At 42.4% G+C, this 143867-nt stretch overlaps 10 protein-coding genes and 2 long non-coding RNA genes across 14 annotated transcripts in view; 7 read left to right on the forward strand and 5 right to left on the reverse strand.

Annotated features, from left to right (window-relative positions):
* The first annotated feature begins 7641 nt into the window (after window positions 1-7641).
* On the forward strand, window positions 7642-15326 carry LOC121713991. The gene is made up of 2 exons (XR_006032994.1): window positions 7642-8160; window positions 14985-15326. It is a non-coding gene; the product is annotated as an uncharacterized LOC121713991 (long non-coding RNA).
* Window positions 11813-13984, reverse strand: fam43b (family with sequence similarity 43 member B). Its single transcript, XM_042099084.1, has one exon. The coding sequence runs from the start codon at window positions 13839-13841 to the stop codon at window positions 12846-12848; it is 996 nt and encodes a 331-aa protein (XP_041955018.1). The 5' UTR covers window positions 13842-13984; the 3' UTR covers window positions 11813-12845.
* Window positions 15327-27112: 11786 nt separating the features above from the next.
* mul1b (mitochondrial E3 ubiquitin protein ligase 1b) lies at window positions 27113-29754 on the forward strand. The gene is made up of 5 exons (XM_042099080.1): window positions 27113-27330; window positions 27784-27948; window positions 28048-28135; window positions 28292-28412; window positions 28585-29754. The coding sequence occupies exons 2-5, from the start codon at window positions 27829-27831 to the stop codon at window positions 29312-29314; spliced, it is 1059 nt and encodes a 352-aa protein (XP_041955014.1). The 5' UTR covers window positions 27113-27330; window positions 27784-27828; the 3' UTR covers window positions 29315-29754.
* A 719-nt stretch (window positions 29755-30473) lies between these two features.
* On the forward strand, window positions 30474-32144 carry camk2n1b (calcium/calmodulin-dependent protein kinase II inhibitor 1b). Its single transcript, XM_042099110.1, has 2 exons — window positions 30474-30673; window positions 31080-32144. Exons 1-2 carry the CDS (start codon window positions 30505-30507, stop codon window positions 31148-31150), a joined length of 240 nt encoding a protein of 79 aa, XP_041955044.1. The 5' UTR covers window positions 30474-30504; the 3' UTR covers window positions 31151-32144.
* Window positions 32145-45291: 13147 nt separating this feature from the next.
* LOC121713990 lies at window positions 45292-54303 on the forward strand. The gene is made up of 3 exons (XR_006032993.1): window positions 45292-45395; window positions 51109-51113; window positions 54293-54303. It is a non-coding gene; the product is annotated as an uncharacterized LOC121713990 (long non-coding RNA).
* vwa5b1 (von Willebrand factor A domain containing 5B1) lies at window positions 50051-78898 on the reverse strand. Its single transcript, XM_042098998.1, has 22 exons — window positions 78627-78898; window positions 75950-76112; window positions 74843-75004; window positions 74516-74735; window positions 73929-74083; window positions 73510-73641; window positions 71841-71965; window positions 70310-70486; window positions 66860-66970; window positions 66192-66394; window positions 64880-64994; window positions 64260-64445; window positions 63756-63957; window positions 63337-63536; window positions 60353-60611; window positions 59627-59920; window positions 59350-59487; window positions 58995-59126; window positions 55440-55514; window positions 55072-55141; window positions 53736-53859; window positions 50051-52482 (listed from the first exon to the last, which is right to left on the reverse strand). The coding sequence occupies exons 2-22, from the start codon at window positions 76086-76088 to the stop codon at window positions 51781-51783; spliced, it is 3921 nt and encodes a 1306-aa protein (XP_041954932.1). The 5' UTR covers window positions 76089-76112; window positions 78627-78898; the 3' UTR covers window positions 50051-51780.
* Window positions 78899-84365: 5467 nt separating this feature from the next.
* ddx19a (DEAD-box helicase 19a) lies at window positions 84366-91630 on the forward strand. Its single transcript, XM_042099062.1, has 12 exons — window positions 84366-84557; window positions 85136-85178; window positions 85294-85344; window positions 85461-85596; window positions 85692-85784; window positions 85989-86091; window positions 86284-86398; window positions 86512-86689; window positions 88280-88517; window positions 89470-89632; window positions 89919-90110; window positions 90191-91630. Exons 1-12 carry the CDS (start codon window positions 84501-84503, stop codon window positions 90250-90252), a joined length of 1431 nt encoding a protein of 476 aa, XP_041954996.1. The 5' UTR covers window positions 84366-84500; the 3' UTR covers window positions 90253-91630.
* Window positions 91631-92282: 652 nt separating this feature from the next.
* ubxn10 (UBX domain protein 10) lies at window positions 92283-95594 on the reverse strand. The gene is made up of 2 exons (XM_042099095.1): window positions 95489-95594; window positions 92283-93154 (listed from the first exon to the last, which is right to left on the reverse strand). Exon 2 carries the CDS (start codon window positions 93148-93150, stop codon window positions 92386-92388), a length of 765 nt encoding a protein of 254 aa, XP_041955029.1. The 5' UTR covers window positions 93151-93154; window positions 95489-95594; the 3' UTR covers window positions 92283-92385.
* Window positions 95595-99840: 4246 nt separating this feature from the next.
* LOC121713979 (ceramide-1-phosphate transfer protein) lies at window positions 99841-101472 on the reverse strand. Its single transcript, XM_042099101.1, has 2 exons — window positions 101127-101472; window positions 99841-100875 (listed from the first exon to the last, which is right to left on the reverse strand). Exons 1-2 carry the CDS (start codon window positions 101252-101254, stop codon window positions 100353-100355), a joined length of 651 nt encoding a protein of 216 aa, XP_041955035.1. The 5' UTR covers window positions 101255-101472; the 3' UTR covers window positions 99841-100352.
* A 96-nt stretch (window positions 101473-101568) lies between these two features.
* ints11 (integrator complex subunit 11) lies at window positions 101569-109345 on the forward strand. The gene is made up of 17 exons (XM_042099032.1): window positions 101569-101911; window positions 102020-102117; window positions 103971-104044; window positions 104220-104448; window positions 104668-104766; window positions 104876-104910; window positions 105008-105146; window positions 105266-105330; window positions 105538-105727; window positions 105873-105956; window positions 106429-106518; window positions 106859-107021; window positions 107257-107367; window positions 107778-107839; window positions 108059-108201; window positions 108375-108504; window positions 109205-109345. Exons 1-17 carry the CDS (start codon window positions 101884-101886, stop codon window positions 109265-109267), a joined length of 1803 nt encoding a protein of 600 aa, XP_041954966.1. The 5' UTR covers window positions 101569-101883; the 3' UTR covers window positions 109268-109345.
* A 1002-nt stretch (window positions 109346-110347) lies between these two features.
* Window positions 110348-112116, reverse strand: LOC121713969 (lysophosphatidic acid receptor 6). The gene is made up of 2 exons (XM_042099083.1): window positions 112027-112116; window positions 110348-111650 (listed from the first exon to the last, which is right to left on the reverse strand). The coding sequence occupies exon 2, from the start codon at window positions 111638-111640 to the stop codon at window positions 110624-110626; it is 1017 nt and encodes a 338-aa protein (XP_041955017.1). The 5' UTR covers window positions 111641-111650; window positions 112027-112116; the 3' UTR covers window positions 110348-110623.
* A 12233-nt stretch (window positions 112117-124349) lies between these two features.
* The window catches only part of acap3a (ArfGAP with coiled-coil, ankyrin repeat and PH domains 3a), a 61975-nt gene continuing 42457 nt past the window's right edge, over window positions 124350-143867 (forward strand). For all 3 annotated transcript variants that reach the window (XM_042099011.1, XM_042099010.1, XM_042099012.1), the window contains exon 1: window positions 124350-124502. In XM_042099011.1, coding sequence (XP_041954945.1) covers window positions 124456-124502 — 47 coding nt within the window. In that variant the 5' untranslated portion in view covers window positions 124350-124455. The remainder of the gene's footprint in view (window positions 124503-143867) is intronic.

Below are 143867 nucleotides of genomic sequence, written 5' to 3' on the forward strand. Positions count from 1 at the left end.
TCGTTGTCCAAACACAGTGAGCATTTTAATGAGCCCACGCTGAGCCGCGAGTACACAGCAGGCAGCCCAAATGCCTTCTGATGCGGAGCCCTGGCAGCCAGGTATAGGCGCGTCGCGGAGGGGGTCACTCGCCTGCGCACGAGGTATACTGTACGCAGCCCTGACAGCAGGGCCGAGTGGCCTCGGAGAGGCGCATTGTTTAGGGTGGCGAGAGATTAGTGGAGTCAGCGCCGCTGGCTGAGCCTGATATCAGCAGCTCAGGATTTACAGCTCCGCCCGGTGCAATTGGCCTCGGCGCCAGGGTGCAAACTCAGGGGTTGACAGATGGGTTTATACCGGCACAAGGGAGCAGGAGGAATATTAAATCTCACGATCGGTGTTTACTCCTTGAATAAAAAAACATGTTTTCCTCACCACCTTAGAGCCAGTGTAACACTGATGGATACTGCCGTTCATTAAGTCAAACTGTGGTACGAGTACCACTGGTGGTACGCAAACTCTCGTTAGTGGTACTCAGGGTCAGGGAGTCTCCAAGGTGTCTTTTCATAAAGACTTGACAACGCAAAACAGTATGTACAATGTAAAATATACAGTTTAATTGGCCTATACACACCTGTATTTTAATGCCGGTCATAATGGTGGTACTTTGAGAGCCAATTGTTTTCGTGGGTGGTACTCATTGTGAAAAGTTTGAGAACCCTGATGTAGGCTATAGCTTGATCAGGTTATGTACTGGAAGTAGCACTGAGGGACCAGTTTGCACACAGGTACAGTAGGCCTACAATGTTCTTCAGCAGAGGAAAGTCTCACCCATGTCACTTGTTTTTGGTGAAAGTAAAAAAGGTCTTTCTGGCTATTCCTTTCCAGGCTGCGATACTCTAATGATCTAAAATAAATAACTCTGAATGATGACACCTGATTATGGCTGCATTTCTCTAATCGAGTAAAATTACCTAGAACACACTCAAAGCACCACAGCCAACAACAGTAGTTTTTATTATTTATGCAAATTTTATTTTAGTATTTTGGAAGATGCTAATGTTGTTAATTCCATGGCATGGGATTCATGCCTGAGCTCATTCTGGAGTCAGGTAGGTGAGTGGAGAAGCCATCATACCCAGATGAACTCTCCAGGGACAGAGACTGTCCCAAGCCTGAATGCAGCCCTAGATGCTGCCAGATTTATTCCCAAGCCTGAATGCAGCCCTAGATGCTGCCAGATTTATTCCCAAGCCTGAATGCAGCCCTCGATGCTGCCAGATTTATTACCAAGAAACAACAGCTGCACAGGTGAAGCATAAAGTGGGTTTGTGCTCCCGGGCCAATTAGTGTGCTGAGATGAATGAAGAACTGCACCTAATCAGACTAGGGCCATTCCCTCTTTCAGCAAATAAAACAAGATTGAGAGTGGACTAAAAGCTGTAATGAAAGAGGGAATTCATGTTGAACACACATTTCAGCCCATCAGCTGTGGGGTTGGTAATACAAATAAATAAATAAATGTAAACGCATATGAACATAATTAAAGGATGTCATTCTTAAGAGGGGATAAAATAGCCTATATGTCCCAATAGATGTGTCCATCTTTTTATATGTTTAAAACATTTCTGCAGGTCAGCAAAATGGTCAAAACTAAATGTGAAACGCATAGAAAATAGAACAAAGTACTGGATATAAAGCAATGCACTTGTTTGCAATAGAGTGAAATACTTTGGTCATTGGTATTTTGTTTCTAGAACATAATACTAATATTGGGATATTGTGTGTTTTAATGTAATATGTTTGGGTCCTTTACTGACTCACACCACATACCTTTGTTACTATGACTGTTACAATGTTACATGCACCAATAGTGCGCAAATCTATTACAGCATGCTGGTGTGGTGTATGCAGCAGCAGCTTCAGTAGTGGTTTGCCTCAGGTGTTGTCGAGCCCCAGTTCCTACAGTGCGAGACTGTAAATGGCAGCTGCCTCACTGCACCCTCCCCTCAGCGCTCCTAAGACAGAGTAGAGCCTGGCTTACAGCAACTGATGTTGGCACGGCACACACGTTGGCCACGTTTGGAAATGCAATTAAACGACCCTTTCCCCCGTCCCTCATATTTCTCATGGCATTTCTCTGCTGGTCTCGGTGGGTCAGGAATCCTTGTGGCTCCAGGAGGAAGTTCTTCCACGAGACTGTGGGGAAATCAACATGGTATTGTGAGCAGCGTTATATAATGTAATACAGACTATATTTCTCACACTGGGCTGCATGGCTTTGTGGATTGTAACCAGGCAGATTAGTTTGTAGCAGGCTTGTGCAAGAGTGTTAGTAACTTCACTTAATGCATTACCTCACCTTTTCCTTAATCACTGTGGATGATGAAACTGCCACTGTTCTTTAGATGGCAATGTGGGACCATGTATAATGCCAGAATCAGAATTATGGGATATATACAGTGCTGCTGCATATTTTCTCCTCTACAAATGTTACAATGGAATGCCAGAATTTTACCCTGTAAACCAAATTGACTTGAATTGATTTTAAATCAAGTCAAGATTTGTTTGGAAACACATTGTGTAGGTTAGAAAGCAACAAGCATGTGCTTTATGCAGTAGATTAGGACTTTGCCCCAACTGGGTGTGGCTTCAGCACAGTCAGTGGATCTATCCACAGCATTTGAGAGCAGAGCAGTAGTTTTCTCATGATTGAAACCTAATTTAATATATTGGCAATGTTTTTTATTCATTCAGATTGTGTAGTTGGTTAATTACACCCTTATCTGTGGTGTGACAAACAAATGCATATTTATTCTAGGTTTAAAGGGTCTTTAAAATTATAGTACATGCGGAACTTCCATGCCATCATGTAAATCTCATTTCAAATTTAATGATGAGTGAAGCTCAGTGCTCCTTTAATTTTGAATGAAGGCAGTTTATAATGGCAGGGGAGCAAATTCAGTCATGTGAGCCAAGATGAGTCTGATGGAAATGAGATGCTTTGGGTTTGACTTAGTTGTTGAGTAAGGGATGAAAGGCCTGATATAAACAGATGTAGCTCTCTCTGCCTGGCTAATTAGTTGGCTAGTTGCTCGTTCTGGCTATTCAGCCCCCCCCCCCCCTACACACACACACACACTATTTTATTATGCCCACAACTCCCCAAAGAGCATCTCACCCCAACTGAATGGATTTATTTTCTGTAACAAATCACTGAGGTCTTCTTCAGTTGGGCATTGCTGACCTCGCTAAATAATTAACAACAGTAAAGAAACATTATCCAAACATTACCTACTTTCTCAGCTACTGGCTCATAATTTGTAAGAATCAATAATGTAGGTGCCAGATGTTTGATTATTGTATGTGAATTGTATGTTTAATTAATAATTAATAATTAATTAGAAATATCAATATGCTAACAAACTTAGTATTTTGTATTTTGAAATGTAAGAATGTCCTTTAATTTAAGTTTAGATAGTGTCATTATTACACTGTAGGCCTAGTGGTGATATGTTTGTTTAAATAGGTGCATGTCACTTTAAGAACGCTAGTTTTAGATGAGGACCTGATAAGATATAAGATGGTGTATGGTGTGATTAGTTAGGAGTTCCACGTTTTTTCTGACCGTGTCGGTCGTGTCGTGTCATGTTGTGTTGTGTTGTGATATTGTATTATCTAGGATACTATAAAGTTTAGTAGATACCTGGATGCAATATCTGTTCATGTTGCATTTGTTACAATAAATATTCAAGGATTAACTGGAAGACAAGACCTTTTATAAAAACACACGTCAGCCATACAGTAGGACTCCACTTAGATTGGTTTTGTTTATTGGAAACAGACCTACATATAACATCTGCATAGCTAGCAGAGAAATTGACAGAACATTGAGCACTAGTGAGAACAGGCACGCTCAACTTCCAATCTGAGAGTAATTACAGGTGCGAGTTATAAAGTGACTGTCAAATTGTAGTAGAAAAAACACTCTCGAGTTTTTTCTCATTGCTTATTTATTGATCAATGGCATGTCATTAATCAATAAATAAGCAATGAGAAAAAAATTGAGAGTGCGTTTTTCTACTATAATAGAACATTGAGCACTCCAACAAGGCAATGAGCATATCTATCTATATCATCACTCACCAGACCTTACCTCTGTTGGCTGTAGTTGCTTGCCAGTTCCTACTTTTACAGTCTGTTTTATAACTATTACATCAGCAGTATTGCAGCTACATTGATAATATGTCTGCAATACTTCTAAAGAACATGTAAGCTGCCTGGCTTCCTTTTTTGAAAAGAAAAGAGATGCATGAGATGAGAAAAAGAGATGCATGAGATGAGAAAAAGAGATGCATGAGATGAGAAAAAGAGATGCATGAGATGAGAAAAAGAGAGGCTTTGAGAAGACCACTGAGACCGGCCCACCGGGGCCCCTGTAAAGTTTCAGAGAGAAACCACAGAGACTGACATCCCTGCTGCCATTTCAACTGGAAGCTTTCTTTGCATCCACCTATGCAGTCATACATGCACTGTGTATCCATCATTTATCAACATTTATCAAACTTACAAACCATTAAACCAGCCCAGTCACTATTTACTCAACACTCGCTGTTCACCTGTCAGAGTCAACTGATACTGTGATCACTTCTTACAGTAGCTACAACCTAAAAGCCAGTATTGTGGATGTAAATGTTTTTGTAAAATTTAACATGATCCATATTAAATTATCTACAGATGAGAATTACACAATGTCATGTTAATGTTGGTGCTTTAATGTGATTTATGCCCATAACGTTGTGCCTCTTTATAAAAATAGAGACAGATTTTAGAAGGACTTGACATTTTGTTAATTATTCTGTGCCAGCTGAAAGGCTCCATAATTCATCATTCATAATATTTAAATGTCAGACAAGAAAATCTTTTGCCATTTTCCTTAGCAAAAAAGACAGAAATGACTACATATTTATATTTAGTAGATAGTATTGTCTCTGTCTGTAAATGCATCTAAATTTAACCATTATTATTTGTATTTATTTTTGTAAGAGTAGGAACAGAGAAGCATAGGGGAAAAGATAAAGAGGACATAGGGGCAAGTATTCATGTAACACCACTTTTGATTGGAACTACATCTTCAGGATGTAAGCTTTTTTGCATTTGAGTAATACCGGTAATTCATTTTCAAAATGAGTAAGAATTAACATAAAAATGAGACAGCTATCTGAATGTAGTAGAAGTAAATACCAATGTGGCTGAATATTAGACACTGATCAAAACAAAGATACATCACTTAGACCCCTCAGCATTCAAAAGATACATCACTTAGACCCCTCAGCATTCAAAAGTTGGACTTCTGTCTGTCTGAAATCCCATCAGCCCAGTGGCTTTCTGAAGAGAGAGAGAACGAGAGAATGATAATGAGGAGAAGAGGAAGGCGATGGGTGGATGTATTTTTATGTTGCATAAGACGGGCTGATCAAAGGCTTGTGTCTATGATCATCTTTTCTGGGCCTCCAGACTGTGAGAAATCCAATAATACACGGCCATTGAGAGGGCAGCCCAGCTCCACTCGCATGCACTTGCCTATTCACAAACAGCATACAAAGGAATCCATAAATATTTTTCAAAAGTATTTGAGACTGGCAGGACTTGGAGAGCAATGACACAGACAATGCATCATTTTCAGTTAGCGCAATGAAGCTTTGCCTCTGCCATCTCACATTGAAAAATGACGGCCATTCTTTAATAAAACTGACAGCGTATCAGCCATTACCAGATGAGAGATCACTTTTATGTGCTGCTTTGTTTGTGCGATGCACTTCACTTGTGTTTAGTACCCAAATCAGATGAGCAGGACTTGGCTCTAATGCTTTTCCATAAATGCCCCTTTATTCCTTCACAGTATCAGGGCTCACTTGTTGGCGACATGCAAAGTGCATCCCATAGCAACACAAGTGCTTGGATAAGGCTGTGTTGTTCTCTCCGATTTTATTAAAATGCTGAAATGTGGGTGGCATCCGAGTTTTGACAGCCACACAAATCCAATCAGGAGTCTCAAGTTTCCCTCCTTCAGTCGGAACAATAAGTTTCTCCTCCCTGCAGTTTTATGTTTCCATTGCCACATTTGTATTCTATCCCTATGCCTGTCAGGCTCTAAGGATCTGACATGTCACCCAGTGGGAGTTTGCTGACAAAATGAACACTTAGAAGAGTAGCAGTCCCATAGATAAGAAATTACAGGTCTTCGGGGAATGAAAAATCTGACTGGTTCATAGAATGAGAAAAAGAAATAAACAACAGAATGGATAAATTAATATGGTTAAACACAAACAAACAAACACATATGCACATACCATGTACGTGGTTCTAGCGTTCCATCATTACATTTCACAAAAAGTTAACAAGGTTATATGACATTAGTAATACATACATGAGTGCAAATATAAGTTGGGTCAAAATGTCGAAACTTCTTAAATGATTGTAAAAAAAGTTCATTTGAGGTGATATGTATATGGTGCACAGAATTCATTTCTATCCATTTGGAAACATTTGTGGTGACTAAAATGGTAGAGTTGTGTTGCCGCTGGATAGTGCAAAACCAAAGAAGAGTTTTAAAAAAAAAGGCCTTTGATTCAAATAAAGTTTTACCTGGAGTGATTATTCATGAGTTCTTGGAAAAGCCCCAAAGCTGCAGATAATATCCATGGCCAACTAACACCAACAGCATTCATTTTTTACAGTGAATGATAACCCATATCTTGGATTCAGTACAACAACATTTCACACCAACCCGGTGATTATACCTCTGCACTTACAAGATCAAAGGTTCACTGTTTACATAGTTTTCAAGCCCAACTCTCTGAAGAGCTCTCAATGGTTGAGTTTCCTTCTGCGTCAGTGTACTGTAAGTGCCATCAAGGCTCAGGTGGCGTCAGGTGTCTCTCGGCTCACATGCCTGCCCAGGCACTCTTCCATGCTACATTGCCTCCTCCTGGCTTTCGGGGATGTGCCACGCCACTCACTAAGAAGAGGCTAATCTCGCCTAAAACCACAGAGGGAGGTGAGCTCCCTCGCTGCTGCTTCTCTCTGTTTTTCACTTGGATGTCTGTGTGTGTGTGTGTGTGTGTGTGTGTGTGTGTGTGTGTGTGTGTGTGTGTCTGTGTTTGTGTGTGTGTGTGTGTGCATGTGCATGCTTGTTTTTGTGTATGTGGCTATGTGTGCACAGATATACTGTATGTGTATGTGTGTAAAAATATTTAAAAAAAACCCATCATAGATCCAGGCATCCTGGGTCCTCAAAATTATAAGTGGCACAGTAAGTGTGCTTGCCTAAAGGATTCTGTGTGTGTGTGTGTGTGTGTGTGTGTGTGTGTGTGTGTGTGTGTGTGTGTGTGCCAGTGTGTGCACATATGTGTGTGTGTGTGTAAGTGTGAGTATGTTTGTGTATATGTGTGTAAATGTCAAAAAAGCTGTGCAGATCCAAGCATAATTTGTGTGCGTGCATGCGTGTGTGTGTATGTGTGTGTGTGCGTGCGTACGTGCGTGTGTGCGTGTGTGTGTGTGTGTGCGTGCATGTGTATGTGTAGACATATGTCCACAGTACAGTAAGTGACCACTCTTCATGTTTCCCCCTCATCCTCCTCCAGGTAACGTGGGCTTTGGGGAAAGATGGATGCTGGACTGATTGCTTCCCTGCTGTCTCTGTGAACAGTCCAGAAAAAGAGAGTGAGTGAGAGAGTGAGAGTATGTGTGTGAGAGAGGGAGAGAGAGAGAGAGAGAGAGAGAAGTTTCTTTGCTCTTGCTTCAAAGGGCACTCTCCAAACAACATTCTCCAAATGGGACTCAGCTCTCTCTTTTACAGCGCTGCTTATTAAAAACGCCCTGGATCCGAGCAGCCGCATCAAAGAGAATAGGGAATCTTCCCCTCAGACTGCAGTCGTCCTGCTCTGACCCAACACGTTAATGACAAATCCCCTCCATTATTGGGCGGACTCTGGAGTCCCGGATGGATTCCCTCCCCCGAGCAGATGAGTCCAATCATTAGAACAGCCAATAGGAAGAACGGCTCTTCAATCAGGTTCCCTTGTTCTGTTCTGCATTATGCCAGTGGTGGTCAAAGGCTGACTTTGTAACAAGAGTGCATTACCTTTAATACAAACCAGAAGGGCCTTGAATATCATGGTAGGTTGAAAAGAAAGGTTGATGTAAAAGGAATATAATTGCTGTCTGTTTTCCAAGCTGAATGGATACAGTAGATTATTGTATTTAATTATCAATATTCCTGATCATCACCTAATAATATTCATCAAATAGAGGAAGACACAGCAGCAGCTATAAATGATAAGTTATTTGAATTAATTGAAACAAGTTAATCCAATACAGTACATTAGCTGAATAATCAAACGTATGCATCAAGGACAGACTGGATGACATCACAAATTGGAAAGCCTCTGTTTAAATCACTTCACAAAATGGGAATAAATTTCAAGTACTCTGCAAGTGTAGTCATATATCAGACGTGACCAAGATGACATTCCTTTCAATTACTAGGCAGTAGAAGGCATGAGCTTTTAAAACTGTGTTGAATATTGATTTCATACATTTCCGTCTAATGATAGGATTCATTGAGCTCTGACGGTGAGGCGAGAGGCTAATGTGAAATGCGTTTAAGTTTCTGCTCTTGTTAGGGTGGATGATTTGAATGTCAGTTAGAGGATATGGGCTTTGATGGAGCTGTTTTTATTCATTTAGTGGATGATGGATGTTAACATTGCAAATTATTCTTTGCAAATTCAAGTTCATGTTTATGTTATATGATTTTATCCTTGCATTCTTTATATCTTACAGGATATCTGTGGCTTTGGCTATTGTCAATGCAGCACCTAGTGAAAGTTAAAAATTAACAATGAGTGAAATGCTTTTTTTATTGGTCTGATCATTTATTGGTCTGTTCTGTGTTGACAGCATAATAGATTTTACAAACTTGGTTCACATTATATCAATTATTATAGGTATTATGTATTTGTCTTGGTACATGTTAGGGTATCTGTAAAGTGTACTGGGAGAGCCTGGGTTATAGTGATATACAATGTTTATATGTACTTTCTTGAGAAGTATACATACAGTGTAACTAATTACTTACATAAGTATTCTGTAATAAGGACACCTATTATATGAAGTGGGACCCAGAGTTGTCATGTTTGCTTTGTAGAAGCTCATTGTTGGCATGCAGGAGGTTTCCTCACGATAAATTACTTCTCGTGTGTTTAATATTTCACCAACTCCCCGGGAGGGGAAGGCTCATACACTGGATGACCCACCGGTCATAACCGGAGGAGATGAGCCTGTAGTCAAAGGTTCACGCTCTCACTCACTCAGCAGTGCAGCCCCAGCCTATTGGCAGACTGCGCAGTTTTGATTTCTTGAGCAGCAATATAATATTCAGCAAACAGAGCTTGTTCTTTCTTTGTCAGCCATAACAGTGAGCTGAGTTCTCTGGGGACGAGCTGCTCCTGCGGAACATGGGCTCCGTTGTGCTAATCACAGGCTTTTTATGCGAGATTTCAATACTCTGTGGCAGGGCTCTCTGCTTTATTTATGACGGTGTTGCATAACCGTGGGATTGAGGGTATTTTATTAGACACTTTTGCCAGGTGTGTCTTTTGCTTTTCAGGGATACAATTTGCCAAATGGATCCCATGCATGACGTGTAGTTTATTTTTCTGATGGTGATGCATTTTCCATAGACTCTTTTTTGTGTTTGAAGGCTCTGACATTATGTCTGGACCTCTTATGCAGAAATTTGGTATTGTCAAACAATAACCCTAGCCTGGGGATGGGTTTTCAGCACATTGTGTGTTTAGACGCAATAAGGCTAAATCTAGCAGCAACACACTACTGAGGTCATGCTGTGAATACAAATGAAGACACACAACATTATGAGTGTCTACACACAAATGTATACACACACACACAGACACACACACACATGAGATTGCACATGCAGGTGTAGGTGCAACACCCCACTCCCCATTATCCACCAAACACACACACACCTCCCTCCCTGAAAGATGGTTTATTGATCCATGGTGTCCTGGCCCAGCACACCTTGTTCTAGTCTCTGGCAGCATCAGGGTGATTAACGCTGGCTCTAAAGCAGCGCTTGCCTGAGTCCAGCAGCATCGCCTGTGGCATCGCTGCTGACGCAATAACTTTGTTCATCCTGAAAGCAGGTGACAGGTACACTCCTGCCTGGTTGGTCACTCTCTCTCTTTTTTTTCTCTTTCTTTTCTATGTGTGTGTGTGTGTGTGTGTGTGTGTGTGTCTTAGACAGATGGTACAAAGAGACGTAGTGCATTTCAAGTCCTTAATAGAAAATCCCACTATTCTGCTCATAGAATTCAGATTTCTTTGGGCTGGCACTCATAAATACTGACTGATGTGAATAGCCTCGGTGTGTATATGTGTGTGTGTGTCGTGTGTGTGTGTGTGTGTGGTGGTGTGGTGTGTTGTATTGTGTAGATTGTATAGTGTGTGGGTGTGTGTGTGTGTGTGTGTGTGTGTGTGTGTGTGTGTGTGTGGTGTGTGTGGGTTTGTGTATATGTGTGTATATATGTGGTGTGTTTGTGTGTGTGTGTGTGTGTGTTTGTGTGTGTGTTGTGTGGCGTGGTGTGTGTGTGTGTGTGTGTATATGGTGTGTGTGTGTGTGTGTGTGTGTGTGTGTGTGTGTGTGTGTGTGTGTGTTTGTGTATTGTGTGTGTGTGTGTGTGTGTGTGTGTGTGTGTGTGTGTGTGTGTGTGTGTGTGTGTGGAACCGTGCTTACCTAACTGCGTCCACCCTACACTCATGTGGACCTCAGCTGAAAAAGTGTGTTTGTGTGTCTATTGTGCTAATTTGATTGATCTAGTTTGTCTTTCGTTAAACATTTGTTTCTTATCATCTTGCCTCTTGAGTCAAAATGTTACAATTATTAAATATGTATGTATAATGACTAGAATGGGTTGAACACTTGTCTGTGGTTGCCCTGTGGCAGAGAGAGGTGGTTTCTCAGTGAATAAGGAACATGGTGTTCTAGCAATAAGTACTACACGCATCCTCTGTGCTTCCCCATATTAACATGATATGTCTCCCTCGAGTTAGAGGCAGGTTATATCATCAAGAAACTGCACCACTGTCTCTTAAAAAATGTTGTGTAATCCTTGATTTTACTAGACAATTATTTGTGAAATGGATCGACGGCAATGGATTTTCTCTGAACTCCCCTGTAGTGCAATCCATCTAAATAATTCAATGCTCAGTGCACTGTCTGAGTTCCCTGAAATACTGGACAGCTAGCACTCCCTTGGAAAACTCCACAAGCAGGCAACATTCAGTGAAAACTTACGCAACACTTCAGATAGCATGTATTAAACTAGCAGCACAATTGCCATGAATTGGCCCTTATTGTAACAGAGGCTCTGATAATGGGCTTTGCCGGAAACTGACCCACTGAAAACTTAGAGGGCTTTCCTTGTTGATATCTCATTACGGTGAAAGCTCTTGCTGTTGCCTAGGCATGTATTTTGTGTTCATTTCCTCAACAATCCAATCAGCCAATTAATTGCTTTCGCTCCAGCAAAAAAGCTGAGTACCCAATAGCAGTGTCTCTCCTTCAGCGACACAGGATACCCATCTGGTAATGTGTTTATCAGCTTTGTTACACACGCATTCATGCAGATCATTCTGTTTGTATGAAATCAGGTATAAAAATATGACTAATCACTGCACCCTAGGATTTCAGCAGTGCAGACAAACATGCAAAATTCTTAGTATTCATGACACAAAGGGGCATGGAGAAAAGCAAGTGAGGACAGTTTATTACATGGCCATGTCCAAAGAATGAAACGGTCAGTGTCACAATAAGACTTGAAATACAGGCTGTGATAACAGTTAACATGTTCTTCAAATGTAACCTTTTAGCCTTTTAGATAGAGTATGCATGTATAGATATTTACAGATATTTTGTCAAAACAATGCAAAGCTTTTCAACCTTCAGACAGAAGTAGAAAAATGTGCACCCCTGTACTGTACAGTAACCATGGTGTCAATCTTGGATGTAGCACAGGGATATCATACATTTATGATATTAAAGTTCTCATAAATGTCAGTGGTGATGTCTTCAGCTGTCATGCATGGGAGGTGAGCTCCCCTTTAAGAAATGATGGCAATAAATATGTCGACTCAATGGCTCATTTCCTAAATTATGGTATAATTCATTAGTTCATTTCACGGTAACTGTAAAAGCATATTAAATGCCTCTTAAAAGACCAGAGTGCACACAGAAAGGTCAGCTGTGGAAAATTACAGAGGGCTTGTGTAATACATCAGAAAATAAAATGTACATCTTTCTGTTTTGTACAAATTTTCCTCATCAAAAATGTTGCCAATCTATCAAAAATTAGAGCTTATCTTAAATACTCACTCTACCATAAAAATACAAACACCACAGTGGAACAAAGCTTTTGTTCTTCTTCAGTTCATGTGCAGTGGTAGCTTGGCTCAGAGGGATATAGGGTGCCCTGTCGTCTCATAGTGACTCTCTCCTTATCCTCTGTTATTGTGCTATATGTCATGCCCGACTTGAACTCTTTCCTCAAAATCCTACGCCTCAGACAGCAGGCGACAGGCGTGAAGCAGCCCAGGTCACTTTTCAGCTCCGTTTTATGGTTTCCTCACACTCTGTATCCCAACACACAGTGAAGTCGTGGAACCAGCGGAGATCCGAGGAGGAAGGGAATGTGTGTGTGTGTGTTTTGTCCTTTTCAACGCGGCTCCTGTGGACGAGTGGAGCAGGAGCGAGGTCATCCGGTCCGCTCTCTCGCCGCCGGTCACAGGAGTGTGCTGATGGTGATCTGGCCGTCCTCCGAGCAGCTGATGGTGCACTCGCCCAGTCCGCTAACGATTTTCCGCACGTCCCTCTCAGACAGCTGCGCTGACCCTCTGTCAGTCACCTTTTTCCCTGTCTCCTTCACCACATCTTTCCCTTCATCATCCTCCACCTCCTCCTCCTCTCCATCCTCTCCTTCCTGCTCACTGTCCTCGTCCTCCTCTTCCTCCTCCTCGGTGATGGAGCAGAGGCGCGTGGCGCTGCTGGGCTTGTCTGCGGGCGGCTGGTAGTGGCACTGGCCGTTGAGCAGCCGGCGCCGTGGCGCCACGGGCACCATGCCCTCGCCCAAAAGCTGCTGGCGGCAGTGGCGGAAGTCGCTCTGCCTCTTGAGCCGCTTGAACTCGCTGAAGGAGGACGAGGCGTTCTGGAGCAGGCTGAGGGCCAGCGCGCGGGTCTTGTCCGCCTTGGGCAGCAGCACGGCGTGGCAGCGCAGCACCACCGCCTTGTTCTTCACCTGGTGCCGGTAGATCCAGGCGAAGATCTTGGGCCGGTAGGCCTCGGCCGCGCAGTAGGTGATGCGGCTGAGCGAGAACAGGTGGCTGGGCTTCTTGCGGCCGCTGGCGTCTGCGCCCATGCGGATGCCGTGCGGCCCCACGCTCAGCTTCAGCTTGAGGCTCTGCTCGCCGTAGTTGCTGTGCTGCCAGATCTTGGCCACGGCCTCCTGCACGCAGCCCTCGCCCTTGGCCAGGATGGTGACGGCGCTGCCCAGGTAGCGGACGCTGTACGCCGGCTCCTCGCGGTTGAGCTCCACCTTCTGCCGCTTGCTCTGGAAGACGCTGGCCAGCCAGTGGAAGGGGCAGTCGGGTCGCAGGTCAGGGCAGGAGTGCAGCAGCGAGGACAGAAGCGAGTGGTAGGTCAGTCCGGCGCCCAGGCTCTTGGGCTTGCTCTTCTCCTCGTCCTTCACCAGCACAAACTTGCTCCTTCTCCAGGGCAGCATGGCTACAGCAAGCCAGCGGTGGAGCGGGCATGAAGCCCCTCTCCCTGTGCAAGCTAATGAGAGAGAGTGAAAGAGAAGGAGTGTGTGTGTGTGTGTGTGTGTGTGTGTGTGTGTGTGTGTGTGTGTGTGCGCGCGTGCGTGAGTGTGTGTGTTTGTGTGTGAATCGGGGAAAGGGAGAGACAGAGCAGAGAGAGGAAATTCTGCCACGCACTGGAGAGAGACTGAGAGAGCGGTGAGCCTGAGCCAGTCAGTTCCACCACTCGCTCCTCCTTCCTCTCTCCATCCTCCTCCTCCTCCTCCTCTCTCTCTCTCTCTCTCTCTCTCTCTCTCTCTCTCCCTCCCTCCCTCTCTTCTTCTCTACCGTCTGGCTGCATCACTGAGAGTGGAGCAGTGCTTGGAACGCAGCCTGGTGCTTGAGCATCCTTTGCTTAACTCTTTCATCCCTCAGTCCCTTTCATTTCTCCCTGCCCAGGGAGTTTTCATTTCCAAAGCAAAACATTTGACAGTAAATTGAGAGCATTTTATAGTTTTATTTTGATCTGTGTGCTCCTAGGGTTTCTCTAAAATATAATGAAATGAGCTGTTAATTTTCTAGTCTATACATTTCAAAGAATAAGTTTTCTTGAAGTAAATGTGGCTGTGATTCTCAAAAGGTGCAGTTCAATCTACACCGACTTTGTTTACTTAAGGCACTGCTACCAGAAAAGACACTGAATTATCCTTTGCTGGCAAGATGAGAGTTATTGCTCGCTACCAGCATGCATATGAATTGTATTCATTAAAAGAGATTCCACGGAACAAATTAGATAAAGAATGGATTGCAATAAATTAACTAATATTAATTCATTAAAATGAAACAGTAATTCAAAATTAAAAGTCGAATAACCCTCAAGTAGAGCAGCACAGAGTTCTGACAATTGAGTTAAAAGGCTGAATATAGTCATTACCTCAGGCTATAGTACACCCCAATCTGGCAAAAACGTCCTTTCAGTAATTATTATTTGATTAAGATGCTGACAGAATTTTCCTCTACTCACAAAGGATGCAGCCCATTGTAAGCTCTCCCCTAATTCATCATACCATAAGCAAAAATGTTCAAATAACACTGAGTTCAGATCTTACAATGAGGTCTTCTGTTTTTAGCCTCTGGTTTGCACCTGACTGACTGGGGGCCATTTTGAGAGAGAGAATAGCGAGGGGATCAACAGCCATGAATCACTGCGAGCCGAGCATCTATCAGCCTCATGGGCCTGCTCTGAGACGGGGAGTGCATTTGTCACCGTGAGATGAAGTCTCCATATGAGGGGCCGACTCAAACAGAGAGACACTCATTCTTGTCTATTGTTGCCACCTGAACGTCCATTACTGAAACAGGAACACGATGGCACGATACAAAACTTGTCATTAGATTCATGTGAGCACACATCCACATCATAATAGAGTGTTAACCCATATTAAATTGAGATAGTCTCAGTTTGTTATGTATTTATGTTTTTTTTTTTTTTTTTAAGCTCAAGTGTTTGGCAACCTGAAGCCACGCCTCACTTCTCACAGATCATCATTTTTATTCTTACAGTGTCTGATGAGGCAAGGAAGAAAAATATGCACTGCTCGTAACATTTCCGCTCAATCTGTGTGTGAAATGCTTATACAATTGATGTATAAAGGGGCAAACTCAAAATATGATGTACAGGCTCTGCATCTAAGAGTCACTTTACAAAATGCCATTCTCATAGTTACAAACATCCTGTATGGAGTCCTGGAATGGAGCAACCGAAAATAGTTGTTTTAGTACGGTCCACTTATCACAAAATGGTGCAATGCTCCATTTTCTTTCATGTTCACATCATACTCTAATACAACTCAGCTATTCAAGTATTCTTAGATTTAGCTTCACTTAGTGACCCAAAAATACTGGAAGCTCTGAGCAGCAAATATATAGCCAAGAGCATTAACTGACACAACTTTTTGGATGAAAGAGAGTGCTCTTTTCAACAACACTGCCTCCTCGGAGGGCAATAGAGGAATATATATCAGTTGTATGGGGAGTATCAAACCACAAACAACAACACAAAAAAAAAATTAACAGCAAAAACAACAACATAGAAAAATAACTGAGTGTGTTCCTTATTTAACCTCTGATAAGGAGTACTGTATATGGCTCCTTTGAAAGATCTTTGCCTCTCTAACAGCTGAGGGACCTGGTAAAACACTAGTCCATTTGAGACGGCCCAGTCCTAATGAGAGAACACAGTGTTGTAATTGGAGGCAGTTGCCTATATGCCACCGAAGATTAAAATGGGCCCTGCAGCGCTGAAGTCATCCATGTCAAGCTGGCCTTTACCGAGATTGATGCTCCAGTGTGCACACTGACTGATCATGGGAGGGAGAGTTCTCATGACCAGAGAGCAGAGCTGATAAATGACTTCAGGAGGTATCAAACAAGGAATCGACTCCAGGCCAAATGAGAGGCCATTTGCATTCGTATTAGTCACCATTCATGTTCTGTCTTTGGCTTTGATTTCGGCTCACTGTGCCTTATCTTCAGCAGCTAATGGGTCCTGAGGCTGAGGTCACAGGTGCAGCCCCACTGCAAATACAACATGATGGCACATGTGCAAATGACTTTTCTGGTAATTCTGTTCCAACTGAATGAGTAATACATTAGCTGTTGCTATCTTTTCTGCAACATTTGTTTGTTCAGAAAGCACTGATTTTTTTAGATACTCAAAATTTCTTAAATTCTTTATGCTATAGTTTAGGGACTCACTACATGCAAGTATTCTTACTCAAGTATACACAGCAATGTACAGCCTATTACATGTCAACAGAGTGCACTACAACCAATATAATGATATTTAAATAATAATTAATCGGAGCAACAACAAGAAAGAGTCCCGGAGCTGGGGTTGTTTAGTGGGCACCTCTCTTTGGCAGTATTGTAACGTCGGTGCCTTTTGGACTGAGTGCTAGCCTCCCAGAATGCAATGTGTGTGAATGCTGGTTTGTGTAATGTCGGTTTTAGTTAGTGTAATTGCGTTTTCCGTGTCATGTATGTGTTAGCTTGTGTAGTCTTTCTTTACGTTGTACCTCATGTGTTTTGCCCGGTGTATTGTATGTGACTACCCTGTTTGTGTATCGTGCTTGTTTTATTGACTTCCCTTGTGTTTCCTATGTAATGGTGTCTTGGTCTGTGTCCCTGCTCTCATTCTAAGCTAATAAACCTTTTGATTGAACAACTGTGTATGTCGTTATCAAATCGTTACAGTACTTTTGATGAATTAGGCCCAGTCCACTGAATTAGGCCCAGTCCACTGGATTAGGCCCACTCCACTGAATTAGGCCCAGTCCACTGCTACAAGACTCAACAGGCCTCTCAGACCCACCCCACTCCATACCCAAGTAACATTAGGACACATGGCAATATATGAGACAACAGATACCTCTCAAGTCAAGATACACACTATATATTGGCTTTCTTCACATCTTTACACGGTCATGTATATGCTTGTATATTTACATAATATGCCCCCCCCCCCCCTCCACACACACACACATCCCATTGATATTGATTTTATGAAAATCAATACAAACTTGATCAAAGTTATGTCAAAGTAAGGCAGCAACTTCCAGAACATTGTGTGAAATCCAGCAACATCCAGGCTCAAGTGCCCATGTGAGTGCCTCAGCCATACAGTAGCCACAGACTCGCTTTCTCAGCAGCCTCAGACAGCTACAGCTAAAATCCAAAAGAAGTGATGGGGCTGATCATTACATGTTCATATTACTGCCATATGTATATATTAGTGCCATATGTATATATGACTGCCATATGTATATATTAGTGCCATATGTATATATGACTGCCATATGTATATATTACTGCCATATGTATATATTAGTGCCATATGTATATATGACTGCCATATGTATATATTACTGCCATATGTATATATTAGTGCCATATGTATATATGACTGCCATATGTATATATTACTGCCATATGTATATATTACTGCCATATGTATATATTAGTGCCATACACTATGTCATTTCTATTTGGAACAATTAGGGGTTTTCATGTACTTCAGTTGAATAATGATGGAAATCTGTGCTAACAGGCATGTAACACATGGATGAACAAAGCTTTGATGCATTTTCATAGTTTATTTGGTGGGAGAATTTGGTAGATGTACACCCTCCCAGCTAATTAGCGGTGCCCCTCAGGAGGGCTGAAGACAGCCATTAGACTGTATAATGACTGTTTGTTTCTTCATCTCATTAGACTTTTCCAGTAGACTGCCACTGGAGAGGAAATGCAGAAATACCCCCCCGGACTGCAGACTGCAAATTCTGACAATAACTGTCTATTCTGAACAACCTGCCTTTTTTTTTTTCCAGATTTGGGTTTGTGGTAGTGAGCAGCCACAAGTCCGGTTTGCCCTCCTTTTGTCTGGCGTTATCAGCACTCTCCTTTTACATGCAGCATCCGTAGAGCAGAGCACTTTTGAATCAATCCAATTACTCTTATCTAAACCCTCGCCTTTGAAAGAAAGGATTTCTTTTGTTGTATTACTTACAATTCGTTCTGCAAACTGGTCCTTTGATCGGCGTGCAATATATTTGCTTCCATATTTCTAGCTGGGCAAGCTAATTGAATTTGGTTCTCTCTTCATCATGCTAAGCTTATCCCAGACATTGTAATCAATGCACAGGGCTCAGCAGCAAAGGCCTGTCTGCTAGATGCTTGATTTATAGCCATGGAGGAGGACAGTGGCAAAGCAATGCTTCCTATAAAGAATGAGTACTGCCAGATGGGAGAGGAGAGAGCATTTCTCTGCCTCATGCTCAGATAACCCCCGCTATTGTGAGATGCCATTACTTGCCGGTGAGATGCCAGACAAAATAATTGTAGGACAAAATTGTTGGAATCTTTTTAATCATTGCAGGCAAACAAAAAAAAAAAATATATGCTGAAAATTCTTGTTAATACCACATTGATAAGTAAAGCTGACATTGACATTTAAGAATTTGAATGTAGCCAATTTTGTAATGCCAATTGGTTTTGTTGATGGGCAGGACCCCTCTCTTTCCTCTCTGATGAGTATGGACTCAGATCATTTCCCTGATGCTCTGCTCATGGAGTGGTTTGAGAGCCGCTGCTGATTTATGATGTTGACTGACCCAGCATTGATCATAGGAGTGCAAATTTACCTGGGCTGTGGCATATGGGACAATGTACATTTATAAGAAGAAACTGACCTGTAGGAAGAAGCTTAGTTGATATCTTACAATATTTGCTTAATCATTCAAGGGGAATGAGAAACAATCCCCTTTAGTGACGCCTCAGTGCTTTTTGCTCTGTTCGATCCCCTCCTGAATGTCTCATTAGCATGGCACACGTTTAGAACCCTCAGCCTCATCTGAGTGGGATGTTATGTAAGAGGCTGCATGAACGTAAATGTGCCAAGCCACTAAAAGTCCCCGGAGAGAGGGGAAAATGAAAGCCCTTGCCAAATGACTCCATCTTTCATCTGCTGCCTTTTCGTCCGGCCCTCCTCAAGGGCAGCAGTCCAACTTTATAGTATGGCCCTCAATAAACGGCTTGATTTTAATATCTTTAAGTGCCAGAGACGCTTCTCTGATTGGTTGCATACATTTTCTCCGTGAATAACAAGGAGGCTCGAGGATGTGGCAAGATATTTCTCTTTTTTCAAATAACAGGTTGACATTAAGTTCTTTCATTTGAAACAGAATCTGCATGCTCCACTATTCATAAAGAATAAATGATCAGTCAACTGGTTCAGTGATACGTTTTAATATTATTCTGGATCCATACTATTCCATAATTCAGATAATAAAGGTTGATACTTTTATCTATCCGCCCATGAACTTTTTACCATTTTCTGACACAGTACTATAGCTTATATCATTAGATCAGGAACTGGCCTCTGTAAAGTGTGTCAATTTCAAAATGAGACAATTTTATAAATAACATAAATAACTGAATTTACTGGAATTATTTACAATTTACCTACAAACAATATTTCATGACATTCTCTTTGGCATAATCTTTAAAAATCCATTTTGTGGTTTATGACATAATGCAATGTCAATGTTTTCAATCAATTGAACACAACATAACATTAAAGGAAATCTTGTACTGCTGTGAGAGCTTATGCTGCTTTGCATAGCAACAGACAATGTCAGAGACTTACAGAGCGAGAGTGTCTTCTTTTTCCAAATATGAAGGCAGGCTGTGAACGAGCAGCGCATCTGTTGTATAATGCATTTCATACAAGTCAGTCCATTTCTGACTTTGAGAAAGTATTTAGTGTTCGTGGATTTCCGTGCAATGCAAATTTTATGGTTAATTTTCTCCATGGATGTCTCATGGGGCATACTGAAAAGCTTTCATTTATACATATTTGACAAACATGAATGTCTCCTCATCGATGTGCATTGGGCAGCTTAAAATCAAGCTATAATTGCCTCTGTGATTATTCCATATAATTTTGCAGGACCATAATTAAACGCTTGGCCATCAGCCTAACTCCATTTTACCTCAAAAGGCTTGATGTGGGAGTAAGGCGGGACACGGGTAGATGCACTTCTGTGACCTCAGCGCTGTCAAAAGCTCTGTGAGAGATAATGTCCACTCTGATGGTTTTACATTATGTGTGCTGAGAATGAACAAAGGAGCACTCAGAAATTCAAATGTGATTTAATTGCAGCTGAAAGGAAAACTTGTATGTAACATCATATTCACTCCAAGAAACTTCCAAAAACTGTTCTCATGAAGAAGCAAAAATATGAGTTTGAACCAAACCATTATGTCCCACAACAGAGGCAGATTATATATATTTTCATATTTTTCTCTTGTAAAAAATGTATCAGATACTCATTATATAAACTCCAGTGGCTCTCCCAGCTTTCTCCAGAATCCATTACACTTTCTCTGATTCATTCAAGCACTTCCATTTCCTAGTACATGCAATTTCAGTCCCATTAGGACATTTGTCCCTCTGATTTCTATTTGGTGGAGGGGACTATAAACAGGTGTGTGTCTATGTGTAGCAGTGGTCTACACACCTATGAAGGCTACGATATTGAGAGTCATGAGAAGTGCAGTTCTGTTAGGCAGTGCATCTGCAGCTGTCTTGCACATGCCTCCAGCAATTTACTCCATCTAGCTCGGTTGAGCACAGCTGTTACCCATGCAGCTCTCCTCTCCCAAAGCCTTCCCCTCCATCTGGCCAGGGTGTGCCTACCTGTTCACAATTACAAGAGAGTGCCCTGCCGACAAGAGAAGAGAGAGGTTTGGGGGCACAAAAACAGAGGTCTTTGCAAATATACAAACTATCTGCTAGCGCTTTGATTTTGTATATAGAAAAAACCCGCCAAATGTTGCGCCGAAGATTACGAAATGTTTGTGGGAAAGCCCATAACCGCTCATTTGTGATATTACATTACATTACATTTGGCTGACGCATTTTAGCCAAAGCGACTAACAACATGGTTAACAGTTTAAGTTTTAAAGCATCTCTCAACAATTTTAGGACAATTTAAAAAACGGTAGAGTACAGTAAGAATAAGTGCATCAGTGAGTGCTGTTTTTAACAGTTACGTGTCAGTTCAAGACGGCTGGTAAGTGCTAGGATCGGCAAGACTTGTTGTAAGTGGTGCTATGAGAGGAGATGTTCTCTAAAGAGCTGGGTCTTCAGAAGTTTTTTGAAAATGGAGAGGGATGTCCCTGCCCTTGTAGGAACTGGCAGTGTGTTCCACCAGCGAGGAACAACAGATGAGAAAAGTTTGGATTGGCCTGAGCGTACCGGTGGTAGAGCTAGACGTCGTTCGTCTGAGGAGCGCAGCGGCCTGGAGGTAGTGTATGTCTGTAAGAGGGCATTCAAGTAGGCGGGAGCAGAACCGGAGACTACTTTGTAGGCAAGCGTTAGAGCCTTGAATTTGATGCGGGCCGCCATAGGTAGCCAGTGTAGCTGGATGAGCAGCGGGGTAACATGTGCCCTTTTGGGTTGGTTGTAGACCAGGCGCGCCGCCACGTTCTGGATCATCTGAAGGGGTTTCACTGCACAGGCTGGGAGACCTGTCAGGAGGGTGTTGCAGTAGTCGAGTCGTGAGATGACTATTGCCTGAACCAGAAGTTGGGTAGCATCTTGAGTCAAGTAAGTCCTGATTTTCCGTATGTTGTAGAGTGCGAAACGGCATGACCGGGCGACTGAGGCAACATGATCTGAGAAGGTTAGTTGGTTGTCGAGAAGAACTCCTAGATTTCTTGCAGTCCTGGTAGGTGAAACAGACTGGGAGTCAAATTTGATGTTGATGTCGTGGTGTATGGTAGGTTTAGCTGGGAGGACCAGCAGTTCAGTCTTTGAGAGGTTCAGCTGGAGGTGGTGTGCCTTCATCCATGTAGCTATGTCTGAGAGGCAATCCGAGATCTGTGCTGAAACCAAGGGGTCATCAGGTAGAAAGGACAGATAGAGATGTGTGTCGTCTGCATAGCACTGGTATGAGAAGCCATGCGAACGGATAATCTGTCCCAAGGACGTGGTGTGGATAGCAAAGAGAAGGGGGCCCAGCACTGAGCCCTGGGGGACCCCTGTGGTGAGATGGTGAGGTGCAGATAGCTGACCAAGCCATGATACGTTAAACGAGCGTCCTGTGAGGTAGGATTCAAACCAGGAGAGAGCAGAACCGGAGATTCCCATGTTAGCGAGTATAGAGAGAAGGATGCTGTGATTAACCGTGTCAAAGGCAGCCGACAAGTCAAGCAGAATGAGTACTGATGACAAAGCGGTCGCCCTGGCTTCTTTTAAGGCTTCTGTTACAGACAGCAAAGCCGTTTCGGTAGAGTGGCCGCTTTTGAACCCAGACTGATTTGGATCCAGAAGGTTGTTCTGTGACAGGAAGTCAGAGACCTGTTTGGAGACTGCTTGTTCAATGCCTTTGGATAGGAAAGGCAGGAGTGAGACAGGGCGGTAGTTTTCGACTTGAGCAGGGTTGAGAGAAGCTTTCTTCAGTAACGGTGTTACCTGGGCCATTTTGAACGCTGTTGGAAATGTGCCGGAGGTTAGCGAGGCATTGATCACATGTGTGATAGCTGGTGCGATGGTCGGGCTGATGGACTGAAGTAGGCTCATAGGTATAGGGTCCAGCGAGCATGTGGTAGGACGGCTACATGTCAGGAATCTAGATACTTCACTCTCAGAGAGAGGCGCGAATGCTGAAAAAGATGTTCCAGCAGCCCCTAGAGGTTGTAGGAGGGCAGTATCTGAGTCAGATGCGTTGTGTGGGCATGTAGAGAATTGATTGCTGATTGCCGCCACTTTGTTTGTAAAAAATGAGGCAAGGGTATCCGCAGTAAGGCTTGAAGGTTGAGAAAAGTTTACAAGTGTCTGTAGCACTGTTGATTTTGTCATTGTAGAAAGCCGTCTTAGCAGCAGTGATGCTGGCTGAGAAGGAGGTCAGGAGTGTCTGGTAGTTTTTGAGGTCATCAGTTAGTTTGGATTTGTGCCATTTCCTCTCCGCGGCTCTGAGTTTGGTGCTCTGTGATCGGAGGGTATCATTTAGCAATGGATGAGAGTGTTTGGATCGAGCTGGCCTTGTGGTAAGAGGGCACAGCTCATCTAGACACGAGCTCAGTGTGGAGCAGAGCAAGTCTGTGGCCTCATTAACCTCCAAAGAGGAGAAGGTGTCGAGGTAGGCCGTTGGCACCACCGAGTGAAAGATATAAATGCAAAAAAATGGGCACTTCAATCGCTAATATGTTGTGGCAAGAAGGTGTGAACCGCACAGAATTTGGCATGTACTGTAGGATCTGACAACCTCTTGACACACACCAAGTTTCATGAAATTCCACTGTATGTGGATGTGTCCATGTGAATCAGTGCATTAAATTAGTTTGGGAGTGGCATATAGTTTATAAGTATAAGTATATATACTCTTTTGATCCCGTGAGGGAAATTTGGTCTCTGCATTTATCCCAATCCGTGAATTAGTGAAACACACTGCACACAGTGAACACACAGTGAGGTGAAGCACACACTAATCCCGGCGCAGTGAGCTGCCTACAACAACAGCGGCGCTCGGGGGTTAGGTGCCTTGCTCAAGGGCACTTCAGCCATGGTCTACTGGTCGGGGTTTGAACCAGCAACCCTCCGGTTACTAGTCTGAAGCGCTAACCAGTAGGCCACGGCTGCCCCCAAAATGCATATACAATACATATACATTTACATACATATATTTCTAAACATTCTCACACACACACACACACACACACACATACCCAGAAACAGGCACTCCCTGACAGAATTTTCACACAGTTTGGTGTTGATTCCAGTATACCTTGCAAACAGAGGGCACCTTGATTGTTTTCTGCTCAGAATGGCTGAATCCTAGTACACACAGAGTAGTTGGAGTCACTTGATGCTGTTTGTGTCGGGGTGAGGGGTCCTTGATTTCACAATTTATCAGTGCGTAATCACACACACACATACAGGCACGTTGATAGTGTGCAAAAGTCTGTATAGATAGAGCGGGGGAATATGTATTGAACGCGTAACCATTTTTTCCCCCAGTAAGAATACTTCCAGTGAGGCTATTCGCATGAAATTTTCACCAGACATTATTTTTAACTATGTGTAATAAAGTGGAATGACACAAGAAAAAAGTATTGAACACGCTATGAAAAAGGCAAGGAAAGGCTTCATTACTGTAGAAAAACATGTCAAAACCTGTTTTAAAGTTTGACATTTGGACAAGCCTATGAAACACTGAGAGAATGTACAGTAGTCAGGCGAGAGCAAAATGTAACTTTTTGGATGTCATACTACACACCATGTTTGGAGGAGAAATGGCACTGTACACCACCCTAAAAATACCATACCACCAGTGAGGTTTGGAGGTGGAGGCATCATGGTGTGGGGCTGCTTTTCATTGAATGGTACTGGCAGACTTCATACAGTTGAAGGAATGATGAATGAAGTAATTTTTTTTTCTGGGAGAATCTTGCCATCAGGACGATGAGAATGAGACATGGCTAGACCTTCCAGCAGGACTACGATCCAAATCCATATAATCCATTTGCAATACAGCAAAGGAAACTCTCAATTCGTTTTTAGAGAAAGGAAATCAAGGCCCAAGGACTAACTGTTTAGAAGAATGGGCCAAAAGCCCATGTGAATTATGTGACTAATTAGTTTCATCATACAGGAAAAGTTGTCATTACAAACAAAGGCTTTTCCACAAAAGAAATTTCAGTAGGCCCGTTCAATACTTTTTTCCTGTGTCATTCCACTTCATTACACATAACTCTGTGTGTGTGCTTTATTTTATTTGCCTATCAGCTGGTAACACCATATGACTGTCATACCTTGTACCGCTATGTGGTATATCTAGTTCAAGAAGGCAGCTGTTTCCATATACCTTTTATGTTAGTCACTTACCTCCACCAAAGTCACTAATGTTGATGTGAAGGCCTGGGGCATGTTCTGCTCCACATGAGTCAGTCTTCGTGCCAAAAGACACGGCACCTCTTTTCTGAGGCACAATCACACCATGCTCTCATTACTTAGATGTGGCTAGAACACGTTCATGCATCCATCATTTCAGTAAGGTACAGGTACAGTAAATGTCATGGCTTGGTGAAATTTTATTTTATGAAAAAAAAAAAACTCAGAATTTGACCCCATTAAACTTAAACTTTCATTTCATTTTGGTTTCATTTTCAAATAATAATAAGTCATGCACATTAATTGAAACAAATTACAGTAATAATTGCATCAGGATGCTTAAATTGTATTAGACCCTTTGACATATGAGATGGAATTAGATTGTGATTTTGGAAATCATGTTTCAAATAATTTGCACAAGGTACAGCCCTGGACTGATTAATTAATTTGGTGAAAATAATCAAAGATAATAAGAATTATAAATAAAATAATAAGAATCTTTTTATTTCTGCATTGAAAATGGGCTGGGTAACCAATGAGATGTTAGGTTGTCCTCTTGCACCTGTGACATTTGACAAATGTGAAATATCTGCAGAAATGGAATGGGTCATGGTGGCACACTGTTCATATGTTTGCACCATTACAAGTAAATGACTGTTGTGCACTTTACATGCACCACAACACATCATTTAACCTCTCACCTGCTCTCAAACATTTAAATGAAGAGTAGCTCCCTTGTCAGTGAATGGTATAACAGTCCACAATCACAAAGTGCATGGCTGTGTACGCTGTGTACTGTATATGCTTGTCATGACAAGACAGAAGAGGTCACCCAGAGTTTACCAATGTTGTGATGTGAAAGTGAAATTGATTATGTGTCCTCTCAACCCTTTGGTTGGCTAAGTAAATTACATGGTATCTTAGTAATGTATCCATCCCTATGAACAGCTAATATGTGATGTATCAGAGAGGTTGCAACAACAAAGAACTAAGGCCCCTTGGCAGAAGCGCCTAAAAGGAACACTCAGGTTTTAATCTAATGCCTACCAACCCTAGGGCATTTCTCTGTTTGCACACAGTTTTTTGGAACCCACTGGAACCATCTTGGAGTGATTTAATTTAAACAGACCCAATGGTTAGCTCCCAGAAGTAGCCTGGTGAATATACTGTAGGTAAGATTTTCATAAAAAACAAATTGCAGTAATTAAACCACAGCAAAAATATGTGTGCAATTTAAAGTAAGCACAGCAGGCCTAACAACACAGAGTTAAAGTGCAAGATTAAATTAGCATTTTTCCACTCAATATTGCCATTTTGCATTCATCAGATGGATTCTGCTGTTGTTAGATTGCATCATGACCTCTATTTCACCTCTAAATCACCTCAATAAATTTTGATAATTTCTGTGTGGGCCTCATGAATAGGCCTATCCTGTGTGTTTGTGTGTGGGGTGAAGGTGGATGTGTAGCCTGTGTGAGTGCATGTGTCTGAGGTAAAGCAAGAGAATGAAAATGGCAGAGAAACAAAAGAGACGCAAATGAGGCCTAATTGTGTAAGCCTATTGATGATGTTGCTTGAATTGATCAACCCAATGTAAATATCAGATGAAATTTCGTGAATTCAATGTCACCAAAAAAATACTCATAGCCTACCTACATCTTAGCTGATGATGGAATTGTAGCCTGGGCAATATGATGGCGTTTCCTGTTGCGACCACAAACGGCAACTTGAACGCAGCAAAACACTGCCATCTGCTGTTTGTTTGACAAAGGCACACCGGAAGTAAGATGTAGTCAGTAGTAGTCGGTTAACATTAGCTTCGAACGAAGAGCTGTCTTTTTTGGCTCTGTCTAGCATTGGATGTTTTGATATCAAGTCTCAAAATTTGCATGTGACAAAACGCCCTAACGTTACTAAAATAGCAGCTAGTTGCCTAATGTTGCTTACGACACGTCCCTGAACGACACTGTCAAGCAAACTGCAAACTCCTCATCTGGGTCCTCGACACTATAAGAAATAAGGTAACTGTTAATTGTCTTTTTCATTAAGTGTTGTCTTACAGGATTATAACTTTTTACATATATTTTCTGTGGAATTCAACTTAATTATTTTCATGCTAAGCTTCAACGAAGTAACACGTAGTCTGCTCGGTTACCTACTGTGTAGGTCTAAATGTCAAAGTAGCCTACTGGCTCTGTAGGTTGACAAGCTAACTGCTGCTAAATCGGTGTCCTAAATATTATGTTTGTACAAACTATGCTACAACACAGAAAAGTTAAGCTTTTTAAACTACTATCGCTAGCTAACTTTACCTTTTCCAGTACTTCAATGCTTGAAAACAGAGGTAACAGCTAGCCTATAGACCTTACCTTGAACTTGTAGCCCAAGTGCATGTAGCCCAAGTGGATATGACGCACACACAAGACAGCAACAATGCAAGAAACAACATTCAGTAGGCCTACCATTTCTTATAGGAGCGACACACAGGTGCACTCTGTGTAAGTCTGAACAAATGAAGGATGGAGTCTAATGGGAGGCCCTCCACCGCACAAATAATTCTGCTAGCTACCAGCTCAGCAGTTACAGCGGTGCTGTACTCAGTGTATCAGAAGAAGGCAGCCACTGTGAACAGTCTGAAGGTGAGTTTTGAGTTCTGAAGGAAAGTTTACAATGCTATGTCAAACATTGTTGCTGGATGCATCCAGTTTTCAAACTTCACCATGAAATGAATTTTGCAGGAAGCCAAGAAAATTTCAATAGACCAGGACCTGAGAAGCATCCTCAGCAAGGCTCCAGGGAAATGTGTACCATATGCTCTAATAGAAGGTACTGGATACCATCTGCTGGTAGATGTTGCTACACCCACATGGAAATCCATGAACAATAAGGAATTCTCAAGTCTCTAGTAATGAGGTCCTCATCTACCTTGAAAAGGCAGATTCACATTTTTATTCATTTTTATGCAGTGTTGCTGTTTTTTAGGGGTGGTGAGGTCTGTGAAAGAGACACTCAACAGTCAGTTTGTTGACAACACCAAAGGAGTTATTGAGAGACTCACTCTTCGTGAGAAGAAGATGGTGTGGAATCGTACAACTCACCTTTGGTAACTTAGTTTTTTACTGTAACATAATAATTTAATTACTCTGAATAGAGTTAGGTTGGGTCGCCTATATTGGTCCCTGAAATAAGAAGTAGGAAATTACTCAGACTACACTTATTTCTTCATTGATAACAATCTGAACCTTTTCTGAGCTTTTTCTGATCACATGTATTAGGAATGATCGTGAGACGATCATCCACCAGCGCACCAACACAGTCCCCTTCGACCTCTGCTCCCACGACAACTCAGTGACTGCGTCAGTGCGTGTCGTGCGGCCCCTGGAAGCGTCCGAGCTCAACCTGGAGACCACCTACGAGACCTTCCACCCCACCGTGCAGTCCCTGAGCAACATGATCAGCCACTTCATCAGCGGAGAGCGGCCCAAGGGTATCCGCGAGACGGAGGAGATGCTGCGGCTGGGCGAGTGTGTGACCGGCGTGGGCGAGCTGGTGCTGGAGAACAACCTGGTCAAGCTGCAGCCGCCCAAGCAGGGCCTGCGCTACTTCCTGTCGCGGCAGGACTACGCCTCGCTGCTGGGCAAGCAGGAGAGTGGCGCGCGCTTCTGGAGGCTGCTGGCGGGCCTCTGCGGCCTGGCCGCCTGCGTCACGCTCTACTACATCCTGTGGCGCCAGTGGACGCTGCGGCGCAAGCGGCGGCAGGAGCGCAGTGCCCTCGAGGAGTTCAAGGAGGAGCAGCGGCGGCGCATGCGCGAGCTGGAGATGGACGAGTCCGCCGTGCCGGCCGGCGCCTGCAGCGTGTGCCTGAGCGCCCAGCGCACCTGCGTCTTCCTGGAGTGTGGCCACGTCTGCACGTGTGAGCCCTGCTACCTGGCCCTCCCTCTGCCCAAGAAGTGCCCCATCTGCCGGGCCCTCATTGACAGGGTGGTTCCCCTTTACAACAGCTGAAAGAACCGAAGGAACGTGGAGGAATAGTGAGGATGTCATCAGAGTGTCTAGATACTCTAGACTGTGAGTGATCAAATTGCTCTGTCAGGTTTTGTGTGCTGTGCTTTTCTTTGTGCAATGCATAAAGAATAACGTTGTCTATTGAATGAGGTTGCGGCCTTAATTTTGTGGTATCATGTTTCGTATCAAAATCAGTCTGTTGAAGTTGAATTGTGTTTTTGGTAAATGGTAATTAAACAGTTGGTTCTATATTGCATTTGATTTGGCTGAAAGTATAGTCTGGTGTTTTCATAAGATACTGAATGCTGAGTATTGATTGCATTTCATTGAAGATGAAATCGTTGTCATTATTTGAACATTTTAACCCAGCTCTTTTCCAGAGCACATTGTTTTTCCTTGAGAGTTTTATTGTCAATAATAAAATTGAAACATTCAGTGGCTAATGCAAGTAATTTTTAACAGTGACCAGCAGAGGGAAGTGTCCATCACATTCAAAGAAAGCAGAAATTAAGCAGAAAAACATCAGCACTTTGTGCGGATGTTGTATGGATATTTAAGTGGGTGTAATATTTATGGATGAATGTCAGGGTTAAAATGGTCACTAACACTATTCAGCGAAAATAGACAACACGATTGTGATTTAATTGCTGGAGCAATGGTGAGGAAGTGGCCCTAAAAGCAGACGAATAGCCTAAGCTTCAAGCTGCCTATAATGTTATCTTGCGTCCAAAAAAGTTGTGATTAAAACTGATGCGCAGACAAACACGCACATCCATGCAAACCATGTTTCTTGCTCATGGTTAAGGAGGAAGTCAAGCCAACTTTCCACCATAACTGGCAGGTAGTTCTACACAATGCACCAAATTAATTTGAGAGAAGTGATGCATGCTTATTTATCTCCATAATGTTTATATGCATCTGTTTACATATTCTTCTCCATCAGAATTTCAGTGAGACTATTTTAAAATGTCGGATGCTCAGTACCTTTTCATGCAACACTTTCTTAAAACTAAACTTAAAACTTTACATGACGAAACGTAACGGGCCTGCGCAGGTTACGCATTTTTATTTTTGCCATCGGTCGTGATCGCCTCTACGCGCGGTCACATCATGGTGGTCGTGCACGCGGCTCGCCCCCCTCAGCAAATTCCCATTTTTAATCGATCATTGGTGACTGGTTTGAAAACACCATGTCGGAAGTGTTACCCTACAACGAGGAGAATATCACTCATTATGGGGATGATGGAGATGTGGATCAGCTCTCCATCACCTGTCGTTTGCAGAATACCAATAACTTATTTGGTACGTCGCAGAATAAAAGACCCCCAAAACTTGGACAGATTGGAAGAAGTAAACGAGGTGAGATCATTTTTCATGTCTTGCTTTAACGATTGCTTTCTTGAAGTGCGCTTTGATGAACCGCTGAATAAATTAGTCGCCTGAAAATGACAAATGAACAAGAAAAGGGCTATTGTAATTCAAGGCAATCAACTTCGGCCCATGCATGATCACCTTAAAACGTCAATTGATGCTTGTTTTGGTCGGTCTTCCCTCAGTCCTAGACGTGTTTATACGGCATGTGATTAAACAGCTCAAAGACTTATATTGTTGCCCTGTGTAAGCCTAATTAGTCTATTACGAAGTGGTGTCAGAGATAGGTATTTTTTATTTATTTTTGAACAGGTTTGAACAAATGTTTCTTTTCTCATTTACAGTGGCACACAGATCATTCCTAGATCTATAAACTTGACTCTGTCTTTTTCAGTTGTCATTGAAGACGACCAGATTGATGAAGTCCTGAAAAATACAAACGAAAAAGCGCCTCCGGGAGAATAAGACTCGAAAGTCAGCCGTAGAGGAGTGCAGTGAAAATATAGCATCCCACGGTTGGCAAAAGCACTTTGTAACCGCAGTGTGGGTTGTCTTCACTAACAACGGTGCAGAGTCAAAGCAGACTTGAAAAGAGGGAATGGAAAGTCATCCTTCACCTTTCTCCTTTTCGGCTGTTATGATGAAATTCTTACTGGTCTGTGATGATAATATACAGCAGACACGTGGGGGAGAGACGCCTGCACTTCATAAGCACACATTCAACTCTTGTTGTTGCTTTCTGAAACCAAGCACTTTGTTTATCAACCATAAATCTAAAAAAAAATGACCGTTTTGTGTACAATGGAAAATGGTGTGTCGGTCTATTTCCTCTTTGAATGATCAAATTTATTACCTTTTGTATCCTTTTTGGCAGTGTTGCAAAAATGGAAATCTGTTTTTATAGAGTGACAAATAAAGGAGAAGTCCCTTTTTAAACTAACCATTTTTATGTTGCTAATGTATGTGTTTTTGTCATGACATATGCTACATACATTGCCTGCTCATTCTTAAAAGTAAGATGTGTATTTTTATAAAATGGATATATTTATGAATCAGTCAGTTTGGATACTGGTGTTAGTTTAAGCACTGTGATATATTGCCTACGGTATTCTATTGAACAGGGCGGTATCACATCTGTGCCAAATACTTCCCAGACTTTCCTTTGTGTTGCTGTGCTCGTGGTGTTCTATAAGCCTGGCTGTTGCTTCTTTCAGGGTACATTCTTACTATCAGCGTTTTGCATGAGGCCTAATATCCTAATGGTGTGGAACTGAATCTGATGTACTGATTTTATTTGTTTGTACTTGAATGACAGACCTCAAAAATGTCTTCACCAACTGTTTATGTTGCACTTAACAGGGCTATCTGCAATTGAAAATATGGCATTCAAATATGAAAACATGAACTGCTAATTTCATTTGATTTAATAAAGATTGTGAAAGCTCTCTAAAATATATCACACAGGCCTATGTTTTATTATTTAAACAGCAAACAAGTAACTGCCTCTTCTAGGTTGTTGTTTGACCTTAACAAGTTTTTGAGTGATGCCTTACTTCAAAGAAATTCCCAAACTTCAAAGCTCTTCTGCTTTTTTTTTTCATAATTAGGATTTGTTCCGAATCATATTTAGAAGGAACATTCACCTCAACATCAGCTTGGTACTGCGTACATCACTGCCACATACCATCATGCTTGTTTTCATGTTTGCCACATCGCACCTCAGGCACTTGAACAGGATTTAAAAATCCAGCTGTTTTAAAGAATGGTGTGGGTATACCCTCAGATTTCCTAAAACTGACCATATTCACAGAGCTGAAAGTCATGAGGTACTGTAGTGAAATCCTTTGTTCTAGACAAAGCAGCTGCTTATGAATACTGGATACTGGATATGTCATACTCTTTCACATGGAAAAACGTATAGTGGATTTCCCCCTTTGCGATTTGTGGCATGAAGCAATCATGTTGTGGGTCTAACTGCAATCACTGTGTGCTCCTGTTTAATGCTAACAGATGTTTGACAGATGAACTATGCCATTTAAACATTTCCAATAAACTGAATGATTCCGTCACAACTTGAGAAATACTGCGGTCAGTCACAATACAAGCCATAAGCTCTCCGTCCCCATTACTGATGAGTGGAAGCTACCGAGTAGAAGTCATGGAGGACACTTTCAGTCAGCTTCACAGATGAGGAGGGTAATCAAGTGAGGACGACCTAATGGCTTTTCACTCACTTGTAATCATCTTATGGACTCAAAAGCAACGCTGACAGCTACTTGGGTGAGTGCAGTTCTGCTCAGCTCAGCTCTGGAACTCAATTACACACTTGTTCTCGACGCAACCTAACTTCAGACATCTGTTTGTACACCAGTCTGGAATGAATGATGAAAAAAGAAAATGAACGCTGTGCTCAGTCAATAGGTTGTGTTCATAACAGATGAAAAAAGGTGATAATAGTATCAGCTGACCCTGGTACAGCTATCAGAACCGACAACAGAAAATGTGCTAAAAGTCTCAGGGCACTCATGATTTAATGAGCCAGCTAGAACTTTTGTGTTATATGTATAGTCATTTGTCATGTCGTCAGTGTTTGTCTTTGATACTTCCCCATTTCAGGACATAACTATGAGAAAGGTGCTGAACTAAAGGTGAAGCTTTTCACTGATCTGCTTCAGCTGAGCACCCCTGTTCCTGCTGCAAGGCTGAAATCGTGTTGCCAATATCTAGTGGGTGGATAGCCTGTAGAAGTATAGACCATGAATTCATCAGCCCATTATGTAATGTCTTACTGCAAAATGTTTCAACACAAGGTTTTACACCATGGTTATGCTGATGGCACCAGAATGAGAGGATATTGGCCTACTGCAAGTTTATCTTTTTGCTACTGACAAAAACTATTACTGTATGCTAACAATAATCTGCAATTCTCAAGATGCATGCAGCTGCAAGTCATTTTGGTAAAAACTGCTGTTGAATAGATTTATGTGGCTTTGCATAATAATACAATAAACAAAGATTTTGACTATCTGTTGTGTAAACAGAGGATCTGATTACTGGTAAAGACTCCTATACTCTTTAACGAGTATATCACCTCTCCATGGTGTCAGTGTATATGCATGTGGCAATATGCATGTGGCTCACATGAATTACTGTAATCTGTCCATGCAATACAAGTCCCCATTACCCTATATGTCTATTTATGTGTAGGCATATATTGTTATGCAGTTCAGTGAAAGGCTAAAGGGTCGTATAACAACCAAAGCATTGTCAGTGTCACCTCACTTTACAGATATTGTATGATTGGGTTCTAGGATCCAACTTTACTTTACTTCACACTTAATGTCACAACATACTGCAACTTTACTGCATTGCTGTATTTGTTGTATAATGATTAGAACAGCAGCCATAGGTGTCTTGTGGAAGATTCCATCTTGTGGAAGATCCCCAGCCCCGTAGGTAATTTGCACCGGATCTGAGAACACATTGAGGTGGTGTAACACGAGTGCATGTACAGTGGGCTTATATAACAGCGTCACCACATTCCACAGAGGGTAAAGGTCCAACTGCATTGTACAACGTTCCAACCCTTACCTGAATAGATTCTAGATAGAGCTGCTCAGTTGCTGCTCAATTTTCTGTCTCAGACTTTTTCACTTGCTTACTACTTTGTATGCTGATCAGTGCTTGTCATTTAATCATGAGACCTAGTTTAGAAGAGGTTTACAAAAATGTTAAAGGATACTATGTGTCCTCACACTTGCAAACTGAGATCAAAAGTCAGAATTGCCTTGTCTCACGCTGGACTAGTCCCTTGTGATCAATGCCTGTGACCCTCTGGTAGCACATGAATATTGGCTGTATTGCTCGCACACTGACATAAATACACGGCGAGCTTGGCATGGATCTATTTAGCTGCTTGTTCCTGTGGCTCCACAGACATGAAAGTGCTCGTAGGGTTGGCTGCCATGGAAACAGATGTGCTCCCCCATGTCTGTTTGGAGAGCGATCTGTGCTTGGGATGCTCGTGACCAACCTCTTCACACACATCCTATAGGCTCATCATCAAAGCAAGGCCTCAATTATTCAAGTGCTTCAGGTAGCGTCCCATGCTGAGTGTCAAGTGCTGGCCCCTCAAAGACACAAGGAAAAGGTTTCTCTAAAGGTCCTTTTGTTGCATTTGTTTGCTCTCCGATTGGCTAGTATTAAGCTGTTGCCTATCAACACTCCATATCCCACCACTCCCATCCAGACAGATGTTGAAAGTAACACAGTGAGAAAAATAAACAGGGTAGTTTCAGTGTTTTATAATGCATGGTTCTCACTGCTCATTGTTTTTCATCTCTCTTTCTCTCTCTCTCTCTCTCTCTCTCTGGGATTAAAGATTTATCACAAACAAAAGTTCAACAACTGTTGCTATGGAAACCTCAGCACTGTATAAAAGGAAGTTGTGTCCTAGTTATCTCACAGATCCTGCTTGCCCACAGTCTGTAGGAGGCACTTAAATTAAACACATATCAACCTATCAATTCATCTGGTTGATTGACTGACGATGTGATTATAATTGCTTATGGGCTGTAACCTATGTTAACACTGTGATCTAGCTATGTGTAGTTTTTTGGTAAGCTTTGTAATGATGTGTCCCTTTGGCTATTCAAATGTGTTGTGAGATTCACTTTCATGATTGATTCCAGTTGGAAGACACAGGCACAACATAACACAACAGAAAATGAATTTACCCAATCCCCATCCTTGTGGCACATTAACTCATAGTCTAATTAGCTCATATGTGTCCTATCACATGCAAGCGGGTGTTAACATTAGCCAGTGACAGGTTATCAAGCAGCTACATGGAGCAAATCTGACCAACTGTCAGGGCTAGAGGCATTTCAGAAAAGAACCAAGTATTAATTTAACCAACATAAGTAACTCTAAGGCAAGACAGGAAACACTGACAAAGAATGCAGGATGCAAAGACATGAGCAAACTCAGTAATCTGCTATCATGAATCATGAGTCAGACATTCAGGGGGGGTAACAAGACTTTGAGGGAGAATATTCTGTGGCCTACATAACTCATTATATGGGGTCCTGTAAAAAGATTCCCAAAATGTATTATTCATCTATCAAGGGTATGATTCATCTGTTCTTTTGTATAACTGTGAAGTGCCTTTGCTGTGTAGAGTTTTTAAGACTCCCAGGAATTCCAGAACATCCTTCAAATCTTTTCGATATCTGGAACTACTATAGGTCTCTTGGCAGGTTCAGACTGACCAACTCAAAGATGGTTTCAAATGTAAGGTTAAAGTGATTGCTGATGACTCTCGGTAGCTACAATGTTCTCTTTCTGTCTAACCTAAAAGCCAGTGAATCACTGAGCAGAATCATTCAGCAGTGGCAATGTTTTGATTGAATCCTTTAAGTAAGCAAAAGTAAGTAGAGAACATGTATTTCTATGATTTATCAGATTCTATTCTATCTATTCTATCTATTCTGTCACTCTTTTCTCTCGGTCAGTAGGTTATTATCGATAGTGCAACAGATCAACCGTTGCAACTGTCTCAAAGACATGTCCTATTCACCCCTGATGTTCAATATTTGCTCACTCTGTACACTGATTTAAGTTACATTTTAACAGGGACACAAGTTGAGTTGAAAGTGTATTTTTAACACTGGCCTGCCTCTGGTTCTGAGCCATTTACCAGTGGTTGTTTGTGCTAAAGATTGTTCAGTTTATATTGAATAATTTGAAAGAAAGGCAGTGATTCAGCTGTATGAGAGATTTCAGTTTGTGGTGATGTTAAACTGTATTTAATGAAGCACAAATGTGGTGGCTATATGTGGGGTGGTTAAAATAATCAGTACAGCACAGTACAATTCAATTCAACAGCACCTTAAAATGTAGCCTCCAAAATGAGAAGACAGTTGAATCAACAACTTTCTGAATTAGTTTAAGTACTTAAACTGCATGTATATCAAACCAACCAAGATACTTTCAGCACCACGGACAGCTAATCCCTTGCAGTGTGTGGGTTGTTCATTATGGGCCGCTAGAGCACAATAGCATTGCACCTTTACAGTATAGAGCAGGAGCACTGCTTTGTACATTTGAGTTGAGAGACCAAGTTATTAAAAACATTGGTATGCCGTCTTCATCTCTGTTCAGATCATCAGCTTGTTTTGTTGGCCTGCTGCTTTAGACCTACATGCAGTGGACCGTATTTCTATTTACAGGTCAACAGGTTAAGGTGATTGTTGTTCAAAGGTAATTCCAGTAAACAGATTATGTAGGTCACTGTTGATACACCTTATTTGTTTTCCTTATAGGTCATATTGGCTAAGAACAGGAAAATTATCAATTTACCAAAACTGGGGTGAGATGTTGGCTGTAAAATTCTTCTGCTGTTAATAAATACCGAGGTGAAGTTAGTTTGATATTTGATATTCGGATATTGGACAGTAGGGCTGAACGATTTATTGCATTTGCGATAATATCGCGATATGATGAAACACGATTTTCACACCGCAAAGGCTGCGATTTGTAATATGTGACGTCACCAAAACGCATTTATACTTGCGCTTGCCGACGCGCCACCGACTCTTCTCACCGACCACTGAAGAAGCAAAAAACGTAAACAAGAGGGCCAGCTAACAGTGTCAAGAAAGGTCTGATCAGTAGAGCTACTTTGGTTAAAAATAAACCTCTTCATTACCTTTTGCCCGAACCTGCCATGTCCCTGGTTCTAGTTCATAATTCCCCTGTGCTGCTACTCTGGCTGGTAACTTCGTTCACTTGTCCAGCTGACGATTAAAACTCCACGACTGTTTAGGCTGCACAGCAGCCATTCACCTGTGCACTGGGGACTTTGTTTACTGGAGTACAGTGACAGTGGGGGCATTTGTGATATCCAAGGGGGTTGGCGGCACAAACATTTAATCTCACAGGTATTGATGCATAATGTTATCCGCAAGTAGTTGACACAGCTAACCACCAAAAACCCAGCTGTTCTAACATTAGCTTACCAGCTAAGGCTCTAGGCTACATACATGCTGCTAACTGCTGATAACTTTGCCTGTTTAAAGAGTTTTGTCTCCGCGATTGGCTTTGTTGTGATATGAACAAACTAGTTAATTTGCATGCATGCGTATTGCGCTGATGTGTTGATGATGTTAACCTTTAGTTAACACCGAGCCGAACGGTCATTCGGCCGCATTTATTTGCGCTACAACAATCTACAGTAGTTTGTTCCGATTCACGTGCAAGTAGCCTACAGAGGAGAGGAGCGGGTCTGTGTGTGTGTGTGTGTGTGTGTGTGTGTGTGTGTGGGCGTGTGTGGGCGTGCGCGCACGCGTGTATGGAGAGCACAGGACAATGAGAAGCCGTGTCAGTGCCACTGCATGTATTTGTTAACTAACGAAAGAAGGTCATATCTACATGAAATAGAAACAAAATAGAAACGAATCAGAATCATTAAATGTTTACAAGGCTGGAAGTTCAACAAATATAGGTCTACTAATGTGATTAAAATAGTTAAATAAAAAATATTTCATTCATCAATCTTATTCAATGACCTAATGCCATCATAACATAGGCCTGATCTAATTTTGTGTTGGTCATACTATAGAATAATATATTGCTTGTCTTTGTTGGATAAGACAGAAGATAAAGAGCTTAAAAATAATCGCATCGCAATCGCAATATTGGTGAGAAAAATCGCAATTAGATTTTTTTCCAAAATCGTTCACCCCTATTGGACAGATATTCATTTTTTTGAATGCGGCCGGTTTCACCCCGTGTTTGCAGACAATGTACAAACAGATGACCTGTCTACTTGCTCCCAGCCGACCTACTTAGGGACCGTCTATAAAGTACCTTCTGAATTACCTTCATAGTCTTTTTTGTCAATAGCTTTGACATCATGTGACCTAGTGACTCCAAACCAATGCAGAATAGTTATGCTATATGGGACTCATCAGACACACCTCTTTTCATAGTCACTGTATGCACACTGTATTTTATATGAATATTTTAAAGAAAATACATTATTTCCCATAAGGAATGGTCTCCTTTTTTCAATAAGCCGTGTGACCTAGGGACTCCAAACCAATATAGAATAACTATCCTATTATTCCAAACCAATGCAGAATAGTTATGCTATATGGGACTAATCAGACACACCTCAATTAATATGATTTTTGCACATACTATTTTATATTAATTTCTTAAAGAAAACCAATTTGTTTCCTATGTACACTGAGTCTCATAAAGGATAACTATTCTGCATTGGTTTTGAGTCACTAGGACATATGGCTTGGCAGGTATTGAAAAAAAGGAATCTGTTTCTTATATGAAATAATGTATTTTCTTTAAAAAATTCATGTAAAATACAGCATGCATACAGTCGCTATGAAAAGAGGTGTGTCTGATGAGTCCCATATAGGATAACTATTCTGCATTGGTTTGGAGTCACTAGGTCACATGATGTCAAAGCTATTGACAAAAAAAACTGAAGGTAATTCAGAAGGTACTTTATAGACGGTCCCTAAGTAGGTTGGCTGGGAGCAAGTAGACAGATCATCTGTTTGTACATTGTCTGCAAACATGGGGTGAAACCGGCCGCATTAAAAAAAAAAAAAAGAATATCCAAATATCAAACTAACTTCACCTCGGTTAAATAAATTGTAGGAATCCAGACCGATACTGAATACATAGTGTATACAGAGCGAAATGAACAATTACTTGGGTTAGCCGTGACCTAGCGCTTTGGACTTGTAAGTCCAGTGGGCACGGCTGAAGTGCCCTTGAGCAAGGCACCTAACCCCTCACTGCTCCCCGAGCACCGCTGCTGTTGCAGGCAGCTCACTGCGCCGGGATTAGTGTGTGCTGAGTGTGTTTCACTAATTCACAGATTGGGATAAATGCAGAGACCAAATTTCCCTCACGAGATCAAAAGAGTATTTATACTTATACTCTGAAATTTAGGCTAATTATATCATTACTATATTGGATAATAATTATTTAACATTTTAACTATGCTATAATATAAAGTAATTCTAGTCATTTATAATAAATATTTAACTAATAGGCAAAGTACAGATCACAAAGTGAACAAATCACTGACCAAGGGTTACCGTAGCGATCGTTTCCTGAAAGCTTTGAACAAACATCAGACTATCATTTTTAACACTCTCTGTCCTAGTTTCCATGATGGTTGCTCAATGAGGCTGCCAAGAAATGCTGTAATCCATGAGCAGAGGAGGGGGTGAATGTTCAGATGGGTCAGTTTGCTGTGGAGGAGGTCAGGGATGATTGTGTTAAAGGCAGAGCTGTAATCCACAAACAGGAGTCTTGCGTAGGTATTCCGACTGTCCAGGTGTTGTAGAATGAAGTGAAGTGCAATGTTGATTGCATCGTCAACTGAGCGGTTGGGTCTGTATGCAAATTGAAGGGGGTCCATGAGGTGGTCGGTGGATGCTTTAAGATAAGAGAGGACCAAGCGTTCAAATTCTTGCATGACTACAGAGGTGAGGGCGACCGGTCTTTAGTCATTCAAGCAGGTGATCTTGGTCTTTTTCGGCACCGGAATGATGACAGCAGATTTGAAGCAGGCAGGTACTCGGCATAGTTCTAATGACTGATTAAAAATGTTCGTAAACACTGGGGTCAGCTCGCTGGCACAGTGCTTGAGGGTAGCAGGGGACACCATGTCTGGTCCCCGCGCTTTCCTGATGTTCTGACCTTTGAAGAGCCTCCGAACCTCATGCTCCGAGATGACCAGTGGAGCAGGTGAGGTGGTGGCAGGGGGATGGAGTGGGGGGACCCACGTAGGGCTTCGAAGTTCGAACCTAGTGCAAAACACATTGAACTTGTCTGGTAGATTTGGGTCGGTGGAGGGGAGGGGGGTGGGGTGGGTTGGGGGGGGGCACATCAAGTGACCTAGAGGGCTGAAATGTGGTCAGTTCCGAGATGCTTGTTATCCGGCAGAAAGAAAAAACAATATTCAACTCTTGAAGGAGAGACATTTTATTGTTTTTGGAAAATACAACAAATGCATTCTTTTTGAATTTGATGCCAGCAACATGTTTCAAAAATTTCAAAAACTGTGTTGCTTCACCTCTTCATTTAACAACATTGTATAAATGTTTAGGAACTGAAGGTCTCAGGTCTTCCCTGAAAAATACATTGTCTGGATGGCAGTATGTCACTCAAAATCATTCAGAATGAATTGTGGCTTGCCAGATGTGCAAAATGCCCATGCCGTAGGCACTAGTTCACCTCATACCATCATAGATGCTGGGTTTTGAACTGGGCACTATAACAAGTTGCACTATAGGTTAGGCACTATAACCCTATAAGCCCCCTTTTAGCCCAGAGGATACAGAGTCCATGATTTCCAAAAAAAATTGCACATTTTGATTTGTCTATAACCTTAAGACCGTTTTCCACTTTACCTCAGTCCATCTTAAATGAGAGAAGCAGCGGCATTTTTGTATTATGTCTAAATACGATTGCTTCTTTGCACGGTAGAGTTTACACGAGCATTTGTGAATGAAACATCAAACTGTGCTCATAGACAATGGTTATCAGAAGTTTTCCTGAGCCCATACAATGATTTTCTTTACAGAAATAGGTCTGGTTTTAATGCAGTGCCACCTGAGGTCCAATACACCTCGGTCATCCAATATTGTTTTTCAGCCCTGTCCCTTGTTGTCAAATATTTCTCTTCATTCTCTGAATATTTTAATAATATAGCCTACTGTAGATGATGACATTCCCAAAGTCATCGCAATTACATGTTAAGAAGCATTACTCTTATTTTTTTTTTTCATTATTTACCCACACAGGTTTACCCAGAGTGATGAATACCTCCACATCTTTACTTCTGAGAGACTCTGACTGGGATGTTCTTTTTATACCCCATCATGGTGCCAGTTAAAGGAGAATTCCGGTGTGATATTGACCTAAAGTGTATTGAAACATGATACCGAGTGTGAACGTATGTCTCATAGCCCATCTCGGCTTGTCCCCTGCACTCCAAAATCTGGCGCTAGTTAGCCGATGCTACCAACAGCTTTTTCAATAGTGGTGCTTCGGCTTTTTCAATAGTGGTGCTCCGGCAGTGGAAATGCATGGATTCCAGTTGCTGCTACTGGAAGAAACTGGAATCCATGCATTTCCACTGAATTATTTTTGGAATCTGATCCCTTATCATACCTGTTCATTCTTACTCGTTGCTCGACTTATCGTGACTAAATTCAAGATGGCTGCAAACGCTAAACTTCGTGAAGATACTGTCTGTATAAATCGTCTTGTAAGTAAACTACCAGTGCTTTTTCAAAGTTCTCAATGTCTCGTTTTAAATGTCAGGGCCCTCGGAAGTCTACCAATGAAGTGTGGAGATACATTGAGCCTCGTAAATGGGTGTAAAACAGTGATTTATTTGCATGGCTAGCCCGATGCCGAAGCACCACTATTGAAAAAGCTGTTGGTAGCATCGGCTAACTAGCGCCAGATTTTGGAGTGCAGGGGACAAGCCGAGATGGGCTATGAGACATACGTTCACACTCGGTATCATGTTTCAATACACTTTAGGTCAATATCACACCGGAATTCTCCTTTAACCTCATTAGTTGTGAAATGTTCCTCCTTCTGTTGTCTTTATCATTAAACAACTTGTCCAGCCTTTCGTTGCCCCAACTTTGTCTATGTTTGTATTTCGTATATGTCCTTTTTGCAGCTAAATATAGGTTTAGGAGATTTGCAGATTATCACATTCTGTTTTTATTTGCATTTTACAGGAATATCAACAAAAAGTGTGTGGTCTGTATATTTAGTATAAAGCAAAACGGCATAGAAAATGAATGTGTGGACACAAGGTCGTATGTCCAATTTTCCTCAGTATATTCTAAATATTCCTCAATATAATTGACATAATGTTGTGTTCCCACTTCAAGCACTGCATCTATGAATGCACCATCTGTGACATTACATATCACCTGTAGCTTTGGTAGGTTCCACCTGTTTCAGTCAAAAAGAAAATGAATATCATATGAAGTACTTTAACACTGGGACGCTGGAAAGCAGTGGTTGAAGACAGCAGGAGACATTGAGCAGGAAGCTATTACTAACCTTAGCATGGAAAGTATTCACAAATTCAGTACATTTGTGTGACGACACTTTGATCTTTTCACAGGCGTCATGTATCACACTGCTTAAATGAGCCTGTCATGACAAGAGGAAACATTAGACAAAGGATGACGTAGAAAAAAGGAAGATATCTTAGCAAAGCTCTGACGGACAGTTGAGTTCAAATGACAGTATTTTAAACATGGCATTACCTCAGGTTCTGAGCCATTCGCCGGTACCTGTTTGACAATGTGAGCCAACAGTGCTTTGCAGAGGCCACATTCCCCCGTTGGCATCTTCCATCATACAAACAAGAGAGCAAGTGTAGCATCAGCAAAAAAGTCAAATGTACTGTTAGATTCCAGATATAACCTGTTTTCAAATGAGTTGGAAGGACATAACATCTCCTGCTGAGTTTGAAATAGCAACCATGCATAGGCGAGTCTTTCAGAAGTATTCTGTGTAATACAATTTAAAATATTTCATTGAAGGTCAGCAAAGTTTTTACAGGTTTCTAAATAGGCATAGTGATTTGGAATAGATCCCTGACTCTTTCTGTCACTCTCATGTCTTTGCCTCCAGCACTCTTGCACCACCAGTGGGCTGAAGTCGGAGGTGTGTTTACATGGACTTTCTGAACTGTATGCCCAATTATCAAAATGAGGTGCCTTTGGATTTCTTGGATTAAGTGTAATGCACCCAGTGACATTTTCATCACAGGTGATCTTATCGCACAAGAGCTTCATCAAATTACAATACCACGCTGCAAACTAAGCTCACTACTCAACACAACACAATTGACAAAGTCGTATTCATTTTTGTAATGGGTCATACCTGGTCATCGTCACTGTCCATTATGCCATATATCGCCAGGTTGGTCACATTATTTGTAAGAAGGAAATGTGTGTCCCCAGACTTATTAAGACAGAGAAAGGTAAAAAACTGTTAATTCAGAAAAAGTTAATTTAAAACTGAAAATGTTAATTTGCATTTACACCATGTACACCAGTGCGTTGAAATTGGAGGTTTGTTACAGGTGATCTTATCACACTAGAAACTAAATAAGACACCATGCCATAAATTAAGCCCACTGCTCGATACAGCATACAATTCAGAAAATAGGAGTTGAAAGAGGTCAGACCCCATCTGAAGTACTTTCATCATCAAGCCAAAAATGTCCACTTTCTTCACGGTATTTGAAGAAAGAAGGAAATGTATGTCCACAAGTTTAAAACAGAAAATATTCATACACTTTTACATGACAAAGGACCCAGTGTTCAAATAAATGCATTGTAATGCTAGTAAAGGTTTATATTAAAGAGAAAAGATCTTTAAGCAATACATACCGGTGGCGGGTGTTTCTGAGTTAGGATCAAACCCACCATGAAAAACAGGACAGGACCAAAAACTTTAATCATATTTGAGGATAATTCAGCAATGCTAGTCTTAACTGATACTATGTAAGCTACACAATGACAGTGAACAGTTTTACAGGGCTACTGTCAAGATCCTGCCAGGACTTATGACTTTGTGCCACCCTGGTGGCCATTTTGTATATTGTTCTGTGTCATGTGCTCTGTGGTTACCTGTCTGGTCATGTGACTTTGTCTCCACCCATTCCCTTATATGGTCTGCACCTCCTGTCTCATTAGTTTCCCTCCATTTCTGCTCACACCTGTTCCCTGTTATTGTCTTGTTGGTTTCGTCTAGTCTTCTGTCTTTCTGTTAATTGGTCTGTGTATTTCTACCCCCCTGTTCTTCTGTCCTTTGTCGGTTTGTCTCTCTGGTTTCCCTGTCTGAGTCCTGTTCGTGTGTAGGTTTGTAAGTTTGTATAGTTTGTGTCTTAATGAAGCGTGTATGTCTGTAATTCTGCCTGGAGGAGTCTTGTGCTTGGGTGCTATCCTGATAATCCTGACAGCTACAGTTGCAGAAGGAGGAGAGAACCTTGAACTGTTTTTCTTTTTTTTGCATGGTTAACCCCAGGAAGTCAGAAGTCTGTCAGGCACTTCTGAGGTAGTTTGACATGTATCAACATTTTTATATATCCTGCTTAGCAACTTAGGAACAATAATAAATTAAATGCTTTTGTACTGTGTATGTAAGCAACGGTAATACAGTGTTATGATATGCTCCCCCATTAGAGAAGTTAAAGTAAACACACATTCACTGTATACACAGACTGACTGATTCAGTTAAAAATTACCAGGCCATTGGATGTTTTGATCGTGACATTTAGGATAATGGGATATAAACAACTCAGCGGTAACCAGTGTTACCAGTGTGCCACAGTTACCTTGAAAAAGTAATCTGATTACTGATTACTCCTTTAAAAAGTAACTTAGTTACTTTACTGATTACTTGATTTTAAAAGTAACTAAGTTAGATTACAAGTTACTTTATTAGTTACTTTCAGCAGCTGCCGACAACACCCCCACCTCCTCAACATAATAATGAACCGGTTTTGCCAAAAAGGATCACACACAAAAAGGATCACACACGAGGGAGAACTAAAAGGGAAACATGTCACAATAAATACGCTAACTTTAGACTTATAACTTAGGAGAAATACAGACATAAACCCCCAAATGTTCACCCCCGTATCCCAGCATGCCCTGCGTGGAAGAACGCTAACAAGGTCTTGTGCGCTGACGTTACAATATGTAGATTTTGGTAGTTTGGCCTTTTCATGTAGCCTTGGCAACTAGCCATCTAGTATAGGCCTGAGTAATATGCAAATGAAATTACACTTGTTAAACTCACCTCAAGTCTTTTGCAATCATTTAACCCGCCGTGAGCAATGTTAAAGTCACTGTTACAAACAGTGCAGTGTGCAATACTATCATTATGTTTTACTCTTATGAGACAATTGGGTACACTTTTGTGTAGTCTGATGTGAAATGGGTCTTAAATGTTACTTTTTGAGGGGCACTGACTCTGCCATGACGCTCCTGTTCCTAGATACACTAACTGAACTGATTAATTAAGTTCGGGAGAAAAGAGATATAAGCACCTACACTGAAAACTGATTGGTTGATTTAGCAAAACAGACCAGGATGCTCTCTGTCTTGGTTGCGCTTGCAGGCACACATGCACCACTCCTCTCACTCTCCCTCTCCGTTGTGTGCGCGTTAAACTTAGATGCACACGCGATTTGAAGTCCGGTCTGGCTTGCGTGCTCTTGTTCGCTCTAGGTTCCGGGAGATTTTATGTAATTTGCGGGTGTCAGGATATCAATATGTGGGAGACTCCAAAACTTCGGGAGACTTGGGATGTTTGGCTAGACAGCACGTTGTCGCCAGCACAGAATGTACAACGTACCTTAATGTTGTCATGTTTAGCTGACACAAACTCAAAATAATGACTGTATAGATAAAACGTGCATCTCTCTCATCCCTCCTCCCTCCATTGTTGTTTACGTTTGTGTCGCTGCATGGTTTTACACGTGAGTTGTCCTCATGCTGAAAAGGTTGGCATAGCCTACATGACGTTAATCCCCGAGAAAAGAAGAAAGCAAAGAATTTATCATTTTACCAAGGAAAATGACAAAAATAGTAAAGCACAGTGATTTAGATAAGTAACTTTAATCTGATTACTGGTTTGTAAATAGTAGCGCGTTAGATTACTCGTTACCGAAAAAAGTGGTCAAAATAGACTAACCCGTTACTAAGTAACGCGTTACTGGCATCATCACTGGCGGTAACATAGTGTTTCAAAGTAGCCTGGATGTTGTCCTGGAGCCAAGATACAGTACCGTATTTTCCGGACTATAATTACTAAACAAATTTTTTTTTCATAGTTTGGCTGGTCCTGCGACTCAGGTGCAACATATATATATTTATATATATGTTTTTTTCCTCTTCATGACACATTTTTTCACTGGTGCGACTTATACTCAGGTGCGACTTATAGTCCGGAAAATACGGTACATCATAACTAGGGGATCTGTCTTGTCAGGTGGTACATTTGTAACACATTGTTTTACCAAAGATGTGTAAGTCAGTTTATCTGTAATTTCGGTTACATCCCAACATCCATGCCTTTGAATGTAATGTTGAATTGACTGAATGATACAGGAATACAAACTGATGTTATCCACTGGCACATCTGAGGAGAATAGCATTTTAGAATCTTTTTCTATGTTTTTAATTAGTTTTCTCATTACTAACATGACCCATTATGGACAGTCACAACAATTCAAGCTTTCAACATTATGCGCCACTTGGCTTAAGTCCCACAGTTTATTACCAGTCAGCTTTGAACCAGCTAAAGATCAAATCATGCCCTGGTTTTTAAATCAAACCAAATCCAGGCTTATTTCAAGTGTGGAAAGTGTCAACAGATTGTTTTTATTATTAACCATCAAGGTAAAGTAAGAAGGACTACTGCATGTATATTATAGATGATCAAGATGTGCATTAAGAAACAATTCACACAATAATAATTTCCTCCAGATCCAACGGATCCGTTTTCATAACGTCAGTTCCTCTTGAGGCACAGCTTGAATTATAGATAGATATAATATGGACTCTTTGGGACCTAATTTGAAGGATACTTATTATTATATATATGATTAGAAGCCTATAGGTAAGCTTACAGATTCATCTCTCTAGCTTGTTGTGTGTGCACCTTTCTGCGTGCACATGGTGTCTGGACAAGCCTTTACAAACTCAAATGCTATTAACAACACGTTTTTGACCGTCAAGAGAGTGGTCTCCTCTCTGCTGGACATGGTTCAGCTTTAATTACGAGCAAGGAATTTCATATTGCCATCCCCCTGCATCGTTGCCATGGTGACCCTCACTCTCAACCAATCCCAGGAGATTCTTAAATTCAAAAATGGTTCGGCCGTAGCAGAGCAGTGGCCAATTAGATGGCCTATGCTGTCAGTGGCAGGTGTGAGAGAGAACTAATTCAGGCCATCGTTCTGCATGTGTAGCTTTCTCTCGGATCAGGCCTTTAATCAAAGCCTTTTTTAATTATGCAAAGCAGGGCTGAGTCTTTTGACTCCTGTGTGCTGGGTGGCGTGCACTGAGGTGTGCATGTGAGCACTGCAGGCATCATTAGAAAGCCCCAGCCCAGGGTCCTGCGGGTCAGCCTCCATCCTCCTGCCACAGATCACAGCCCTGCTGGTTATTATAACATAAAGCCAACCTCTGATATCCCCTTGATGAAGAGAGTGCTTTGACTGGAGTGCTGGTTTATTGAGCAGTGAAAATGATGCGATGGATGTGGTATGTGTCTTTGGACCTGAATGATATAGGGAAAATAATCATAGTTATTGTCCTGGACTTCGACATTTTCAGTATTTCAAGGCTCTCTGATATCACAAAATAATACAGACATTGTGATGACATCCAGACCTTAAAGTATAATGCTATAGATATCTTGATTAGTCATTGCTACAGCTGAGCTCCAAATTGATTGCATAGCAAATATGCATTCCAGATGATAACTGTAAGAAAGCTATACTGTCTGCAAGAAAAGCGCATTCTTAAATGGAAATCAGTGACATAAAGTGCACACCTCAATTGTCTTCTCTATTCCCTCACCCTAATCACAAGTCTAACCATAACCCCAACCCTTACTGTGTAGACTGTATAGTATGTAAAAGCAAATGATCAATACTTTGTTACTCATCATCACTAAACAATGACTGTGGTATGCATGGTAATGCTTTATTCCCACAATGTGAGGGGAGAGAGGAGTCTTCCCAACAGTCTTTGCTGTCAGAGAAACCTTGCTCGGAGTTGCTCTATTATGCTATTTCTATAAAGGACTTCGTTCCAGAGCATTTGTGCCTCATAACTGTAGCTTGCTTTCTGGAGGAGTCTCCCAGAGAATGCGGTATGTTGTCATAGAAACGATGCAAATGAAATTACATGAGTTGATGAGAGTTGTCCACCCTCAGCGTCTTGTTTTCTTTGATGTTACCTGATAATGAGTTCATAGTTGCACAAACAGCCTGCCTTCCCACATCCCTCTAGAAGCCTGGGAGGCACACAGGTGGTGTCTTGGAGTCTTGAAGGTGGTCATGTGTGCACAGAGGTTCCTCGGGCTGCTTGTCCTGCTCTTCTGCTAAATGTTTGGACACTTGTTCAGTTTGAAATGTCCATTGGAATCAAGGAGATCTCATTCATTAATAATATCAAAGATGCTTTAGAACACGTTATCAACCGTCTCTGGTGATATCAATCCAACATGAGGTGGCATGAAGTAATTCTATATGTTTTTTAGAAAAGAAGACATTTTCAGGAGGCCCGTTTTGTTTGGGCCATGGACAGTGCACTGTTTTTTAGTTTGCCAAATATTGTTCACTAATTGCTCTGCTCATCCTGACACACCAGCCTCATGTGTAGAGTCTGTATGTGAGTATCCACACACGCTTCTGTGTTTAAGTATAGTATAAGTATATAGTATAATACTTTTTTGATCCCGTGAGGGAAATTTGGTCTCTGCATTTAACCCAATCGGTGAATTAGTGAATCACAAACAGCACACAGTGAGGTGAAGCACACACTAATCCCAGCGCAGTGAGCTGCCTGCTACAACGGCGGCGCTCGGGGAGCAGTGAGGGGTTAGGTGCCTTGCTCAAGGGCACTTCAGCCGCAGCCCAATGGTCAGGGCTCGAACCTGCAACTCTCCGGTTTCAAGTCCAGAGTGCTAACCAGTGGGCCACGGCTGCCCACTTTTACACCACACAATAACAGCAGCATCATGATTTGATCTTTACCCCACTCAGCCTGCCAGCCCTCTCAGCTTATAAGGGTACAAGACTATACTGTACCATACAAAACCTCTTCATTAAATCTATATTCATCATGTGGCTACCTTTCCTTTTTTGACACCACTAGGGTGCATCAGAGGAATTACTGTGTGATGCTGCTTGGGTATGGCTCTCACTTGTATCGCCCATGGCACGATGCCATGTGTTGTACTTGATCCAACTGTATGTTCCATATCAGCCATAAGAAACACTGAGCTAAAAAGCAGGCACCGCCCTTCCATTCTGATTTTGAAAGTGTGGTGCAGCATCTACTGGCTACAAAAAGTATTGCTTTTCAATTGCTCTAGTTGAGTAAAATAGCACTCCAGAGCTATTTTTCTTCACAATCTATGAGAGAAAATGACCACCTCCATGGAGACATTTTTGTTGAATATTGATTTTTTTTTTTTATCAGGATAGTGACCTGTCTCCTAGCAATGTACTGCGAGCAGAATTGAATTACTGAAAATAATCAGGTGTTACATCAGATATTCTGCACTGAAACTTTATTACATGCAGTTACATAGATCATCATTGCACAACTATCTGCAAACTGACTCTAAGAAATAGAAAGATGTTAAACAGTGCATGTCCAGAAAGTAGCACAGCAAGGATATAAACAGCCACACTTCACCACCAACAGTCCACTCCTTACAAGAAAGCCACCATCAAATGAGACAAATGGTCATGTTAGATGAGATGTTAGGTCATGAAGGGCTGATGTCTAGGTGTTTATAGACGAGTCCAGAACAAAACATCACACTCCTGTCCCACAGCACAGACAGCTGCTCACATTTGGGCCCTGTCCTAAATCAGGCTCACATTTGGGCCCTGTCCTAAATCAGGCTCACATTTGGGCCCTGTCCTAAATCAAGCTGATTCAAAAGCAATACCTGAGTAACACTGAGTGTTAAAATTCTGACAAGTGCATGCAAGTGACAGCAATAAAGTAAAACTAGAAGAGAATTGTGAATTCGCTGAAATCATATCGAAGTTTAGCATTCCTAATATACACTTAATACATCAACAAATATTTTTAAAATACAAAACAGGACGAGAGAATTATGTTGTGGGGTTCAGTACACATCCGTGATCATTGTAGATGTGTGCATGTTCCCATCCTTGATTTGATTTTTTTAACTTAAAAAAATAGACAGTGACATCATCCAGCAATTGAAAGCACTGAGAAACCATGGAAACACAACACAAACAAACTTCAAAACGGCACAGATATTTTGCTTCGGTTGAAACATGCCATACATTGCAACAGCCCACTGAGTCTTTCATGTGTTTATGTCAGAAAAGACAGGCACTTATGGTCTGAGTACAGCCAGCATATCACAGGGAAAACTCAGAACAGAACAGAAATCAAAATGGCCTCTGGTTTAATTGGGATAAGTCATTTCGTTATCTGAGAATCTTCAAATAGGCAACTGTTTAAATCAAATATGTAGTATGATCCTTAATTATACCATATTTAAGCATTTGATTAAGGTGTTAGCTGCCAAATTCCATTCATGTTGTGACCTGCATTTAGAGGGGGTTAAAGTGATGTAATTGCACGCTACAGACTACATCTACACTAAAGTTTCACAGAGGTAAAGCATAACACATTCAATTAAGGTTTTGCTACATATACCGGTAAGTTGAATATAGATACGCTTCACTGGTTTACAAATTACAGGTCAGAGCAAAACATCGGCTTGCCACTGCTTAAACAAGTTCAAGTTATTCTCACAGTAGTATGAGTACACATAGAATACACTTGTACAGGCCAGTAATAACAGAAAAATAGAGACGTGACTACAGTAGTCATACAATCAAACTGAAAACATTCTCATTGTCAGTCTTACCTCCAGAAGACATGGCTAATTACTGTATGATGCACTGAAGAGTCCATGTTAGAAGCCTTTGCTCAGTAATGAGATGAGACTGGTTGATTAGTGTGCTGAACCCTACATGATAATCACAATGCACTGACATTCCACTTCATTGCACTGTTCCACTACATCAAAGTATATTAGCAACTTAAAAGACAACGACCTTCAGGGCTCCAGGATGTGACATCATTTTAGCATTCCTCGAAAAACAAAAACCTTGGCATAGCGGAGCATGCTCCCTTCACGTGCAAAGAGGGCAGCTCCCTGTTTGGCACAGCACAGCTCGACAGAGGCACCCAGAGCACTCCACTTCGCCCGCCCGCGCGCCACTACACGCTTTTGGGGTTGTAGCACAGCATGTTGAGCTGCAGGTTCTCGTCCCAGTGCCTGAGGATGATGAAGAGCTGGTTGGCGGCCGCCTTGACGGAGGCCAGGTCGCGGCCCTCGGGGACGCTCTGGCCGCCGAGCCACATGCTGGCCTTGGCGGCCACCAGCTCCCACTCAATGAAGTAGCTGGCCGAGCTGTGCTCCAGCCAGGCCAGGGCCACTGCAGTGGCCCACACCATGCTCTCCAGCGACAGGCCCCGCGCCTCAGGCGTCCCCGCCCGCTCCGCCTCGGAGCCGTGGCCGCTGTCCATCAGCGAGGGGCCGGGCGAGTGAGGAGGCTCCTTGGAGGAGGAGGAGGAGGAGGAGGAGGTGGAGGAGGTGGAGGGGCGGGCGAGGAAGGGGGAGCCAGCGTCCACGCGGGGGCTGTGTGGGCTTCTGGGGCTCCGCGGGCTCCGAGCTGAGGGGCTGTGGCTGCTGATGCTCAGCTCGGCGTCTGGCTTCGTCTCGGGGTCCGGAGAGGGCTGGACACCGCTGCTGCTGCTGCCCGCGTCGTCCCGCCGGCTGCTGGAGTGGGAGAGGTGCGGCAGGCTGTGGCGGTGGCTACTAAAAGGGGACGTCCACTTCAGCTTGTTCATGGGCACGCCGATGGCCTCGCACAGAGCGCTGTCCAGCGCAAAGGCCCCACAGGCTAACTGCAAGGATACCTGCCATGAGCACAAAGAGTATGAAGTAAACACAAAGGCTGGAATTGGACTGTGAGTCTACTAAGCCATATACATATATATATATATATATATATATATATATATATATATATATATATATATATATATATATACTAAGCCATATATATATATATATATATATATATATATATATATATATATATACTAAGCCATATACATATATATATATATATATATATGTATATGGCTTAGTAGACTCACAGTCCAATTTATATATATAAGCAATGTTATGTACTGAAATCCTCTGGTATCCTGAGCACTTGCTTGAAAAGTGCTATATAAATACATATTATTATTATTATTATCCACTGCTATTATACTGATTGGTGACTGACTGGTGGTATTGATTCATGTAGACGTTTACTCTTCAATTGAGTTCAATAGAGTAAACTATCATCACAATGAAGTTCACAAGACAAGATCATTATCAGACTCTGCGGTCAAGTAATCAATCGCTAGCTCACAGTCTAGGGTAATGGTTTCAGGACATTTACAAAGGAAGAGATCTTTAATAGTTTTGTCTTTTACAAAATGCCATGGCTTTAGGTGAACACGGCATATATGGACAATGCACACATATTTTCAGGAACGTAAATGTTTGTCATGATCTAAAGCTAGAATTGCATAATGACAATTAAGGAAACAACACAATTTCACTCCCACTGTCACTCTGTAATGAAACATAACAGGTCAATTAATCAGTTGACTTGTGTTTTCCTTTGAAAACAAAGGGGATTTGCTATAAAGTGGTGCAGCATTGAGGTTTTTTTTCTTCTCAATTGCTTGTTCTTGTTTTTTCTTGATATAGACGTCAGGGCTAAGAATAGAAAAGAGAATGGCTGCAGAAATACTGCAGGTTGCAGAAATACACTAGCAGGGGCGGTCTGTACTGCATGTTGTTAGACTATCAAAGGAAAGAGTCAAAAGGGCTGAGACGCAAAGCCTCTTCGCAGAAATAATCAGCGCACATAATTAGTCTCAATAGAAGGTAAATTACAAAAAAATATCTTGAATGTGGTCTTCAGATCTTAGACAAAGTGACGTGTTTGAAAGTGGAGTGTTTGACAGTTTAAAAGTTCACAAAGTTGACTCTCACTTTGTGTTTTGCAACAAACATCAAGCAAATGTGGAACATAAGTGTTCAGTGGTGAATGTAACGTCTTTTTTTAACATAGTCTCTCTGTGTGACGTTTGTTTTTGTAGTGACCCACCAGAGGGATGTAGTCTTTGCTGTCATTGTCACTGTCACCCGCTGACTCACTGGTCTTGCTTTGACTCCGGCTCATGAAACCCCGCGCTGCCTTGGTCAGGAGTCGTGTCCTTGTGAGACTCAGCCTAAGGGGGAGACGCAGACTTCACACACACAGTCTAAAAACACCACGGTCATGTGAACAGAGCCATGGCTACAATTAAACCAGGTCTGGTGGATCAGTCAGACCGACGCTCTTCTGAGTCACGGAAGTAGGAAGAAAAGCCCTGTACTCGTAAGCTTTACTAACAGCCCTCAATTCAAACCCAATATAGAGCAGATCCAGGCAGTTGTGCAGTGAATAGCCACTGGTGACATTGTGTGACCCTCAGGTTGATGGCATCCACACGCAGCCTGCGGTGGAGAAAAGGGAACCACACGGAGGCTTTCAGGGACGGCCGGACAAAGATGTGAAAGGGAATCTAAGGAGCCATTACACACACACTGCATGAAGCCAGGCGCCAGGTGTCACACACACAAATGGGAGGCAGGTGTATGTTGCAGAGGCAGGAGACTGAGAGGAATTCCACATACTTTTTCTTGAGAGGCTGACCTTATAAAACCACCTCAGTCTAGGTCTTTTGACACCATTCTCTGCTCTCTAGCAAGTACAGTAATGTGTATAAACAAGAGCCTACAAATGAGGTTGATGTGATGTGATTTAAATGTGATGGCTGATGTGATGTGATTTAAAGAATTTGCTATATACAATGTATCAATATTATTGTGTGCATGTATGTCTATGTCTGTACAGTATGTGCAGGTTTGAATCTGTGAGGACTTTGATGACCTTCTCTACTACAACCCCAAATCAGAAAAAGTTGGGACATTGTGTAAAATGTAAATAAAAACAGAATGTGAAAATCTACAAATCTCAAAAACCCATATTTAGCTGCAAAAAGGACATAGACAACATATAAAATGTTGAAAATGACAAGTTTGACTATTTCATGGAAAATATATGTTCATTTTAATTTGATGCCAGTAACATGTTTCAAAAAACGTAAACGTGTAAGATGTAAATAAAAACAGAATGTGAAAATCTACATAACTCAAAAACCCATGTTTAGCTGCAAAAAGGACGTAGACAACATATAAAATGTTGAAAATGACAAGTTTGATTATTTTAAGGAAAATATATGTTCATTTTAATTTGCCAGTCTGTGTGTGTGTGAGAGAGAGGGGGGGGGGAGTGTATGTATATTTATATTTGTGTGTGTGTGTGTGTGCGTGCGTGTGTGTGTGTGTGTGTGTGTGTGTGTGTGTGTGTCCTGATTGTTCATGTCTCCCTCACCCACCTGGCGGAGAAGAGGCTCTCCACGGATCTCTGCGAGTGCTCCGAGGTCACAGATGGACTCCTCTGAGAGGCTGAAAGGGAGACGAGAGACCCAGCAGGTTACACCTCCATTCATGCCCAGCCTATTCAGCCCACAACACTTACCCAGCACACAGAGCAGGGTAGACCGGGGACATGGCACACGTGTGGCCTTTAATGTTCATGTCATGTCTTCACATGTGAATGCCATGTGTTCAGTCAGTAGGATTGTTTATTTTCAAACATTCAACATCAGTAGTAATTCACTGGGCCATAACTGTGGCACATGATGGAGATTGGGTGTTCGCTGGAGAATATACGGGTGGGTGTTGGGTAGAGAATATACGTCACCGTCTGTGAATCTGTACGTTTCCCATCCAGATGTTGACGATGGAGTTCCGCAGGGGGAGGGGCCATCATCAGGGACTACAAAAACACACGCAGGAATACAGCTGAGGGGTTACACTAGAGACAAAAGTCTGACAAGACAATAACTGCCGACACGTAGGACCATGGTGTTAGTAATGCACAATGCAAGCAAACCAACCAACAATGAGCAACATCAGGATCATTTAAGGGACCCCCTAAAAAGCACTGAACATCTTCATGGTTTATATATCTACTGTATATATACTGTATGTATGACTGGCTTTGCTCATTGATCTCTGCTATGCTAGTTGCATAATGTTTGTCACAATATGCATGGAAGTGTACTGTCACTGCCTCTGCACAGAATGCTTTATTTAGTCAGTACTATGTCCCCTGTTTATTTAGTCAGTACTAGGTCCCCTCAGTACTAGGGCCCCTGTTATTTTCTCTCTATATGCTTCCTCTAGGCTCAGAAATTAGGATACACAACTATACCTTTCCATAAAACCTGACGAATTGACTCCGTTAGCCAAACTTGACACATGTATAAGAGACATAAAGACATGGATGACAAATAATTTCCTGCTTTTGAACTCCGATAAAACAGAAGTCATGGTTTTAGGTCCTAAAAAGATGAGGGATATCCTATCCTCATCACAGGCTACATTTACTGATCTTCGACTATCCTCATCCACAAGTGTTAAAAATCTAGGAGTTACAATTGACCAAGACCTATCACTAAGTAATCACATAAAACAGATTACCAAAACGTCATTTTATCACTTAAGGAACATTTCAAAGATAAGGAAGTCTTTATCCTTACCAGACGCTGAGAAATTAATCCATGCTTTTGTCACCTCAAGGATTGATTATTGCAATGCTCTATACGCTGGCTGCAATTACACCTGTCTAAAGAGCCTACAGCTTATACAAAATGCAGCTGCTCGCACACTCACTAGAACTAAAAAATATGAACATATTTCCCCTATCCTGGCATCTCTACACTGGCTGCCTGTTAAAAGTCGCATTGACTTCAAAATATTACTTCTAACATACAAAGCCATTAATGGCCAGGCACCAGAATATATGAAAGATCTCCTAGTCCCATATAACCCACCTAGACCGCTACGATCACAGAATACTGGCCTTCTTGTAATTCCAAGAATCTCAAAAACTACAGTAGGAGGTAGAGCTTTCAGCTATCGCGCACCCCTCCTCTGGAATAATCTTCCTTCCTCAATTCGACTAGCAGACACCCTCCCTATTTTTAAGTCTAGACTTAAAACATACCTCTTTACTGCCTCCCATAGTTAGGTATGGTGCGGTGTGGAACTTCACCCACCTCAGGGATTTTTGGAATGGACCACCCTGCTGAGTCCTCGTGTGACTGGCACCCCAGTCGCGCATGCGATGGTGGTCACTGACCATACCTGCGCTGGTGCCGACTACCCCTCACCATGCCTTAGTTATGCTGCTGTAGCATAGTGCTGTCATGGACTTTTCATGTGTCACGCTGTACAACCCCCCCCCTCTCCCCTTCTCTCTCTCTCAACTCTCCCTCTCTTGCCTATTCTCACTATGATATACTGTAACAATATTTAGTACCACTGATTACTTATTGACATTAACCATTTTGATTTGCAGTAATACTAACCCACTCTACATCTCTCTTTCTTTCCCCTTACTGTACCTCACTTGTGAGGAATATCATCACCAGTCATCAACCATCCATGTGCTGGCCCTCCTCTCACCCATCTCACCTGAAGTCCCATCCTCGACTGCCCTATTACTGTCACCCTATCTGGATTCCTGGCCCGTACAGCCTAGTGACCCATCACCTGCCTACGACAATTCTGCCCGGATTCCTGGCCCGTCTGCCGACCCACCACATGCCCGTTGACAACTCCCTTCCCCTGGACAAATCCAACGCTGGACTATTTGAACTTTCTGTCACTAAATCAGGATTAATGAATTATCATACGTAATCACCCCACCTCTTGTAACTTTCAGCTCAAGTGCTTTTTAACACCATATCTTATTCTCTACACCTGACTATCATATGCATTTGTCATGTATACAGACCTTACTGTCCTGTATTGACCCTAGGCAGATGGGTCAGGCCCTTGAGTCGTGGATCTGCTTGAGGTTTCTTCCTATATGTATCTCCAATTCTAGGGAGTTTTTCCCCCCTGTTACCCATGGGCCTCTCTCTTTCTTTTCTTTTCTTCCTTTCTTTCCTTTTTCTCTAATTGCCTACATTCTGTAAAGCGCCATGATACATGTGTAATGTTTTGGCGCTCTATAAGTACAATAAATTGAAATTGAATTGAATTTATTTCCGAGCTCATTTGGATAATGTACTATACCTCTGCCACTGTTATTTTAATCTGAAGGGTTGCTGTCTCAACATTTTTATAACTGCCTTTTAATATGACATTGTTCTCTCAACCCCGGCATAAAACACAGAAGAGCTGTGGCACTCAAGAGATTGCTGTTAACTCCGTGACACTGTTGACATTTAGCTATGAAACATTACATCTTGTGAATGACTTCACAGCAGGATTAAAGAATGCCTCAGCTCACACACTCTGACAAAGCCAGTCAGGAAATGAGAATGAAAAGTATATTGCCAATGTGTCACCTTATTTTTCATAATGTGTAATTTCTGTGAATGCTGCATTTGGAAAGATACAATAACTAATGATGAGGTTGCGCTGGGGATTTCCAAGATGAAACAAAGGACTGGGCCAAATTGGACACTGAAAAAATTTGGTTCTTTTGTGAATATTGTACAAACAATAGTACAAACAGTCTCCTTCATCCAGGTTCAAAAACCAAGTAAAGAGACACCTCATGGCTGATTGCACTGAATCCTAGTACAGTATGTACTACTGAATTTTACTTTTGTTTACTCATTTATTCTTTTCCCTTTTTGTCATCTTATCTTTTGTTGTTGTTGTTGTCTGTTTTTGTGTGTTGATGGTTTAGTTATTTATTCTTTTCCTGTCTTTCTTTTGCTTGTTTTCATATCTGTTGTCTTGTATGTTGATGTTTTGAGATAGATAGATAGATAGATAGATAGATAGATAGATAGATAGATAGATACTTCAAGGGGAAATTCAAGTTTTGTTTGTTATATGTAGTGTGTGGACCCCAGGAAGAGTAGCTGATGTTTTCTGCATCAGCTAATGGGGATCCAAATAAATCATCATCATCCATCATTCACTAATGTACTGTCTGTGCCCTCCCAAAAAGAACATGAAGATGAAATTGCTTGATAGTGCTTGCCATTTAATGACTGTTCTGAGTAAGCCTTCATTTCAAGGTCACCTGTCGTTGGTGTTTTTGTGATTCTGCACTTAAGTGTAGGCTGTCTGACTATGACTCGGTAGAGGGACAGAAGTACTGGCCCACAATTTAGTGGCTATCCCCAAAGCACCATGTCTAACCAACATCCCCATAGACCAACATGTTGTTTCAAACACTGAACATCTATTAAAGAAGACCATGTTGGATGGTTTAATAATAACTCCCTACTTGTAGCCTGTAAGCCATCCTCAGCTTCTGACATGCAGCCTGACTGAGAGCGTCCCAGTCCAATGGAGTAGGCCCGCTTTTTCCTGCTTCCCGAGCGCGAGCTTGACTGGGATCCTTTCTTTGAGTCCTCCCCTGAAAACATCCAGTGGATATACAAACATTATCTGTGTTCTGTCTGTGTAAACAAAGAGGCTCACACACAGCTGGAAAAGCTTAAGCAAGGCATCACCATATTAGTTGGGCAACAACAGCACTTTTTTAATCTCTGTGTGGTCTCTTTGATGTGTTTCTAATGTTCCGCAAAGCACTGTGATCTTGGCAGGCTGTGTAGCGCAAACACAATTGTATGACTCACCCACATTCAGGTACTCAATGGAGGTCGGTAAATATTCATTAGTATCCAGGTCTATGGGAACAAATGCTGTGAATTTGCTTAGGATGTTGCAGGCTTTGCTCGTGTGGATTGCATACAGCTGGTATCTGCGGCCAGACCCTGTGAGATCAGATCAACACCATCACCACCACTTTACAGAAATGCTACTAAAGATCAGCCAACGTGTGTTCATCTCAACAAGGGAAACAATGAGACTAGCGAACGTAGCCTGTGCTGAGCCCATTACAAATGTCCTCACCGTGTTCAATCTCACACTCTCTCTCCGCCATCTGCTCAAAGTCCTGGATGATGGAGTGGGCCGCCAGGTGATGGAACGTCTCATTCCAGAGCTCCTCGTGAACTTTCTCTTCTCGCTCGCGACCTTGCAGGTACTGCTCGATGTCAAAGGTCACTTCCCACTTGACCTCTTTCCCGCACAGTAGCCCGGACACCACCGCCTTGCAGTCCCCCTGGCCACAACTGGCCGTGCTGACCGCGGGCACGTGGGGGTCCTGAGGAGTCTCCGCCTCACAGAGCTGGTGTGCATACCCATCTAAATGAGCACCAAGAAAAAAACAACACAGCGTCAGACACAGCTACAGTACAGGCTTAATGTGACACAGATGGCCGTGAACCACAGAGTGCATTTAAATTGGTTTGTCTGGCACCATTATCTGACGTGTCTAAGACTCTAAATGAGATTTTCCATTACTGGGGACCTGCTGAGGATGCAATTAAGTCTTCACGACTTCACAGAAAACAAAGCGTGTTGGATAACGTCGGTTTTCTACCCCTTACTGTTTGTTCTCACACTCTGACACAGGGAAGTACTGTAGGCTAGTAGTTTGATGATCAAAAGAAATAAATGCCCAGGCCAAACTAGTGGGCCCACAGTCCATGCTGATGGCATATTTATTCCAGTGCATGAAATCATCAGTGCCAGACAGTCATCTGCAACTGCTGTGCTGTGCTGTGCCTGACTGACCTCCCTCTCCAGTGCTTCCCACAGAGGGGCTCTCTGAGGAGGACCTGGATCCGTTCTCCAGGGCAGAGACCTGCGCTGAGGCTGGCGCTGGGCTGCGGCCCACTGGCTGGGGTCCGCCACAGGGCTGGGCCAGGTCCTGCTCTGCTAGCTCCTCCTCCTCCTGCTGCTGCTGCTGCTGCTGCTGCTGCAGTAATGAGGAGCGATCATCTCCAGCAGTGTGGCCCCTGGAGGCTGCGGCACACAGACTAGCCAGCTGTGGCTGGAGAAGAAACACATGCAATTTAGACAAGATACAGGAGGTACATTCACTCACACACACGCACACATACTCGCGCACGCACGCACACACACACACACACACACACACACACACACACACACACACACACACACACACACACACACATACTCGCGCATGCACACACACACACACACACACATACACCGCCCCCAACACACACACACACACTCGCGCGCACACACACACACACACACACACACACATACACAGACACCGCCCCCCCTCCCCCAACACACATACACAGATTTATAGTCTCATGATGGCCTTTTTTACTTTATACTGTCAGTTGACAAAAAGCATAAATGCATAAAGTGCTATATATTTACTCACATACGTGTTTTAATAATTGTACATCTCACTGGAGACCTTCATACTGTATGTCCTTCATACATCCAGAGATAAAAGGAACTTGTTCTCTCCAGTTCAGCTTCCTTAATTCTGAAGGCTTATTTATTTGATATTTCCCTCTGATTCACCCTAATCTCTGTGTCTCTGGGGTAAAGCCATTGATATGAATGCTAGTTTGATTGCAGCTATTGGATTTGTCTCTTTGTGGGAGATTCACTTCAGGCTCCCTTACACGCGGGTGACAAGGCTCATTACGTGAGACGTGAAAGAAATCCATAAATATGGACTTGGATTGTTCTCGCTGGCTACCTCAGAAAACGATGCTTATAAGGACTGAGACGAGGAGATGGGCATGAGCTTGCCTTTTAGTTAGCCAGGGCACACTGGGTATTTATCATATATATTGGCCCTCTCCTCAGCCAAAATGCAGGAAATGATTGCACCAGTCATTAAGAGTTGCACATCAAAAGACTGAGTGCCTATTTCTGTCACCCCATTGTCTGTTTGCTGCCATGGCGATGCACATGCTAGTGCCATTTTTGACAGGTCTTAATGTATTTTTTTTCTGACTGACAAACCAGGGAGCATTTGAATAATGACAAACGTGTCCTTGCATTTAGAGATCTCATCACTGCACTGCACTCATCAGCGTACAGTACATGCAACCTGATCCTTTGTGAGGAAGGTGTCCCTCCTGACGGCTCATTTTGGATTAGCTATTTGAGGTACTGCACAGCGGGAAAGAGAGGGATCAAGATTGGTTTTATAATTCTGTTAGACCGAAACAACATGACACACCATAAAATTAGATTGCCATCTAAATTGAAATAGGTGTTTGCTGGTTGTGATAGCAATAATGCAGTAATATGCTGACTATTTTAGGAACTTGGTGAAGAGCACACAATGCTGTTTAATTTCCAGTCTACACTTCTTTTTTACCCTAGTTACAGATGGATATAGATGATGATGGCATTAGGGAGTTAAAGGTGACAACTGCTAATTTCAATGATTTTAGGATTTAGAAGATTTTATGTCACACTGAGGTTTACACCACATCTCTTGCACATTGGATGATGGACAAAGTGCTGTTTTCTGGTTCTATCAGATCAATAATGCATATGTAATCAGGGTTCTAAATTAACACCCGCCAACCCACATTAAAATTCATTTTGGCGGGTGTTAATAAAAAATTACTAGCCAGTTTGGCTGGTGATGCATGAGGCATTACGTGCTCTCGGTCATATATCCCCCCTGGCAGTAGGCCTACTTCCAACATTTCCCATGACCACTGTGCCGTAATGCTACGTGATACGCCCATTGACTACGCGCAGATTGGAGTGAAACCAGCGCGAGAGACTGAAACGAACAGAGCGTCTACCAGAAAACTCAAGGAATTAGAAGAATGTCAATGGGGCATTTTGCCCATGTTCAGGGTGGAAAATAAAAAAGAAAGATTTGCATAAGACAAGTCAAATTGGTGTTTTCAAAAAGAAGGGATCATGGAGAATAAAGAAAAACATATTTAAAAAATCTTTGTATATTCCCACAAGGTGTTTGGGTGCTCTGAAAATGAGAACCAAAATGATTTTTCAGACTTGTGAGGTCTGCTGTTCAGACCCTGAAGGGATTTGTTTTCTGTTCATTGCTTTTTGTGAGAGTGTTTCTACTTATCTCAGTAAGGAAAATAATTCAAGAGCCTATGTTGAGCCCAGCCAAAAACTCCAATAAAATTTGCATCAACTTTGAGGGACAGCTATGACCATGCAGGATTATCCAGACCAAACGTGACGATTTTGCTACATACTATTCCTATTTATGTACCAGCATGCAAAATTTGAGCCTCCTACATGGTTTAGTTCTTGCGCTGTGGGCTTGTGAACTTTGACAAAAAAAGAGGCCAAACAAAATCGACGCCCCCCTCCCCCTGTAAAACTGGCTGTATCTTGGAAAGTATTTATCTTACATAGGAGTAATTTTGCAGTGTGTCTCCTGGGTAACATAGGTACACCTGGTAATTTTTTCAGAATTTTTTGAGACCTAAGTGCGTGGGCCCTGGTTGAACTGAAGTGGAATGACCCAAATGCATTCAGTGACACTCATCTCATAAACTCATAATTCTCTTATTTTCACCGGAAACAAATTGGCTAGTAGAAATTCTGATTGGCTAGTAACTTTAGAAATGTGGCTGGTAATCAAAAAAGTTAATTTAGAACCCTGTATGTAATCTAGTCAAATTGTTATAATACATATTTCTTGGTTTTAGCATGCATTTTACTTCGATCATTAGACTTGCTGGCAGTTATGAGAAGTGTGGGTATTCACAGGGTTAACGGACCTGATAGTCTAATTTCCACTGAGCTCCATGGTCAGGGTTTGTCGGATGAATCAGTTCCTGGATTTTGGCTCTTCTTAGCGGGTTCTTCCCTACCACAGAACTCGGGTCGCTGGGGGTGTACACCCGCTTCGCTGGGTTGTAATTTGTTATCTGGTTTGTGCTGTAGGCCCGTCGCCTTGGTGACGTTTGTGGGTCCATTCCTGTTCGGACACAAAACCCAGTCAATCCAGATGTCCAGAACATCCATGACTGATATAGACAATAATAATAAGCATTCATAACTGTAGTCTGTAGTTGTCATTGGCTCTCAGTATCACATTTCAGCGGCATGTCACAGCTGTTCAAAGCTGTTGACTCCCAGCAATGGCATTCCTGTGTAAAACAAACGCATCCTTCAAAGACAGTGTGCACAGCGTTACCCATGGAGTCGTGCTCAGTGGCGAGTGCACTGCTCTCAGACATGGTGTCCTGGTAACCATCAAACAGGACCCCGGTATGCATGTCCCTCTGTGCGGCTGGACATTCTGAGGCACTCCTGGCTGGGTCCTCCTCTTGGGAGTGGTAGAACACAGAGCTGGCGGACTCGTTGGAGCGCATCATGCTGTAGCGTCTGCGCTTATCCTGATGGAGAGAGGAGGTCACCAAAGTCCTTAAGATGTCCCTCTTTATCAAGTTAAACAAGGGAAAGTCGAACTAATCAGACCAGTAAAAACTTGCAGTACTAAAGGATTGTTTGGGCCCTATGAGACAGTCGTGGTTAAATAAAAAATCTAATTTCACCAGACTCCTTACAGTTTCTTAACAATTAAATGTTTCTTTCACACCAAGTGCCCCAAGAACACAGAGCTGGTTATTAATGTGCAGACTGCCATCACTGAGAAAAGCATGTCAGAATATTGTGATTTCTCCCTCACTGCACTCACAGACTTGGGGTTGGGATGGTAGCGGGTCGTGTCACAGACGGCACAGTAACCAATGAGACGGTCTCCTGGAAAGAGGTAGGTGTTTCCCACTGGGGAGAGAAGCACCTCCTTGGTCTCAGGAAACAGCCACTCGATGGAGATGTCACTGAGCACTGGGGTCATGGACTTCTTTAGGATCTTGATCATCTGAAGGAATTAATTGGAGGCAACAATTAATCATGGTTAATTAATTAAGGCTATGCATATATGTATATGTATGTGTATGTGTATATATATTGTGTATTGAGCAAGTGTATGTGTATGTGTACAGTATGTGTATGTGTATGTATATGTGTGTATGTGTATGTTTGCTTGTGTATAATCACAAGGACATCCATACAACCTTTTCCTTATTTAATATCCTCTTGGAAAAAAGATGCATGCATTATTCTGTTATTTTTGTATTGATGATTTATTCATCATTCTCTTGTGAATGTAAATGTTTAATAAAAAGAATGAATGCTAATTGCATATCACACTGACAGGCCACAATTTACAACCTGCTGGTAACTGCCTTACTGCAACATCCAGAATAAGTGAATGTGGAAGTGAACGATAAACATGTGGGTGCAAATGAGAACCTTGGGCTGCAATCTCTCTCCCTCGGCAAAAAACTCTGCTATCCCTTTGGATACTGTGGCCAGTCCTTGCGCCAGTCTTCTGCAGGCACTCTGCCCAATTCCAAAGGTGTAGCACCTGTCAAGGCAAGATAACCATTAATGCCTCAGAATTAGCAATGATAAGCCATTCTCGTTGGGGCAATTGCATACTGTGTCTGCTGGATTTCACTATTTGGTTCCCAATTTGTAGTATGGATTATCAAGTCAATATCCTTCAATATTTATTCAGTTAATTGAAGTCTCTCATGTGGTTCATCATATTGCATTACTGTGTCAGTTAGATCCTCTGTGGCTTTTTTGTCTCAGAGGGATTTTCCAGTACAGGGGGAGCTAGCAGACAATCACAGTGCTAGTGTGATTACTTTTTATACAGGTTTGATGAAGGTAACCATGCAATTAAGAGAAAGACTGATCTTTCAGATTCAGTTCTCATATACACTGTTGCCTTGAGGCTTTGCCTTTATTGGGTTGGCACTAGGCACTAGGGGTGAGACTTTCTCTCATGTACACTAGTGTATAGACCCTTTCAACAATAAAAACAAAAACAATGCTTGAACGTTCTATTTGGTTCCCAATCTACTTCCTCTGCATTAAGATAACATATGGAATGTTAAAACGGAAGCCTTGTGGGGCCAACTATGATGCTGATAATGGAACTCTCTTGAAAGGGTCTATATTTAGAAAACACAGGGTAAAATAACCTCAGTCAAATCTGTGAGAGGTCTTCGTCATTTTCTGCATGGAATGTTTACATGATAGAAAATTGTATCATTCTCTGCAGACTCATTCATTTCTTTTTGACCTACAATCCTACAAAATAGTGCCTGCCAGCTCAATATCTTTACTGGGCCATAGACTATAGCACCAATAGCGAGACAGCTTCTTCAAGTCAACATTGTTTTAAGAGCATCAAGGGAGTAAGTCATAACACAACTTCTTTGATATCAGATACAAAGCAAATGTTCTCTGAGTACATGCCAAGGGCAAACTAAAAACAGAACATTCTTGCAAGGATTACTTTTACAATCTGATGACATTCCAAAAATGTGTGTTATATATCCAAGAAATCACAACACAACGCATATTTTTAGTGCTGTCAGTATATCAAGAAGTTCCCATTATTCTGAATAATCACACTGGTTCCATATATCACTGAGCAATATCAATATTTCAGACAGTCTGATGGAGATGTAGCCCCATAATGTGTCATTAGTGTGTGTTGTAATGACTGAACAGTCTTCAATGGCCTGAGTTGCGTGAGTGGTGGGTGTACCTGGTGAAGCGCGCGTGGCGGCGGACCAGGTCGATGACCCTGCCGGTGTTGCTGACCGCTCCGTCGGTGAGGAGGAAGATCAGCCGTGGGTGGCCCCGGTGCATGGGCTGCCGCAGGATCCAGCTGAGAGGTGCTAAGAGGTTGGTGCCGCCCATGTCAGCCCGGATCTTGCTGATGTACTCACAAGCCATGGCCAGGTTGTCCTGTGCCACAATGGAATACAATTGCCATCCCTATCCAATCTGTGCACAGCTGAAGAGGGCATGCACTGCATTTTGAAGGTATTTCTTTCTTTTGGTCTTCCTTAGACATTCTAACCACTGATTCTTTAAAGAGTCCTTCAGCAATTACAAAACAATGTATGAGCAGAACTATGACAGTCTCTTTTTTCAATCATGCAATTTCGCAAGGATTCCCTGTAAGGTTTTAATATTCCCTTATTTACAATATATATGTAAAAAAAAAAAAACTAAAAGATATAGAATTTCTGCATTAGTTGAAATTGCATTTATTATCAAAATTACAGCAGTTTTAAGCAATTTTCGAGAATTCAACTAAGTCACTTATGGCCACAATAATCCCAACAAACCCTAAAACGAGCTTGATGGGACTGGTGTGAAGAGAAATCAGCCCACATCACAGCTCTGGTGTCTGTTTTGGCCTCCTACCTCATCATAGGGCTGACTGGTGGTAAAGAGTGTTTTGAATGAGGAGCCAAAGCCGACGATATTGAACAAGCAGGCTGGGAAGAGACTCTTCAGAATAACCACCATGACATCCTGTGGGGACATTGAAAAGCTTTTATGCTGCTGAGGACACTCAGAATCGTTGGCAAAAAAGTGGTCGCAATATTAGACGGAGTAGGTTGACAGAGTAAAAGGACAGCTAGGAAACAGAGGTGGAAAGTGGTCAGCCTGGAAAGGTCAGAGGAGCTATAAAAATAAAAGCTCACGCTGAAATCCATGTTGAAGTGCTGATGTTCATCAGTGACCTTTTACTTATGAATGTGTGTTTGAGAGGATATTCTCATTGGGCTCTTGCAGAATTGATTGTACTAACACCAGGTGCTTCCACCAGGGTAATAACACATCAAACATCTTCCTGCAGGGGCTAAAGGGGAATGTAGAAATCCATTCATAATCCATAATCCATTCATGGAGCAAAAAATGGTCCAGATATAATAATACAGTTATAGATATTAGATCTGATGGCAAAACAGGTACTTCAATCCAGGCTTGTGCAAAATTCCAGAATTTAATTGAAACTGGCTCTTAAATTCCAATTTAATTATTGAATTTCACTTGCATTTCAATTGAGGTAGCAAACAGGAAGCAGAATTGCAATTAGAATTTTGCACAACCTAACCACAGTTATAAAGAGGGATGGCGGGAAGACAGACTGTTGAAGTTGAAGATCAACTTACTCTTTATGAATGAGTCATTTTGATGTTGCATTCAAATTTGGCCAGGATCACAGCATTTCTTTAAATATATTACATTTATATTCCCCTTTGATTCAGAGACCTGAATGTAGCTCAGCATTGATGTGTGACATTCTCTCCAGTCATTTCAAGCCATTCAAGATCAAGTCATTTATCTGGGATGTGAGTGAGCCGGGAGACTGATATTATCATTAGCATGACCTAGGACTTCAGCAGCCTGGCACGGCAGTGTCACGAGTGCTGCGTCCTCCATCTGAAGTGGAGATGAGTCATCGGCCGGCAGCGTGGCGTGGTGCGGTAAGGTGCGGTGTGGTGTGGTGTGGTGCGTCACCCGCTCATCAGCGGGCCGCTCAGCATGCGCTTGGCATTCACACAGAGGCTCCAGACCAGCTGCTGAATTCAAGCTCTGTTTTCACTCCCCGCTAAGTAGAGCTTGTGAAAACACGGCTGTGTTATACCAGCGTGTTCAATCCTCGGCTTGCTTGGCACAAATACAATTTAAGTAGTAAAAATGGGGAGCTGCAAATGTGTGCTGCTGAAGTGCTCCTGTATCAGCAGTTGCGATGCCTTGATGACTTCAGTGTATACACCTCTTCAGCAAACGGTGCTCACGTAGAATGTGGACACTCATAGCAGCAGTTCTATCTGACCTGTTCTAAGTGACCTAACTGTCAACCATCATATTTATGTTGAATAGCCTATTGACCCCTGACTGACTAGAGGTTTATGTACATGGCTAGACAGCAAACAGTAGTACATAATAGCATGCTGAAAAGTCCAGAGCAACTCCTCGTCTCATGCCTCCCAGCCCCAAAACCCTAAATCTCTCTCCACAACACTACCGTAAATAACTACTGTAACTAAATATATACATACGTAGTAGACATCTCTCTCCACAACACTACCGTAACTAACTAACTAAATACATACATACGTAGTAGACATCTTTCTCCACAACACTACCGTAAATAACTACTGTAACTAAATATATATACAGACATCTCTCTCCACAACACTACCATAAATAACTAACCAAATACATACATACGTAGTAGACATCTCTCTCCACAACACTACCGTAAATAACTACTGTAACTAAATACATACATACATAGTAGACATCTCTCTCCACAACACTACCGTAAATAACTAACTAAATACATTAATTCGTAGTAGACATCTCTCTCCACAACACTACCATAAATAACTAACTAAATACATTCATTCGTAGTAGACATCTCTCTCCACAACACTATCGTAAATAACTAAATAAACATACGTAGTAGGCATCTCTCTCCACAACACTACCGAAATAACTAACTAAATACATACATACGTAGAACTAAATACATACATACGTAGTAGACATCTCTCTCCACAACACTACTGTAAATAACTAACTAAATACATACATACATAGTAGACATCTCTCTCCACAACACTACCGTAAATAACTAACTAAATACATACATACGTTAGACATCTTTCTCCACAACACTACCGTAAATAACTACTGTAACTAAATATATATACAGACATCTCTCTCCACAACACTACCATAAATAACTAACCAAATACATACATAAGTAGTAGACATCTCTCTCCACAACACTACCGTAAATAACTAACTAAATACATTAATTCGTAGTAGACATCTCTCTCCACAACACTACCATAAATAACTAACTAAATACATTCATTCGTAGTGGACATCTCTCTCCACAACACTACCTACTGTAACTAAATACACATTCGTAGTAGACATCTCTCTCCACAACACTATCGTAAATAACTAAATACACATACGTAGTAGACATCTCTCTCCACAACACTACCGAAATAACTAACTAAATACATACATACGTAGAACTAAATACATACATACGTAGTAGACATCTCTCTCCACAACACTACTGTAAATAACTAACTAAATACATACATACATAGTAGACATCTCTCTCCACAACACTACCGTAAATAACTAACTAAATACATACATACGTTGTAGACATCTTTCTCCACAACACTACCGTAAATAACTACTGTAACTAAATATATATACAGACATCTCTCTCCACAACACTACCATAAATAACTAACCAAATACATACATACATAGTAGACATCTCTCTCCACAACACTACCATAAATAACTACTGTAACTAAATACATACATACATAGTAGACATCTCTCTCCACAACACTACCGTAAATAACTAACTAAATACATTCATTCGTAGTAGACATCTCTCTCCATAACACTACCTACTGTAACTAAATACACATTCGTAGTAGACATCTCTCTCCACAACACTATCGTAAATAACTAACTAAATACATTCATTCGTAGTAGACATCTCTCTCCAGAACACTACCGTAAATAACTAACTAAATACATACATACGTAGAACTAAATACATACATACGTAGTAGACATCTCTCTCCACAACACTACTGTAAATAACTAACTAAATACATACATACATAGTAGACATATCTCTCCACAACACTACCGTAAATAACTAATTAAATACATACATACGTAGTAGACATCTTTCTCCACAACACTACCGTAAATAACTAAATACATTCATTCGTAGTAGACATCTCTCTCCACAACACTATCGTAAATAACTAACTAAATACATACATATGTAGTAGACATCTCATTACTCACTTTCACACAGCTGATGTTCATCCCACTCATGCTGCCGCTGCGGTCGATCAGGAAGATGAACTCGCCCTGTGGGCTCATGTGCTCTGAGGTCATGGCCTTGAGGTCAGGACAGAGGTTCAGCATCACCACTGGGTTGTGGAGGATGTCTTTGTGGAGCCTCTTGCGCAGGATCTCCACCTACCAAATGGGACGAGGGAAGCAGAGCGCTGAGGAGAGTTGAGGGAGGACCCTCACGGCCATCACATCACGAAGTCCTCTGCACTGGGCTTGACCCATGAGGCCAGTCTCTGGCAGAGGAACACCATGTGCACATATCCTTAGGAACACCCACAATTGTACTGTGTGTGGGTAGAATAGTATCAGCATGCTGTATTCAATGACTCTTCAAATGCATACGCAATGAATAATTCTGTTGCTACCTTTTTCATCATAGTCCCTACTTGCTACTCTCCCTGTGTAGAGTACAGAGGACTCCATGGTTGCAGTTTGCTTGTTGCATTTGTTGCATTTGTTGTGTCAAGGTGAAGACTTACTGAAGGGACTAATTACATTAAATTGAATTCATTCAATAAAAATATTCTGTTCTGGATATCTGCAATATGAAGATCTTACATAACTTTACCATAATGATTATAAAATTGTTGATAAAATTGTTGAGAGAAGAGTCTGCCAAAATGGCAAAATGTGATGACACACATGACAATGGAATTGTTCACATCCATCCCATATTATATCAAAAAGGGTTGTGTAACTGAATATTCATAAAGCGAGTCTCACTCACACACTGTAAAATCTCAAAAGACCTGTAGAAAGCTGTGAGAAACAGCACTTAAAAGCCCCTCATGGGAACACCCTGTTTCAATCCCACTTGATACGTCAAATCATTTTCCCAAGACAATCAGTAAACTTGAGGAAAGGCACTTAACCTATGTTCAACTGCAGTGTGGATATAAGTACCTACCAGCGTGGTTGAGGAGCTGGAGCTGCGGTGGTTGCCATAGAAACCCTGTTTTATCGGTAATCATTGTGGGGTTGAATGTTGTGTGCCTCCCGTTGAGGTATGCTGGTGACTTATCAATGTCATTGCATCTATTGGTGTGCATTTAAGAGGTAAAATACATCACAACCTCTGTATTGCCAGGTTGTTATTGAATGCTATTCCAAAAGCATTAGTAAGTTTGCACCACCTAAGCAAGTCTACTCAAGTAGTAGCCTATGCAGTATGACTTAATAATAAAAAGTGAAAGTGAAGTAATATACGCCACAGTATATTACTTCACTTTCATAAAGATCTAAAACAAATTGTAAACTGATGACTTTACATAGGCTACATCTGCAGCTGGCATATTCAAATTCATGTGTGTTGGGGAATGCTAAAGAATATGCCTCTACTCATATACTGTATAGGCCCCAGGATTATTTACATTCACATAAATGCGTGGGTGGGTGTATGTACGGTGTGTGCGTGTGTGTATGTGTGTGTGTGTGCGCATGTGTGTGTGTATTCTTGTATGCGTGGGCGGCAGCTCACTTTTTTCTCATCACTTGCATCCTTCTTGGTCCCCTTGATGAAGTCGCTTCTGCTGCGTAGGTACTCGTCGTACTCCTCCAACATCATGTCGCCGCTCTCCACCAACACGTGGGGCACATGAGGCTCTGCAGACAAGCAGCAGGGGGACAATAGACCAATTTCACAGTGTCCAGGTGTCCGGCCTCATTGATGTTAATGATACCTTAATTGGCAGGGTAAAACATCTTCCTGTTTCTGTCTTTCCTGTGGACTTTTCTTTTGCTGTCTATGTGACAGTGCTCTTCCACAGGAAGTTGATTTACACAGTGGCCCCATCTTGTGAAATGGGCTAATTCACATAATTCAGACACTCTGTGTGGCCAGAGCAGCCCATGGCCTGCCCAACTGCAGCAAGGGCATCAACATGGAGAGATGCAGGCAGACAGACAGACAGACAGACAGACAGGTAGTGGTGCTGTCGTCTTCAGTTCATCTTCAGTTTACCTGCTTCAGTTCATCTAAGACCTTTGCAGTGGGTTGATGTGCTCCTCACAGGGATTAGTTGGCTCACGGCTGTCTTAAAATGTGAGTATATGACTGCAAGTCCAGCGACTCGCTCACTGGAGTGATTTTAAAGAAGTGCTGTTTCATTATTCCTCTGAGATCTCAAAAAAGCCTGTTCACTCTCTTCCCACTCTGCTAAAACTCAAGTGCCCACCATTTGTCCCTCTCCCTTCACATTCTCCCCTCTGCCTCACTCTCTCATTCCCTCGTTCCTCCCTCCCTCCCTCTACTTGTAAACGTGACGTCTGATTAAGCACGGCAATCACTTCTCGACACTCACCAGGGGGAAATATGACTGACCACATGCAAATGCGAAGCCGCAGCACTGCGCGCAGTCAATCAATTCCACTACAGTGCCGCCGGCTCCCTCTCGGGGCCGCACCGAGCGCCCTCCCTGATGAGGCCGAGACCTCTGCACTGCGTTGCCGCAGATCCTCCCCAGCCTATTGAATTGCGCTGCATTGTTGCTCGCGGTCTTTCTTAGCAATGAGGCGCCCCTCACTGCCTGCACAATGAGGATGCCAAGATTCATTTCGGTATCTAAGAGCCGCTGGCCCACACACACAGGTTATTGTAAGTGAGCAGGTGGGAGAGAGAAAGCAGAAATCGGCATAGGCAGAGAATCTGAAGACAGAGAGAGAGAGAGAGAAAGAGAGAGAAAAGGCAAGAAAGAATTGAAGAAGGGAGAGATAAAGACTGTGAACAACAGACAGCATGGCACAGAGGTGAGGCGGCCAGAGATATAGAGATAGGTGGGCTGGGGGGAAGGCTTCTAGGTTTCACTGGAGAGGAAAGTGAGGGCAGACAGACTCGGAAATCTTATCAGCCCATGCTGAGAGGGAGACAGCTGGAGGTAGAATGCATCAATGGCCACTAAGGAAACGGAGCTGCAATAGCAACTGATCTAATAAGCTTTCTACACTCTGCACAAGTAAATGAAAGCTGTCACGGCTATATTGGTATGGCTTGAGAATGCTTTGTTGGCTGTCCCTATTGTTTTTCAATGATACGCAAACTCCACTGTGCATGTGTGTGTGTGTGCGTGCGTGCGCGTGTGTGTGCGTGCGTGCGTGCGTGTGTGTGTGTGTTGGACTGTTTGTGTTGTGTATAAGTGTGTAATACACACCACTGGGATAGATGAGTATTTCCACAGGCCAGTCATAGGTGTACTTGTCTGCCAGGGTGACCACTATGTTGGTGGCAGAGCGGGCACACGGGTCGGCATCTGCCCGGATGGCATGGGACGGGCTCTCCACACCTGCACAAAGAAAGCTCTAAAGCATCTAAAATAAGCAGTACCAGCACGGGTTATTCCACTCACAAGGGTACGAGTACCTCCATGTGACACAAAGAGGCCTTTTCAGTTTTTAACAATGTCTACTAATGTAGGAATGTAGGTTAAAATAAAATATACATTAATACAATGCATTTGAATGTATAAACAAATTTCTATTATATTCTAACTCGATTAATTTCAAATACAACAGAATCCATATGCATTCCAAATACCCTACATGTATTCTCAATTAGACAATCTCCTCTGACCTGCAAGCAGGTACGGGCTTCTGATCTCCAGCTGGAAGTTGAAGTCGTAGTCGATGGAGTTGATGGACTCATCCTCCAGCAACCAGGCCAAACACAGCTGACCACTCCCTGGTACCTGGTCATGAGGACCCAGGGCACAGTGGTGTCTCTCTCTCCTGCACAGGGACCATCATACTGCTCAGAGAGGCCATTTCTCCTGTTAGTAGGCTGGCATCAATATTTCATTTATATCGGGCTATAGGGGTTTTCAACTAGTGGTCCGTGGCCTGCTGGTGCAGGCATTGCTGGTGGTCCCTGACCATACATTCAATAATGTACTCTCACTGTGTGAATCACTATTTTTGATTCAGCAGGTTGCTTCCATAGTCAGAAAGGTGGGCTCTGGGTCACAAACAGTTGAAAACCCCTGGTTTGCAGGAGGAAGTCTCTTATCAAGAGGAATTTACCAACAAATCAGTGATGTATCCATACATGCATACACACAGACAGACACACATAGAATTTGTAAAGGTGACTTTTTAACGCAGGCAACACTGCAGTCCTGATAATGTCAGTGAACAGTTTTACGCGGCAGTTGCTGCAGTTACCTTCTACTTGTGCCAGGGGAGAATGCTTGCTCCTCTTTCACCGAGCGCTCGACCCTGGGGGTGCACACAGGCGGAGACGTGACCCTGATGCCCCCGCCGGGCAGCGTGGACAGCTCAGAGGAGGTGCTGACCAGAACGCTCACCGTCTCCAGAGGCGGAATGACCCCCAGGTTCACCACCAGCACCGTTCTCTCCAGGTCCTCCTCCATAACAACGTGTCCTGTGGAAGCATACAATTATGACACGACAAATGAACCCTTCCCCCTCAGAAATAAGCTTTGGTCTGAGGGATGGTTCACAGGGAAAGAGAGAGGGAGACATCCTCACCGCTTCCACTGGGCAGAGCTCCGTTGGCTGAAGAGCAGCAATCAAAGTAACAGTCATCAATCTTCGTTTTGTCTTTGATCTGCACGGTTATGATTTGAGAGGAGATCATTGCTTCAAAGCCAACAACCGTTGAGCATTCCTCGAGTGGATAAATGAAGATTCCTGCATAGATTAAGGCTTGAGTTGACATTAAAAGAATTCAGTCCTTAAATGCATGCACAGAAAAATGAATATTGTAATATATATAATCAATGCATTAATCAACATTAAACAAACATTTAACCAAGATCCATGACCAATGCTAAAATGTTAAATCAGCATAAATCGCATGCATTCAGCATCTCTTTACCATAATTAACAATGATATCAGAAATAGCTAACAGCATGTGCTGTGGCTAATGCCTTGAGCTGCATTTTCACCTAAATATAATAACTAGTATTTCATGGAACCTTGTGTGTTACCACAACCATGACAAACAATTAGAAATGCATGTTTTTTAAGGGATTCAGTACATTCCCACGACATCCATCTCACCTGAAACTGCATATGCTGAAGAGATTAACATTGCCTTTTAGACAGCTGATACACCAGCCCCAGCCAGGGATTTGGAGGGCTGATTAATATGATAATGAGGCATCTAATTTATATGCTCAAAATTATATTTGTGACCACAAGGCCCATATGGACACTAATCATCATTAGTGAATTTCTTCCCAAAAGAAATACATGGCAAATGTAGCACAATCTACAGATCTCAGAAATTGATTTTATTTTCTGGCTTTCTTAAGCCAAGGCAGGGATTATCCAAAGGTTGGGGATATCGGCACAAAAGGCTCAGTCATCATGATAGCTTTTGCAGCGAGTGTCAGGAGATATTGTGAAGCTGTCAGCCAAGCTGATGGTTACGGCTGCTCAAAACCCTGCGAGGGACCTGCCTTATCAGATACTCTTGGTTCAGATCTGAGGATAAAATGCCTAGATGGGTTATCTTTAGAGGTTTATATAAGGATATGTCAGTGACCTCTATTGTAGGAAAAAGAGTCTTGTCCTGCATTAAATTTAAGATGCTACATCCCAAATCACATGAATATGATGGTGTCTCTCACCCTCGATGGGGTGGTCGTCCATGTTGTCGTAGGTCAGCGAGGCCGTCATGGCCAGAGTGTAGCCCCTGATGCAGGAGCTGACGTCTGAGACGCTGAGGGGCAGGGCCTTCCATTTCTCTTTGTTGATTAGTCCTGGCATGCTGCAACTTTTACACCTGGGCGTCTTTATGCATATCCACAAAACACACACACACACACAAGTACATTTCATCATCATCCTCCCACTGAAACACACAACATACCCCCTACCCACACACACACACAGGTACACCCCCCACACACACCCCATTACTCTCCACACACACACACACCAACAACCCCCTCACCATTTCCTCCACACACACACACACCATTTCACCATCCCCCTCCCACACACCCCATTACCCCCACCCCACACACACACACACTATACCTTTTTAAATACTACTTTTTAGTTTATTCTTTAAAGTTGAACTGGCTCTTGAGCACAATAATTTCATTACTTACAATTCCTTTTATGAGTACAGTACATGACAATAAACTACTTGAACTTGAACTTGAAGATACAAACATAGATATTAATGCCATGCAACATCAACATGGAAAGAGAAGAAATAGGGAAAGTCCACTTGAACTGAGAAATCCCTGTAGTTGTCTTTGAATGGTTTAAATTGTCACTGAGAATTGAATCAGGCATTGATTTTCTCAACTCTCAATTTCTTCAGCAGCTTCAGCCGATTTAATTTTTAGTTGTCACAAGAATCAATGACAATAAAACACGTGGCTCAGACCAAAAGACAGGTGTCAGGATAGATCCATACCGGACTTCAAATGGACCATCTGTTTTCCAGAGACAAGAGTCAAAGAACACAGATCAGAATGTGTGTGCCACAGGTCATGTTTCAGAATATCTGGTGCAAGCAGTTCCTGTCTCTTCCTTCCACTCCCAGTTTCACCATCAAAGGCAAACGGACAGATCAAAAGGAGCATTGGGGAGTGGTCTGTGCACTGTTTGTTACACGTGGCTATGCAGATGTTGTTCAGGAGAGTTGCCGCTGCTGTGGTGCTCCAGAGGAATTACATCAACCACGTTCAAACCCTCTCTCAAGCTCACCAGTTTCCTGACCATGCAAGCACTTGCTGAGAAGTGAATGTAGCTGTTGCTTGACACCCTAACTCAACTCTAAAGAAACTGGCACAAATGGAGATACATCGCTGAGATTTCCTAAACCAGTGAAAGATGGCATGGACAGAAATCTTCCACAAAGCTCCTCTGTGACTAAACCCTATTAGCCTCCCTTCATGATAGATTTCCCCTCAGTCTTATCTCCTCCTAGATTACATGAGGCTGTTCTTATACCTCCCTGTGGACAAAGAGGAGGTATCTGGGAGGGAAGAGGCTGATGGTATCACTGTTCTCCAGCAAAGGCATTAATCCAAACTTGCGAGGGCTCTGTGGGCTCTGAGGGCACTAACAGGGGGGAGACTGAGAGGCTTTCTCTTCATTGAGGTCTTGCTTTGGTAGTATCTTGTCGCCAGCTGAGGAGGAAAAGGTCAGACAGGCTCCCCCTGCACAGTGTCTACACTGCCATCATGTGTCCTGAGCAACACATGCCACACAAATAACGCAGAAGGGAACCACAAACACAAACAGACAGACAGACAGACAGACACACACACACACACACACACACACACACACACACACACACACACACATGCATACTGCTATACTGCCAACACAAAAGCACACACACACATACACAAACAGAAATACATGTACACATTCAAAAACACAATAAAATAAGGCAGTAATAAATTACTAAAATCTGAATGTACAAATCTAACTTTGGCTAGCCAACCAAAAAAGACCCACTGCCACCAGGTGCCACACTGACTGATTTGTCAGAAATTGGAGAAATAATACCTAGAATTAGCACTTTTGAATTATCCCATAATCCCTGTCTGCTCACTTCTGAACACATGTGTGCATATGGAGAAACCTGTACTAGAGGTTTATTGACAAAATCATTGTAAACAATTCAATTACATTTTCCCACAACTGTCACTTTCACTAAGCCCACATCCCAATCAATGAGCCCGAAAACCAATTTTCTCATTAGCAAGTGACATGCTAACTCTAAACAGCAGTTACACAGTGTGACAGACAGTGTTTTTCCAATTTGGCAGATTGTGATAATGACTGATTCATATGACAGACTAAGGGAGCTCCTCTCAGATGCCCCCCCCCCCCCCACAAGTCAGTGGTGTGAATCATCTGCAGCTCTTGTGGAAAGCTTTAATGAGAATGCCAAAAAAATCCACTATGAGTGTTGCTCCTGCCACCATTCGTACAGCACACATCAGCTGAAGCAGAGAGAGAGAGAGAGACAACCACCTGTTGATGCAGAATGGTCTGGACTCCCGCAGACAAATAATCTGCTTTCACCTACACACAATTGCAACTGCTACGATGCTTTTGGGGTTATATCTGCTTTGACTTCAAAGAGGAAGACTGGCAAAAGCAGAAATTCTATTTTTAAACTATTATATCCTATACTATCAGGGATATGCACTTAATTATCTTGATTATGCAATATTATACACCTATATAAATCATTAAAAACAACCAATTGAAAGAAACATTCACAACTGAACATAACAGCATTTTTAAAAATGTGAAAATACCTGCTCTTACCTTTCATTTGGGGCAAACACTCTCACATCAATTTCTTCATGTGCAAATATGGGGCCGTTGTCTTTTACTCTTTTCCTCCCCACAGTTCTTAATGTTGCCCAATGACGTTCGTCTGAATGGCGTAGAGGAAATGTCAGCTGTCAGAGGTGGCTGAAACTAAATGAAATGGCTCTTGCTCTCAAGGGAGCAAAACAAAAGAGAGGGGGAGACAGAGCGAGAGGCAGAGAGCAGCAGTGGCTGCGGTGACGGCGGCAGCTGCACTAATTCAGGCGCCGCAGCAACATGTGGTTATAAAAAGTAGCTCGCACTCTCGGCTGGCTCTAGAGTTAGAGCTTCGCTGCCAGGGGAGAGCTGGTCCTGTGTGACACATTAGTAGCCCCTCGCTTCCTCATCCTCCCCCTTCTCTGTCTCTGTCTCGATCCCCCCCCCCCCCCTCCTCCTTGTACTCGCAGCATCAGCACCACCCACTCTCTCTCCTCCCTACAATCAGTGACGAGACCCCATTCAGATGTTCACCCTCTGACTTGCTTTTCTTTTTTCCAAGACTAGGGGATTAGACAAAATTAAATTCAACTGTGCGTGTGGAACAGGAGGGAGGTCGCAGAGAGAGGTGTTGATTGAGGGAGACAACATAAAGCATGTCTTGGCTTTAGTGTCTGAATATACACCCATACATAGTTTCTATTCTCCTTAACATTGACACCTCTATTTCCTGTTTCTGCCTGATTGCAAAGCCCTTGATGCCACTGTTACGATTTTAATGTGGGAGTTTGGCTCTATCTGCATTTCAGGGCCAGTTTTAGTCTCATCCATCTGTTCGAACAGGAGGTAACCATGACAATCAATAATAGAGCTTTCTCAGCTTCTAAGGAAACATCAGGTTGTTAACGATGGGGGAAGGGGGGTGTCCATGGCTGAAATGTAAGCTTCCGCTTTGAAATTAAATTTCCATTTGGTCTCTCTATATCCCTCCCTCACTTGGTTAGCCTGCAGGTCTGTCATTCTCAAGTTATTCACTGCATCTTCTTGTTATCTATTAAACTTCTGTGGGGCAAAACATGTTATACGATGTAACCTATCTACTGTTTAGATAGAGTGATCTAGGGACAATCAAACGGTATTATTTAATATTACTGAAATAGGACCTGTGCCCTACAGTGAAATGTGAATGTGGACAGCTTCAAAGCGAATTTCCCATTCACATTCAGCAATAATTTGCATTGTGCAGACTCTAAATGAAATATCTGTGCGGATAGTCAGATAGTCATAAACAACCCCAATGGCGCGTAAACACTCTTCTGCATTATGCTGCTGCCATGGTGATGTTCAACTTGATGATGCCCTGTCACTTTGTAAAATAAGTGTATTACCTCTGATATCTCAGTGCTTCTCAACTGGTGTGCCCTGAGGCAAAGTGAGGTGTGCCTTGGAATTCCGAGGAGCCCAATGCATTATTGCACAGGCTCATGAAATAGGCTACAGGAGCATTTCTAAATGCAGCAATGACACAGCTTCTTAAAAATGGTTTAGTCAAAGATTTACTGTTAACTGTTAACTGGATATGTTTTATTTATGTTTGTGTTACTGTTTTAATTACTATTTTGGCAACCTTTTCACCTGCCTGTAAAAAACACATATCTAGTGACCATCTGAGGAAAGAGAACTAACTGGCACCTTTCTTTTGTCGAGCAACAGAATAAAATCATCTTTCCCAATCTTTGAATAATGTCATAACTTGCCTTTCTTTTGTGCTCAACTCATGAACAATATTATGTGTGGAAAAACTGGGCGTACTGTATGAGAATGAACATAATCAAGTTGGTGTGCCTTGGCATTTTGCTTTAACCTTTGGTGTGCCTTGGCCTTGGGTTGATTATCTTATCAGAATACATATTACATCACTGTCAGATATTCATCTCAATATTTGCTCACCATCTGTGGTTGGTGTTTGTAGCATTCTTGTGTATTCTTGTATGTGTCAGATCTCTTTGAAAACATAGTCCTGTCAACTGACGAATCAAATTAATTCACACTCGTCTTTTATGTAGCGCTTAAATCAAAATAATCATACTTGTCAGCTGGTCCAACAAACATGGAGTTGTTTAGTTTGGCAATAGGAGTGTATTAACTGTGTGTTAATTGTTTTGAAAGCGTGATGTCAGTTGACAGAAGCATTAAATCAATGGAGAGAAACTACATCACACATCCAACACATCGGCCTCTATCATGGCGATCTAAAACGCATGGTCACTGGCGAATAGTCAAATTTTGGGGTTTGTCCAGTCCACATTAGGTGTGGTTTAGTCATGAAACGTTATCAAATGTCCGCTCTTGGTGCAAGATGGGCCTTATCTTTTTCAATCAGTCAGTCATGGGTGTGTTTTGGAGGAGTTGCTGCTTACATCCCATGACAGTGTGTCTTCAGCTGTGCTCCATATGTGCCTCGCGCCTCTTGCCTAATCACTTTAAACTGTCATTACCAAATTGCAAATGAATAACAAGGCCTACTCATTGTGAGATGTATTTCATAATATCTTTATTATTATTATGTTTCCCATTGCAATCGTGTAATTTGTAATGTTTTGCATGGATGTTCGCTGGTGCGTGTCCCTGTAGATGAGAGAAGCAGGGTGTATGCACGTTGTGCACCCGCCTATACTGTTGTTAATGCACTCTTAAAATAACATATACAGTAAACAACTCGCCATGGATTTCTGACCAGGTTTCCCTTGGTCAGTAGCGCAATGCATTTTAGGTAGTGTAAGCGTTTTTTAGATAATGCGCTAGACCCCTCCTTAGGTCGTTAATTGCCACACCCCTTGGCGCGTTGCACAATAAAAGAGACGGGCATGGTGAAAAACTCGAGTGTACCATAGGAATAAGCTTTGCGTCCTGATGATTATATGCTTTGCGCTGAGCTTTTGACTATCATGATAGGGCCCATCAGATCTTTTGCAAAAGGAAAAACACTATTTTGCTGTTGTATGTCATATGATCTGAATCTGTTTTTATCAGTTACACACTACTGCTCAATATTAAAGGGACACCAGGCAACGTTTTCGTGTTGATTAATCATCTTCGTAAGTCGGTATATTGTTAAATGACTCATTACAGGGCGAATGAAGACTCTCTCGCCCGCCCCTACAGATGTAGGAATAATATCCCGCTTGCAAGTTCAGTGTATCGTACCCGGCGACCTTCAGTCTCACAAAGTCTCAGACATCGCGAGAAGCAGGATCAGTTTACATCCTGCATCCACAGCACAGAGGCAGGCTAGTGAAATGCTAGCGATTGTTGCAAATGTGTCTATAATGGCAGAGCCGGCGAAGAAGCAGCAAAAACCCTTGACGGAAGATGCAAAGAAAAGGAAAAGAGCTTCAGACCGAGTGAGGGCTCGCACACGTATCGACACGTACAGACGCTAGGGGGAGTTTCGTGGTGTCCCTTTAAAGACATCTGACAATTCTACTTTTCTTAGGATAAAACATAAAGAGATCTTGTTACAGTGATTAGAGGACCATTTAGAGTACATGAATATATTGACCAAACACAACACACAAGATCAGAGACAATAGACCTCTCCGGAATAAGTCCCGCCTCCATAACTTCCGTATCCATCCAACTTCCGGGCGTCGAATGTCTATGGGAAATAACATGGCGTTTCGAAGAAAGAAATTGCCGACGAAGACACTAAAGACATGACGAGATGAGATTTTTTTTCACGAATAACAGATAATGATAAGCAGACTAGGAATCAGAGGCTTAATCGTATAGAGTCGATAGCTTTATTTTGCATGACCTTGATCAGAACAGTAACGTTTTCAGAATGTATTAACAACCTATCAAACATGATGATTTCACGCAGGGTTAGTGCCACCTCCGTAGACAGGCTCTGGTGTCACAAACTCCATTTCGGTGAAGACAAACTATGAAACATTGCCGTTGCTATGCAACCTTGACTGGGGGAGTCGCGGCGTCTGAAGTGTGCGTTAGCTTAGTGCTTCTTACTGATATATTTCTTCTTTAACGGCACCGACAATCAAAAAACCCAGTGGAAACTAGATGGCAGAAGTGTGTAGGCCAATCGGCCCACCATTTTTTTCTACTTCGCCACCTACAGATGTTTTACCGGTATGATATTTCGAAACGCCATGTTATTTCCCATAGACATTCGACGCCCGGAAGTTGGATGGATACGGAAGTTACGAAGGCGGGACTTATTCTGGAGAGGTCTGTAACAGCCAACAAACTCGCACAGTCAAACCAAAGTTAAGTCATGTTGAAAAGAGGCTGAACCTTGCAAACGATTTAGATTTATAGACCACTGAAACCACGCATGAATCACACGTGAAAATGACCATCACGTTAGGTTGTGACTGGGTTGTGAGCAAGATCTAACGCCCTCCTCCGCCCGCATACATCGGAACTAGCTCCCGGTTAGCATTAATAATCGTTTACTACTTAAACAGCACCGACAATCAAAAAATCCAGTGGAAACTAGATGGCAGAAGTGTGTAGGCCAATCGGCCCACCAGCTTTTTCTACTTTGTCACCTACAGAGTTTGACAGGTACGATCTTTCGAAACGCCATGTTATTTCCCATAGACATTTGACGACCGGAAGTTGGATGGATACGGAAGTTATGGAGGCGGGACTTATTCTGGAGAGGTTTATTGGATCTTTTTGTCTCCACACATGAAAAACAGTACAGTACAGTACATCTATCCATCTCCAAATTTTGCACTGTGAATCCAAACAGAACATATTAGAATAATAGAATATACTACAGTGAAAGTGCAGTGAAAACATTTGTGGAGACAAAAAAAGCATCACATTCGACCATACTGGTCTCTCATACTGGTCATACTGGCTCCACCAATTGCAACTTATGGCCTCCTTACACCAAACAACTTTGAAAGCTTGAATGGGTGGCAGTAGTTAAAAGACTCCAATCTTTCAAGAATCTTTCCCAAATCTTGTCAAGTTTTTTGGTGTAAGGTGGCAATTAGTCAATCAATGTTGCTTGAATCTTCTTTCCTATATGTAAATGTGGTCCTCATTTTCTTTGTTCATACTGTACTAGGTCTATACCTCTATCTTAATCTTCCTCTCCCTACACTCTCAATCTTCGGCCCTCATCCTCACTCTTCCTGTTCCTCTCACTGCAAAGTTGGTTGCTTTCCATTTCTGTTCTGGGTTCCTCCATGTACACATTTCAGCACTGACTGCATAGGAAGGGAAGTTAAAAAACCTATCTATTATGTGTAGGCTATCAGCAAACAGTCTGCCCTCTGCCACAATCACCAGAAACACCTTTCCATTTCCAATTGTGAATATATCATTTAATTTCACATACGCTTTCAAATCTGACGTCGCCCAAGTCATATCCTATCTCAAGTTATAGCCTACTGTATCTGTGCTGTACTGATGAAGAATGGCATGTTTCCAAAAAAAAATACATCTATGGTAGGTCTAAAATATTGCCATGCATCTTCGCCTACTAGATTTTTCTGAGGGAAAATTGCACAAAACTAAAAAAAAAATCTAAATAATGGTCAAAATAAACATGAATATTTAATGAAGACCACCAGTTTGAGGAGACTAAAGAGAAAAATACACACAGCCGATGCATAACATTTTGTTGAAGTTTGCATAAGTAGACTTATAACGCCAGTATGTTGCACGCAAGTGGAACTATTGTTCTGCCCATAGTTTCATCCGAACTGGGTTTAAACACGGATCTGTCTAACTGTTGGTCCCTTTTGGTCAGTCGTGGTAGTGAAAGGCTAGTCTAGAGAAACACGCCCAGTAATAGAGCTGGGGGCAGATTACAGCAAGTTTGTAAATTAGTTTAGTTGCAGAATAATAAGTATAATGGCGACTGACTCCTGGGCCCTGGCAGTCGATGAACAAGAGGCTGCAGCTGAATCCGTAAGTTTAGAGCTTGGTAGCATAGCTTAATATGACATTATATTAGCATATCTAGCTAACTGCTAAACACTGAGCAAGCATTAGGAACCGAACTACCGTTAGCTGTCAACCAAGGGATTTAACGGCAGAACTTCAGTCTGACATGGCCGAGTTGCATGACAGGGAATCTAGTGGGCATCTCAGTTAGACAGCCATTGTGGCTAGCTTGCTAGCTTGTGAATTAGGATACTTGATGCTATCATGTTGAAATCCAGTTTACCGGCGTGCCCAACGTATCCAGCTAAGTTAGGAGAAAGTTGTTAGCAGCCAGGTCTTGATACTCGTGCAGTCGCATGACCCGAGTTCCCTCAATACTAACGATGAAGTATCATCACTTTCAGCAGCAATGTGAACGACATGACCGTGTTTATGCTGACGAAGCTAGACTGTTTTGTCACGTTGACTTTTTCATCCAATAGTTGCAAGTTGCAATTGTCGTAATGTTTTATAAAAACTGCCTGCATTTTTAACAAGATGGTTTTAGAAGGTTGAGGCGAAATAACTGAATTTGAGGCTTGTCTGTTTTTCTTCTAACATAGATTGGATCACTGCAGATCAAAGAGAAGCGAGAATCCGTCAATGGTAAGGCAAATGCAAACATTTTAGTTTTTAGTTTTTTTTTTGCAGGGGGGAGGGGGTCACAGGCATGGTCACAGGTATTTCGTCCCCCACTGTAACATGACATCACTATCTTAAGGAACGGTGAAACCAGGAGAAGATGGCGACAAAGCTGATGAAGAGGAGAAAGGTGATTTTTAAGCCATTTCGATTTAGAAACTGTTAGTTATTCTTATGAGAGCAAGTAAGTGGGTGTTATCAAATGATATTCTGTACTTAATTTTTTTTTTAATTTTTTTTTTGCAGAGGATAGGGCAGCTCAGTCATTACTGAATAAACTTATCCGAAGTAATCTTGTGAATACAACCAACCAAGTTGAAGTTCTTCAGAGAGATCCCAACTCTCCATTGTACTCTGTAAAATCATTTGAAGAGCTACGTCTGTGAGTCTCTGAATGCATTTTCAATGTACCCTTGCAAGAAAGATTTGACATAAACAAGAGAAGCCTCCATAACATGTTCTTTTCCTTCTTTGCAGAAAGCCTCAGCTGCTTCAGGGAGTTTATGCTATGGGCTTCAACAGGCCTTCCAAAATCCAAGAGAATGCCTTGCCAATGATGCTTGCTGAACCGTGAGTTCACACAGAAATGATAACATTTTCATTGAGCGGAAATGCATTCCAAAAGTTTTGAAGAATGTAGAACATGTGAAGACACAAATCTCAGTTGAAGTTTCTGAAATGAGCTTGAGCTGCATTACAGAATCGTTGTCATATACCAACATGATAGATGCTTGGTTGCCCTCCCTTCAGCGTATATATTCCCTCTGGTTCCAGACCTCAAAACTTGATTGCCCAATCCCAGTCTGGTACAGGTAAAACAGCAGCCTTTGTGCTAGCCATGCTAAGCCATGTTGACCCAGCTAACAAGTGGACTCAGGTCAGTGGCCATTATCATTCATTTGCAGCCATGAATGCATTTATCTAAATTCTAAGGCTGTTATTCATTCTAAGGCTGTTATTCATTCAATTGTTAAGGACATCCTTGTGTGTGTGTGTGTGTGTGTGTGTGTGTGTGTTTGTTTGTTTTTTCAGTATTGATTGGTTTTAACCTTTTTATCTTTATCTTCAGTGTCTGTGTGTCTCGCCAACTTACGAACTAGCCTTGCAGACTGGCAAAGTCATTGAGCAAATGGGACAGTTCTATCCTGAAGTGAAACTTGCTTATGCTATTCGAGGCAATAGAAGTGAGTGTCCAAGTGTAAAAGCATATCATTGTTTGTGAGTCACTGTATTAGGCAAATTGTTAAAAAGTGTGTCACTAATAAGAATCTACTGTACTGCAAAACTACATCCACAGTGGAACGAGGACAGAAGATAGAAGAGCAGATAGTCATTGGTACCCCTGGTACTGTGCTGGACTGGTGCTTGAAACTCAAGTTCATTGACCCAAAGAAGATCAACGTTTTTGTACTGGATGAAGCAGATGTCATGATTGCCACACAAGGCCACCAAGATCAAAGCATTCGCATCCAGAGGTAAACCATGTACACTTTCTATAGAGGGTGATTTATTTTTTTCAATTACAGTATACCCTAGTGATGAAATGTACTTTTTTGATTGGCTGGCAGATATTCTGAAATGTCTATAATATACCTATGAAGAAGATCTTGTATAAAAAGAAAAAGTCACTTTCACTAATCACTGCCCTAGGTCAATGCTCTGTAAAATGTGAATGGTAACTATAGCAACAATAATAGTTTATTAAAAAAGCTGCCCATCCACAGAGGCCACAGGATACAGTGGATGTGTTGCCAGGCAAGCTAATCAATGAACAAAATAAATGTGTGCAAACATAATTAATTCTGTGGTTAAATAATGTGTTCTGTGGAGAATTAGAAAGATAGCATGCTAGCAAGAATAGAATTTGAAACTTTAGGGTTAGAAACAATTGTAACCAAGCAAACTATCCGTGTGCACGACTGAAGAAAGTAATTCTACAAAGTAAACAGTTTGCAGTTTGGCTTCTTTCTAAAACAGAACCAATGTTTCCTTTGTGGGCTACACATGCCTGCGTAAATGCATGTGTGGCAACTGGTGTGTAAGCAGGATAATGGTCCTCAAGGTATGCCTTTATATGGAAATGTTCTGTTTGGCTAAGGAAACTCCATTGCACTTCCTGTTTTGGAGTTTTCTGCCCCTACCTCATCCAATATTTCCGTAAAATGGGACATGTCAACAGCAATCATCCTTTACTTAACATGATGGCTTGTGGTTTTGTACAGTACACCTGTGATTTTGTACAGTACACCTGTTGTGTGTGTGTGTATATACAGTTGGGCACAGATGTGGAAATGGAAATGAACCACAGCACAAATGAATGACTGTGCTCATTGGGAAGGTCCTCATTATTAGAGTTTTGCCTCAGTGATTTGGAGACAATGGAGATTAAATATAATTCTTTAAAAAAAATACTTGCAGAAACTGCCATGATGTAGGAGAAACATCAGTCCAAATTTCATTGAAGTGTACACACTCTTTGAATCTAATTTTGTGTAATATTTATTTCACACTGAGTGACATCAGACATTTCTAATACTTTCAGTAAATGTGATCAGCATGACCAGTGTTTTCTAAAGTTGTATAGAAAGCTTTGGCCTTATGATAAGGATTTAAGTCAGCCAACCTTGGCTCTTAAGTTGTTAAGTTTAAAGAGTATATATACTTATATAAAAAAAAAAAATTGGAGCAGCCGTGGCCTACTGGTTAGCGCTTTGGACTTTGGAGGGTTGCCGGTTCGAACCCCGACCAGTAGGCACGGCTGAAGTGCCCTTGAGCAAGGCACCTAACCCTCACTGCTCCCAGTGCGCCGCTGTTGTTGCAGGGAGCTCACTGCGCCGGGATTAGTGTGTGCTTTACCTCACTGTGTGTTCACTGTGTGCTGAGGTGTGTTTCAGTAATTCACGGGTTTGGGATAAATGCAGAGACCAAATTTCCCTCACAGGATCAAAAGATACTTATACTTATAAGTAAATTATGTAACATGGTGGACATTTATGTATGTTGGAAGTATCATATCTATGTAATTCCGAGGCAGTGACACAATTCATTTACTAATTCTGTTCTAGAATGCTACCAAAGGATTGCCAGATGCTGCTGTTCTCTGCCACCTTTGAGGACTCCGTCTGGAGGTTTGCAGAGAGGATTGTCCCAGATCCCAACATCATAAAGCTCAAACGCGAGGAGGAGACCTTAGACACCATAAAGCAGTACTATGTGCTGTGCAGCAATAAGGAGGAGAAGTTCTCTGCCCTCTGCAACATCTACGGGGCTATCACCATCGCACAGGCCATGATCTTTTGCCATGTATGTATAGGGGCTTGCCTTTTTGCCTAACAAATAAGACTTGGAGCAGTCTGCACACCGTGACACCATTGTCCAGGGGTGTATTTCAAGTTGGTGGTTTGGTGATAAATCGGGGTAACTTCACTCCCAGTAATGCTTATTAGCTTGCACTCCGTTCTAATCCGCGTACTTCTGTCAGAATATTTTCATGCTCTGTGCACTATGGGCCTACTTGCCCATGTATTGTGTGAATGTCAACAGGGTAGTGTCATCTCAAATAGAAAACCAACTCTGTGCACTTAGCGGAAATGACGATCGCAGCAATTAAACTAAATGTTGCTAGTGTCTTTTATTCAACAGCAGTTTAGTGGTACTTTGTCAAAACGTGAACAGTTTAATGTCATAACTTGATGGTATCTGTGTGTTCCCAGCTTCATTAAAAGTGTGGTCAGCAATGGTGCAGGAAGTCACGGTTGTTTATGTTTATATTTAGTAAGGTCCCACCTTTTTAAAGGTTTTAGAATATCTTATTAGCATAGATTTTAGGAAACATATTTAAGTTTCTGTAACACACAGTTGTCTGGCCATTAAATAGCCTTAGTTGCGGAAATGGCCTTAAACAAACAAACGTTAATATTTACATTTATTAGCAGGCGCTTTTTTCCACTGTTGACGTTGAAAAGTTTATGAGTGCACCATCCTGGTACTTGCAGCAGACTTGGTGTGATCAAAATAATCAGTGTGAACGCACTTATGCACTAAGATTAGGTATTGTACAGAAGTATGTGAATTGGAACGGTGCACTTGTTTAAGTAGGAGGATGAAGCCGTTGGACTCTTCAAATTGATTTTCCTCTTCCTCTGGGTTAACTGAGCTAGGTTTGTCACTAAACCATGTAGTTGAAATACACCCCAGTTCGCTACGTCTTTAGTTGTTCTTGAGCTGTGGCTGCTTGTGTCCTCTTATCTCCCAGACCCGTAAGACAGCGAGCTGGCTTGCAGGACAGCTGTCAAAAGAGGGCCATCAGGTGGCACTGCTCAGTGGAGAGATGACTGTGGAACAGAGGGCTGCAGTCATCGAGCGTTTCAGACAAGGAAAGGAGAAAGTCCTTGTCACAACCAACGTGTGTGCTAGAGGTACGTTTTTGAGGCAGCTGAATAAAGGTTGATACTAACTCTAGTCTGTACTTCACATTTGAAGATTACTTTCAGGCCGAAGATCATCCTAAGAGATCATTAATCTTGTCCTGTTGGTCTCATGTTATGTTATACCTAATGTTTTGTAGAGCTAAGTGTTCTTTGTGAGCATGTGATATTTTATGAGCTAAGTGATGTCCAAAAAACTGTCTTGTTGTTTTGTTTGTTGTCCTTGTATGGCAACAGTAATGTAGCCTTGCATCTGACAGCATGTTTTTATGGACAGGTATTGATGTGGAACAGGTGTCTGTAGTGATCAACTTCGACCTCCCCGTGGACAAAGATGGCAATCCAGACAATGAGACATATTTGCACAGAATTGGGCGTACAGGACGATTTGGCAAAAGGGGCCTGGCAGTCAACATGGTTGATAGCAAACACAGCATGAACATTCTCAAAGAAATCCAAGATCACTTCAGTGCGTATTGAAATTCTTTGTCTAAGGTGTTTGAATCAGGAATTGTTTATCTGGATTACCTCTAACCTATCTTTCTTTAGGTAAGAAGATTGAGAAATTGGACACAGACGATCTTGACGAAATTGAGAAAATCGCCAACTAAGGATACAGAGGTGCAGCTCTACCACTCTTGCATTTATTGAACGCTATGTATGCAGTTACCTCACATCAGACTGCTTTTTGACTACTAAGTAATATGAGGGCTCTATCTTTTTGCATGGGACAGAGGGGCAAAATATGTTTACATAAAATGAAATTAGGTCTTAACCTTTTGAATAAGGAATTTGTTTTAAAGAGCAGGTCAGCTTCTGTATGATGCCAAATAGTTGAGTTTGGGTTCTGGTTCTCTGCTTTTTTTGTTTTTCTCCTCGTGTTTTAATTTGCTTTGGAAGTGTTTTTATAGACTGCAGATGCTGATCCTGTGCTAACTAAAATAGTCTACTGGTCTGGCAGACTCCTGGGGAGCAGGTATATGTAGCCATTATGATGGAAGGCAACATTTACATTGCTGGAATAACGTGTTTCTTGTTATTTGTATTGTTTTGCACTTTGTGAGCATGTTACCTCTTGTGTGTGAAATGGTAGTCCTGTGGGACAACCTGAAGCACTCTAACTGGACATGGGAGTAAAATTGAAACTGTGCCTAGTTTATTTCTTTGGGAAGTTGACAATCTCTGAAGTTTAATTAAATATGAGTACTTTCAACAGAACCCTGGTGTTAAGTAAAACTCAAATATCATTATTCCATACTAACCTCATCATCTACTCGGTTCAGAGGCACAGTATAAAATATGTACATTCCTTTAAGACTGTCACATTTTTTTCCTTCTGACAGTTAACCTTGTTTCTGGCACAATTTAAGGTACTTCAAGGAACTCCTTTAATCATAATTTGGAAAGTTTTATGCAAATCTCATCTCGCCAAGCGAGATATGGGTTTAGTGGGGTAAAGGAAGAAAGGATTAAATTGTTAATCTGTGAAATAATAACTATGTTCCGTTTTGTTCAATGACCAAATGTTTGACAAGTTTTTGAGTTCTGTTAGGACTGTGAATTTATGTTCCTTGCAATATTGGCTAGCATATTCTGTTCATAGACAGGAAGTCAGGCACTTTTACCAAGTAAAAATAGCATTATTATTACTATTCAGATGTACCTAAAGTGTTAGGAAAGATTAGAATTGTGAGATTTGTTTTTGAAGAAATAATTATATCTAGAAAAAACACCTTCAAAATGTGTTTTGACTTTTTGTACTGCAGTTAGTGTGCATATTATGTTTGGATTGTGAATGCATACAAACTATTTTGAAGATGCTGCAAATGCTGTTGAACTGCAATGCTAAAAAAAAAAACAAATGAAGCACTACATAGATTATACACATTAAACCATCAAATCACAGCTCCTAAAAACGTTTTCCATGGCTGGGTTTATGGTTTTATGCTAATTTCTTATCATTATTGTAATAAAGAATGCTTAATGGCACATTCTCCGTTTCCTCTCCTTTACTGTGTATTGAGTATCAATTCTGTTATCACCAATGTTTTCACAATGACTTAATTTAATTCATTTTGGTATTTAATCCCTGTGCTATATTGACACATACTGCTACTGTACTTTTACTTTTCCATAGGTGCACTTGCCATTGTAGTTTGAGTAAATGTCTTAATGACTTGCTACACTCTGGGGACATGTTTATGAGCCTCCATGTTCATTGCCCCAGAGTGTAGCACTGTAGCTGCCTGCAAGCTGTAGCTATTGCCTACAGTAACTTGAGCTAGGTAGAACTGATCATTCAATGATGATCGTTCATCTTTTTTCCCCCTGCACAGACAGATCTGTTTCTTGAGGTCACCGAGTACTAAAATAAAAAAAGTATAAGCTGTCCATTGGAGATTATCACTATAATAGTCCTGACAAACTAAATACTGAATATCATGTTTAAAGAGGAACTAATGAATGTGTGCAATGGCAATTTGTAATTGCTACATGATGAATGCATAATGTATTTCAAAAAACCTCAAAGTTATTCATCAATAAGGTGAATTTTACTGAGCTAGACGAACAGTTTAGTATCAGCTGATTTCTTTTTTTTTTTTTTAAATAAGTTCTTACCAAAGATTAAGTGCAATCACTGTTCATCATTTAAGCATTTTTATGTTTACTATACAATTTCTCTTAAAAACATAATACAAAAATAATGTCTATGACTTCTGAAGGACATTCTCAAAAATAAAAAATCAATCATCCACAAAATCCACGTGTGAAATGCACAGCACCGACCTGTTGAGAATGCCACACTGAGCTAGAGTCATGTTAAGGTCTGTAAAGGTTCTACGGGGCATGTCCATAGTTTCAACTACGCTGCGTGTGTACCCTCTCCCTTGGTGGACCTTCGCTGCAGCAATGACTGATCGCAGGGTGCTGTCGGGGTTGAAACGATGTTCGATCCTGATCCCACATGGAGTCCGGATGGCGAGCATTAGACTGCCTTGATTGTCAAGGGGCATCTCTTCTGCTGGGTGCTCTGGTGACTCCATGAAGACTAACGGGGAGCCTGGCCTGCACAGGACCTCAGACAGCACGCTCATTTCGGGGCTGCTCTTGGAGGCATCATATGTCTGGATGGGGGAGAGGAGCTGTTCTCGCTGCGGGTACTGCAACTGGAGCAGGAAGTTGTCTGACAGGCTGAGTTTGGAGGTCTTCTCCTCCATGCCCCTCAAACTCGGCTCCCGTTCAGGCTTTTTCTCGATGGAGGGCAGGACCCTGTACTTGTTAAGGGTCAGCACTGGGACTGATATGGCCTCCACCAGCTCTGGGATGTTACTGCTCGTTCTCAGGCTGCTCCGCTTGACAAGGTTGCCACGTGAACGAGTACAGCGATCGTTCAAGGGAGGGCGCGGTGTCATAGGCGAGGGGTGCAAGCCTGTCGCGTCTGAACTCTGGGAATGAACCAGTTTGTTTCTCTTGCGACCTTTAGAAGACTTTGGCATGGAGACGTGCATGTTCCTGTTCAGATATAGAGTAAGCACACAGAATGACTGATTAGTACAACTGAAGCAACCATTTTGGTTGAGTTAACCTGAATCACTCCGCATACAGTATGAGTTCTGTTGGGTGAAGTGAAACAGTCATGGATGGTGTTAAATGGAAATGGCAGGCTTCATCATCTCTAGATTTACAGAGCAGATCTTACAAAGATTAACCTGGAATGCCATGACAAACATTCACTGCAGTGATTTTACCCAGACATCATTGGGATCCCTCTTCGGTATTGGTAATATACAATGGCATGGATTAAGTTGGTTATGAAGCCGCTGAAGCAACCTTTAACCAATAGTTAATCAATCTCATGCATTTTTTTTACTTAATTAGGCCTACATTTAAAGTGCAATTATCCTTTTGTACAGATGTCACAAAGCAATATACTATGTCATCTCTGCAATGTGCTAGAGTTAGTAGGATTTCAATTGTGAGGAATGACTACTCCTCAATGGTGCTTGGACTGCTACTGTAGATAACTGGATCAGTTGTCAAACGAATTGCAGTGTTACTTTCCATTATTGTTAGCCTACTTAGTAATTCTGACTTATTTTTATTATCATTGCAAATAAGATTGATTGGTAACACTTTACGGTAAGGGTACATGAGTTATGAATTTATGCATGAATGAATTCATGATGTATTACTTCATTCATTAATATCTCATGAATCATCAGGAATTTACATGAGTTCATAGTCTGACCTCATACAGGAACAACACATCAACTAAAGCATTTAAGTATATTGGGCACATTATTATGATTTATTAAGAATGATCATGATGATTTAAACACATGCCATCGTTCACACTTTAGGTGAGGGGCCACAGACATGAACTCAAGAGTAATTAACCTTAAATTAATTTAATCATGATGATTATGCTTAAGAAATCATAAATCATAATGATGTACCAACCGTACCTAATGCTTTGATGTGTTGACCATGCATGAGGTCATGAATGAGACTTTGAACTCAATTCCTGATGATTCATAAGATATAAAAGGAATGAAGTAATGCATAAATTATGAAATAATTCATGCATGAATTCATGATCATTCATGTACCCTTACCGTTAAGTGTTACCAATTGGTTGCCTACAGTTTTCCCAGTCGCACTGGTGCATTCTCAAATCATTGAAATTCGCACCATGTCTTAACAATCTGTAAACAGAATCAAACAATAGATTGCCTGCATAAGCTTGTTGCTCTTAAACCTAGTTTAGCCTATCCCACAAAGCAAATATTAAATGCCAATTAACAAGTCAATGCCATCAGAATGACAAGTCCCTGTATCACTCATGAACATGGTCAAAACGCTTCGTCCTATTGTCCACAGTCTACAGGTTAACTATGGGTGAGGTTTCGATGGCATGATGATTGTAATGTAAACACCTGGGAAGAACTACTGCACTCTTCTGTGAAGGTGATGTGCACCTCTGGGCTTTGAGAACTGGTTGATAATGCACATCCCGTTCATGAAATCAAAACTCAGCTGTGAGCAATTCATCAATTCAAGAGACTTCCAGAAAAAATGATAAATTATACTTGACATATTATGACAACAGGTTCAACACTTTTGTATGGAATGTAAAGGCATATGATATGTGTATAGGCTATATGTACACATGATGATGTAGGCTACACATAGGCCTAATGAATGTCGAGATGTCTAGAGACTATTCAACAAAGAAAGAACTACAATCGTAGTAGGCCTACTGCATAACATGACAAGCAGCTGGCAGGGTAATTTACGAATTACTGATCAGTGCCAAGGGTGTTTGTAGGACTACAAAATAAAAAGAAGAGCTTTTATGACGTGACTAACGTTAGATGATGTGGAGGTTGAACATAGTCTTGACATTTTCAATTCTGATCTGAGAATGTAGCCTACCAAAGTCGCTGAGAAAAACAATGCCTGCCAGGTAACAACGTTCTAACTCGTAAACATCAGTGGCCCACGGGGTTGTAACGTTTACGGTGTTATTGGCTTGGGCTACACCACTTGCTGGCGCGTAATCTGTGCTACATATCACACTATCCGCGTTGAACCGTCTGGCAAGGTATGCGATAGAAGCTTAACGTTGGCTAATCCACTAAATATCATCTCATGCTAAGTCCTATAACGTTACACAGCAAAAAACGGTAGCTGTTGGCAATGGCAGCTAGTCAGATAGTTAGCAAGGATAGCTAATAATATTGTTGACACAGGCTATTATTACAAACCCGATATAGATAGATTGGTTAGTGCATAAGGAGAAAATTAACAGATAAACAAACGTATAGAAACATGGAACTGACTTACCTTTATTTTCACTTAACGTTAGGCCCACTTGCACTTGCTTGCAGAACTTCAGTGTTACTTTGTTGCCAACGCATTGTGCTGCCATGGCAACCTTTCCTAAACTTCAACACCAAAGCAACAAGTAAAGCAGGTGGATATCAAAGCATAATGAAATAGACAGCCTAGCTTCTAACTGCAATATGTTGTTAAATGTAACAGTCAGAAAAAAAACATAAACCCCTGCACACAAACATTTTAATCAAAGTAGTCTACGATTGTCAAGTCAGTTTTATTTGAGTGCAACCCAAAGCGCTCCACATATAAGATATTGTCATTGACACATAGACTAACAAAGATTACCAGTTCAGTAAAGGCCTAACACTGATTACAGGCTAAGAGTGTGTAGAAATGGCCCCCACAGTTCTCATTCCTTCTATGGCAAATGCAAAAGCATGCTGAGAATATAGGTCCTCTGTAGACAGTTCCCCCAAACTTGGTAACCACATGTGTCGGTGTATCAATTATCATCACTTCAAAAAATGATGGACGTCCATGATAGACATAGGAAAAGGCTACTTCCGCAGCCTTGCGGATGATCCAGTCACAATATTTAGGCTATGCAACCCTTATGCAACCCTCAACTCCCATTTTTTTGAAGTTACTTTATGGAAAAACAAACCCAAAGTTGCTTATGAGCGGACTTGGCAACTGTCGTGTTGTGTCTTGTACATGGACTGCATCAACCCCTTGACCAATGGGGTGCCTTCTCATGTCTTTGTATTCTACCTCTTCAGATTGCTTGCAGAACTTCAGTGTATGTATTGTGTAATGTATATGTGCTTCTATGACAACCTCACCTAAACTTTAGCAAAATAAACTGTTACATTTTCCCTGACAGAAGATGGACCGAAGAATGATAAAATAGACGGCCTACATTCAACATGTCAAGTGTAACTTGATGAGAAAAAGAAGGGCATTTTAATTAGAGATTCTTTTACATGCTTGAAACTAACAAAACCCGTACAAGAAATTCACACAAGACTGCAGGTAAGCTATTTATTTCATTAGCATATGAAATTTAGGCATAACACCTAAACACCAATGGAGATCAAGATTACAGAAAACAAACACAAAGAGTAACATAATCTGTAGACTCAGCCAACTGTAGACTCAGCCAACAGACATACAATTTGAAGAATCTAATCTCCAACAATTATTGAAAGTCTGTTCACAACACGGCACAGGTGACATGTCCTAAGTAAAATACCATGGTGATATTCTTACTGATGAGATATTTGTTGATTGATTTCAATGATAGGTCTTGACAAACTATCATACAGATTCATCACAAGATGATCTCATCTATTCTATTTTGTTTATGCTTTTGACTCTTTTGTCAGTCTGAAATAAAGATTGAATTAATGATAATTATGTTGTATAATGTTTACAAAATGTGTCTGCTTCATCATAGTTACCGGTAATCTTGCCCATTCAGATATTCTCGTCACAGAGAGCGTTTCTACTGCAGACAGAAACAGTCTCCACAAACTATCAAAGAGTAAGACTCTCTTTAGGGCAATTCTAAAAGCTCATGCTGAGCATACAGATCCTCTGTAATCTTGTACACTTCAGAAATTAGGGGCAAAGTTTCCCCCAACATATCAACTACATCTTTGGAGGTACCAACATTCATCACTTCAAAAAATGTTGGGCGTCCAGGGAGGACATAGAACACCATTTCAGCAGCTTTGCGGATGATCCAAGCATGATGCTGAGCTAGGGACTCATTGTAGGGTGTATCCTATTTTACTACTTGCTATGGGTTCTCCCTGCAGTTGCGGATATTTGAGTTTTGCACAATTGTTATAAACATCACTCCACAAATACCATGGCTAGAACCCTTCCCCCTGGACATGGTGCATGTAGATTTGTTTACAAACCAGCAAAGATCATTTCCAAAGAGCCATGTTGACCGACATAGTAATTATGACACAATGTAATACAAGCAGTAGGCTATTGCAAAATTGGCATAAAGCAATTTGTCGTTCTCCAGGTCAGGGGAGTGCCAATTGCAAGGCTGGTCCTCCGCAGAGGCTATGGCTGGCGCACGATTCTCCCTATTACATGTTAGTTTACCACCAAAGCGACTTCAAAGCTGTTATGTTAAGGTGAAAAACTTGCATAGGATGCCTTTAAAGTAAAATTTGGAATATTGAACTGAAGCTTACTCTAAAAATTATATTGCAAATGAAATTGCAATCTCTGCCAGAAAAATCACAATATTTCCTCCAAATCGAGCAGCCCTAGTTTAAATATCATATACAAGGATACAAGGATACAAGGATACAAGGAAGTTTATTGTCACATGCATATAGTTACTGGAAGTAAGAAATGCAGTGAAATTATGTCTGGTGTCAGCCTATTTGTGCATTAATGGGGGGGGTAAAAAGTGCAGTAGAAGAGGGGTTTAGTAGATTAAGTGGCAAGGGCTGCATAAAAAAGGTGGGGGAGGATTGGGATTGGGTGGGGGGCACCAACAAGGAGCACCCAAGAGCAACAGGGGCAAGGAAAAACTCCCTTACCAAGGAAGAAACCTTGGGCAGATCCACGGCTCAAGGGGCTAACCCAACTGCCAGGGGTCTTGGTGTGTGTGTTGGGGGGATGACAGGGGAGATGGGATAGTGTGCTGTGTATGTGGGGAGAGGGCAGTGTGCAATATGTGTGTTGGAGAAGCTTCCTCATGAGACAATGTGCTGTGTATTGAGGGGGGGGGGGGGGGGGGGCAGTGTGCTGTAAGTATGTTGGGGATGTGTGTTGGAGAAGCTTCCTGATGAAATAATGTGCTGTGTATGTAGGGGGGGGGGGGGGGGGCAGGGACTTACTATTGCAAGCAGAGTACTGTATGTAATGTATGTGAGTGATGACAGTGAAGATGTGTGTGTGGGCGGGAGGGGAGTGGAGCAGTGACTGTGTGTGTGTGTGTGTGTGTAGTGTGTAGGTGGGTAGGTGGGGGCAGTGTGCTGTAAGTATGTAGAGGATGTGTGTTGGAGAAGATCCTGAAGACAATGTGCTGTGTATGTGGGGGGGGGGGGGGGCAGTGTGCAGCAAGTATGTAGAGGAGGCTTACTGTAGCAAGCAGTGTGCTGTATGTATGTGAAGTGATGACAGTGATGATGTAAGTGTGTGTGTTGGGGGGGGGGTCAGGGACTTACTATTGCAAGCAGAGTACTGTATGTAATGTATGTGAGTGATGACAGTGAAGATGTGTGTGTGGGCGGGAGTGGAGCAGTGACTGTGTGTGTGTGTGTGTAGTGTGTGTGTAGTGTGCTGTAAGTATGTAGAGGATGTGTGTTGGAGAAGATCCTGAAGACAATGTGCTGTGTATGTGGGGGGGGGGGGGGGGCAGTGTGCAGCAAGTATGTAGAGGAGTGCTGTATGTATGTGAAGTGATGACAGTGATGATGTAAGTGTGTGTGTTGGGGATGGGGGTGGGGTGGGGGTGGGGGGTGGGGGGGAAGAAAGGCTAGGCAATCAAGGACATGGGTAGATGGAGGAGAAATCAAAAATAATAAATAAAAAGTGTGCAAAAGTTGGAGAAAGTCAGATATGTGTGTGTGTGTGTGTGTGTGTGTGTGTGTGTTTTGACGTGTGATGAAATAAGAAAATAAATAAAAGGTCTGTAGCATAGGGAGAGGGATGTAAAAGTGTAAAAGTGCTAAAAGTCTTGTAGGTGTGTGTGGGTGTGTGTGTGTGGGGGGGGGGGGGGGTCATGAGTGCTGAGGAGTGAATGAGTGCAAAGTCAGTATAGTGTGAGTTCAGAGTTGGGAAATGTTTGAGAGTGCTGAGGAGTGAATGTGTGCAAAGTCAGTATAGTGTGAGTTCAGAGTTCGGATGGCCTGGGGATAAAAACTTCTCCTGAATGTCATATGACATGCAACACGTGACATTCTGCAAAATGTCTAACCATACATTGTGTTGTTCAGCTTGCATCATGTCAGCACTGTACAGCGCCAGATAAAGTCGAACACAACCAGTCATCTCGGAAGACCTGACCAGTTCAAATTGTGTCTAAATCATAAAACAGTCAATGAAAGTTTTTTTTTACATTATGTTATTTGTCATTTGATTGGTGCTCTGGTCCAGAGTAACTTATAGTTAACTAATAACTACAGGGACTGGCAACTCAGGATTAACTATACCTTCAGTATTGGCACAGTGTTGTATCTCCTGGAATTAAACTCACAACCCTCTGGAGTTCCACTTGGAAGGCTTAACCACTAGACCTCCACTACTACCATCTTACAAGTCTCCCAAATACTTAAGTGCATAGATCCTATTTCACCCTTGAGGCAAACAAAACCAGTTCAGGAAAATCCAGTTCTCTCAGAGGTTTATTTAACATGGACATTTAGTGACCATGAAATCTTGGCTACTCGTGATTATAAACACATCCATAACCAAGAAACATAGATACAAAAACTAACTAAAACATTCATGACATAGTTGTAGACTCATTACTACCCGTACTGTCCCTTTTTAATCATATAGAGTTATCAGACATATAATTTAATGTAGTGAATGTAATGTTAAAACAATGTAGTCTGTAGTCTGCCTTTATATTCAATATTTACATGCAGTCAGGCAATAATATTTTACATTCAAAAGCCTAGCCTCTTCATAGTTAGTCTATAGATAGATAGATAGATAGATAGATACTTTATTGATCCCCAAGGGGAAATTCAAGAATATTATCTATATCTATATTAATGCCCATTCCAGGATAAAAAGGAAATTCAGAAATCAGATTGATTTAAAAGATGTTTATGTCTACTGCAGACAGTAGGGGTCCCCACAAACTCTATGCAAAGTGTCTCATAGATTATCTCTATGGCAACTGTAAAAGCTCGTGTTGGGCATACAGTTTCTCTGTAATGTCGTACACTTCAGAAATGAGAGGCAGGGCATCCCCCAACATGGAAACTACTTGTTCCGATGTACCAACATTCATCACTTCAAAAAATGTTTGGCGTCCAGGGAGGGCACAGAACGCCATGCCAGCAGCTTTGCGGATGATCCAAGCATGATGCTGAGCTAGGGACTCATTGTAGGCCTCTGAGCACATCACAGAGGTCTTACCGTCCTCACTGCTGGTCCTCAGGCGTTCCAGAAAGAGCTCCAGCCAGCGGAGAGCGCGGTGCAGCCTTAGGAGGGTTCGGCAGCCGGACTCTGGGTATTTGTCACGTTTGGCGAGATCAACTAGTCCATTATCTAGCTCATATTTCACCATGGACTGGATAGTGCTATAATGTGTCCCATTCTCACCATTAAAGAATTTTGCAAGAATTTCAATTTTGTTGACAGCATCCTTGGAGATGAAGGAAAAAACACTTCCAAGACTATTCATAAACCTTCAGAAAAGAGTAAAATAGAGACAATGAGTTACTCAACAGTCAAGAGAAATGAAAGTTCAGAGATAGTCTCTGTTCTACTAAATGACAATCCTGAGCGTAGTGTCCACCAACATAGATCATACAGATGTCACCATATATGATTCCCTGAATAAACGTAGAAACGTACGATGCACTAACGTGACTTGAATTTCTAACACCTGCTGCAGATGTTGATCAGCAAGTGAGTCAGATATAAAATGGTAACCTACCTAACGAGACCACGCCATCCTTCCACGTAATGTTCGATGTATACCTCCTTATTTTCTGAGAGGCATAAACTAAAAGTGTCCAGTACTTCCTTTAGGCTGAATTTCTGCTCTTCAACAGAGTTTGCCATCTCCTCGCGGTTCAGAGCTGCTGATGTCAGAGACAATTTGAGAGGACAGTGTTTAGTAAATGTCTAGAGAATGAGGAGACATTTACATTGAACGTCCCTGCTCAAATAATCAGATTTCTAGGGGAAAGTCAAGATGATTTTGATGCATTTCTAAGCAACCCTACAGGATGGCAAACACTGAACATACCGGAACGACCGGAACATACGGAACGGTTGGTTACTTCCGGCATCGCGTAGCAGCACTGGCCAATCAAACATTCTAATTTTATATCACATGGGAAAACCTGACGTAAAACAGTCATCCAATGAAAGCCTTGCAGCTGCTTCTGCGCACAGTGTGGTTGAGAAGTAAGGTAGTGTGCTGTTAAGCTGTTTGGGATAGCTTTGTTGCTATTATTAATAATTATTACATTTTGTATGCAAACCCGCTTTAGCAAATTATTACAACAGCTCAGTTGTTAGAAGACGCCTAAGCTGCTTGTTAACAGAAAAAAAACATCGTATAAGAATGGGAGGTTTTCCCTTCCCAGCCACTAAGCTAACTAGCTAAAATCATGCATGTATTAGTCTGTAGAAGGCACATAGTTTGAACGTATTTGTTTATCCTTGTCTACACTGAAGACAGCGGGATGCCAGAAATAAAAGTAACACCGCTTGGTAAGAAATATGTTTCCAATACATGCACACCATGTGTTTGAATAAAACAAACAAACAATAAAAAATCTATTACGGTTATGGTTACGGTATGCTTCTTTTCGTTTTCAGGAGCTGGTCAGGATGTTGGTCGTAGTTGTATACTTGTCTCTATCGGGGGCAAAAACATCATGCTTGATTGTGGAATGCACATGGGCTACAACGATGACGTGAGTGATTAAAGTAGTGACCATTCTGATTATACAGGCGCTGGTCATATAATTAGAATATCAAAAAGTTGATTTATGTCAGTAATTCCATTCAAAAAGTGAAACTTGTATATTATATTCATTCATTACACACAGACTGATATTTCAAATGTTTATTTCTTTTAATTGTGATGATTATAACTGACAACTAATGACAATCCTAAATTCAGTATCTCAGAAAATTAGAATATTACTTAAGACCAATACAAAAAAGGTATTTTAGAAATGTTGGCAAACTGAAAATTATGAATATGAAAAGTATGATGTGGCACTGCTCAGGTGTTATGAGAGCCCAGGTTGCTCTGATAGTGGCCTTCAGCTCTTCTGCATTGTTGGGTCTGGCATATCGCATCTTCCTCTTCACAATACCCCATAGATTTTCTATGAGGTTAAGGTCAGGCAAGTTTGCTGGCCAATTAAGAACAGGGATACCATGGTCCTTGAACCAGGTACTGGTAGCTTTGGCACTGTGTGCAGGTGCCAAGTCCTGTTGGAAAATTAAATCTGCATCTCCATAAAGTTGGTCAGCAGCAGGAAGCATGAAGTGCTCTAAAACTTCCTGGTAGACGGCTGCAGTGGACCAACACCTGCAGATGACATGGCACCCCAAACCATCACTGACTGTGGAAACTTGACACTGGACTTCAAGCAACATGGATTATGTGCCTCTCCTCTCTTCCACCAGACTCTGGGACCTTGATTTCCAAAGGAAATGAAAAATTTGCTTTCATCAGAGAACATAACTTTGGACCACTCAGCAGCAGTCTAGTCCTTTTTGTTTTTAGCCCAGGCGAGACGCTTCTGACGCCGTCTCTTGTTCAAGAGTGGCTTGACACAAGGAATGCGACAGCTGAAACTCATGTCTTGCGTGGCTTGAAGCACTGGCTCCAGCTGCAGTCCACTCTTTGTGAATCTCCCCCACATTTTTGAATGGGTTTTGTTTCACAATCCTCTCCAGGATGCGGTTATCCCTATTGCTTGTACACTTTTTTCTACCGCATCTTTTCCTTCACTTCGCCTCTCTATTAATGGGCTTGGACACAGCTCTGTGAACAGCCAACCTCTTTAGCAATGACCTTTTGTGTCTTGCCCTCCTTGTGCAAGGTGTCAATGGTCGTCTTTTGGACAACTGTCAAGTCAGCGTTTAAAGGCCTTTGCAGGTGTTTTGAATTAATTCGCTTATTAGAGTGTGGCACCACTGGTTAGCACTCTGGACTTGTAACCGGAGGGTTGCCGGTTCGAGCCCCGACCAGTGGGCTGCGGCTGAAGTGCCCTTGAGCAAGGCACCTAACCCCTCACTGCTCCCTGAGCGCCGCCGTTGTAGCAGGCAGCTCACTGCGCCGGGATTAGTGTGTGCTTCACCTCACTGTGTGTTCACTGTGTGCTGTTTGTGTTTCACTAATTCACCGATTGAGTTAAATGCAGAGACCAAATTTCCCTCACGGGATCAAAAAAGTATATATACTTATACTTATACACCAGGTGTCTTCAATATTGAACCTTTTCACAATATTCTAATTTTCTGAGATACAGAATTTGGGGTTTTCATTAGTTGTCAGTTATAATCATCAAAATTAAAAGAAATAAACACTTGAAATATATCAGTCTGTGTGGAATGAATGTATACATTACAGTATACACATTTCACTTTTTGAACGGAATTACTGAAATAAATCAACTTTTACATGATATTCTAATTATATGACCAGCACCTGTATGTGCACATTTCTGATATGCACAGATACATATTACTTTCTTCTTTTGCTACTTAACGGTGCAGCCAAAGTAAGATTTTTTTTTTTTCATTTCCACAGAGACGTTTTCCAGATTTTTCCTACATAACTCAAAATGGGCGTTTGACAGAGTTCTTGGATTGTGTCATCATAAGGTTTGTTAACGTATTAGAGTGGCTCGTTTATGTTTTCATAGATGAGAACTATAATGAATACCACTCACAAAGATACCAACGTAACCCAGATATCTTATGTTCTCATATGTCTTGTTCTTGCGCACATTTTCTCTCTTCTCTCTCTATCCTACACACAAACTCTAAATTCATAAAGCCATTTTCACCTTGACCACTGTGGGGCTTTGCCATACATGAGTGAGATGGTGGGATATGACGGTCCAATTTACATGACTCACCCAACCAAGGCCATCTGTCCCATTCTACTGGAGGACTTCAGGAAGATCACAGTGGACAAGAAGGGGGAAACCAACTTTTTCACCTCTCAGATGATTAAAGATTGCATGAAGAAAGTTGTTCCAATTAATCTCCATCAAACAGTCCAGGTATCTTATACTTTGGTGTGTTGTAGTGTAAGAAATAACCATAATTGTGTTGAATGTAAAACATTTTGAGTGGTTAAGTTCCAGTCTCTAAATAGATACTACTTAAAAGTGGAAGCAACATAAACTATTGAACTATTTTAGTATTGTATGAGATGTTGTGTGTTGATGAGAGTGCTTTATGCAACACATTGAACATAATATTCTCTTTTTATTGCAAAGGTGGATGATGAGCTGGAGATCAAGGCTTACTATGCAGGCCATGTGCTGGGGGCAGCCATGGTCCAGATCAAAGTGGGTGCTGAGTCAGTGGTGTACACGGTAGGTGCTGATGAAAATGGATGTGACTTATTATATATATATAAAAAAAAAAAAATCATTTGGAGGGTTTGTTCTGTTCTAATGTGAACATTTCTATGTCTTATTCCAGGGTGATTACAATATGACACCTGACAGGCATTTGGGGTAAGGCCCGATTAGAATTGTATAAATAATAAGTACACGATTTCCTCTGCGTTAGCTGTATTCATCCCTGCCTCTAATTATCATGTCTTTTCCAAAGTGCTGCCTGGATTGACAAGTGTCGTCCAGATATTCTGATCACAGAATCCACATATGCCACCACCATCCGTGACTCAAAGCGCTGCAGAGAAAGGGACTTCTTGAAGAAAGTTCATGAGACAGTTGAGAGGGGAGGAAAGGTGACAAAAGAACAAAACCTACTGAAAATAAGAGAAACAGTACTTCTCTGTTCTGTAAAATGCCATAACCTTTTTTTTTATTGTAGTCCTTTATACTAATTGAGTGTCTGTGTTGTCAGGTCCTTATCCCAGTGTTTGCTCTCGGAAGAGCCCAGGAGCTCTGTATTCTCTTGGAAACATTTTGGTAAGAGTGTACTGTGGACATCTCTCTGTCTCTCTCTCTCTCTCTCTCTCTCTCTCTCTCTCTCTGTCTCTCTGTCTCTCTCTCTCTCTCTCTCTCTCTCTCTCTCTGTGTGTTCTGGAGATGGGCAAGCTTTCTAAGCCAAAACTGTATTGCCTTATTGCCTTTGATTGATGATTCCTTGAAACAGTGTGCTCTGTTTGTTTCCAGGGAGAGGATGAACCTCAAGGCTCCCATCTACTTTTCAACTGGCCTAACAGAGAAGGCAAACCATTACTACAAGCTCTTCATCACGTGGACCAATCAAAAGATCCGCAAAACCTTTGTGCAAAGAAACATGTTTGAATTCAAACATATAAAGGCTTTCGATCGTACCTATGCAGACAATCCTGGACCAATGGTAGGCACATGATTAACCTTTCATTTAACAATTGATTTCAGATAAATTGTCAGTTCCTTATTAGTAGATGTGAATATGTAACATGAACTCAAATGTCATAGCTATAGAATAGCATATGACTGTGTCATATAAACTTATTTTCCAGGTGGTGTTTGCTACCCCAGGAATGTTGCATGCTGGTCAGTCTCTACAGATATTTAAGAAGTGGGCTGGCAATGAAAAGAATATGGTGAGTCATTTTAGCGTTGTATCTCTGTAACAATTAAGACTTACGGCTCGTGTCCATTATCGCGGCAAAGCCCACCGCGCCGCACATAGCCCATTGATTTCCTATGGAGAGCGGCAAGGCGTGGTTTACGCTTCTGCAATGCACCTTGGGAAGGCGGCGCGGCCATTCGAACAGAGGCGGCGCGTCAAGAAGTTGGGCTCGGCTGAACTTTATGCAAATGAGAGCGGTTAACGCGAGGCGGTTAGCCAATGAAAGTACGTCTTCGGTAAACAAGTTCTGTTAGCTGGCATTGTGTAATTACAAAAAATAAAACGTTACACCATACACTTTAGCCTATACACGCCCACAAGCGGCGACAGAAGAGAAGGCTAGGCGTCTGCAAGTGTCTACGCGCCGCAATAATGGATACGAGCCGTTACTGTATCTCAGAGGGAATATAATTACTTTTACTTTTTTAACAACTCTACTTTAGGTCATCATGCCTGGCTATTGTGTCCAAGGAACTATTGGTCACAAGATTCTGAATGGCCAGAAAAAGTTGGAGATTGAAGGAAGAGCTACGGTAACCAGTGGTAGCGTCATACCCATATTATGATTTCATCTGGCAGAAACTGGCCTGTAAAGATTTCCACAATTGTTTCCAAACAATTCCACACTGGATACAGTCTTGTGACTTAATAATGTAAAACTTAATTTAATTTAAATTCAGAAAAAAAATTATTCAGTTCCTTACTATTAAAAGACTGAATTAAACAAAGCATATTCCAATTGTAATCTCTTTGGCGGCCTCTCGTGGTCATAACTAGTCCTTACAGAATAGTAAATTATTTTTTAAAAAGTGTGAAGGGGTTGCTTGAGTTGACCCAGAATGACCCAAGTGCTTCCTCTCCCCTGATGCCCAGCTGGAGGTGAAACTGCAGGTGGAGTACATGTCGTTCAGCGCTCATGCAGACGCTAAGGGCATCATGCAGCTGATCCGCATGGCAGAGCCCCGCAACATACTCCTGGTGCACGGAGAGGCCAAGAAGATGGAGTTCCTCAAAGACAAGATTGAACAGGAATTCAGTGAGTTCACGACAGACGATTGCTAATATGTGTGTGATTTGTAGTAAGAATACTTTTTGGGTTGTTAATTAACTGTACATCTGAAATAAGATATATATTTTTGTAGCTTAGATAATTGAAGAATCGACTTCCTTATGGATTCCTACATGTCCGTTACAGTTATGCACTATTTTTACTGAATTATTTCACAACTCTTCCAATTTCTTCGCGCCTCCTTTGATTCGGTCTTTTGCAGACGTCAGCTGTTTCATGCCAGCTAATGGGGAGACCACCACTGTGGAGACCAACCCCAGTGTCCCAGTGGACATCTCCCTTAACCTGCTCAAGAGGGAGATGGCCCTTGGAGGTAGGACACCCACCCAGCCTAGTTTACGCTGTCTGACGGAGGTGCAGTGGTCTGTTAAGCAAGAGTGACAAGTGAACGAAGCTTAAAACAAATCTGTGGCTCTTGCAAGTAGGACAGTGGTCCACAAAATGGAAAATGTCATTTTATTTCAAAGTGGTCTTAGACACTAGCAAGGTCCCTTTGTCATCTTTTACCTTTTGAAAGAAACTGTTCTGCCTGCAAGACCAGTTGATATAATACAGAGCTCCTGAATAGTCAAAGCAAAATGTCCAGCTCACCACCATATTACACTATACTGTCTGAAATCTGTAGTTCATCTGTATCCAGCACATGGGTGACTTGGCTAATTTATGCTGTTGGTAATTTTTTCACGAGTGTCATAGATTTCCTATGTTTATGAAATTTCTCAGGACCTTTGCCAGATCCTAAAAAGCCTCGCACCATGCATGGAACCCTTATCATGAAAGATAATGTAAGAAATTATCCTTTTTTTTATCTTGGGTTAAGATTTTATGAAGATGCAATGTATTTTTGTTAAGTTTGTTTATTGTAAAATGTGTGGTCACTGGTATTGGAACACAACATTGAAACTCATTAGCTTGTAAACTTTGGAGCTTACTGTCTGTGTGTTTGTGTGTGTGTGTGTGTGTGTGTGTGTGTGTGTGTGTGTGTGTGTGTGTGGTGTGTGAAGAGCTTGAGGCTGGTATCTCCAGATCAGGCCCTGAAAGAGCTAGGGCTGAGTGAGCACCAGTTGCGGTTCACGTGTCGCGTGCAGCTCCAGGATCCCCACAGCGATGCAGACACCCTCACCCGCATCTACACACACTTAAAGAGGTCAGGAAAGTCCTACGTCCGCCACATCATTTGCCTATTAGGGCCCTGCTACAGTATGCCATCTCAGAGTAAACATTCAACTCTGGGTGACTCTATGAGCTTCATTAAGCTTTGTTAAGTTTTCCAGTTCCCATCTTGGTCTTGTAGCTCAGTGTCCAACTCCTCCCTTGCAGTGTGCTGAAAGCCTACACCATCCAACACCTCCCAGATGGAACGGTCATGGTGGAGTCCATTGTCATCAAAGTGTCCTCCACTGCTGAGGAGCCCAACATCAAGGTCATCCTGCTCTCCTGGAGCTACCAGGTACTTGCACACCAAATATGTTGTCCTTGGTTTCATTAACGTTTCAGCCAAGAGGTTTTGGTGTTGTCAAACCAGGGGTTGTCAACCAGCCCACCTGTGGTCCTTGAAGGCATTGCAGATGGCCCCTGACCATGCATTCAATAACATTGTTTCGCTATGGGAATGACTAATGTACCTCACATCCCACAACAGTGGTCTTCAGGTTGCTTCTTAGTCATAATTATGGTCCCAGGGGCACAGTCAGTTAAAGACCCCTGTTCTAAGCAAATACCCTTTATATACATGTAAGCCAATTACTAGCATCAATACAAAATACAAGAGCATAAACTAGAGCCCCCTGATCTTCAGCAATGATGAGTGTTGCCCTGGAAAGTGTTTGCATGTAAGTGGAACAACCAAGAGCCGCACAGTGTTCTGCTCAGCACAGAATACCTGAACCCCCTGGGCTGCCACCGTGGTGTGCTTTCTAAACCACAACTCTAGAGATGATGCATAGCATCACTCTCACCTCGCCCCTTTTAGAAATGGAAGGGTTTATTTTGAAGCTGCCGGCCCACACAGGAAAGTGTGTGAGATGTACCGGTAACCGCTCTTGCTACCACCCCAGATAGCTTGTAATAAGTTTGTATTTCACAAACAACAGTTTTTTTTTTTTTTTTTAAGATTTGTCATAGTTCTAATGTGTAATCATTGCATTTAGGATGAAGAACTGGGCAGTTTTTTGTCAACCCTACTGAAGAAAGGACTTCCTGCTGGACTGTGAACACATTTCTTGACTATTTTTCTGCTGTTTGTAGACTTTTGTAGGATGGACAGATTAAATACTTTTATACTGAAAAAAGAAGAGTGATTTTTGTCTCTATATTTAACCCAACATCACACAATGTGTAGCCCTACATAAATAGCAAGTAATATTACAGCCATTACACTTAACATTATTTCTCAGGGTGTCGGTATCTATATTAGTCCAGTCCTTCATGAAGATTCAGAGTTTATTTGTGCAATGCTGTTTCAGACAGCTGAGGTCTTGTCAGACTAGTTTGAACAGGATATTATTCAGAGGGGGCTGTGCCATGGCACAAGTCTTATATAAGTATATATACTCTTTTGATCCCGTGAGGGAAATTTGGTCTCTGCATTTAACCCAATCCGTGAAACACAGAACACAGTGAGGTGAAGCACACACTAATCCCGGCGCAGTGAGCTGCCTGCAACCACAGCGGCGCTCGGGGAGCAGTGAGGGGTTAGGTGCCTTGCTCAAGGGCACTTCAGCTGTGGCCCACTGGTCGGGGCTCGAACCGGCAACCCTCCGGTTACAAGTCTAGAGTGCTAACCAGTGGGCCACGGCTGCCCCAAGTCTTCTCACGACTTACTGATCTCTTTCTCAAAGGCATATGCCTGTCTCATGATATAATGCTGGGTTAAAGCCTCGCTATTATGAGACCTAGGAAAAATACCCAGTTTCTCTATTTGTGTAAAACAACTTAATTGTTATGGTTTGAAAACATCATACTTCTGTTTTGTTCAGAACAGAAACGTGAAGCTGTTTTAACTAAAGTGGTTTATTTCAGCCATCTATCCATTATACACATCAATTGATGCAGTGAACAATTTATGTTATTGTGTATATTTTGACACTTATGACATTTCAGTTCCTTTATCATGGCGCTGATTTGAGCTTACTGTGGCCTGTCAGTAGGCCTGTCTGTGTTATAGTTCCACATTTCTTGGTCAAGCAGGTGCCATTAAACCTCATTTCCGTTATAAAGTACACAATTTCAGAGAGCAACTCTATTTATATCAGCGTGACTCCTTTGATGGAAATGTATATCACTAAGTTGACAGGACACAGTCTGCTCCAGAGTAAAAGACAGACACAACAGAGAGACATAAGTAAACTTGAACAGTACTGTACAGACAGAGACATTTTGTTTCTACTACCTACACTGAAAAATGCCCCTTCTTCTGACCATTAATCTTTCACTGTTTTTCTGCTATGAGTCAGGCATGAAGTGGTCCAAGTCTTCTTAGCTAGGTTCTTGAACTACCTGACTTTTAAACTTGTCCCAACAATAGACAAGTGTCTAAGTGGCCGGACACCAAGAGAAAGTGGTCAGGCTCAGAAGTCTGAGCCTATGTAGTAGACCCCACGGGTCCTCCTGGGCTGCAGCCATCTCAGTCTGGGCATGCTCCACTTGCAGTGGTTGGTGCTGAAGTAGTAGAGCAGTGGGTCCAGACAGCTGTTAAGGCTGACCAGCGCCATGGTGACGCGGCGGGCCTTGTAGATGGCGTCCGCCAAGGCACAGTTCTGAATGTAATGCATGCGCCGCAGCAGGTGTAGGAGGTGGACCATGTGGTAGGGCAGGAAGCACAGCAGCGTAATGGCCAGGATGGCGTAGATGATGCGGCGCGCCTTGCCCGCTGTGCTCGTCCGAATGTGGGTGATGCGGCGGGCCACCAGCGGGTAGCACACCAAGATGACCACCGAGGGCAGCAGCGAGCCGAACACCAGGCAGAAGGTGCTGTAGGCGCCGAGGCGCTTGTCCCACTCCTCCTGGCTGAAGCTCTCGAAGCACCGGTCCTCCTGGCTCTCTGGAAAGCCGGCCAGGACGAAGGCCAGCGTGGTGACCGCGTACACCAGCCAGACGGCGGCGCTCACCGCCATGGTGCAGCGGGTGTTCCGCAGGCGCAGGTAGACGAGCGGGTGCACGGTGGCCACGTAGCGGTCAACGCAGATGCAGGTCATGAAGACGAGGCTGGCGTAGATGTTGGCGTGGAAGACGATGCCGCTGAGGACACAAGTGGGTTTGCCCAATTTCCAGACGTTGTGCTGCCAGTGGTAGTGGATGCGGAAGGGCAGAGTGCACAGGAACGCCATGTCGGCCACGGCCAGGTTGATGATGAAGACGTCCGAGGCCGTCCTCTGCTTCCTCTTAAAGAAGAAAAAACACAGAGCCCCAAGGTTGCCTGGCAGGCCTAGGACCATCACCAAGCAGTAGACAACAGGGAAGAGGTAGAACTGGAAGTCTGCTTTAGAGTCACAGTCCAAGCCTGAGTTGTGTGTCTGGTTCATGATCGTTGATGAGTACAACTGCACTGTGTATAGACGCTGCGCTTCTGGAGTTATGATCTTCATGGTGATTCAGCTGAAGAAACAAATGGGTTGGTGTGTCAGTACTAGTACTATTCACAGAGACATAGCAGTTGGATTTTTAATCTTTAAAACATTAAAAAATGTACACACTACAACGTCAACATTTCTTCCTATACGGTTTCTCAGTTAGAGAAGACTCAGCTTCAAATTTGGTACAGAAAACCAGACAGATGTCATAGATATAACCTTCCACCAGAATCGTTTGAACTCTATTTCAGTGTGAAAGAATAACTAGGTTGTGAAAGCATAACAGAGAAGTGTAAGGAAGCTCTAACCTGAACATGGCCATCGATCAGATATTACAGCCATATACCACAGGAAAAATACAAGTATTTTGTCACCTAAAGTAAACAGAAATGTATACTTACTGTTCTGTCTGGGCTGTTTCTTAGAACTGAGTCCTTAAAACAGGAGGCCGACTTGGTCTCTTACTTTCCATTCACCTGCCTCACTGCAAGCGTGTTTGTCACTGAGTAGGAAACAGTCACACTTGCTGTGGTTAGCTACAGGGGGTAGGGGGGGGTGGTGGGGGTGGTGGAGAAAACACAAGTGGTTTTATCTACGTATGTCAATCTGTTTTTAACACTTTATCAACACCTTATCATGCTGCTGAAAACCACTTCCATGTTTAGTTTATGTTATGTTACCTGTGAATTAAATGCAATAGTATTGTAGAAACACATATCAATCGGTGTAAATTAAATGGAAAGTTTTTTTTTTTATGTGTGAGGTGAAATGTCATTCAGGTAACACTATGAAATAATACAATTTCATGGAAATGCTTCCATAACTGAAACCATGACAAAATCACATGCTTCATGTGACATTTTTGGACAGCCTGTTTTCATTTTCTGATCAGTTGACTTAGTGATTGGCATATTGTTTATCTTCAATGTATTAATTAACATTAGCCACACTCAAGAAGTCTAAAAATCCTAAAATAATGGTATCCACACAGAGGATGACCTATCTGACCTTTGGCCTGAGTATCAAGGCCAACACTGAGAGATTTATAGGTCTAGGACAGAGTGGCAAACAAAGAAATGAACAGGAAAGCCCCTTCTCACTCTCAATCAAATCCCAAGTTGTAACACTAGAGGGCACTGGAAACAGTAAAATAAAAGAAAGTCCTTCCTGTTAGATCTGGTACAGCAGAGAATTCACAGAATTCCTTGTGATTCAAGACAATAATACAGAGAATAAAGCGATAAAATACCAGTTTTCGAAACAGTTAAGTATTCCAAATTGTTGTTGAGTTATCACAGGGACTGGCAAACAGGATTCCACGGAATACTGGATTATGTTGTAGTATTTATGATGTTTTGGATGTTTATTCCTCTACAGCGTATACATAGTGCAAATGCTGATTTGCATATCATTTGTCAGTGCCATGATGGTCTGAATTTGTAAACAGTGTACATATTTCCCATAACTCCTGTATCGCTGCCTCTCTGGATCAACCTGCCTTCATCTCTTCCCTCCATCTGAACATGACCCCATCAGTGACAGTCTGACATTTCAGCCTGTTTAAAGTCATTGCATTTGAACTCAAAGTCCATTGGAATTCCCCTGTCATTCCAACAAGTTGCTAGCTGTTCTGGCTGGGGACTTGGGGGGGGGGCCTGCAGTCATCTCACATCCTTATTTCTCTGAGCGCATCACACAGGCTCAGGCAGTGTCTCAGATCAGTGTGTCTCAGTCACATGTCACAGTGAGTTAGCATGATAATGATATTATAATGATAATGATGAATAGTTGTCATTATACCTACACAATGATAGGAGGCACCACATTTTGCTGTTCCCTGTCATTGTCCAGACGAAAAAGATTAAATAATTCTTTAAAAAGGCATTCATATTGGTTCATTCATTCACATATTTATTTCAGTTGCAAACTGTTTAGCGACAATATACATTACTGCTTAATTTTTGGAGACTGTCCCATATTTATGTGCAGATTATCTAAATGCTGGACAGATTTGAGCTTTTTGAGTAAATCACATTTATGTCCAAATCTAGAATGTATTGAACTGACTGCCAGTGCCCCTTTCGTCCCAGATGTCTTTGCCTAAGGAGATTTAACATCTCTGTTGATGTACACAGGATTATCTCACATTTTCAATACACACTGTACAGTAAGTGTATTACTGCTGTGTAAATAGGAGAGAGAGGGGAGCCAATGAGGGTCTGATTGACTGCTTATATAGAGGGTAATAAAACATGCCTGCTAGAATACTGCATTCCCTTGTTTCTCACTGTTTTTACAAACTATGTGTTTTCATTTTGCATCGTGTATGTATGCATCTGCTGCCTTAACTTTGCCCCATCAATCGTTACAGATCAGTTTTGCAGGCTGAACAATGTACAGTATAAAAACAATAATGCTACCAGTATTGGCATCAGCTAAAATACACCATAAATGATTAATGAGAAATGAGGTTTGAAAATATAAAATTGCACTAAAATTTTATTTTATTTTGAAGATCTCAGCTCAAGGGGGTGTACAACAGCATACCTTCCACTCTCCATTATGTCCAGTCAAATTTAGTGTGATGTTTTTATGTATTGAATCCATTTGCCCCATATTTATCCAAGCTGATGTAATGGGACCATATGTAATATTAACACAGGTTTATGGCAAAAGGTCCTGGCAGGCAGACATAATAGAGGCGCCATGAGGTATTTGACATGACAGCCTAGGAGTGAACTGAAGCAGTAACTCCTAATGTGTCGTTACAGGGAGCCAGGAAGCTTTACCAGCGTGTCTTTCCTCAGGGGGGTGGGGTGAGGGTATTGACCCTGTCCCGTCAGTCTTCCATCACAGGCCTGCAGTAATGTGGGTGAATACTGACCAGCACAATTCAGTGTGAGGTGTGTTTAGACCATGTAGAATATCATTAGAGAACTGGAGCTGTGTTTAGACCATGTAGAATATCATTAGAGAACTGGAGCTGTGTTTAGACCATGTAGAATATCATTAGAGAACTGGAGCTGTGTTTAGACTATGTAGAATATCATTAGAGGGCTGGAGGTGTTTTTAGACCATGAATATCATTAGAGAACTAGAGGTGTGTTTAGACCATGAATATCATTAGAGAACTGGAGGTGTGTTTACACCATGTAGAACAGGGGTTTTCAACCAGTGGTCCGCGGCTTAGTCAGAATGGTGGTCCCTGGTTCATAATCAGCTGAAAACTCCTGATGTAGAATATCATCCGAGAACTGGAGGTGTGTTCAGTTCCTACACATTCCTATAGGCTGACAGGGTTGTCTTTGTAATGCAAGCATGCCATTTTCTAAAAAGTATATGACGTTTATTAGTGCTGTGCAGATTTCTGGTCAGGGATTTGACCCATACAATAAACTGGAGCAGATGGTCTCTCCTCCCCCTCACCGCCTGGTAGTCCAATACAGGGTGACTCGCTGGAAATCTCTGGAGGTTAAATACATTTTTGGTCTCTGAAGACTTGATGGAAAATCCACTTGTGATGGACTATGCTGAAGCCTCTCCCTTTCCTCAGCACCTTGTGGTCCATTCACCCCTAGTTCCTCTCTGCTGTGCCATCGCCTAGCAACACCGCTCTAGCATCTCTCTGTCTCCCCGAGCTGGAGTAGACACGACGCTGCTCCAGCTCTCCTAAGAGACATGAAGCTTTATGTGACGGCCACGCACACCTGTGAATCTTGAGTGACCAGGTCCAAATGTTTTGGGCGAGCAGCACTGAGACTATAATTCAGCGCCCAGCTTTTGGGCCAGGGAGATTAAGCAGCGTGAAAAAGCTGCATGGGAACTGATGACAAGCATTTAGGAAGAGGGTGAGCAATGTGAACAGGCCTTCTCATTCACACATAGCAGTGAGCTGTTCACACAGCTGTGAAAAATGTTACAATAGTTTATCTATGGAAGCATAGCTAATGCACAACATTTTAAGACATCACGCACTGTATGTCTATGTAGACAGATTGAGGATCCGTGAGAGGGGAGGAGAAAGATTCAAGTAAATATTACTGTCATCATAGACACTGAGTTTGTTTTGGAAAAGAAAAAAAATGCAAATATGAATCTATGGACATTGTGTATTGTCTGTATGTTACAGAACACTAGGTTGATGATGTACATTGCAATAAATGCCCATATGTTTCACCTTTACATTTTTCACTTCAACACTGAGACTGAGGGAAAGTGTGAGGCTATTTGAGAGGCCCAGGCTACTTGATCGTGAAGCCCAGTAGCACCACGTAGCACAACGTAGGAGGGATTTATTTCCCTAAATTTCCTCTTTTTTTAATCTATCTATATTAGCTTTTTGTTTGGACCTTCTGAATCATTCAACCAATAGTACTTGTAACATCAGAAATGCACTTTAATACTTCTGCATTATCTCCAAATGATCTGAATTTGACCTTGATGCCACTAAGTGACTTGTGACTGCAGTATGTTGCCATGCTGGCCATTTCCACAACATGTGTTCAGAACGACAGCCTTCATATCACTCCTCTCTTTGAAGTTGCTCAGTTGAATCCTAAACAGATTAGGCTTATACTAACACGATTAACATGCAATGGTGCCAAGGTCAAAACTGTTTAATGACTATCAACAGCGCCCACAGTGTGCTGGCCTGCTTTGCCTGGTTAACAGTCATTACTGCACAAGTTCTCTCTTTGAGCCTTGAGAGATGGATAAGTGTTTTATGCTCTGTTTCAGCTCTGTTTGAGGGTAACAAACAGAATTAGTGGATATGACTGAATGATTTGGCTTGGGTCATCCCAGGCTTGGCATTCCAAGCCCAAATGCCAACATGTCTTTGATTTTCGTTTCTTTTTTAGGATTTCAATCATTCAAGCAGTGTCTCTTGGCAGTTAGACATTATTGGGACATAATGTGCAGCTTACCCCCTTCCAGACAGGCAACCAGACAAAAATGCCAAATCAATGATGAGAAAAGGAGGGATTGTAAATCAAACAGCAAAGAACTGGAATGAATTCACATTTGTTTGAGGCAAACACACTGCAAACAATTTTATGAACAGATTGACATAGACTATTGCACAGACTATCTATTGACATGTATGTAACGTATAGTATATTTGAGCAACATTCAGTAATTTCACAGTGGTGCATCTTAGAGTGGAAATGTCCATTGAATAATTTCAGCAGGCACCGTCACGGGCATGTTGGGCTTTTAAGAGAAACCCATCACTTATTCACAGTCTGTTTCAAATTCCATCTTCAAAGGCAGGGAGCGTCTCTGGGTGTCACTAAGGGATCACAGAGGTCAACCGGTGTTTGTGTTTTTTCATGGAGCTGCTGGTGGTAAATGCACTGCGGAAAGCATTCACACACTCTGAGTCCTGAGAGATGTCCGACTCTGACTTGATGCCACCAGACACTGGCCCTGGAGAGGCAGCAGCAGCAGCAGCAGTCACAGAAGATGGGAGCAGATCAGATTTCCTTTAACATGCTTCTCTGTAAAAACGTGAGCGATCTGTTTTGACAGTGTCATGTATAATACAAGGGCAGGGGCAAATGTGTTGAGGTGGGCATAATGAGGGTGTGGGTAATGCATGAACATTGACTGGATGCTCTCCGAAGTGGTCTCATGTATCCCGGAACTTTCTTTGACTGTCAGCAAAAGTGCAAAAGTGCTGAAACACGGTTTTCATCATTTTAGGTATTTGCTGTAGGTGGTTTCCATTATCATTGTGTATGCATTCACTGATACACTATCATTTTTGACCCCTCTGAACCTGTTTTCTAGCCATTGGTCTAGTTCTTGATCATTTTCATTGCCTAGTTGCACTTGCTCAGGATGTCCTATCTGGACCAAATGGTCAACACGTTTATCTGTGTCTAACCGGTGTTTTGAACAAGGTTTTCTATACTTGTGGGAGCCTTTAACTGATCCATCAATGTTTGTACTTAAGCTCTTGTCTTTGGTGTTTAATTAGCACATTGATTTTGCCTAGATATTAAATTAGCTTTAGTTAGACTTAAGAGTTCAAATTAGGGCCCGTAATGTTCCATCTGACACTAGAGCCACTGTCTGGCTCTTACCGATCTCCTCTTGGCTCTCTCCCGTAGAATATCACCAGGGACTGAAAACAAGCTCCAGGAACTCTATTTTCTTTCTCTCTGAAAACTCACTTTGAGTCTATAAAGCTCTGCCTCAGAACTGCACATCAATTGCATCACCCACTGAAAAGAACTGCTTGAAAGTCATTAAGGGAGATGTGTTATCATACCAGTGATCTTCTCTCTCTGACTCTCTCTCTTTCTCTCTGCTTTTCTACATTGAGACACTCCGGAAGGATTCTGGGAACACCGCCCACTCCAGTCAGGGCTATAAGACAAAAGGTACAAACAACCCCAACAAGGATAAATAATAGAGATGGGGTAGACCAACATGTGGGAAATGAACTCTGTCTCTGTTGCTCTGTCTTTATCTCTATCTTTCTCTCTCTCTCTCTCTCTCTCTCTCTCTCTCTCACACACACACACACACACTCACACACCTACACCTACACACCTCACGCAAGCATGGCTCATAAAATGTAGCCATTAAAAATAGGCCTGCACCAGCACCACTCCAAGGGCTGTACTGTATGTGATTCCTTGCACCTGCAGTGGAAATGGATTAATGTTAAATTTGGTGTGTGTGTGTGTGTGTGTGTGTGCATGTGTGTGCGTGTGCGTGTGCGTGTGCATGCGTGTGTGTGTGTATGTACGTGTGTGTGTGTGTGTGTGTATGTACGTGTGTGTGTGTGTGTGTGTGTGTTTGTGTGTGTGTGTGTGTGTGTGTGTGTGTGTGTGTGCATGCGCGTGCGTGTGCGTGTGCGTGTGCGTGTGCGTGTGCGTGCGTGTGTGTGTGTATGTACGTGTGTGTGTGTGTGTGTGTGTGTGTGTGTGTGTGTGTGTGTGTGCGCGCACGGCGATGCGGTTCTCTCTCCTCTCCGTCTCTCCTCCTCCTCGCTGCAGACCCAGAGCCATGTGGGAGAGGAAGAGCAAAAGTAGGTCACCTTCCCCGAGACTCAACTCCCTCCCCGAGACTCACCTCCCTCCCTGCGATGCCATGTTTTCCCGAGACCCACCTCCCTCCCCGAGACCCACCTCCCTCCCCGAGACCCAACTCCCTCCCTGAGACCCAACTCCCTCCCTGCGATGCCATGTTTTCCCGAGACCCACCTCCCTCCCCGAGACCCACCTCCCTCCCCGAGACCCAACTCCCTCCCCGAGACCCACCTCCCTCCCTGCGATGCCATGCTTGTTGCGGCTGCTCTGCATGTGTCTGCCACGGGGGTGGGTTGAGATGAGAGGAGCCACAGCCAAAATGTGAACTGACAGGCCAGCCCACTCTCCTGCACCCAAACACACACACACACACACACACACACACACACACACACACACACACACACACACACACACAAACACACAAACACACACACACACACACACAGACACATATACTGTAGTCATGAACACACACATACATGAAAATTCAAAATTCATCACATAAGCCTTCAGTTTCAGTTTATTATCTGACAGTAACATCTGTGTGTACTGTACTGTATATATCTTAAAACATGCCACGTCTGTCAAAGTTACAAAATAGTAAATTTGCTTTTTATAACTATGTACAAATTGCCTGCTTTTGTGAACTTGTCTCGACCCTCAGCTTTCATTGGGAAACTCACCAGACAAAAGCTTCATGTTTACTATGTAACACATTTCGCCATTCGTCATTCGCCATAACAGACTAATTTGATGCCAATGAGTCTCATTTGACACCGCATGCAACTCTCCTTCCCCCCCTGAGAGGCGAGAAGTCTCCTCAGAGTCTGTCATCCTGTCACCACCTCCCATTCATGATGCTGACTCAATAGCCTCTGCAAAACAGTGAATGTGGAGCAGGAGGTGCGGAGGTGCGGAGGCGCGGAGGCGCTGAGGCGCGGAGGCGCGGAGGCTTTGATTTCTGAGGAAGAAAGGAAGCAAGGGACGACGCGGCTGCTGGAAGGAGGTGGGAGGTGGGAGAACTCACACTCCATTCTTGCCTAAGCACCACTGGCCCCACTTTCCTCCAATCCCTGCATACTGAGAAGAACATTTATGTAACACACACAGTTTTGCATTCATTTGGACTGAATGCAGTAAAGAGACAATATAATTAACAATGTGCATTCTATGATGAAAGGGACTACCTGCACTTAGATACAGTCACTTTCATTTTAAATGGGATATAAATCCACCCACTGGGGGGTAGATTAAAAACAAGTCATGCAATATGTTAAATGGTGAAAAATCAAACCTTGACTGTTGTAGTGCTTAAACTACATAATCCCTGTGTTGACTCCCCAATTTCAATCAGCATCATCTCACTGCTTTGTATTTGCTTGAGGGCTTTCGCTGTGATTTCCCTATTACATGTTCAGAATGTAAACCTAGTGTTCATGTCATCATGAAACCTAGTGTTCATGTCATCATGACAGCTCTTATGTGATGTCTTTCTCATTTTCTTTGTATTCTGAAGTTGATGGTGGCAGACTGTACTGTATGTAGCCCTGCTACAGTGGCAGACTGTATGTAGCCCTGCTACAGTGGCAGACTGTATGTAGCCCTGCTACAGTGACTGTATGTAGCCCTGCTACAGTGGCAGACTGTATGTAGCCCTGCTACAGTGACTGTATGTAGCCCTGCTACAGTGGCAGACTGTATGTAGCCCTGCTACAGTGACTGTATGTAGCCCTGCTACAGTGGCAGACTGTGTGTAGCCCTGCTACAGTGGCAGACTGTGTGTAGCCCTGCTACAGTGGCAGACTGTGTGTAGCCCTGCTACAGTGGCAGACTGTATGTAGCCCTGCTACAGTGGCAGACTGAGCAAAGGAGCCATTTGAATAAGAGTAGAGCTGTCCCAGCATGTTGGCGTGCTCGGTTCCCTCCACAAGAAATGACTCCTGCTCTGTACCCCCCCCCAACCACAAGGATCTGACCTCTGACCTCGGGCTCCATGTGTGTGAGGTCATCCCCCATTTAAAGGCCATAACCAGGGTCCGGCGCGGGAGAGTGCTGAACAATAGTGTTTTGTACAAGACACACAGTGACACACACACACACACACACACACACACGCTCACACACACGCACACACACACATCACAGCACTTTCTCCCCCCCAAGCATTTTCCACTTCCTGTGAATTAATAATACAATCTATTTCTGGTGTCCTGACGGAAATGCATGCATGAGAAAATGCAAGCTAAATTAGGGGCTGGCTAAAGAGAGTATGCAACACCAATGTACTTGAATCAATTTACTTTACCTGCAAATTAATTGGAAATAATCTAAAACAAATTTAGATGTCTGTTCAATTAACCCATGAGAATAGTAATAATAAATAATCTGAGCTGCAGAATTTCATTATGGTTTCACATTCATTTCATCTATCTTCATCCACAGTCATTCATTCATCATTTCATCCATGGCAAGACTGTGGTTGTAACAGTGGGAAGGAGCCTGTTGGTCTTGGACACATCATCCTCCACGTGAGAGAGAGAGAGAGAGAGAGAGAGAGACATTTGGCCTGAAGATTTGGTCATTGGAGAGCACACATCTTGAGTGTCCTGAGCAGATATTGTCTTCAAGCAGCTGTTTCTTTATTGTACTGGAGCAATTAATGTGGGAGTGTGATTAAAGTCAGGCGAGATTACTTGGCCGGCAGAGCTGAGGCCAGATAATGGAGGGTCTCACAGCTGCCAGCAGGCACAGATCAGTGTCTTGAGGACTATGTTAAGCCGCTGAAAGGACACCACTGCTGATCCTCTGATCCACTGTTGAAAGGAGGGGTCATATTTACATATAGGGTATGGTAATTAGGAATGCTTTTGTTTGTTGTCATTCCATTTCTGCAGCTATGTTCATACTCTAAAGCTTTTCTTGTTTTATATCATTTCCAATTGTTTTCAACAAGTATAAATGTTGAAGATTAACTCCCAGGACTAAAGTGATGTCAGCTCCCACTTTAACCATCATTAGCTTAATCAGCTGTACTGTAGATGTCAACATTGTCTACGTTGTGGCTGCATCACTTCACATGGGTCAACCAGGGATGAAATCCATAAGTCTTGCCAGTCTTCTCTCCATGCAAGTTTTCTGTGCAAGTCCACACTCTGGTCCTGCTGCAGTTAGGCTGGGAAATGAAAAACTGAAACAGAGCTTTAGTCACGACTGACAGCTGCAGAGCAGTCTGCCCGGATCTGAAAGAATGTGTGCAGCTAAACAAAGGCTGCTCAGACTCTACAGTACCACTGAGCGCAACACAGAGTGCAGGCTGATTTGGTGGGAACTTTCATATTTCATGGTTGTGTATTGCATGCAAACATGACATCACACATTCTTGAGATTTTATAAAGATTTGGTAGACAGATATCTCACGTGACAGACTTATTCTGTTCCCTCTTATCTTTTCTTGGACTGTGTTTTCTTCAACTATTCAACTATAAATAATAAAAATATTTATTTTAGGGCGAAGAATCTAAGTTTACTCTTAAGACCAATATATAATGAACATTTAATAAACAATCATTTTTGTCTTGTGAAATCTGCATACAAATTTCTGACTTTTGTGATTATATCAGTAATCCATATAGTATTGAAATCTGCATACAAATTTCTGACTTTTGTGACTAAAAAAATTCTGACTTTTGTGATTATATCAGTAATCCATATAGTATTGAAATCTGCATACAAATTTCTGACTTGTGTGATTATATCAGTAATCCATATAGTATTGAAATCTGCATACAAATTTCTGACTTTTGTGACTATATCAGTAATCCATAGTATTGCAAGGATTGATCTGCTGTTGGGCGCTGAGCTTGTGTTCAGAAAAAATGTAGTCTAGCACATCTGCAAGTCATGTACAAAGTTTCTGGCAGAGAGAGAGAGAGAGAGAAAGAGAGAGAGAGAGAGAGAGAGAGAGAGACTCCTCCAAGTATGCCGCATCTTTCAAGTAACTCCGTCCGTTGCTGTTTTGAGAACATCTCCCAGTTTTTTTTAGCCAAAAATGAAAACATAGTCTGTTTTCAATATATTGTTTAAGAAATGTTCTGTTTTTTCTTCAGTTTCAATTTTATTTGTTTGATAGAAATAGCATAGTAACACTGCCAAATATGAGGAGTCATCTAAGGTTAACAGAGAGCAAGTAAGAAAACACCAACTGAGCCATTCTCATAAGGGCATAACTCTGGGTACTAGCTGAAGAAAATATAATGGCATACCTTGCCATTTAACTTTGCAGAGAAATGTTTGCTTTTGGCTGTTAAAAGCCACCTTTTCCGTTTAACCAAGATTGACTTACTGATATATTAATGACCATCCAGAGCAAATGTTTTTGGGGTCATATTCAGGCCTTACGTGTAATGCGGTAATCTGATAGTGAGTCACCACTTGGGCTTTTGCTTTAAAGCAGTTGCTCTACAAAAGCCTGTCAAGTAGTGGAAGGTCTGAAGATGATAAAACAATTTATTTAGAAAATGGGAATTAAATTGGGAAGTGTGGGAAAATAATTAACTCTGCTGGGCACAACCTATTAATCTGCTATGCTGTTCTATTTTTGCACTCTTGCTCAGAAAACCAGTCATATAAATCTCTGAATGTCTTGTACATGAGACAGCAACAGCATTGGGGCAATTGCAATAGCCTAGATTTTCGTTTAATTCATAACTCCTGTGACCTATGGTACACACAGAATCCACTATGGATGAGCAAAGAGTGAGACTATAGTGGAAGTTAATAGAAAAAAAAGTGGTCTTCAAAAGTCTTCGATGCTCTTAGAGACAGAAAATATTTGGTTTGCAAGTGGTGTGGTGTTTATTTACCATGAACAACATGGCTTGTAAATGTTTCAAACCAAATGGAACTAAGTTTAAAAGTAAAAATTTGCTCCATTCAACTAAAATTCAGGCTTGGTAGTGATTGCAGTGATTGGCTATTTCTGTTGTCCGACTAGTAAAGACTGACAGGGAGGTGTGCTCTTTGATTTGAATACATTTAGGGACCATCTCAATTGGTCATATATTGCACTGGTGCATTTTTTGTCCTGCAAATAAGCATTGATCAAAAAAGGTTGAATTGGGGGGTGGGGGTTGTAAGCAGTATTGAAGATATAGTGAAACCATTTATTATTTTAATCATCTGCTCCGGGTGGTATTGTCATATGTAGAAAGGCATGGCTTGCATACCTTTCATTTGCATAGGCTCAAGCCAGCACTCAGTTATCTACTCTGCTATGATGCAAACATTGATAAATAGATGTGTTGTGCTTACTTATTATTTAATTTTCGCTAATTGACAATCTGATATGACCAATGTGACTCAGTTGTGCAAAAGTAGTTGTTAGGAGAATGCATTTTAGCAGGGTAGCCTATTGTTAATAAATACCACTAATATATTTGTTGGCTACTTTATATAATTCACACATAATTTAGGAGTATAATTTCTCAATTATTGCCAAACAACATAATGTAGTATGCTACTTTGTTAAAAACACACACTATTTAAATCTTTTCACTTTATTGCTCATGTGCGTTATTGATGCAGCATCGCTCTTTGACAACGAGCCCTAACAGCCTGCAGCAGAGCGCTTCAAACGGACCTCTCGTGTCGAGGATCTCATTACTCTACAGTAGTGACTCTGCCTCTCTGGACTACGGGTGTGGAGCTGCACGCAGGAATATTCATTTTCAGGCATCTCTTTTGGGCAATGAAATTCATACAGTGAACGTAAAGACAAAAAAGCCCAACATGACGGTGGATTTTGAAGAATGTATCAAAGATTCACCCAGATTCAGGTAATTAGCTTGTATTGAACTGTATGGTGTACTAGGAGTTACGCTTGTTGAGCTCATAGATGTACTGTGTAAATTACATCTCCTTCAAAATAACTGAAATGTTTACAAGTGTGCATATTTTGAATGGCATTGTCCTATAACGTTATGATTATTATAATAATATTGTAATATTGTGTTTTGACAGTAGTGTTTCGTGGTCGAGACAGTGGTTGAAATTGTGCATAACTGGATAGTCTTCCACTGAAAGTCAGGAATTTCAGTAGCAGCATGTCAAGTTATTCTGTTGCTACACTTAGGCCTACTGACAGTTCATGTGGATTTGTGGCTTAAGTGAATCCACTGTTTTTTGTTAATCTGTCATTCTGGTCGAAAGTGTGGCAATGGCTGTGGTCACTTTTTTTTTTTTAGCTTGCCATTCATTTGTTGCAGTGTGGTCAGTCCAAATGCATTTTTTTGGGAATTAATTGATGAATTACTGTAAAATCAAGCCTAGCATTTAGTTGTGTGTACATAAACATGTGATTCTCGTGAATTTGTTCACTTGAAACTGTAATATATTGTAGAATTATACACACATACACGCCAACTCACTCACGCACACACTTGTCATGAAATACTGTAGCAATTAACCGTTTTATGACGGCGACTGCAGTGCAACTGTTGGTACTGTAACCTGTTTATCCTTAGGCCATGCGCACCTTTCATCCACATTCCAATTCATGGTCTGAAAAACCAAATGCCTTAAATCCTGTGATTGTGTACAAGGTTCCATCATGTTTACAAGATAAATCAAATTTCATCTGTTCTGGTTTTATTGGAGATATTTTTTTGGGCTCCCACTGTTGACTTCAAGGCAGCGCTGCCTGGAAGGCGCTAGGGTTAGTCAAGAGTTATGGTTAGGGTTACAGTTAGGGTTAGGGTTAGGTGCCTTTAAGTTAGCGCTGGCAACGTTGTCCGGAAATCGATGGTAGGGGCCTAAAAGACTATCAAGCTTTAGCAAGGGTTCTAGTCTACTCACTTTTGGAGGCCACTTACAGAGATAGCCACTTGGGTAACCCAAATAACTAATCTGTGATGGGGAGTCATCCTCTTTGATCTTATGATGCTGATGTTACATGATTCTGGACAGTGGACTGGAAAACACTGTGTTTGTGAGGATGTATGTAGTGCGCACATTTTCCAGAACTTTTTTGAGGATTCATTTCCTTCCACGTCATGCTGGGGTGGAATGGTTCATGCTGGTGTACAACATGGTCAGAGGTGACAGTGGACAGCAGGATGCTCATCCTAGTGGGGGTGAGAGAAGTGCCACTGGAAAAGGAACCAGAACAATGCATGTTTCGTCATCATATTAGTCTTTCACTCTCTTGGACTCTTCCTCCCATATGTGTGTGTGTGTGTGTGTGTGCGTGTGTGTGTGTGTGTGTGACAAATAGAAGATATCACCAGTATAGTTTACAACCTCACAAAGTAATACATTACCACTTATGGAGCTCTTTGAAGTCACGCAGCTCGACTCAGCACATAAATACACTAACATATGTGTTATTCTGTCATTCTCTGTTGGACTTATTTTATTACTTGGCCGGTGACTGGATGTGAATGCGTAACTTGAAATACTGGACAGAAAAAAAAAAGTCAACTTCCTTCCTATCCTATGCGAGGGCTCGCTCTCCTGACAATAAGCCCAGCGAGCGTTCAGTCCATTCAGACAGCCGAGGCAGAACATGGGGTCGCAGGCATGCTTCATGTCCCACGCACAGCCTCCTGCTCTCGCTGTGCTGTGCGCATAGCAGCAGAGGTTAGATAAACAGTGAAAGCATTCCTTTACACCCACATCCTTTCCTCGGCATCGGCTTCCATTACGAGCGAAAAGGGAGGTGTATCTGAACTATGTCTGTTGTCTGTTTATGAAAGTTATGCATGTCTGTGTGCGTGTGTGTGTGTGTGTGTGTGTGTGTGTGTGTGTGTGTGTGCAATCACTGTTCTCTAACAGATCAAACCTCCACTCCAAATCAAAGACTTCCAGATTTGGCGGCAGCACCTTAATGACTGCCATCTGTGCTGGTGAGTCAGGTTGAAGGCTAAAGCTCTCTGTGAAAGTGCTCTCCCCATGGTTGTGTGTGTGTGTGGAAGGAGAAAGGAGTCACCAGTCTTGTCTGGCCCATTAACCTCTTCGTCGTCTTTTTCCTTTTGTGAGCATCCCTCTGTCGCTGTCTTCCAGTCCTGTAGAAATGAAAATGAGATCTGCTTTTCACTGCAGCAGTGTGCCTGCCTGTCTGTCTGCTCTGGTCTGGAAAGCAGATTAGCTTAGGTCATGGGAGAGAGGTGTAGACACTGCATGTAGTTGCATCATGAGCTAAGTCTTGATGCCTAATTTGTTTTTTGTGGAATGCTTCTATTATTTTTTTTCTGTCTTTGAAAGTCTTTGAAAATGTGGAATTGTGCACAACGCCTGTGCATAGTGGTCTCACTCCAGGCAGTGTACAATTTCTTCTTTCGTGCAGGTCGGAACAGCAGAGGTGTTGCATAACATCGTTTGGAGGTGGCTGGGAACCAGCCCTGGAACTTGCAGGACTTGGTACTGGAGTGGTTCACTGATTCCATTTCCTTGTCTGATGCATCAAACGTGCTTAACTTCCTGCACGTGTTTTAACATGCAAGGAGTTGGATTAAGGTCTGGCTGCATGTTGGCCTGCTTCTTTCCCTTTCTCTCCCGTCTCCCTAGTCTTTCTGCTTCCTTTGGTTTCTTTACACCCTTCACAACTAGTCAACTGGCACAACTTGATTTATGCCTCCATGATCCTCAGAGGTTTCCTTCATAGCTGTTTTTGACTCATTCTCTGGGCTGTGGAAGCCACAGGAGTCTTTTAGATTTATGGAGTTTTCAGATTTAGAGACGATTATACATTAAAAAAGAATGCTGATGTCTCACATCATCATGTATAAAGATACACTGCCTCATGTTTTGGTTAGTTTGTGGTTTAGACAGTTACTTAGATGTAGTCAGCATATTCCTCATAACGTCTCATTCAGAGAGTGTTAAGGTTCTGCTGAATGCTTGGTGTTTGCATGATGGGCCTAAATACTCTGAGAGTAACAAATTGTGATACAGGATTCCTTGTGAAAATATTGACAGATACTCTACAAATTCCTGTCATCATGAAGATAGATACTCAGTAAGTAAGCAACTATATTTCAACATGGTTTATCTGTAAGATAACCAGATTCTTTCAAAGAAACAGGCCATATACCTGCCTACAAGCATGGCTAAAATCAGATTATGTTATGTTGTGTGGCAAATGATGGCACTTGTGATTTTTCATCTTGGTGAGAGGTGAGGTAGTTGTGAAGAAAACAGCTCAACAGGGTCACAAATGTCTACTACTACCACTGCTGAAGACAGAGACCGTTGGACTGTCTGATACGGTCGCTCAACAACGTTTTTTTTCAGAATAGTGGATCTGTGTCACCCATTTGTGAATCTTAAAATACGTAACAGTGAGCATGTACCCAAAGGAAAGCTAACTGAAATCGACATCACCAGATCTCATGACTCTGCGCTAAAAGATACCAGCACTCAAAGCATGCATAAGCCACCTGAGTAAATATTTCCTCTCTGCTGCAGCATTTGCCCAGCAGTGTGTTGATAAAAAGAACATTTCTGTCATTTCATTTCAGGGATGTAATTTAATTTCAATAGAGATAAGTTAGTAGAAGTTCATTTTTATGTCTTGCTGAAACAGCATTGTCACTGCCTTGTCAAGCATGTATGTCATGGCTAGAGGGAATTTGCACTGAACCTGCACTGAACAGGCAAGTGCAGGCTGAAGGCAAATCATTGCGTGCCAAATTTGGAAATTAATTAAAGTGTGTTGACAAGACAGAGTTTAGAGAAGGTGTCTATACAATGTCTTACAATTGAAAGAAAACACTAAATGAAACAAGACTCTTTTTTGTCATAGCTAATGCACTGTATATTAGTTCTCAGTACATAATATCAGGAGTGGAATGCCATTACTCAGATGTTATGGCACAGGCTTTGTTTACCTATACATGGAATGTTTCTCCGTTATTGACTTGTTTTCATTTCCCTCTTGCATTAAAGACATCCCTTTCTGGGGATGTGGTGTAGGGCACTAATGAGTTCAAGGGGAGCAGCCTCATTTAGCCCAGATGTCCAGTTTGGAATGCCATGTTGAGACTGATTGTCACAGTCTTAGTGGTGAATGCTGTGTCTGTTGAGGGGTGTGAGAAGTAACAATACCGTGGGATTGTTGCACCCCCCTCTCCATGCCTGTTGGGCTGGGCTGCCCCCTAAGCCTGAGTCACATCCCTGAGACTGTGCTCTGCAGCCACGCTCTCAGAATGCCCGTATTGTCTCGTTCAGCTTCAAGCTGCCACCCTCATACTGCCTCTTTCATTTCATATCCGCTTGGCTTCGGGCGAACTGGAGGATCGTTCCCGACCCCCCGTCTCCCAACAGCTGGCAGATGCGGCAGTCTTCTCCCCTCTCGCCACCGGGCTCGGTGGAGGGGCTTCTGGCGGCCTGCTGTGGGGAAGTGGACAACAAATGGCTGCCCCCTGTGAGCAGCAAGCTCATGAATGAAGGCTTTGCCTCACTGTTGACTCAGAATCAGGTTATTATTATTTGTGGCTAAGTTGGTCAGGCTAGAAAGAGCTGAATGAAAGGGCACCCTCATGAAAGGATCCATGGCTGGGTATCAGCTGACACGGCTCAGTGCATCATGTCCTTATAGGAAGATACAGTCATGGCGTTATAAGAAAATAGTCATGGCGTTATACGAAGATACAGTCATAGCATTATAAGATACAGCCATGCTGTTGTAAGAAGATACAGTCATGGCGTTATAAGAAAATACATTCATGGCGTTATAAGAAGATACAGTCATGGCGTTTTGAGAAGATTGCAATTCGAAAGCCTGGCATGGCATGGCATGGTGGAATAGTCATAATTACCACGTGGATTCCATCATTGTGACGCACTGGTGTCAGAGTTACTTTTAAAAGCATACTCAGTTGGCGTCTGACTGAATAATTATGTTGACATGTTCTCATAGTAATTATAGGGGTCACTGTCCAATTCTAAGCCCATGGTGTATAATGAGAGCAGTCCATTTTAAGGTTTTCAGCCATTGGATGCTCATTCATTTATCTCGCTGAAGGACACTCAGTGAAAATATTGTTTCTCTGTGAGATCCGTGGCTATCTTGAGAGATGTCCTTTCGGTACCTACCAATAAAGGGCCTGGCCGGAGTCCTGTGTGAGATAGTCTGGCCTCAAGCACTTGGCCTGCAGGACAGTGGCTCGGAACAGCACCACTGGAGAGCTCCTTCAGCATTACTGTACCACAGAATCACTGTACCATCAGCTTGGGACTTGGTGCTCAATCTGGTCTGTCAGTTCAGTGGTCACCTGAAATGATGAGGAGGTTTCCCCTTATCCAGTTGGGACATGGATGTTAGCTCTTATGGTTCGATAGATTTGCAATAATGCATTATCTTCCAGTTCATGCAGAACACAGATTGAGGAGTCTGTTAGTTGTTTTTGCCACTCAGGTTATTTTGAGAAGGTTCCTCATGAAGAGGTGCTGTGGCCGCCGCTATGAGCTGGAAGGGATTTCCGCAGCGTGGGCTGGTTGCTTCTGCTCTATTTCATGCTGACCTCTTTCCAGAATCTGTGTCAGTTACCCCCTTTGTAGCTGTACACAAACCTACCAAGCTTCTGACTATATGGTCATCATCTGCCCCCTCCCCCCCATTCCCCTATGATTGGGCTATCAATCTCACCCACTGGGCAGAGAGCAGATGCCGGAGGTCCTCGCTACGCTGCCTGTTAACATGCCTCATTGAAGAGCTGCACTGTCATAACAGAACCTCCTGGGGTGTGGCTCAGAAGGTACACATATGATATGTGTAGTCTAATATGCAATAAATGTGTTTTTGTCTCAAAATGCTACAATAGAGGTTTCATACAAACTGCTGTGTTGTACACATTTTGCTCCGCAGTGGAGTCACCTGTGTTGTTTTGAATTCTTGCCACTCAACTAAGGATGTGATGACAGTGGCGCTCAGGTTTAGTTCATCTGTTGAAAGGTGACATGGATCTTGGTGTGTGTGTGTGTGTGTGTGTGTGTGTGTGTGTGTGGCTTGAGAACACCAGGTGATGAAAATGATGGGGATTAAGTCAGCACTTTTGAATGTGCCATCTAATCTGTGATTAGCCCACATTCACTTTGTACCCAATCACTGAATGCCAAGGTGTGTGTGTGTTTGTGTGTATAAGAGAGAGAGTATGAGAGAGTGCATGTGAGCGTGTGTGTGTGTGTGTATGTGTGTGTTTGTGTGTATAAGAGAGAGAGAACGACAGAGTGCATGTGAGTGTGTGTGTGTGTGTGTGTGTGTGTGTGTGTGTGTGTGTGTGTGTGTAACTCAGTAAACGGAAGCTATCCTTTGCCTCATAGGGGATTGAGGGTCTTACTATTGTGTTTTATCAAATGGCAATTGATCATTTATTATTGAACCATCAGTATTTTCAATGGGTTCCTAATATATTGCAATACAGTATACGGCAATGGCTTTTAATTGCAGTTAGCTCACTCTGTTAAGTGAAGAAGGGAAAAGGCAGCAGATGTATTACATCTTTGGTATTTTTGGTGGAGTGGTCAAAGGGGTCATTGGGATCTGCACTAGTTATCTTAAGTACTTCAAATTCAGGTTGAATTTAGATCATGGCACAAGCCTAATGTAATCCTCTCTATTCCTGTTGTCATTTCTACCCCAGTTCTTTACCAGGACATAAGACACGAGACCTACAACCAAGCTAGTGCACCCACCCACCCACATGTGGTAGTTTATCGTTTTACTCTCCTTTGAGTATTCATGATCAGATATAGTTTAGCATTATGATATCAGATCAGATATAGTTTAACAGGAGGAGAGTATGGCACTATTCCAGAGCCAAGTTTGAAGTGAATGAAAGTCCTTTCTTTGAATTAACATAATGTGCATAAGTCTTCTCTCATAGCATTGAGACAAGACACACTGCCAGCTCCAGGACTTAGAGTTTCCTCAGTAGCAGTTCAGGGCAGCCGTTGGCGGATCACCTCAAGTTAATTATGGGACTGTTGAAAAAAAGCAGAATAGAACTGAAGTCTGACTGGTGATTCGTGCATTTGCGTGTGGGTGTGGGAAGGGGATGGGCATGTTTCATGAAAAGTCAGGTTCAAAAGCAAACACCATGGATGCTTTTTTTGAAGAAAAGAAAACAAAAACTGCCTTTTAATGGATGAAGGTCATATGTCCCATTAAGATATCTGCAGCTCATCTGCTCTTTCAGTCTGATTTAAGTAATAACATTACTTAAGTAATAACATTGTTGTCACAGTATCACAGCTACTTAGTCTCCCAAGCCAGTAATGTGTCTAAGATATGGAGTGAGATAGATGTCTGCTACCAGCATTAGGTTGGGCTTTTCTGGAGAATGCATGCTTCCAGAGTGAAGTCATCCTTACACTGAGTAAGAGGGGGACTCTTACTGTTTACTGAAAGTTACTCACACAGACAGAGGTGATGTCATCGCTGTTTTTTATGTATGAGGGCCACAACGTGAAGCTTGGCCGTCTTGCTTGTTCCTGTGGTTGAATAGCAAGACATTTCACACAGGGTAGCACAAAAGGCATAGGCCCCTGCGTCTCAGCCAAAGTCATCTAGTTCTATAGGACATCCTGCAGCATGACAAAGAGGTCTGGGAACAGGGCCAGCCCAAACACAAGCATCAGCAGACGACTAGCGTCAGTGTGCGTGTGTGTATGCCTGAACATTTTATGAAGCACTACGGAATCTAATTTTAGAACAGTGCAGCACTATTGTTTGTTCTATGAATTTTCTTGCCTTTTCTTGTGCAGAATAAGACAATTACAGAAAGAACAAGAGATTGTTTTCACTTAGTGCTTTGTAAGGTTCCAGTTTTTTATATTGCTGATACACAAGTTTATTTTGCGCACAGTACAAATTATTCTCATATGTAGAGAACAAACATTGACATTTTCTGGCTTGTTACTAGATGGCAGGACTGGCCCCAAATTATTTTACTATCTCTCTTCATCTTTCTGATAAACTGCATCTGAACCAAACTACCTTTTCTGTTTTGACATGCTATATTGAATGTATGTAATCTGGATGCAGCATCAGGTTTGAACTTGATAAAGCAATTTATTTGGCACTGACGATTGGAGAAAACCCACTGTCCTTAATCATGTGAATCTTGTTCCACAAACCATTCACTAAAAAAAGGTTGATAGGGCAGGTTGCTGTAGTAGCCTTATTTCAACCTTGTAAGATTATCAGTAAACAGACAGAAGTACAGCTCACTGATGAGATGTGGTAACTGAAGACACACATTTTCCATGCTGTCTAGTGGCTTGATGGAATAATGTTTAGGCTAATTGATATAGACTGGACACCATAGACTGGTATTTAGTATTGGTATTTGGATACCATAGACTGGTATTTAGTATTACTATAGTAGGTGGACATAAATTCAATGATAAAGTAAGTCTTGTGGCCTATGCATCAAGTGTCTAAACACACATACACACACACACACACACACACACACACACACACACACACTTTTCCTTTTTGCCTTGAAACATTTCAGTAAACAAAGGCTGTGAGCTCATGCCATATCCTCCAGATGATGGCAGTTCAGGAAGAGCTGAAGGAGAACCGGTGTTTTCTGGTAACTGTAGCAGTCCTTTGCCTCTTCCTGTGGAGAGACTGACCTCCCGGACACAGTTTACGCATTAGAGCAGTCTTTCCCATCATAATCTCAAAAACACACGCCGGCACGATTAGTGTTTTCGAAGCACAACTGACATGTCAGCCAGAATGACACTCGAATGGGATTATGCGGGCCTGAGCGCCATGGATGCTCTTGCTTGGCTGACCTATAACAGAGCCGCTAAGACGGCCCTGTCGGCCACATGATGCCAGGGGAACAGGCAGCTCATTTATGCCAGCCTGAATCCCACATCAGTCAGAGAGCACACAAACAGACAGCCTTGTGCTCCACTAGAATTAACCACACATGAGGACTTTGTGAAACAAAAACAGCTTGAAATAATGTCCATTAACTGCAGTCAGATCACTGTTTCTATCTCTCCATATAGTTTCCTTTTCATCAAATACACATTTAAAAGGCTTTATTGACAAGACATCCATATTTCCAAAGCAGTCAAAAAATGTATGAGGGGCATGGGGAATAAGAAATCTAAGTATATATTATACGATGAACACGTTTACCGTTAGATAATGCTAGAGTCGCTCAGGTTATGACACAAATATATTTTGCTGCCAAAGCAGCTGATGGTCCCTCTACTGAGAGGATGGTGATTTTTGCCAAGCCCTTCAGACAGGTTTGTCTCTTTATGTTTTGTTTATAGTCCTGTCGTACAGAACGGATGAGTGAATGGATGGCGATTCCAAAATGCTTTGGAAAAGTTTTGCTCGCACACTGCCTGTTTGTCTTTCTATTTCTCTGACTATTAATGATCATGGTCATTCTAGCACCATATAAAAAATGTTTTGGTTCCACCACATTTCTATCATCATCCTCTGTTCTACAGATTTGCCAATTAACAATTCTCTTCTCCATGTTCATCCATTCGGGGTAGGCTTGGGGAAAGCACACTATCCCATTTCTGTCAGCAGATCAGGGGTGCTGGGGTGCATCTGTCTCTTGGCCACATCCGTGTTTTCTAGGCCATCAGAAGAGACAGTGCCAGAGTGACTGCTAGCCTCTGGTGCAGTGGAGGAGGAGCACAAGGCTTACTCAGCCCTTTCTCTCTCTCTCTCTCTCTCTCTCTCTCTCTCTCTCTCTCTCTCTCTCTCTCTCTCTCCATCTCTCTCTCTCTCTCCATCTCTCTCTCCATCTCTCTCTCCATCTCCATCTCTCTCTCTCCATCTCTCTCCATCTCTCTCTCTCTCTCTCCATCTCTCTCTCTCTCTGCCGCTCCTCTTCTCCCCCCTCCAGCTCTTTGCCTCCCAGGGGGTCCGTAGGATGCAGCATCCGTGGGCTCCCCGAATGACTCATTTGTCAGCGGGTGTTACTGTACATTACTGGAGATGGCCTGCTGTGCGCGGGCTCTTTATTGGTCCCGCTGAGAGCGTGCTGCTGAGCTGCGCTAGCGGTGGGCGCGTTAGCCACCATCTCTGAGCTCTTGCTGCTCCGTCACTGGAAAGAAAAAAGAGCTCCAGCGAGGACGGTGTCAGATGGCCAGCACATGAGCGCCAAGATGGGCGTTGGACGCATCATTTGAACAGAAAGCCTCGGGTGTGTGCGTGTGTGTGCGTGTGTGTGTGTGTGTGTGAGTCAGGTCTGGCCTTGGGAAAGTTTGAGATTTGCAGATGGACCAGAAACGGGGGGATGCATTGGTTGGGCCAGAGTGGAGGAGAGCTTGTGAGGAACAGATTCAGCTGGCTGTCTGGATTCAACGGAAAGGAATGAAACGACTCCCTTGCCGATGCTGACCATAGCACTTGGAATACCGCTTCTCCATTAGGGAGGAAAGAGTGAGAGAAACAGAGAGAGGAACGAAGAGAAAGAAACGGAGAGAAAGGGAGTTGGGAATTTTCCAGGTGTGTAAACATGGCCCACCCACCAGTGTCTGGATGTCCCCCTCTCCACATTTATCACCCCGCAGATTCATGGACTGAGCGAAAGGAGGGGGGATTCCCTACTGAACTGGACAGCAAACACCACACCCACCAAATTACAGCACCACAGGCAGATAGAACTAATGCTAGTCAACTTCAAAGCTTGCATGAAGTCCCAGAGAACGTCTGTCTAACAGTGGGACATGGAATTGGAGGCAGCCCGAGCCAAGTTAGCTGTTTAGTGTGTAGCCAGTGCAAAGTCCACAAGTCACATCCAACCAAACAGATCACTCTCTGATCAGTTGGAATGTGCCTGCCTCTGCCAACCTCACATGGAAGTCCTCATGTTGATTTGTCCCTCTGGATATCATTCTCCTCGTTTTATTTCTCAACAAAAACAAGGAAGGATCAGCTGTTTTCCGGGATTAGTCTCTCTGTTCCATCTCCACCCTAGCCTTTGGTTCACGTCTCCAATATGTTGCAATAAATGACATGTTTTGGTCGTGCCGCTCCGTCCTGCTGAATCACACCTTGGGCTCTGGCCAGGCATCTGGTTTGTATTTGCCGTTTCCCCACCACCTCCTCCCTGGGCTGTTCTCCTGTGGCCTCCTGGGACAGACTGGACCGGGCCAACAAGCAGGAAGTGCATCAGGGTCCAACCGTTGGCCCACTGAAATATGATTAAGAGGCTAGGGTTGCCAGGCAACAGGCAAGAAAGGAAGGTGTGGGTTGGAACAGCTGACCCCCACAAAGACAGAGCCACCGCCATCTGCCTCAGTGTTGTAGAATTATGTTTGTAGGTTCTCCTTGAGTAGGTTGTCCTTATTCTCAACATCGGTAATTCTTGCCTGTGTGAGGACATCTTCATGAAGAATCTGATGGTTGACCTCTGATCACACAGCCCAAATCTCAAGCATGTAAATTCATGAATAAACTTCCTACCTTTAAACCAACATTTGAACTTAATTTGCTCTCCTTAAAATCCTAGATAAAAAGGAAGTCGCTACCACCTCTCAAAAAAGTAGGTCGTCGTCTCCTTCTTGGACTCACGTATGGCATGGTGCCAACTCCCACCTTCACTGAAGATGCTTTTGTGAATTATGGATGTTTTTTTCTGTTTCCCTCATGCTGCTTCTGTTGTCACTTCAGGAGAGTCTGTGGTTTGTGTTTAGAGTCAATGAGGCGTGACTATTTCCTTCCCTCACTGCTGTCTGTTTGCACACCGCTGCGTTCCCTTATCCCTGGAGACAGAATAGAGAGAGAAATCATGGCAGGCATTGTTCAGTAGATTTGGGAGAGGAGAGTGGGAAAGGTTTTGTTGCATTGTGTTGCATCAATAAAACGAAATGAACTTCTAGTTTTTTTTCCCAAGATAATGGGGGAAATAATAGACCCTCATTCCAGGCCAGCTGGGAAAAACAATGCAAGTTTAATATAACAAATGATCTGGCGAGTTTCTAGTTTAGCCTGTGAGAAGCTCTGTCTGTATACTCTGTGTTCTTTCTCCTCTTAAAAGTGTGTGTTCTGCCAGTGTGTTTTATTCTGGTCAGATACTTTCAAACACATCGGGCCCTGGGTCTGTTGGGCCTGTTGGATCTGGAGCTGGTACTGAGCTGGACCTCATGAGGCCCCTGGCTGAGAGGCCGGAGTTGATCCACTGGACTGTGACCCAGGTTTGGGATATCAGCAGTAGCCTGTTGACAGAGAGACGTGTGAATGACTGGTTGCCTGTGACGTCAGTAGCCCATCAGTGAAGGCAATGCTGAGGAAACACCTGGTGGAAAGAGGAAAGAGACGAGCATGACTTGTCCCCTTCCACTCGGAGTGCTCCTGTCTCTTCCTAGACTGTTTAGTTTTGCTATCTATGATTTATACTGCAGTTGTTTAGACAGTATCCGGTATCCTGTTAGTTGTCTATGACATTTGAAGATTTAACAAAGTTAGTCATGCATTTACTGGGGTTCTTGGAATTCTGAAGGGCTTGGCCTTCAGCATCGTCTGGATATATAAGATTAATGAGGCATTGCTTATTAACCCATATGAACTCCGCTGCATCTCAAAGAGCATAGACAGGAAGGAAGTGAAGGCTGTACATTATATGTCTGGTATGTCTTTGTCATGCATTCTGCACAGCAAGTGCTGCCCACAAAAATGTGCTCTCTCTCTCCAAGCCTAGCCAGACCGACAGTGAACTGGACACCAATGAATTCTTTTATTTGGGTTTGCTGTTTTCTCTCATAGTTTCCATCATAAGTGAAATGTCACATTGGTGGGCTCGGGCACTGCAGCCAGAGGTTTGGCCTCCCCTCTGCTCTCCTCTCCCCCTGCTAATGCCCCCTCCCTCCCAGCCCTGCACTGCTGAATGAAGCTTGAGCCAGCTACGTCTCTGAGTCTCTTTGTCTTCGGCCCAACAATGCATCATTGTGTGGGCCCATTCTTATGGCCAATCTTTTTTTTTCTCTGCCCTGATCTCTACACTGCCAGATTGAGTGTGTGTGTGTGTGTGTGTGTGTGTGTGTGTGTGTGTGTGTGTGTGTGTGTGTGTGTGTGTGTGTGTGTGTGTGCGTGCGTGCGTGCACGTGCACATGCGTGTGTGTGTTTGTATTTTGTGAGTTCCCACCTCCCGTGCTGCATATCCATTGACATTTTTGCACGTCTGAGTCACAGCAGACCACCCTGCGCTAATATAAACCTGACGGACCAGCCAAGACATCTCATATCCTGACCTCCCCCTGCCCCCTCCCTCCACTCATCTCTGTGTCTGAAGGCCCACTGAGCGGCAGACTCTAATCGCAGCCTCATGTTAATATCACAGCCTCTCCTGGACTTTCTACATGATCCGTGTAAATCTGCTATTCATGGAGATTTTCAAGATAAAAAATCAGTTCTCGGTTGACAGGTGTCTTGACAGTTTCATCTAAGCAAAGATATGGGGTGAAGTATTTTATGTGAGGCTATACTTCCTAAACAGTCATTTTAGCTACATTTATAAAATAGCAAACCCACTAAAGCTGATAAGGATTTGAATTGGTTCCAGAAGTTACAAGCTTTCCACAATAGTCTGTGAATTCACATTCCAGCTGTAATGGCCATTATATCTTTTCTTGTTAACAAGCAGAATGTGTGACCGCCATAGTCCGAGAGGAAGCAGAAACAGAGGGTCAGTGAGCAGGGCGCCTCTCATCAAAGGGCCGTCATAAAAGAGTGCCCTTAAAGGGTTAAGCGCATGTCAGTCTCCCCTCATGGCAGGCCTTTGTTGCCCTGCTGTGTGTGCTGTCTGAAGTGCCATTTTCCCCACAGGGGCCATGGCCTAATTGCGAGGCCCTAACCAGAGACTGGGGGGTGCGAATGGATTCAGTGCACACGCCCAGCTGGTCATCCCATAATTGCCGCTCATATCAATCCCCCTCCTCCTGCCCCTACACCTCCACCCGCAGTGACCATGTCGAGCTGCTCAATTCACGCATTATCAATAAGCCTCTTTATACAGTAACTCGCTAATGCTAGTAATGTCGGTAAAGCATCCTCGTTTATCTTACTTACATTGAGTTGACTGTGTAGCTTAATCCACAGATGTGGTGAAGCACTGTTTCGTTATGGTTTGCTAAGGAGTAAAATAGTGCTTTAAATAGTGGAGAGCTGGGATGAGAACATTGTGTCAAATCTTCGCATTGTATCGCGGAGTGATTTATTATTAGCTGTGCAAAGTCTGAGTTGAAATGTCCAGGGATATTCCAACTCATGGAACGTCTCTCGGCCAATCAGAAACAAATAAATAGTTCAATAGAACCCAATTGTTGTATAATAATGTTTTTATTATTACAGACAGCTGTAATTAACATCCATAATTGGCACATCTTGGGGTCACTCCTCGGTCTTAGGTTGTAGAGTAAAGGAAAGTTATTGAAGCTCACACGCCAAACCCAGGGATAATGCCATCTGCCACGTCTTTGGAGCTAATCTTCTGTCAGACAACACACACGTCTGTATTTACTGGACCTGGCTTGGGCTAATGAGGCCAGCACGCTACGCTAATTGAGCATCTGTTGGGTAGCAGTGAGCATCCTAAACACTAGGCTAGGCTAAGGAGATTTTTTTTTTTTTTCAAGGTTGTCCATAAAGTCATGTCTGCAATCAGTGCGCTGTGTTGTAACATCGATCCCCTGAATTTTCTGTTGTGCATTAGAGGTGGCAGGTCCTGTGGAGTAGACCTCGACCAGATGGGATGGCTTCAGAGTCATTAATTATTTACAGGGAACACTATTGGTGGTGTTATTTACAGAGGTACTGTAAGGTCTTGTGTAATCTAGGTACATGCTGGCTTTGCAAACTGGATTTGTTTGTGTAGAACTGTGCTCTTTGAAACCTCAGCAGACACACAAAGCCAAGGGCACAGGAAGTCCAGCAACAACTGATATAACATTTAGCGTAGCATTCAACCGATACGCAGAGCATCAGGTGCATGAAACTTACACTGGATTTGTCAATCATTGGCCATCTCTTTGACCACATATCTGCGCCTGTTATCTAATCCTACAAATCCCAACTCAGCACAGTTCCTAGTGTCAGTTGAGACATGATTGATGGTCGGCATAGCCAGGTGGTCAGTCCGTGATCCTGTGTTAAGACGGCATTACACCTCTCTGGTCACAATATAACATATTACTGTGACTTAAGGAACTTTTGGTGAGATGTAGTCTAAGGTTTTCATCATATCAATGTCAGGATGTCACATGTACAGTATCTAAGGGGATGCGACAGCCAGTGAATTAGAATGTAATAAAAAGGAACTGTGAAACACCCCCCCCCCCCTCAGCCCCCAGCCCCCAGCCCCTTCCTCATCGCTCCACGGGGAGCTTAACACGGATGTCCTCCCGCCACATGCACCCAAATCCCAGTGGATGCGGGGATAAGCCTCTGGGGGCTGCCTCCCGCCACCAATCCCCGAGTTTAGCCCCCGCAGTAGAACTTGCAGGCTCTGCTTACAATCTAACCCTGCCTCCCAAGCGCTGGCCATCAGCCTATGTTGACACTGGGAGATATTCACATAGTTGCAAAAATAACAAACTGAAAAAAGGAAAATAGCGAGTAACAATGAGTCTCTTTGTGAAGAATAAAGATTGTTGGAGAACTTCAGGTACTTGAGGGCCAAAAACTTGGAGAGAGGCATTTTATGTAATTTCCCAAAATATCTGAGACTATGTGCCAACTGCTAGGAGAGAGGGGAGAGTTCTAGAGAGACATTGGTTTGAAAACTGCCTGTCTAACATGTTTGAGAGACAATAAAGCTCAGAAGGAGTATCCCTGATGTTAGTTGACCTTGAAGCCATGCAAACAAAACAACTCAACAACTCAAATGCTATGAAGCAGATACTGACAATGTTATGGTCAGTAGGTACTGTCAGTACTGTCAGTAATATCCCGTATTTCATTCCGGTTTATTGTGTGAATAATCTATGAGCACACGGTCATGAAGTTGATTTCTGTACGACATGTTCTGCAGTGCCATTACACTGTGATATGCATTTTGACTAGACTTGTAACCCGCCTAGTCTTCCTTCCCCAGGCTCTGCGTGTTTGGATGTATGTGAGGGACATATAAGGTGACCATGGCATCCCACTGACCGCGTCTCTTTTAGTCGCCTCGTGCCACGTGCGTGACCTCTGTGAGCTCTGAGAGTGGGTTAGGCCAGCTGCTTGCTCCGCAGGGGTCAGGTCATCCTCCCGGGGTTAAAGCCTGAGTGACCCAGGCAGACTGCGAGTGTGTGTGTGTGCGGCGCTGAAAGCACTTTATGATGTGGTTTTAATGGGTGCATAGCCTGTGTTATAGACCCATACATCATTCATGATCGTGGAATGTGAGTTGAGTGAGTGCTGGTGGTCACAATCAGGAAATCAGAGCCCCTTTGTCTTTCTGCTGTTTGACTGAAAGCAGCAATAACTTATTTATTTTTCACTCCCTTAGTTCTGTAAGATACTCTAATGTGAACGCTCTCACTCCCTTAGTTCTCTAAGATACTCTAATGTGAATGCTCTCACTCCCTTAGTTCTTTGAGATACTCTAATGTGAATGCTCTCACTCCCTTAGTTCTTTGAGATACTCTAATGTGAACGCTCTCACTCCCTTAGTTCTCTAAGATACTCTAATGTGAATGCTCTCACTCCCTTAGTTCTTTGAGATACTCTAATGTGAATGTTCTCACTCCCTTAGTTCTCTAAGATACTCTAATGTGAATGTTCTCACTCACAAGGCTACATCCACACTATTCTGTTTTCATTTTAAAATACTTCGTTTGAAATATGCTCTCTGTCCACACACAATTTGCTTGCAATTCCTGAATCTGGAACACCTGGACCCCTGTAGACAGTAGGAAGAACACCTTAAGTGCGGATCACATTCACACAATTGTCAGCAGTGTAAAATGCAGAATTGAATTGCACTACAGATGCTACCAAAGACTGGAAGGCCAGTAAAGCTTGTGTTTCGTTCTCCATGTTGCGTTCGCCACTGACAGGCTAGTAATGGAAGTTGAAGGTCCAATCAAGAAGGGAACATGGGTGTCTACATCATCGTTTTTAGATGTTTCTGGTTTCACTGTCTACAATAAAACCCAAACGCAGAGTTTTCAAATGAATACGGGGTCGATACTCTGCTGTGAATGTTCTCGTCTACACTAATGCGAGTAGAACTGCACTGCATGTCTAGAAGTCGAGATAGATGGCAGTGAGTCAGGCGGCATTTACTCAAATGATAGTAAAGATCAAGATTTCACCAAATGTTATGTAACTTACTTAACATGTTCAAAACTGCGTTCAAAAACACATTTAATGAAAGAGTTGGAAAGTTATCATGCAGTCTTGCCTCTAACTTAACTCACTCGATGGTGTTTTACGCCCCCAACGTCATCTTCCAGGCAGCACTGCCACCGCTGACTTAAAGGCACCTAATCCTAAACCTAACCCCAACCCTAATCCTAACCTTAAAGGAGAATTCCGGTGTGATATTGACCTAAAGTGTGTTGAAACATGATACCGAGTGTGAACGTATGTCTCATAGCCCATCTCGGCTTGTCCCCTGCACTCCAAAATCTGGTGCTAGTTAGCCGATGCTACCAACAGCTTTTTCAATGGTGGTGCTTCGGCATCGGGCTAGCCATGCAAATAAATCACTATTTTACACCATTTACGAGGCTCAATGTATCTCCACACTTCATTGGTAGACTTCCGAGGGCCCTGATATTTAAAACGAGACATTGAGAACTTTGAAAAAGCACTGGTAGTTTACTTACAAGACGATTTATGCAGACAGTATCTTCACGAAGTTTAGCATTTGCAGCCATCTTGAATTTAGTCACGATAAGTTGAGAGACAAGTAAGAATGAACTGGTATGATAAGGGATCAGATTCCAAAAATAATTCTGTGGAAATGCATGATTCCAGTTTCTTCCAGTAGCAGTAACTGGAATCCATGCATTTCCACAGAATTATTTTTGGAATCTGATCCCTTATCATACCTGTTCATTCTTACTCGTCGCTCGACTTATCGTGACTAAATTCAAGATGGCTGCAAGCGCTAAACTTCATGAAGATACTGTCTGTATAAATCGTCTTGTAAGTAAACTACCAGTGCTTTTTCAAAGTTCTCAATGTCTCGTTTTAAATATCAGGGCCCTCGGAAGTCTACCAATGAAGTGTGGAGATACATTGAGTCTCGTAAATGGTGTAAAACAGTGATTTATTTGCATGGCTAGCCCGATGCCGAAGCACCACCATTGAAAAAGCTGTTGGTAGCATCGGCTAACTAGCGCCAGATTTTGGAGTGCAGGGGACAAGCCGAGATGGGCTATGAGACATACGTTCACACTCGGTATCATGTTTCAACACACTTAAGGTCAATATCACACCGGAATTCTCCTTTAACCCAAGCCTAACCTTAGTGCCTTCCAGGCCGCGCTGCGGGCATACGTTGGGGGCATTAAACACCAAGAAACACTTAACTCAAGCTAACACATAGAGCAGCTTTAAGTTGGAGGGATATGGATCTGCCTGGCTTCTTTCAGACAGACATCATGCTGACCCTGGCATTCCTGCCTCTCTGGCATTCAGGCGGGAGGTAGAGCATTCCTCCAGAATCAGCTGTGGTGGCCTCCTCAACAGGCCTCATGGGAGAACTGCCACTTTGGAGGAGCCCGCTCCAAGATGACCGGACTGTGATACCCAGAGTTTCTGTTCTGTCTTGGCTGTGGCTGAGGCTATTTGCTGGATGTTTGCTGGCACGGTTCAGGCAAAAGTGTTTCCTAACCAGAGATGTTTGTGTCAGTTTCCTCTCAGGGGATCGAGACCTCGAATCAGTCAGTTCATATCAGAGAGGGGATGTCTCTCTGTTATTACTATCAGTGATGTTTGTTGTAGTTCTTCGTTGGTTCCTGAAGAGGCTTGTGAGTTTATTTGATCTTGATGGTGCCGTGCCAGTAGATCTGGCCTGCGCAGTGTGGGAGCAGAGTGCAGGGAGGCTGAGGGAGAGTTGGGTTTAGTCTGAATGTCACAGGAGAATAATATGCCTGTGTTCTCCTCTCTTCCGGGACATGCAAAGCAGATACCATGCACATGGTCAGATTAGAGAGAGTGTGTGTGTGTGTGTGTGTGTGTGTTAGTTCTGTGTGTGATCTTCAACTGTATTGAAAAC

The sequence above is a fragment of the Alosa sapidissima genome, chromosome 7, assembly GCF_018492685.1.
Source record: "Alosa sapidissima isolate fAloSap1 chromosome 7, fAloSap1.pri, whole genome shotgun sequence".
Taxonomy (NCBI): domain Eukaryota; kingdom Metazoa; phylum Chordata; class Actinopteri; order Clupeiformes; family Clupeidae; genus Alosa; species Alosa sapidissima.

What these genes read in the sequence shown, in the direction of transcription:
- LOC121713979 (XM_042099101.1), bottom strand. Translation starts at nt 101,254, where the DNA reads ATGGCAAACTCTGTTGAAGAGCAGAAATTCAGCCTAAAGGAAGTACTG. An exon ending in GGATGGCGTGGTCTCGTTAG is followed by an intron (nt 100,876 to 101,126) that starts GTAGGTTACCAT and finishes TCTTTTCTGAAG; the next exon opens with GTTTATGAATAGTCTTGGAA.
- ubxn10 (XM_042099095.1), bottom strand. Translation starts at nt 93,150, where the DNA reads ATGCACGTCTCCATGCCAAAGTCTTCTAAAGGTCGCAAGAGAAACAAA.
- ddx19a (XM_042099062.1), top strand. Translation starts at nt 84,501, where the DNA reads ATGGCGACTGACTCCTGGGCCCTGGCAGTCGATGAACAAGAGGCTGCA. An exon ending in AAGAGGCTGCAGCTGAATCC is followed by an intron (nt 84,558 to 85,135) that starts GTAAGTTTAGAG and finishes CTTCTAACATAG; the next exon opens with ATTGGATCACTGCAGATCAA. An exon ending in CCAATGATGCTTGCTGAACC is followed by an intron (nt 85,785 to 85,988) that starts GTGAGTTCACAC and finishes CTCTGGTTCCAG; the next exon opens with ACCTCAAAACTTGATTGCCC.
- vwa5b1 (XM_042098998.1), bottom strand. Translation starts at nt 76,088, where the DNA reads ATGCCAGGACTAATCAACAAAGAGAAATGGAAGGCCCTGCCCCTCAGC. An exon ending in CGCCACGCGCGCTTCACCAG is followed by an intron (nt 64,995 to 66,191) that starts GTACACCCACCA and finishes TTGCCTTGACAG; the next exon opens with GTGCTACACCTTTGGAATTG. An exon ending in ACCATCCCAACCCCAAGTCT is followed by an intron (nt 63,958 to 64,259) that starts GTGAGTGCAGTG and finishes TCTCTCCATCAG; the next exon opens with GATAAGCGCAGACGCTACAG.
- ints11 (XM_042099032.1), top strand. Translation starts at nt 101,884, where the DNA reads ATGCCAGAAATAAAAGTAACACCGCTTG. An exon ending in ATTCTCTTGGAAACATTTTG is followed by an intron (nt 105,331 to 105,537) that starts GTAAGAGTGTAC and finishes GTTTGTTTCCAG; the next exon opens with GGAGAGGATGAACCTCAAGG. An exon ending in CAAGATTGAACAGGAATTCA is followed by an intron (nt 107,022 to 107,256) that starts GTGAGTTCACGA and finishes GGTCTTTTGCAG; the next exon opens with ACGTCAGCTGTTTCATGCCA.
- fam43b (XM_042099084.1), bottom strand. Translation starts at nt 13,841, where the DNA reads ATGCTGCCCTGGAGAAGGAGCAAGTTTGTGCTGGTGAAGGACGAGGAG.
- camk2n1b (XM_042099110.1), top strand. Translation starts at nt 30,505, where the DNA reads ATGTCGGAAGTGTTACCCTACAACGAGGAGAATATCACTCATTATGGG. An exon ending in GATTGGAAGAAGTAAACGAG is followed by an intron (nt 30,674 to 31,079) that starts GTGAGATCATTT and finishes TGTCTTTTTCAG; the next exon opens with TTGTCATTGAAGACGACCAG.
- mul1b (XM_042099080.1), top strand. Translation starts at nt 27,829, where the DNA reads ATGGAGTCTAATGGGAGGCCCTCCACCGCACAAATAATTCTGCTAGCT. An exon ending in CCACTGTGAACAGTCTGAAG is followed by an intron (nt 27,949 to 28,047) that starts GTGAGTTTTGAG and finishes TGAATTTTGCAG; the next exon opens with GAAGCCAAGAAAATTTCAAT. An exon ending in AATCGTACAACTCACCTTTG is followed by an intron (nt 28,413 to 28,584) that starts GTAACTTAGTTT and finishes CACATGTATTAG; the next exon opens with GAATGATCGTGAGACGATCA.
- LOC121713969 (XM_042099083.1), bottom strand. Translation starts at nt 111,640, where the DNA reads ATGAAGATCATAACTCCAGAAGCGCAGCGTCTATACACAGTGCAGTTG.